A 140,096-nucleotide genomic window follows, 5' to 3' on the forward strand; every position below is an offset into this window, starting at 1 on the left:
AAGAATACAATCCCATTTACAATTGCAACAAAAAGAATAAAATACCTAGGAATAAACTTAACCAAAGAGGTGAAAGATCTGTACACTGAAAACTATAAAACATTGCTGAAAGAAATTGAAGAGTACACAAAGAAATGGAAAGATATTCCATGCTCTTGGATTGGAAGAATTAACATAATTAAGATGTCCATACTTCCTAAAGCAATCTATAGATTCAGTGCAATCCCTATCAAAGTTCCAACAACATTTTTCATGGAAAAGAACAAAGAATCCTAAAATTTGTATGGAACAACAAAAGACCCCGAATAGCTGAAGGAATCCTGAGAAAAAAGAACAAAGCTGGAGGTATCACACTCCCTGATTTCAAAATGTACTACAAAGCTATAATAACCAAAACAGCATGGTACTGGCACAAAAACAGACACACATATCAATGAAATAGAATTGAAAGCCCAGAAATAAACCCACACATCTATGGACAGCTAATCTTCAACAAAGGAGCCAAGAGCATACACTGGAGAAAGGAAAGTCTCTTCAACAAATGGTGTTGGGGAAACTGGACAGCCACGTGCAAAAAAATGAAAATAGACCATTACCTTACACCGTACACAAAAATTAACTCAAAATGGGGGCTGGCCCGGTGGCACAAGCAGTTAAGTATGCGCGCTCCGCTGCGGCGGCCCGGGGTTTGCTGGTTCAGATCCCGGGCATGCACTGATGCACTGCTTGGCAAGCCATTGTGTGGCAGCATCCCATATAAAGTGGAGGAAGATGGGCATGGATGTTAGCCCAGGGCCAGTCTTCCTCAGCAAAAAAAAAAGAGGAGGATTGGTAGATGTTAGCACAGGGCTGATCTCCTCACAAAAAAAAAAAATTAACTCAAAATGGATTAAAGACTTGAATGTAAGAACTGAAACCATGAAATTTCTAGAAGAAAACATAGGCAGTACGCTCTTCGACATCAGTCTTAGCAACATATTTTCAAGCACCATGTCTGACCGGGCAAGAGAAACAATAGAAAAAATAAACAAATGGGACTACATCAAACTAAAAAGCTTCTGCACAGCAAAGGAAACCATCAACAAAACGAAAAGACAACCTAACAATTTGGAGAAGATATTTTTAAACCATACATCTGATAAGGGGTTAATCTCCAAAATATATAAAGAACTCATGCATCTCAACAACAAAAAACTAACAACCCAATTAAAAAATGGGCAAAAGACCTGAACAGACATTTTTCCAAAGAAGATACACACATGGCTAACAGGCAAATGAAAAGATGTTCAGCATCATTAATTATTAGGGAAATGCAAATCAAAACTACAATGAGATATCACCTCACGCCCGTCAGAGTGGCTATAATTAACAAGACAGGAAACAACAAGTGTTGGAGAGGATATGGAGAGAAAGGAACTCTCATACACTGCTGGTGGGAGTGAAAACTGGTGCAGCCGCTATGGAAAACAGTATGGAGATTCCTCAAAAAATTAAGCATAGAACTACCATACGATCCAGCTATTCCACCGCTGGGTATTTATCCAAAGAACGTGAAAACACCAATGGGTACAGACACATGCACCCCTCTGTTCATTGCAGGGTTATTCACAATAGCCAAGACGTGGAAGCAACCTAAGTGCCCATCAAGGGACGAATGGATAAAGAAGATGTGGTATATATACACAATGGAATACTACTCAGCCATAAGAAACGATGAAATCCAGCCATTTGTGACAACATGGATGGACACTGAGGGTATTATGCAAAGTGAAATAAGTCAGAGGGAGAAGGTCAAATACTGTATGATCTCGTTCATTATGTAGTAGATAATAACAACAAACACATAGAGACAGAGATTGGATTGGTGGTTACCAGAGGTGAAGGGGGGAGGGAGGAGGGTGAAAGGGATAAGTAGGCACATGTGTGTGGTGATAGATTGTAATTAGTATTTAGATGGTGAACGTGAGAAAATGATGTAATCCATGCAGAGATAGAAGTATAATGATGTACATCTGAAATTTATACAATGTTGTAAACCAATGTTACAGCAATAAACAAAAAAAGATCAAATTTGGCTTTGCAGTTTTTTAGTTTACTAATTCCTGATTATATCTTTATTATGTCTGCCTTTCTACTTTTTGTAGGTTCATTTTGCTATTATTTTTCTAACTTCTTGCATCGGTAGATATCTAGCTCAATTTTCAGTCTTCTTTTCTAATAAGTACTTAAGCTTAAGTATTTATTTCTAAGTGATATTTTTGTTATCATTTTGTTCTTCTCCTAACCTGATGTTTTAAATATATATATATTATATTTTTTATATAATATATTAAAATATATATTTGTCTTTTTTTTTCTCTTGTGGTCAATAAGAAAAAGAGATGATTATTGGTTTTCGGAACATGACTTCATAACAGAGCTCAGCCCCAAAGTTACAAATCAGACTTGGAAAACAGATGGAATTTTCAAGTTGAGTGCTCCCATAAATGCAAAATACCTGAGGGGCAAGAGATTGACTCTGTAGGGGAGCAGAATTCACTACCCCAAAATGTGTCTCTTTGGCCTGATTATTTTTATTTATTTATTTATTTTGGTGAGGAAGATTGGCCCTGAGCTAACATCTGTGCCAATCTGTCTCTATTTTGTATGTGGACTCTGCCACAACATGGCTTGATGAGCAGTGTGTAGGTCCTCGCCCAAGATCCAAACCTGCGAACCCTGGGCCACCAAAGTGGAGCACGTGACCTTATCCACTATACCACTGGGCTGGCCCCTGGCCTGATTATTTTTAAGAAAAAAGACTCAGGAAGAAATTTTGAGCTTCCCTCTAACTGCCTAAAAGAATTTGAGAAGGCCTGTTCCAGGAAGGTGCTATCACCATAGATAACTATAGTATAATATGAAGTAGGTGTGGTAGACAGGGAGGAACCTAGCAAGGCCCATTTGATCAAAGTCCTCTCTACCATTGTCTCTGCAAGGTGTGATAAACATTTGTTTACCAAACATTTGCTTTTCCATCACCATGTGAATTGCCTTGCTCCCCTTTGAAGTCCCAAACCACTACCCCCAACATCTTCTTTTGTCTTTAGCTGAAGAAAGTATTTAAGGTGGTGGCTTTGACCATTTTGGCGAGTTACTCAGTTTTCCTGGGTTTCTCCCATGTACACACATTATTAAACTTGTTTTATTTTCTCCTGTTATTCTACCTCAGGTCAATTTAATTCTTAGACCAGCCAGAAGAATCTAGAAGGTACAGAAAAATTTCTTCCACCTCTATAACTCCTAACAATGATATACTTACTCCTAAAATGTTCTTATCTTCAGTTTCAAGATTTGTAAAAAGGAACAATGAATAACATATCAGATTGAGCCAAGGTAGGACTTATAGCTGAGAGTAATTATACTTATAGCTGAAGAAGATAGAGATAGAGATGTTTAGACTGAAAAATAGAATAAATCCCAAGTGGACAAATGTATACATTCCAAGCCTTTAGTAATATTTCACCAGAAATATTTAAGTAGGGCAAAAATGTAATGAGGTAGAAAATTTTAATCACCATGGTATCATTTTTTTGGAAAGAACTTCAAAATCCAGTCTGATGCTCAGATTTGCAGGCACATGAATTACCTTTACTGGAACTCAGCAAGATGTTTAGACTTGCACTAACAAAATTCACAAGAGATTTCTTCATAGCAGCTATTAGCCAGTGTAATATACAACATCCCAGCAGATCTTAATAGTTATTAATAAAATATTAAGAAGTTTATTTATCCTCATACTTTATTGTAAGCACAACCAGCATTCACATTATCAGGACAGCATTATTGCAGGAGTCAGTGTTGTGAGAGAGCAATATTTAGTAGTCCATGGCTAAACATACAGATACCACAATTCTAAAACAGAATACAGATTCTGTCTAAAATTCATTCCTGTGTCCAACTAATAAGAAGCACATACAATTTTTAAACACTTTAGACACTTATGCAACTGTAAGTACAAAAGGGTGTAATTTTAAACATCACTTGCAAAAATTCTAAAATTAATGTCAAACGGATTTAATAAGAAAACTCAGATGCACAAATTCTCAGCAACAGTCACCACTTACTTGTCAGCTGTCAATATCAGCACTTATAATTAAGAAGTATGGTTTTCATGTCATCCAAGGACGTTTGAAGAGTGATCATGAGATAACCACACCCACTTGAACTCCAAAGGAAACACTCGTCAATATTTTACATAAATAGAAGAATGCTTGCTAGGGGCTCTGGTTCTAACATTTCCCATTCCCATCCTTTGCAAATGGGCAGCGTGAGTGAAGAGCTCCTAGGGTCCTGGAGGTAGGGCAAGTCTTTCTATCCCAAGATGGTTAGTTGGGGACGTTCATTGTTTGGGATGATTGAAGTATTCAAATTGGTCAGTGTGTCCAGTGATAATATGTCCAGAGTTGTCAGCTTCTAGGTGATTAGTGAGTCTGAGCTGGTTGTGTGTCAAGCTGGTTCATATGGTTCATTTATTGAGTCCAATCAAGTTTTTCAGCTGTTCCTCTGAATTTCTCCTGTATTTGGATAAAAATCTGCTCTTTGGATTGGGAGTGTGTCCAAGGCCAGCCCTCGCTGAGATAGGTGTGAAGATTTCCGCCATCTTCTGCTACGACCTAGATTCCCATTACCCCAGCAATGTCTCTACCCCAGGAAGGTGGAGAGTTGAAGGCTGTCTTTTCCTTTCCTTCTGGCCTCTGGAGGCCTTTGCTGAGTTAGGACTGATAGGAAGCAGCTACACCTGTCACAAATCCCTTCTATAAATATCCTGGATTAGAGTCTTCTCTGTGGCAATTGCTAGCTGCAATTAACCTCTTTGAGCTTTACTTTTCTTCATCTGTAAAACAATAGTAGTACTTAATCATAGCTTTAGTGAGGGTTAAATAAGCTCATGCATATAAAGTGCTGCAAAAAGTAAATACCCAAAAATGGTAGCTAGTACCTTATATAACATATACATACATATATTTTTAATACATAGTTATGTTTCCCAAGGTTCAGCTGGGCTTAGTTTTCATGGGAAAACTGGATGCTTATGAGTTTATTGCATGTGAAATTATTGAGCTCCACATCAGATTGAATCTTAAGGAATCATAGCTAAATTGTATTCAGCTGAACCTTGGGGAAACATACTTGTGGAAAGGTGTTCATTTATTTACAATGCATGTCTGCTACCCAAGGACTCCTTCCATTTTGTCAGAGTACTAGGGAAGTTGAATTAGCGAGCAGCAGATTAGATTGCTTGATACACATCATCTATATAGTATTCTTATTTTAAAAAATGTTTAACCTGGGGCTGGCCCGGTGCCGTAGTGGTTAAGTTCAGCATGCTCCACTTCAGCCACCCAGGGTTCGCGGGTTCGGATCCTGGGCGCGGATCTACACCACTCATCAAGCCATACTGTGGCAGTGACCCACATACAAAATAGAGGAAGATTGGCACAGATGTTAGCTCAGGGCCACTCTTCCTCAAGCAAAAAGAGGAGGATTGGCAACAGGTGTTAGCTCAAGGCCACTCTTCCTCAACAACAACAACAAAAAGTTTAACCTGAATCTAATCATGAGGAAGTAAGTAACCAAATCCAGACTGTGGGACATTCTCTAGACAACTGGCTTGGACTCTTCAAAAATGTCAACGTCATGAAATCAAAACAAAACAAAAAGGCAGGGGAACTCTCCTAGATGAGAGGAGACTAAAGAGACTTAAAAGGCAATGCTTGATCCTTGATTGAATCCTGTATTGAAAAACAAAACCTATAAAGGACATTTTGGGGACACTTGGAAATTTGAATACAAACTATATACTAGATAATATTCTTGTATCAATGTTAAATTTCTTGGGTGTGATAACTGTATTATGGTCATATAAGAGAATGTCTTTATTAGGAAATACATGTCTGCAACTTAGTTTCAAATGGCTTTTTCAAAGTATATATGTGTGTTGGGCAGGCCTCGTGGCTTAGCAGTTAAGTGTGCGTGCTCCACTACATCTCCTTCTCTGACTCTGACATTCTGCCTCCCTCTTATAAGGACCTAAGGGAGGCAGAATGTCAGAGTCAGAGAAGGAGATGTGATGATGGAAGCAGAGGTCAGAGTGATTGTTGGCTTTGAAGATGGAACCAAAGGATGCAGATGCCTCTATTTTTATTTTTTGCTGAGGAAGATTCGCCCTGAGCTAACATCCGTTGCCAATCTTCCTCTTTTTTTTTTTCCTTGAGGAAGATCAGCCCTGAGCTAACATCTGTGCCCATCTTCCCCCACTTTGTATGTGGGATGCTTCCACAGCATGGCTGATGAGTGGAGTAGGTCCGTGCCCAGGATCTGAACATGTGAACCCAGGCCACCGAAGCAGAGCATGCAGAACTTGAACTACTCAGCCATGGGGCCAGCCCCTGCAGATGTCTCGAGAAACTGGAAAAGGCAAGGAAACAGATTCTCTCCTAGGACCTCTAGAGGGAACATAATTCTGCCAACACCTTGATTTTAGGCCAGTGAAACCCATTTTGGAATTCTGACATCCAGAACTGTAAGATACTACATTTTTGTTGCTTTAAGCCACTAAATTTGTGGTAATTTGTTACAGTAGCAATAGGAAACTTAGACAGTGGGATAACTATTCTGTTCCATTGACCCATCATTTTTGTACAAGTACTTTTTAATTATTGTAGTTTTATAATATGTTTTAATATTTGGCTGGTTCAGGCTCTATTATATCAGGATTTACCTGGCTCTTCTTGCTTTTTATTTTACCATATAAAGGTGAGAACTAGTTTGTTCAATTCCAAAAAAAAATCTTGTTGACATTTTACTGAGATCATGTTATATTAAATTTAAAGATAACTAACGGAGAACTGATATGTTTAAGATGCTGACTCTTCCAAAACAAGTAGATAGGATGCTTTTCTGTTTTGTTTCCTTCTTTTCTTTATTTATTTGGTGAGGAAGATTAGCCCTGAGCTAAAATCTGTTGCCAATCCTCCTCTTTTTGCTGAGGAAGATTGGCCCTGGGCTAACATCCGTGGCCATCTTCCTCTACTTTATATGTGAGAGGCCTGCCACAGCATGGCTTGGTAAGTGCTGCATAGGTCAGCACCTGGGATCCAAACCAGCGAACCCGAGGTCATCGAAGCGGAGTGCGCCAACTTAACCACTACACCACCAGGCCAGCCCCTTGTGTCCTTCTTTAATATCTCAAAGTTTCCTTCTCACAGGATGTGCACTTTCCTTGTAAGTTTATTCCAAGGCATTTAATATTTTTGTTACCATTTTAAATTATCATCATAAAGTCAAAACAAATTCATACCAAAAATTCAAACAATACATAAAGAATATAGATGAGGTGCTGGCCCGGTGGCCAAGTGGTTAAGTTCACGTGTTCTGCTTCGGTGGCCCAGGGTTTGCCAGTTCGGATCCTGGGCGAGGAACTACTCACCACTCATCAAACCATGCTGAGGCGGCACCCCACATAGAAGAGCTACAACTGTACAACTATGATACACAACTACATACTGGGGCTTTGGGGAGAAAAAAGGAAAAAAGAGGAAGATTGGCAACAGATGTTAGCACAGGGCCAATCTTCCTCAAAAAAATTAAATTAAAAAAAACTGATACAGATAAAGGCAAAGTCATCCAAAATCTTACTAGTGAGCATCCTTCCACAAACTAGGTTCTCTTAGGCATAAAGAAGGGCAACGACTGTTGGGTAGGCAACCAACAGTGATTGCCACAAAGCCCATTGAGATTTCTATTGGGAATTCTCTGATTTTGGAGAATTTTCAACTTTATAATGTTGAGCCTCCTCTGGGAACACAGTTTCAGAGATTTCTCCATATAGGTCCTGAACATTTCTTTCTTTTTTTTTTTTTTGTGAGGAAGATCAGCCCTGAGCTAACATCCATGCCAATCTTCCTCTTTTTGCTGAGGAAGACCGGCTCTGAGCTAACATCTATTGCCCATCCTCCTCATTTTTTTCCCCTTTTTCTCCCCAAAGCCCTAGTAGATAGTTGTATGTCATGGTTGCACATCATTCTAGTTGCTGTATGTGGGACGCTGCCTCAGCATGGCCGGACAAGTGGCACACTGGTGCGCGCCCAGGATCCGAACCCGGGCCGCCAGTAGCGGAGCGTGTGCACTTAACCACTAAGCCATGGGGCCAGCCCCTGAACATTTCCAAAAGTTTATTCGTAGAAATGGTTTTTGTTGCTACTGTGAATGGGATCTTTTTTTCCCTACATTGTCTAATTAGTTATTGTCAGCAGTTAATAAAGCTCTGATCTTTTTGTATTTTGTAATTAGTTACACTAATGTATTCTCTTATTGTCCTTTAAACTATCCAGGTATATAATCATATCTGTAAATTTTTTCCAACATTTACATCTTTTATTATTTTTTATTACTTCATTCTCTTATTATTATACTTAGTGGCACTTCCTGAAAAATAGTAAATAACAGAGGCAATAGACAATTTTGTTCTTGATTTTTTTTTTTTTTTTTTGGTGAGGAGATCAGCCCTGAGCTAACATCTGCCAATCCTCCTCTTTTTTTTTTTTTTTTGCTGAGGAAGACGGCCCTGGGCTAACATCTGTGCCTATCTTCCTCCACTTTATATGGGACGCCGCCACAGCATGGCTTACCAAGCAGTGCATCGGTGCGCGCCTGGGATCCGAACCAGCGAACCCCAGGCCGCCACAGCGGAGCACGCGCACTTAACCGCTTGCGCCACCGGGCCGGCCCTGCTCTTGATTTTAATGAAAATGTTTCTAACATGTCACGGTAAGCAGATGACAGCAGCTTGTTTGGGACATCTATTTTTTTCTTGATCCTGTTAGGGAAACATCTAATTCCTTTTTAACTTTTTTGCCCTCATCAGGAATTTATGTTGAATTTTATTGAATGCATTTTCAATATGATGAAATTAACCACACGGTTTTTCTTCTTGACCTATTAATATGGTCAATTATAATAACAGACTTCCTAATATTTTTTTTTTAAGATTTTTATTTATTTATTTTTTCCCTCCAAAGCCCCAGTAGATAGTTGCATGTCATAGTTGCACATTCTTCTAGTTGCTGTATGTGCTGCACTCGGCCTCGGCACGGCCAGAGAAGCGGTGCCTTGGTGCGCGCCCGGGATCCCAACCCCGGCGGCCAGCAGCGGAGCACGCGCACTTAACCGCTACGCCACGGGGCCGGCCCCAGACTTCCTAATACTGAATCATCCTTGCACTACTCAAATGGATCACTTGGATGTGACACTGGCTTTCCCTTTCTATGCTCCAGGCTGACTATGCCAATGAGATTATATATATATATACATATATATATACATATTTTTTTTTTTTGAGGAATATTGGCCCTGAGCTAACATCTGTTGCCAATCTTCCTCTTTTTCTTTTTTCTCTCCAAAGCCCCAGTACCTAGTTGTATATCCTAGTTGTAGGTCCTTCTAGTTCTGTGTGGGACACTGCCTCGGCATGGCTTGATGAGCGGTGAGTAGGTCCGTGCCCAGGATCGGAACTGGTGAATCCCGGGCTGCTGAGGCAGAACACACAAACTTAACCACTAGGGCCCAGAGATTATTATTTTTCTTGAGACAAAAGATTAGGTTTCTGCTGATTAAGTTTTGATCTTATTAGAGGTTGTCTCCTTGAGATTTCAGATAGATCACTTAGATTATAATTTAGGATATATCCAAAACTTATCAATTACACATTTATCAACATTCTCATGGATTGCTAATTTAACTGTCAGCAAAAAATCTAGTTTGTCTTATTTTCAGTTCTTAGCGGGTTATTGGAGGAAAGGAACAGAAAACTACTCAAATTGGTTTAAGTAGAAAAAAATGGAAGGGAGATTTATTGGAATGTAGAGGTATCTCACAGACTTCAAGAGCAGTAAGTGCTGCCAGGCCTCTGAGAAACTGGAAAGGAGATCTGGAAAGCAGTCAGAATTTAAAACTGTTTCTCTCTGTCTCAGACTCTCTCCCAATTTTTCAGTCTCTCAATTTCTTAATCTTTCTGCAGATGGGACTTCTCTGGTTTGACATCTACACAGACACATAAATTTCATTAAAAGGAAAGGTCAAAGTCATACGACATCACTCAGCCAAGAGGAGCTGTGGGTTTGCAGATGCTCTCAGGAGGAGGGTGTGTGAAGAACGGGACGTAAATGTGGGTATATTTGGTATGGAAAGCAATTCACTATTATCCCCAGGTACTATCTGTAATGACTAAGTTAGGGTGATTCTACCTCCAGAATGCTTTTTGAACTTGTTCTTTCTGGCATTGCTCTAATTCAAGCCTTCATCTCTTGCCTGAAATATTGCCAAGAGCTTCCTGACAGTTTTTGCTGTCTTGACTCTCACTCTCCCGAAATCTATCCTTCATTGCCACGTGATAATGGTGTGAGGATTAAATAAAAACTTTATGAACTTTGAAGTATATAAAGTATTTCTCCACAAATATAAAGTATTGGTGGAGAAAAAAGTAGATCTAACCACATGACTCGTCTGCTTAAAATTTTTCAATGATTTCCCCATTACCTAAATAAAGACAAAGCTCCATACTCGGTCTTAAGCCTCTTCATAGCCTGAACTAAACGTAACTTTCCAGTCTCAGCACCTCTTACGACACTTTTCCTCCCTCATCAGACAATACTATTCCTTGACCATGTCGTTAATGTCCATGCCCACACTGCTCTGTTTATGTCTGCTCTCTCTTCCTCGCCTGGGAAACCCTATTGACTCTTTAAAATCGGAATCACAGGTCAAACTTTCTAGTAAACCATAAGGTTTACCCTCTCACAATCAATGCCTCTTTCCTCTGGAGTCCTGCAAATCTTCAGTAATGTACCACAGCTTGACTAATACTTCAGCCATTTCTTTCTTCCCTCCACTAGCTCTATTTCCCAGTTTAATCCATCTGCTCGAGTGTCCTCAGCTCCACCGCCTGCAGGGGCCTGGAAAGCGCCCGGCTCTGGCAATTTGACTGAACCGGAGGCTCACAGCTATCTGAAGTGCCAAAAGCTCACGTTTAGAAACTTCAGAAGCAAATCAAGAACAGCTCTCCAGAGCCACGCTATTTCCCAGGAGGGCTAAGGAGCTACAGTCGCGGCGTCCGCCGGCGGTGCATACTGGGAGATGTAATCTCGGGCCAACCCCACTACCTCTTGGGAGTTGTAGTCCTCGATCTGGTAAGGAGAAGAAAGCTGCAACTCCCAAATTTTGAATTAGCCCTTAGGAGGAAAAGGAAGAGGGCAATCCATAATACCATGCAAGGTCAAGTTCCGTTGACCCATCTCTTAAGCTCGCGAGCAGTGGCTGAAGGGGCTAGAAGGCGGATCCGAGAAGGGCGGGGAGACGTTACGTTGACGCGGGCGTGACCCTGCCAGAGGTTTGGCGGGTTTTCCGAAAGCCGCCGGACAGCGCGCGCGCTGAGGCCTGAGGAGAGGTGAGACGGGCTCCGGGGCGCGTAGTCGGGAGCTGAAGCTCACCTGGGTTGTGTGCAGGGGCCAGAGCAAGGGAGTAGAGAAGTGAGGCGCAAGCGAGGGGGTCTGGAGTCCGTCCGGGGTCGAGCGCGCCCGAGCCAGCGGAGGGAAGTCGGAGCGCGCAGCCCGCCCGGGAGAGTAGCGAGCGCCGCAAGCCGAGGTGAGTGTGTAAGGCGCAGACCGGGCCCCTTTCCACCGCCGGGCTCGTCCCTGCGTTAGCCGGACCGGGCCCCGGGCCCTTGCTCCCCCGGCCGGCTTATGGGGCCCCTCTGCGCCGAGAAGCTCCAAGATGGCGGGGCGGAGCTGGGGCGTGCCCGGGCACATCGACCTTCGGACCTCGTTGTGGGAAAACAGCAGCGGACCCTAGTCTTTAGAGCTGGGAGCAACCTTAGACGGCTTCCTTTCCCACCCCTGCTTTATGGGCGTCGGCGAGGAAGCCAAGATCCGGGGAGGTGTGGTGACTTAAAGTCACAGCTGTTTCATGTCGGGGCCAGGGTTTCCGGATTTCTGGTCAGTCTTCTTTCCATTACACCGTGTTTTGCTTACAAAGTACCAAACTCCAATTGCCAAAGGGAAATTTTCGTTATCTAATGCGGAAGACCTTTTAGTGATGCCTAAGGAACGATCTGTAGTGAGGTTTGTTTTTTTTTAAACTTCTAAAGTGAAGTGTAATATGTATGTGGAAAAGTGCACAAATCAAAAGTGTACACAGCTCCATGAATTATTAACAAAATGAATATACCTGTGTAATCACCACTCAGGTAAAGAAGTAGAACGCTGTCAGCCCTGCAGAAGCCCCGCTTGTGCCCCCTTGTCTAATACTCTCCCCGCTTCTCCCCAAAGGTAACCACTATATTGACTTCTAACACCCTTGACTGATTTTGCCTGTTTTTGAATTTTGTATAAGTAATACTGTATATTTATATTTTTGTGTCTGGCTTTGCTCAACATTCTGTCTGTAGATTCATACGTCTTTGCATATAGCAGTAATTCTTTTTCGTTGTTATATTGTATTCCTTATTCATTCTACCCATGGTAGACATTTGGGTTGTTTTTAGTTTTTGGCTTTTATGAGAAAGGCTGCTGAGAACATTTCTGTATACATTTTGGTGCACATGTGTGTGCTTTTCAGTGGGTTAATAATACAGAGTAGTGAAATTCTTGGGTCATAGCATTTGTCTATCTTCAGCTTTCACATTGAATACTACTTTTCCAAAGGTGTACCAGTTTACACTCAAACCAGCAGTGTTTGAGTGTTTAGTTGTTCCACATGATTGCTAACACTTGATATAGTCAATCTTTTTAATTTTAGCTATTCTGGTAGGTATATAGTTATATCTTGTGGTTTTAATATTTAATTTCCCTGATTCTTTTTTTTTTTTTTTAAAGATTTTATTTATTTATTTTTCCCCCAAAGCCCCAGTACATAGTTGTCTGTCATAGCTGCACATCCTTCCAGTTGCTGTATGTGGGACGCGGCCTCAGCATGGCCGGAGGAGTGGTGCCTCGGTGCGCACCCGGGATCCGAACCCAGGCCGCCGGCAGCGGAGAGCACGCACTCAACTGCTAAGCCACGGGGCCGGCCCATAATTTCCCTGATTCTTAATGAGGTTAAACATTTGTTCATATGTTTGTTGGGCCATTTGACTGTCTTCTGTTGTGAAGGCCGTGTTCACATCCATTGCCTGTTTTTCTCTTGGGTTGCCTGTCTTGCTGATTTGAAGGAATTCTTTATATATTCTGGTTATCAGCCCCTGGTGTATATATGTGGTAAATATTTTCTCCGCTCACTATAGTTTGACTTCATTCTCTTCATGGTGTCTTTTAATGGATAGAAGTTCTAAATAAAAGTATAGTCTAGTTTTTCAGTCTTTTCGTTTTTGGTTATTGCTTTACGTATCTAGTTTAAGAAGTCTTTCTCTGTCCCAAAGTTGTGAAGATATTTGTCTATATTCTAAAAGCTTTGTTTTTCCCATTACACTTAGATCTATAATCTACATTGGAAATTGATTATTTTTCTGTGGTATGAGATAGAGATCAAGTTTATTTTATTCTATAAGGCTATCCAATCAATCCAGTACTATTAATTGAAAAGACCATCCTTTCCCCATTACTCTGCAGTGCCATCTTTTCCGTAAATTATGAAGGGAGACATTTAAATTTAAATTATGTTCAGCTGATTCGATATTTGGACTTATAGACTCACATTATGCTAAATCTGCCATCTACGAGATCTGTATCTGTACCAATCAAGAACAAATGGTCATAAGTCTCTAAGAATGGAGATTTCATACCTGTTATCTTTTTTTTTTTTTTTTGTGAGGAAGATCAGCCCTGAGCTAACATCCATGCTAATCCTCCTCTTTTTGCTGAGGAAGACCGGCTCTGAGCTAACATCTATTGCCAATCCTCCTCCTTTTTTTTTCCCCCAAAGCCCCAGTAGATAGTTGTATGTCATAGTTGCACATCCTTCTAGTTGCTGTATGTGGGACGCGGCCTCAGCATGGCCAGAGAAGCAGTGCGTCGGTGCGCGCCCGGGATCCGAACCCGGGCTGCCAGTAGCGGAGCGCGCACTTAACCGCTAAGCCACGGGCCCGGCCCAATATCTGTTATCTTTTGAGTTAAATTTATCCTGATTGTTAAATTGTCCAGGTTGTTTTGGTGTGATTTAAGTCCATTTATTCTGTGGACATCAAGGCTTGTTCGCTTTTACTAATACCTCCTGAAAATAATTAAAAAATTTTTTTGTTCTCAGTTCTTCTTTTCAACCTGAGCAATCTTAACTCTATCATAACAACCTGACTTGAGCTTTGGGCCAATCTGGAAGCTCATCTGGAAGATTTCAGACTGAGCAGGGTACTTGCATGTTATTTATTCATTTGTGCATTCATTGAGGTCTGTAATTGATTAATATGGTGATCTTTAAATTTCATACACTCCTATCAGAAGCAAAATGTGTGACTACAAGCTATGATTCTTGCCTAAGATGAGAAGTGCCTTTCTCATCCCAGTCCATTGTTTCTGTCAGGAATGGAGGCTTATGGGCAGTCATTATGTACCTTCATTTCACTCCTGTCCCACCACCCCCAAACCCCGCTTGCTGGAAGGGAACAATGGAACTGAAGCAGTTTAATCTTTCATCATTTTTTTTTTTTTTTAATTTTAAGTAGAGTCTCAGAAAGTCTGCATTCATTTACCAAATATTTACCAAACACTTAACAGTTATGATGTATTATAGGGTGTATACAGATAAATAAGATTTGGCCCCTACCCTCCAGGAATATGAAGCAGGGGACCAGGTGAACATAGTTGATCTAGTTAAGCTGTGCATCTTTAAGAAGCAAAATAATCCTGACTCTTCTTAGTCTTTCTGTTAGGACTAGCTAAGTGGAAGGGAAAGCTGATGAGAGATTTGTTCTTTTTCCTGCCGTGGGTAGGTCAGTGATGAGACCAAAAGCCTAGCAAGTAATTCTTCAGAGATTTCTTGTAAAACTAAGTTTGCAGCTCTGTACTTTCTTTAGTGTTCTTCCTGATGGCCATCTGTATTTTTCAGTATTGAACACTGAGTAATGGCTATGCAGATGCAGCTTGAAGCAAATGCAGATACTTCTGTGGAAGAAGAGAGCTTTGGCCCACAACCTATTTCACGGTTAGAGGTATGTGCTTAGTTGCTAATTTTGGAATTACAATGCTGAACTAGATTATTCTACCTGTTGGGAGAAATCACAACTTTTACATATACTATTGGTGTGCTACCTAAGGTCAAGACCCAAATTAGAGTTTTCAGGAGGGTTGTCAAGGATCCTGTGGGGAAAGGCTTAAGATAGTTGCTAAACATGTCTGGCCAGATCACTTCTTTTGTCGAGAATTCTCCTACTTTATCATTTTTCTTTCTCAGAGCTGGATTGTCAGAAACTAAGAGACCCTAGGATCCCATGGTGGAGTCTCTGTTTGTACTATGTATGAAATTACTGTTCCGGGAACTATAGTGGCTTGGGCCAGCTATGTGGGAAGGAGAGAAGAGCAACATCTCTCCATTGACCCAGTCCTGTGCTGAAGTTACTAGGAAGACAGGTATCATAGACAGGGAGAAGGGCTTGAGGTGTTAAAGAATAAGAGCCAAACTCCAATTTAGGACTCTGCACAACAAGAGCTGGGGCCTTGGACTATTTCTGCCTGCTGTACAGAGGCCCCAGTGTGACGGCAGCTGACTTGGGCTGAAAGAAGTAGGAGTGAAAGCAGAGAAAGCCTTCATTCTTCTGTTTCTTTATACATATTCCTCCCATCCCCAGCTGAGCTTCAAGACTCCAGAAGTTACTTAAATGGGTTTGTGATAAACATTAGAGAGTTCAGAGTCATAACTTTTGGTATCGTGAGCATCCTTATACACACATATGTATTGCTTATCACTTAAATATTAATAGCAGACGTGGTTTCTGTGGGCAGATACTATTCTCTCCCCTCCCAAATCTTCCCTGACCCCCAAATACGTATACATCCCCCCACTAACTCGTGCTCTCCCAGAAGTCATGGTTTTGATGACTAGTAAAACTAAAGCTGACTTTGTATATAAGGAGAAAGAGGTGCCTTTGGGTGATTTGTTTTGAGAAGTATGGTATATAAGTCCCTGACCAAAAGTAGTTTTCCCCATTCTTAACTCAGTTGTTAGAGCAGAGCTTTCCAGTCCATGTGCTACAAAGAGGATATCGGTATGCTAAGATACTGCTCTTAGCTCTAGGGCAACCTGATCTGTTTACCCTAGCTTAGAGTAAATGATAACATTTTTTATGTGTGCTTGATATGGAAAACACTGGTTTAAAGTGGCCCTTTAGGGTCTAGGGTCTCAAAGTTCATTTAGAGTCCCAGTCATAAAGGGTTGAGAGTTACAGGTTTATTCCCAGTGCTTAGGAACTACTGATTTAATCTTAATTCATGATAAGTGTGCATGATAAGAGTTTTAATATACATGGCATAGGGCCCGTGGCTTAGTGGTTAAGTGCGCGAGCTCTACTACTGGTAGCCCAGGTTCGGATCCTGGGCGTGCACCGACACACCGCTTGTCCATGCTGAGGTGGCGTCCCACATACAGCAACTAGAAGGATGTGCAACTATGACATACAACTATCTACTGGGGCTTGGGGGAGAAAAAGGGAAAATAATAATAATAATAATAATAATAATATACATGGCATAGTGCTAGTTTACAACTGCTGGTTTTGATAATAAAAAGGTTGATAATTTGTTTAAATACCTCATATGTAAGGCACACTTTTCTTTCTTTTTTATTTATTTATTTATTTTTTTAAATTTTATTTATTTATTTTTTCCCCCAAAGCCCCAGCAGATAGTTGTACATCATAGTTGCACATCCTTCTAGTTGCTGTATGTGGGACACGGCCTCAGCATGGCCGGGGAAACGGTGCGTCGGTGCGTGCGCGGGATCCAAACCCGGGCTGCCAGCAGCGGAGTGCGCGCACTTAACCGCTAAGCCATGGGGCCGGTCCATGGGCACACTTTTCAAAGCTTTTGCATATAATATCACAGTTCTCAAAAAGAGCTCTGTGAAGTAGGTAGGGCAAATACCTGCACTGGACAGATGAGAGAACTGAAGCTTAAATTTATCCCTGGTTTTCTTCACTTGTAGCAATGTGGCATAAATGCCAATGATGTGAAGAAATTGGAAGAAGCTGGATTCCATACTGTGGAGGCTGTTGCCTATGCACCAAAGAAGGAGCTAATAAATATTAAGGGGATTAGCGAAGCCAAAGCTGATAAAATTCTGGTAAGTACTGCTTATGTGACCTAGGGAGGCATTAGTGGGAATAGTACAAAAGGTATACAGTGAAAGGTGGTGGTCTTCCTCCTTCCATCCCTCATTGTGTCATCCTGTCCCCCTTTCCAGAAGTGACTGCATTACCAGTTAATTATCTTTGTATGTGCCTCCTTGCATAAATTGAGATTTTCTCTAGGGAATTGCAGTATCATGGGATATGACATAAATACTGCCAAATTGACTACCCCTGTGCACTCCCACCAGCAGTGAGTGGTATGTACCTTCTCTTTCTAGGTATTGTGATCTCATGCCTTAGAAATATATTCATTAGTATGCAGCCACTAAAAACAGTTTCAAAGAATATTCATTGACATAGGAAAATGTTCCTGATATAAGAAAGCAGGTTAACAAAAGATGTGTGTGTGTGTGTGTATGTATGTATATATGTGTATGTATATATGTGCTTGATTTTTGTTTTTAAAATGTGTGTATTTGGGCTGGCCCCGTGGCTTAGCGGTTAAGTGCGCGTGCTCCGATCCCGGGTTCGGATCCCGGGCGCGCCCGACGTGCAGCTTCTCCGGCCGTGCTGAGGCCGCGTCCCACATACAGCAGGTGGAAGGCTGTGCAACTGTGACATACAACTATCTACTGGGGCTTTGGGGGGGGGATAAATAAATAATTTAAAAAAAATGTGTGTGTATTTATGTATAGCACATACACTGGGGATAAATACACTAAAATATTAATTTATTTCTTGATAGTAAGAATGTAAGAAATTTTTATTTTGCCTCAATTTTCTGGTTTCTACATTTTCTATAATAAACATGTATTACTTTTAAATAAAAAAGCTGTTTTTATTGCTTGAATATTAAAGTCATATTAATTATTATTAATCATAATGTTTTGTATTACTATTAATAATAATATTGATATATTATTACTGTTGATATATATTAATTAGGCTCTTAGTGTATATAATCTGTTAGTCAACTAATCACAGGCAAGATTCTTTAATAATGACGAGAATATGATTTCAAATCATGAGCTTGCTTTTTTTTTTTTTTTTTTACGTTAAAATGACATAAAAATGATTTTACTGGCTTAACAAAAGTGAGGTAGTAACTTAATAATCCCTTATACTGTATAGCACTTTATCTTTGAAATCCCATCTTTTTCATATATATTGTCATTTGGCCTTCATAACAACACTGAGAAAGATAGGTAGGGCCAGTATTATCTGTTTTACAGATGAGGAAGCTTAGGCACAGTGGTTCATTTATTTATCCAAGGTCATACAGATGATGGCAGAACTAAGACTAGAACCCAGTTACTTTCACCCTGTTATACTATGATCCTGTCTCATCTCCTGCCAACGTCTTACAGCTACTCTTTATTTTTCTTGCTTTGTATATCTTTAGCACTCATGATTCCCCATGATTACATTTTATTTTATGCACTTATCCTTTGGTATTCATCTAGTTATACAGTTTGATTAGCTTTACCCTTGAAGTTTTATATAGTGTAAAGCAAATATTTATATATAAAATTATATTTTCATATTTTCTATTGATTCCTATTATAGTTTCACAGAAATTTTCTCTGAAAAAGAATCTTCAAAAGCCAAAGAATCTTCAAAAAGATTGCATTTGTTGTTATCGGGTAGCTTCAGTGCATGAAGTTCTGCCATGTAACTTAGTCAAATGGACAATATCTGAGATTTGTTTGTATTTATTTAATATCTCATACATTAATATATGCACAACCCAGTAAATTCTGTTTTATTGGGTATTATACTAAGAGCTGTGAATTTTAAGCACTGGCAGTGCTGTTATTCCATTTATTTAGTACCATTCTATAATAGTAAGTCAGTCAGGGCTCAAAAATTGTAAGTAGTTCTTAATTTAAGTCCTTAGAGTAAAGATGTTGCCATCCATGGAAGTATGAAATCGTCATTTATTGGATTACTCAAATAAATAAATGTTTGTTGACTTAATTGGAAATAAGAGTTCTGAGTCCGTAATACCTAATTGAAAGATTGTGCTATTGACTAAGCCAGTAGGTGGCCCTAAAGTCTATTGTTTCTTTCTGGGCATCAGTTTTTGTGTCTGAACAAATCCTGACAGGGTCTTTACTTATGCCTTGTGAGATCTTAGTTTTAAAAATCAAATCTAATGTTCTGCTTCTGTGAAAACATAAATACAAACTTGTAATAAGTGAAACGAGATGTGCAAAGTGATACAGAAATGTCTTTTTATTTTTCTGTCCTTTAATTTTATATTATGAGTTTCTGGTGGGTAAACATTGTGTTATTTGCTTTTAAAGGTTAAAGAAGATTTGGTCAGTCACAGTGGCTATTCCATCCCATTCCCCCAGAGTCTTTGGAACTGAGACTTTCAGCAAGACTATCCTTGTCACAGTGGAGAAAGGAAACTAAAGGAAAGAAAAATCTGTTTTCAGAATATAAATCAAAGTGGCTAAGAGAGAAAGATATTGGGAATGAAACAATTCATTGAGAAGCTGCCAGATTCTTCTGTGGTCTTTTTCACATTTTCAAAGTTTAATGGGGCTTTTGTTGAGCTCTGCTCTCTTGGTGCACTATGATAGCACTGACAGATTCAGCATGGATATTTTTTGTAATATTTTCCTTTTACTTGCCATTCTATGTAGTGTCCAAGGGTTTGGTAGTTCTTGGGTATTGAAAACTCCAACAGATTTAAGACTTCTGCCTAGCACAGATGAAAGCAGGCTTATTATGTAAGTGTAAGAATACTAAAGTTCTGCCAAATTGCAGTTGCACAGTTTTACTTCAAATTTCACTTTGGTTATAATATTCTGTTTTTTTAAGAGCTCATAGACTAGAAAATGTAGAGGTTAAAATGACTAGAAGGGAAAGCATCTCCTATGAGTATTTTTTCTTCAACATTTTGTTATTAAAATTTTTGAACTTACTTCAGAACTGAATTTTACAGTGAACACTTAGATACCCACCACCTAGACTCTACCATTAACATTTTAATATATATTAAATTTATATTTATATCACCTATCTATTTATCTTTGCTTTATCACCTATCTATTTATCTCTTTATCCAACCATCAGTCTGTCTTGGATTTTGTTATGCTTTTCAAAAAAAGTTGCAGATGTCAATACAATTCCCCCTAAATATTTTAGCATATATTAGCTAGAGTTCAATATTGGTTGATAGTTTCTTCCCTCCTCTCTTTGGTATTTTTATTTTCTAATTTTCATGAATCTTCATGAATTTCATTCATCCTGAAGATAAATAGAAGTTATGGGAAGAGACATCACAGAAAAAAGAAGGGAAGAAATTCTCAAAGAAAGAATACAAGAAAATTTCCCAGAGCTAAAGGAAGCAGAAGTCTTACATAGTGAGACACACAACTAGACACATCATTGTGAAATTTTAGTATACCAGTCATAAACAGGAGATTCAAAAGGTTTCAGAGAGAAAAAACTAAGTGACCTAAAAAAACAAAAATCAGAAAGACAGGACGTTTCTCATCAGAAATATGGATGGTAGAAGGTAGTAGAGCAATGCCTGCAAAGATCTGAGAGAAAATAATTTTTTTTATTGATGTCTTAATAGTTTATAACATTGTGAAGTTTTAGTTGTACATTATTATTTGTCCGTCACCATATAAATGCCTCCCTTCACCCCTTGTGCCCCTCCCTCAACGCCCTTGCCCCAGGTAACCACCAAACAGTTCCTGAGAGAAAATAATTTTGAACCTAGCCAATTCTATTGTAACAATATTATTAATCAAGTATTAGGGCAGAATAAAACATTTTCAGAAATATAGGAATTCTGAACATTTTTCTCTCATCCACTCTTTCTTAGGAAGTTACCTGAGAATATACTTTACCAAAATGAGGGTGGAAAACAGGATCTAGGTTAGAGTGGCTCCAACTTAAGTACTCAGTGAAGGAAGGCTCAGGACAATAGCTAGCCTGGAGAGCAGACAGCCCAGTTTGGAGAAGGAAAGGACATCTTCAGGGGGAAAGAAGGAGTCAATAGAATACATAGTAAGATTGAGAGGCTGGAAAATTTGAGAAATGATAAAGTCAGAATAGTAGAGAAAGACATGGCTCAGATAAAAAAGCAAGGTAAAATGGAGCATGATTTTAAAACTGGTGGTGTATAAAAAAATTTATTTGAGTTTGAAAGTAGAAACCTTTGAGAGACATAGAGTTGTTGACATTGGAACCTTAGTGAAAGAATTGTATTTCTAGCACACCATTTGGTTCTGCAGTGAATTATATTTACAAAGCTATAATATAAACATGGTAATGAATTTTCAAGAGAAGTATTAAGTAGACAAGTTTAGAAAATAATGCAAACCCACTAATCAGCTGTTCACTGATTTTTTTTCTTTTCTTTGTAGAAAATCTTGAATTACAAGTGTAATCTCTTTACTTGCTGTAGATTTATTCAGTTTTTCTTTCTGTTTTTTTTTTGGTAGTCAAACTCAGATAATTTATTTTACTGAATTTAGATTCAAATTCAACTAATCATTCAGTGCTTTGGCTTGGATTCCTTTTCTACTTGAGTGAGTTTTGATAGTTTGTGTCTTTCTGGGAATTTGCCTATTTCATCTAAGTTATCTGATTTGTTGGCATAGAGCTTTATTTTTGTAAGGTTAGTAGTAATGTCCCCTCTTTCATTCCTGATTTTAGTTATTTGAGTCTTCTTTTTTTCTTGGTCTAGCTAAAGGTTTATCAATTTTGTTGATCTTTTCAAAGAACCTACTTCTGGTTTCATTGATTTTCTCTATTATATTTCCATTCTCTTATTTCATCAGTTTCTGCTCTAATCTTATTTCCTTCCTTCTTGCTTTATGTTTAGTTTGCTCTTCTGTTTCCAGTATCTTAAGGTGGGAGCTTAGATTATTGATTTAAGATCTTTCTAATATAAGCATTTACAGCTATAAATTCCCCTTTAAGCACTGCTTTTGCCACATCCCATAAGTTTTGGTATGTTGTGTCTTTCATTTTCATTCATCTCGAAGTATTTTCTAATATCCCTTGTGATTTCTTCTTTGACTCATTGGCTATTTAGGAGTGTAATGTTTAATTTCCACATATTCGTGAATGCATTTATTTTTAAATTTTGGAATGAACCTACAGACTGATCATTGAAGACTTATCAATGACTACAAAATAGGATATAAATGTTCTCAACCTTGACAGTGTAAAAAAAAAAAAGTACAGCTGACAGATGGGGAAGTAGACATGGAGATAGAAGAGATCAAAGGAAAAATGTCCTCATTTAACGGTGGTTGAAAGTTAAGATACAGTCTGTGGTTGATGGAACAGGAAACCAAGCTTTAAATGTGTTGTTAGACTCTGTACTATATTGTTACATTTGTCATAAATTGGGTGAAGTACACATGTGGGTCTCTAATTTTGTTTTTACTACATGAATGTGTTACTTGAATTGGCAATTAAAAAATTAATCTTTGTGGAGTCTCTAAATTAGTTTATCCTTTAGTTTCCAGAGAGATAAAATAATACTAGAACTAGAACTACTGGTATTTTGATGACTTTTTACAGAGACATCATTCTGGAAATTTTGTTAGATGTTGTCTCTTCCCACTGTATGCCTGGTTCTTGTTTTACTAAGCATATTTTGTTGATTTGACATTTCTTATTTTCCCCAGACTGAGGCAGCTAAATTAGTTCCAATGGGTTTCACCACTGCGACTGAGTTCCACCAAAGGCGATCAGAGATCATACAGATTACTACTGGCTCCAAAGAGCTTGACAAACTACTTCAAGGTGTAGTAATCCCTTACCCTATGTTGTGAACTGCAGTTAGCAAAGCATCCAGGTCATAGAACAAAACTAAAGTATTTGGGTAGAATTTATGTGTTAGATATGATTAAGAGATAAGAGAAGTATCCACACTGAAGAAGTAAGACTGCGGCAGGGTGGAACCTGACTTATAAAATACTAAAATTATCTTCCAGTTAAATAATTTAATCTCCATTTAATATTGTATCCAGAGAGTAAGCTCCCTTTGCCTAAAGAAATAATTATAATTATAACCTACTCTACCACAAGGTTGAAAATCTGATGACTGGTTAAAACACTCCATGTTTGAATACTACATTATAGTATCAATACATTGTAGTACACGCTAATCTTCAGGACTTTATAGAAAGCTGTAAAGTTTTTGAACTTTTGGAAACATTGCTGTCCTAAATTATTGCAAAATTAGATTTGGTTCTTGTTGCTTCCCCAAATATTTAATCATTTAAGTTTTCTGTCTTTTAGGGTGCAAAATAGCATGAGTTCAGGAATCACACTCAAACTTGAGTGTTAGCTCTCCCTCTTGTTCCCATTCCCAGCATTTGCTGGCTGTATTACTTGGTGCAAATTACTTAATATCTCTACGCCTCAGTTTTCTTATCTTCATAATGAAGATAAAAAGACTTCCTACCTTATAGGTTATTGGAATTAGATGAAATGATACATATAAATACGTAGCACAGTGCCAGGTACACAAGAAACATTTAGTAAGTATTAGATGATATTATTATTTATAATTTTTTTTAAATGACTGCTTATTGACTTGTGATAGTATAGTTCTGTGTCTTGATTGTGGTAGTAGTTACATGAAGCTACAGATGTGATAAAATTGCATAGAAGACACAAATGAGTGCATGTATAACTGGAAAAATCTGAATAAGCTCTGTGGATTGTATCAATGTCACTTCTGATATTGATACTATACTATTGTTATGTAAAATGTTAATATTGGGGGAGGCTGGGTGAAGAATTCATGGGACCTCCCTGTACATGTCTTTGCAGTTTTCTACAAATCTAGAATTATTTCAAAATAGAAAGTATTTTAAAAATTACTGCTTGTTGAAAATTAGATTTCCAAATTATGTAAACATCTTTCTGATGAGCTCCAAGGACATTTCTTTGATTCTTGTTTCTAAACACTGTATTATGCTAAGAGGTGTTTCTTATTGCTCTTTTAGGAGGAATTGAGACAGGATCCATTACAGAGATGTTTGGAGAATTCCGAACTGGGAAGACCCAGATCTGTCATACATTGGCTGTAACATGCCAGGTGAGCTATTGGGGCTCTCACTAATCAAATCAGCAAGAATGAGTTGATTCCGGCTATTTGCAAGCATCTTTTGGGCTGGACATAAAAGGCACTTTCTCTGTTCTCAAGAATCCTGTAGACTCCTACTGCAAAATTCTTCCACATTGTAAGAAACTTCCAGATCATTGATTTCAAATACTTTTGTACCATCTGCTAGGCCTCCCCTGGCTTTCACCTGTCCTCTTCACTAGTCTAGATTTTATGATTCATCATTAAAGTTATTCCTTTACAAATACCCTCAGATTTACATCCCCCACCTGAAGAGATGCCAATCTTAGATGAATCCTATCTGTCTTCTCAGTGCCTATTCCCAGATAGTCAATCATACTGGAGAAAAATCATAACATAAAGCTGATTGGCTTCACTTAAATTCAAGGTGACAAACTAGGTTAACATTCAGTCAATAATGTTTGGCAGATCTACTGAATTTCTCCATTTAGGCATACTTTTTCCCACTTAGTAAGACAACTATCTCATACTTTCTCCTTTCTCCTCAAACCTTCTTGCTTCTCTTCAACCCTCACTCTCAGCCAATGACCTAACTTGCTCTTCACTTCAAATTTATAAATCCACCTACATTTATACCCATCTTTTCTTATCTTAGATTACAATGGAGAAAGTGTCTCTTTTCCTCTCAGAGGCCCATCCTACCAGTGTGATCTGGTTATCATCTCCTGCCACCTTCTCAAGGACTCTACCCCTATTTTCTCAAGGACTCTACTCCTGTTTTCTGCTCTGCCTCTCTATTAGATTGTCCTCATCGGTATACAAACATGCCTATTTCCTCCTTTAGGAGAAAACCTTTCCCGGACTCCTTCAGTTTCTTCTTCCTTTACTTATGCTCCCATTCATGGGTGGATTTGGAAACCGACACAGTGAGTTAAATGATGGCCCTTAGGCCATCATCGCATTTAAGTAGTAGATACAAGAGTCAAACCAGACTTCAGAGCCCATGCTCTTAAAACCTTTGTAAGATTAGAACCTGCAATTGGCTTGTTCTCTGCTACGTTGCTAGTCAGTGCTCGGCACTCAGTAAATACTTGTATGGATGGAGATGATAAAATAGATGTCCTAAGGCATACCTGATATATTATAAATGGTATAGAGGAAGTAGCATAACTATTTAAGGAAGAGAGAGGGATTACTTCACCCTAGAGTAATCATAGAATACTTTATGGAGAAAAAAGATTGGACCAGACTCCTCAAGAATGCTAAATTTGAGCAGGTAAAGAAATTAAAAATCATTTAACTGCAGGGAATGGTATGAACAGAAGTACAGGGTACAGGGAGGCATAATGTATTGAGGAGAAGACAATAAACCATTTACTTAGCTCAGAAGTTTTATTTGGAAGAGTTGTAGAAGATAAACCTTAAAAGGATACATTAAGACCATATTTTAGAAGGTCTTGACCGCAGTATAAGAAGTTTAGATTTGATTCTGTAAAGAGTGGGGATCATTCAATGTTTTTCTTTTTTTCTTGCTGAGGAACATTATATCTGAGCTAATATCTGTTGCCAATCTTCCTTGTTTTTTGCTTGAGGAAGATTAGCCCTGAGCTAACATCTCTGCCAGTCTTCCTCTACTTTACATGTGGGTTGCCACCACAGCATGGCTGACGAGTGGTATAGGTCTGCCCCGGGCGTCTGAACTCGTGAACCTAGGCCGCCCAAGGGGAACGTGCCAAACTTAACCACTACGCCATGGAGCCGGCCCCCATTCAATGTTTTTCAACTGGAGAGTAACATAAGCAAAATTTTCAAAAATATTCTGGTAGCAACCTGTTGAATGTATTGAAAGGAGAGGCGAGAGCTGAGGATATTTGATGTATGATTATTACAAGCTTCGCTGATCAGGACTAAACTAAAATAGTCAGACTAAAGGGATATAGGCAGAAGATGTACAGTCCTACATCGCTTAAAAATGGGGATATGTTCTAAGAAATGCATCATTAGGTGATTTTGTTGGTGTGTGAACATCATAGAGTGTACTTACACAAACCTAGATGGTATAGGCTACTACACACCTAGGCTATATGATACTAATCTTACGGGGCCACTATCCTATATGCAGTTCCTCATTGACTGAAGCATTGTTATGTGGTGCATGGCTGTAAAGGGCAGCACTTAATGATTGACAATAAAAAATACCCCTCAGCCCAACGGTGTATCAATTTGATAAACTCTAAAAACGATTTAGGAGAGAGAGACAGTTTTTATGGAAAGATGAGTTCAAGTTTAGAGATGGTGAGTTTGAGATGATGAGACAACCAAGTGAAAATTTCTAGCAGTATTTAGAGATGTGCAACTAAGTCTTACATAGAGAAGTAACATTGGAATCTCTGAAAAATGAAAGATCAATGAAAGAAAGAAGGCTATAGAAGAGAAAGTAACCCAACTTTTCACTATTTTGCAACTTCAAGCAATGTTGTGAGGAATCCTTTTTCCTCTTTGAGTGGGATCCTAGCATGCCCTGGCTTTAAGGGTATGCTGCTGTGAGTGGCTGGCCCACAAAGTACCCTGGAACCTGACTCATTCCCATGGGCCAACTCTTAAAATGTTTTGAGGCTTTATTACAGTTTTAGGTATTTTGAAGAAAACGGCATTATTTTAATTTAGATAGATTATACTCACTTCTCCTACGGACACAACTTATTGATGGAGTTCTAGAACAACTGAAATGAAATCTGCCTTGTTATATCATTATGATAGAGGAGGCTTCCCAGTATCTTTCCAGTCTAGTATGAGTTTTTATCCTCTCAATAAAGTAACAGTAGTTCTTGGACCTCATTTATGAATTTAGATATCAAATATAAATTGTTCTCTTTTGTGTTTTTTCCCTTATAAAACAAGTTATCAACTATCCTTCATAATTTATTCTGTGTCTAAATAGCACTTTATCAAAAAATATTTGTTACATCAATGTAATACTGTGCTATAGGTAAAGATGGTATGTGCCATAAAAAAATAGGAATTTTGGGGGCTGGCCCGGTGGCATAGTGGTTAAGTTCACGTGCTCCACTTCAGCAGCCCAGGGTTTGCAGGTTCAAATCCCGGGTGCGGACCTACGCACTGCTTATCAAGCCATGCTGTGGCAAGCATCCCACATAAAATAGAGGAAGATGGGCACAGATGTTAGCCCAGAGCCAATCTTCCTCAGCAAAAAGAGGAGGATCGGCAACAGATGTTAGCTCAGGGCTGATCTTCATGAAAAAAAAGTGGGGGGGGGATTTTGTTAGTACCCTGTATCTTGCATAGGGTTCACATTTAGTAAAACACGTATCTGTAGAGACTAATGTAATGAGACTGATTTTCTCAAGTCACCCAAGAAAATCTGTCTCATTTTTTTCGTGTTATGATATGTCCTTCATCAGTCACCACTTCTGCTTGAAGCAGTGAATGCCATTTCTTGAAATAGGAAAATATTCTGGTTCTTTATGAATACAAGTTTATCTCACAGCAAGAGATAGTCTCCTGTTTTTCTCATCATTTTCCCTTCTCTCTTGTCATTTTAATTGTATTTCTTGCCTCTATTGCTCTACTGATCTTTTCATTGCAGACCAAAATGTCACCATATGTCTTATGAGACAGCCAAGTTAGGATTCCACGTAGACCTAAGCCATTGTTGGCTTTCCTCAAATAATTCTGAGGAGGAGAGAGCTGGGGGGACAGGAGAACTTTTAGGATAATAAGGGAGGACGCATTGAGAAGAAGAAGAGTGGTAGTAAGCCATGGGAGCTATAGCTTATTGCCTGAGCACCATTAGAAAATTGTTAGCTAAAGGGAAATAGGACTGTTTAAAATATCACCCTGACATGGGTCATTTGACATGGTGTGTGACATTTTTAAATAGAAATGTTTTCCCCCATGTTTTGACAGGAATTCATGTGAAATAAATATTTAGAGAACAGTACACAATATCTATAGTTGCCAGGGTAAATCAGCATATCACGCTGATGTTCTTCAGTTGTATAAACAGACTCCTATCCTGGGAATGTTTATTAAGTTGTCAGATAATGCCTGTCAACAATAAACTGAAGCAAAATTCTCAAACATGTTCTCTCTATAAAAATAACTGAACATTCACAGGTGGCCAAACAACTATAGATCTTTGTTGTTTTTGTTTGTTTTTTTCAGAGAAGAAATACTAATTCATTAATAATAAAAAGGATTACATTTCACCAGCCTAAGAGCTGGAGCCAGAGGTATAGAGAGGACGTTAGATTACTACTTAAATGTAAACATTGTCTGCTCTCATTTGTTCAGATTTTTTCAACTTAATGAAGTGAAACCCCATTATGTGTTAGATCTTTGTCTACCAGTTAAGTTATGTAAAGTTGAGAGCCATAGTTAGGTTACAAAAATGAACAGCCCATGCTTGTTCAAAGTACTAGAGTCATTTTAAAATTCTGAGAAGACAATTTAACTTAAGTACTGATTTTAAATGCACATGCCCTTTGACAGCAAATGCGTCTTACAAAACTTCTCACATATGGTCAAGGATAAATGTACAAAGAATTTACAATAGCGTTATAAAATGGTGAAAGTTCAAAACAACCTGCATCACTATAAAATAGGAAGAAGAGTTAAATTATGGTACTAAGCAGTTATTAAAAATAGCTAACTTGGTGGTATCCCAGCCCAGTAACACAAGATGGCTGTGATGGCACTGGGAGGGCAAGGTGGAGGAGACAGAATGGGTTGGAGTGCAGAGTATATAGTCCATCCACTTGAGACTAGCCCAGCAATACACTGGGACCTTGTCCACTCCTCTGCTAACAGTCTGCCTACCTGTGCCCAGCCACCTTATGGCCTCTTTTCTGCCCAAGGAGGTCTACCAAGCTGGAAAAGAATCCCCTCTCATGCTAGCACTAAAGATATCAGAAACTGAGAGAAGGGGAGAACCTCATTCATCGTAATTCCTGGGGACTTAGCCCTCTAAGTTTCAAGATTTTCTCCTCCCCAAAAAACTTAAGGCAGCTTCTGCTTTCTGTCCTCTTGGCCAGTAGTTCCAAACCTTTCCTCTATCAAGACTCTCTTTTGTGTATGTATTCCTTGCTCCTTCTGTGGATTCCTATGGTTTGAAAGATTTTATCTGCCAACCTGCCAAATGATAACGTAATCATTTTTTCCTTTCCAAGTTAATAAAGGCTTTGTAACTGAGTATATGCTAAAATCAGTGCCCTAGAGATGGAGGATCTCATAAGTCTTCAGAGTGCTGTCTGTATGCCAGGCACTGCGCTAAAATAAACACTTTACATGAATTATTTAATCTTCAAAATAATCCCATAAGATGGATTTTATCTACATTTTACAGAAAAGGAAACTGAGAATTAATATTTTCAGGGTCACATAGTAAGTGGCAGAACCACATAGTATATAAAAAGTATTTGTATGAAAATGATCTGGGAGATGGGAGTGATGAAGAAGAGCTTTCAATTTTGACTTGACTTACTCCATATTGTTTGAATTTTTAATACAAGCATATAGTACTTTTGTAATTTTGAAGAAAAAGATTTCTCAGAGATAGGAAAAGAAAGAAAATTTGGTGCTCCAGGCCCTTAATATAAAATGTCCTAAAGGATTTTCTTCAGAATTTAAACATGAATTGTGGCTTCAAACTAGATTTCTAGGGTAGAAACTACCTTTAGCATCATTCTTTTAAAATTTGTAGAACTCAAAGATATCTAGCATGGGATGGGGAGCCGAAAGCAGAAATTCCCTTGAGTAGCTCATGAGACAGTTTTCATGGCATTCCTCCCTTTCTTTCTTTTTTTTCAACTCTTTCTATTATTATTTTTTTCTTTTTTCTTCTCTTGTTCATTTTTAACATCTGTGTGTACTGTTGGAGCAAACACCTTTTTTCTTCTTTTTTGCTGATACTGTAAACTTCTAGGATGCCCCTGGGGCACTGCCAGTATCCTTTAGTAACCCACAGGAATGAACTGTGCTCAATAAAGTGAGGTAAAAGTGTGGTCTGGATATGCTAAAATTAATTGAGTATCACATGAGAATCTAAATAATCTTCCAAATGTTTCTACTCTTGAGAGAATTGATCAGTCTTGTGTTGGTATACAGTCATAGAATTTTATCACCTACTTTGAACTATATTTCCAAGCAGTCCAACTCTGGCAAGACTCTGGCCTCACATACCAGGGAACACAATGAGCTTCATATCCACTGCTAGGTTTATTTCTGTCAGAAGGGAATGCCTCCTCTCTACCTCTGATTGTCACTTTAAAATGTTTTTTCTGTTTGCCTTATTGAGAGTGGGGGAATTACAGGCCCATCATGGGGAGTTTGATCAGTTATATCAGAAGTACAGTGTTCATTTCCACTGTTCTTTTTGTTCTCTCTAGCTTCCCATTGATCGAGGTGGAGGTGAAGGAAAGGCCATGTACATTGACACTGAAGGTACCTTTAGGCCAGAACGGCTGCTAGCAGTGGCTGAGAGGTAGGTTACTGGATTAGATGAGAGAAATATGGCTGCACCTGTCACTGTAGTGATTGCCAGGGTTAGTTGGGCTGATGAATGTCTTTTCTCTTACTGCTCCATATCCCGATGTTGTATGTGTGGTTCAAAAGAATGACCTTCCTTAGTAGAGAAGAGCATTCTTCGTTAGTCAAAAATCTATGAATTGCCATCAGACTGGATAAGAAACAAGATCTAACTATATGCTGTCTTCCAGAGAAACACTTTAGATTCAAAGACACAAGTAGGTTGGAAGTAAAAGGATGGGATGGAAGAAGATATTGCATGCAAACAGTAACCACAAAAAAGCTGGAGTGACTATACTAATATAGACTTTAAGACAAAAAAAATTACTAGAGACAGAGGAACATTTTATAATTAAAAGGTTAGTTCATCGGGAAGTTATAACAATTATAAACATATACACACCTAATAACAGAGCCCCAAAATATGTGAAACAAAAACTGACTTAATTGAAAGGTGAAATAGCCAATTCAACCATAATAATTGGGGACCAACATCTTACTTTCAATAACAGAACATTTATCAGATGCCCTGATAAAGGGCATTTATGAAAAACCTACAGCTAGCATCATACTTAATGGTGAAAGTCTGAATTACTTTCTCCTTAAGATTGGAAACAAGGCAAGGATGTCCATTCTCATTACTTACATTCCACATTGGACTGAAGGTCTTAGCCAGTGCAGTCAAGCAAGAAAATGAAATAAAAGGCATCCAGATTGGGGTGGAAGAAGTAAAACTACCTATTCACTGATGACATGATCCTGTATGTAGAAAATCTTAAGGAATCTACACAAAGAAAAAACTACTAGAACTAAATTAATTCAGCAAGTTTGCAGGAAACAATGTCAATATTAAAAAATCCATTGTATTTCTATATACTAGCAATGAACAAATCAAAAATTAAGAAGACTCAGCAACAAAAAGAATAAAATACTTAGTAATAAATGTAACAGAAGTGCAAGACTTGTACACTGAAAACTACAAAACATTGCTGAGAGAAACTGAAGATCTACATAAATAGAGAAACGTTCTACATTTATAGATAGGAAGACACAATCTTAAAATGGTAGTTCTCTCTCAAATTGATCTATAGACTCAACACAATCCCTATTGAAATTCTAGCAAGTTTTTTGTAGAAACTGACAACCTGATTATAAAATTTGTATGGAAATATCAAGGACCCAGAATAGCCAAAACATTCTTGAAAAAAATAATTGGAGGTCTTAGTCTTCCTGATTTTATATATATATATTTTAAAGATTTTATTTATTTATTTTTTCCCCCCAAAGCCCCAGTAGATAGTTGTATGTCATAGCTGCACATCCTTCCAGTTGCTGCATGTGGGACTTGGCCCCAGGATGGACGGAGAAGTGGTGCCTCGGTGCGCGCCCGGGATCCGAACCCGGGCCACTAGCATCGGAGCGCGCGCACCTAACCACCAAGCCACAGGGCCGGCCCTTAGTCTTCCTGATTTTAAAACTTACTATAAAGTAACAGTAATCAAGACAGGTTGGTGTTGGCATAAGAGATAGGCATAAATCAACGGAACAGAACTGAGAGTTCAGAAATAAATTCTAGCATTTATAGTCATTTGATTTTTGACAAAGGTACCAAGGCAATTTAGTGGGGGAAATAATAGTGAAATAATAGTCTTTTCAATAAATGGTGCTAATGTAGTTGGATATCCACATGCAAAAAGATAAATTTTAGGCCTTACTTATACCATACATAAAAATTAACTAAAAATGGATAATAGTCTGGTGATTCCTCAAAAAAATTAAACATAGAATTGTAAAATGATCCAGCAAATCCACTTCTGGGTATAGACTCAAAAGAATTGAAAGCAGGGACTCAAACAGATACTTAATATACTAGTGTTCCTAGCAGCACTAACATAATAGCTAAAAGGTAGAAGCAACCCAGTATCCATCAGCAGATGAACGGATAAACAAAATGTTGTATATACATACAATGTAATATTATTCAGTCTTAAAAAGGAAGGAAATTCTCACACATGCTATAGCATGGATGAACCTGAAAGTATTATGCTAAGTGAAATAAGCCAGTTGCAAAAGGCCAAATATTGAAGGTCCTCAGAGTAGTCAAATTCATAAAGACAGAAAGTAGAATGAGGGTTGCCGGGGACTGGGGGTGAGGAGAATGGGAGTTACTGTTTAATGGGTACAGAGTTGCAGTTTGAGATGATGAAAAAGTTCTGGAGATTTGATGGTGGTGATGGTTGCACAACAATGGGAATGTATTTATTGCCACTGAACTGTACACTTTGTTTATTTTTTAAAAACTTTCCAGTGCTCTTTTATTTATTTATTTATTTATTTTTATTTCTTTTGTAAGGAACATTAGCCCTGAGCCAACATCTGATGCCAATCCTCCTCTTTTTGCTGAGGAAGATTGGCCCTGGGCTAACATCTGTGCCCATCTTCCTCTACTTTATATGGGACGCCGCCACAGCATGGCCTGATAAGCGGTGTGTCACCGCGTGCCCGGGATCCGGGCCTGCGAACCCCGGGCCACCGAAGCAGAGCGCACACGCTTAACCACTAGCCACCAGGCCGGCCCTGGACTGTACACTTTAAAAAGGTTAAAATGAGGGGCCAGCCCGGTGGCGCAAGTGGTTGAGTGCACATGCTCCACTTGGGCGGTCTGGGTTTCACAGGTTCAGATCCTGGGTGCGCACTGATGCACTGATTGTTAAGCCATGCTGTGGCGGCGTCCCATATAACATGGAGGAAGATGGGCACAGATGTTAGCTCAGGGCCAATCATCCTCAGCAAAAAAAAAAAAAAGAGAGGAGGATTGGCATCAGATGTTAGCTCAGGGCTGCTCTTCCTCACCCCCCCCCCAAAAAAAAAAGGTTAAAATGAACATTCTTTTGTTTTTCTATTCTTTTTGGGAGGAAAAATGAGAAAAAAACTGTTTACTAAAGCTAAGTCTCAGAAAAATAGGTTTGACACCCTGAATGCTTTTGTAATGATCAGAGTCTCCACATAGAATAGACTGCTTTAAAAGATTGATAGAATTGTAAACATGAGAAACTTTTGGTTTTCAAAGAATTACAGCACTTTGATTTTGTTTAAACAGATTCTCTTTTGAACTATTACATAAGGGAGTCAGTATTATACTTTTGGAATATAATGATTTTAGGTGGCATTAATATGAAAATATTATTTGGGTTAAAGTGATGATATATGGTTCTCTTTTTGTTTGGGTTGTGGATAAAAGGTTTTTATTCAGCAACATTTATTCAGAATTTACTAGGTATTAAGAAAATGTGTTAGGTAGACAGGCCTAGTCTTTTCCCTCAAGAAATTTATAGTCTAGTAAAATGGCAGAGTAGCTCCTCACAAGTGCCATAAACATGCCTAAATCAAGTTTTCCAGAAGTGCAGAAGAGGGAGAATCACATCTATTTGAGAGGTGCAAGGAAGCTTTTATGAAAGTGCAGGCATTTAGTTGAGTCTTGATAGATGGATAAATCAAACTACCTTTGAAGCAATGGGGCCGGCCCCATTGCAGCACATTTAATGAATGAAAATTGTCTTACTCAAACCACCTTGAACGTTCATTCCTTAGGTAGCAGTTACAAAGGTGAGAAAATATAGATTACTCTAAGAAAATAGGAGATAACTGTATTTGCCTTTTTTAAATGCAAAGGAAAAAGAATCATTATGAAGTATATAAGGTGAATTAAGGTATCACTTATTTAACCATACTAGATACATGTCACATATTCTACCTCAACTGTAACTAGTTACTAGCAAGAAAAAAGAGGAGACTAGAAGAAATGAAATAGACTTCTCTTGAACTTCTTACAGTTTTGAGTCCTTGCTTAGGTTTTATTCATATATAACAACAGTTTATATGAATTTGTTTAATTGATCTTTGAGTGATTATTTTTGTTTCAGTCCCAATTCTGTCATGTTGCCCTTGGTTTTTCCAGGAGAACATTGTTTCCTTATATTTGGAAATTTCTTATTCTAGTTCAGGAGTCCTCAAAGAATAGATTTGATTTACCCTGGAGTCCTGCTAGGTAGATCTACTCTAAAGCAGTTGCTGTGTCGTCTCTTTCTGTAGTTTGCCGGGACTTCCTAATAGAGAGGGAATTATATTCTTTAGCCCCAACACCACTGCTTACCTACCATCCAGGTAATTTCGTTGTTAGAGATGAATTTCTCATCTACCTGAGTTCTCTTTGTAGCCTGAAAATGTTCTCTCCTCTCTTCTAGATATGGCCTCTCTGGCAGTGATGTCCTGGATAATGTAGCCTATGCTCGAGGGTTCAACACAGACCACCAGACCCAGCTTCTTTATCAAGCATCAGCCATGATGGTAGAGTCCAGGTATGTGCTCAGTAGAAGACACTGAATATGCTCCCCGAGACCTTACCCTGAATCTTGTAGAGGCAGTTTGGCCAAATTGACAGTAGCTTGAATTAGAAATGGGGAGTTTAAGTTTTAGTTTTGACACTCTTGCTTTGTGGTTTAGTTCAAGTCACTGTTAAAATATGAAACCATAATCACCTGGACTTGTTGGAAATTTTACCTTGTTATATGGTGCCTCAGATATGAATGCTGTACAAATATTTTAATAGAACATCTATATATACAACTGTAACTATGAATATGAAATTTTAGGGTAGTGAAGAAGGGAGCAGCATCTGACATAGGCTACAGAGAACCCTTGCTCCCTGTAGGTATGCACTGCTAATTGTAGACAGTGCCACCGCCCTCTACAGAACAGATTATTCGGGTCGAGGTGAGCTTTCAGCCAGGCAGATGCACTTGGCCAGGTTTCTGCGGATGCTACTGCGACTTGCTGATGAGGTAAGTTGTGGGGTGGGGACAGAGAAGGCCTACTTTCAGGGGCCATGAATTCCAGGATCCTTGCTGGGAGGCCAGGACATCAGGGCCTGGTATCATCAAGATATCAGTTAGATATGAAGACAGACATTAGTCATTCATTGCTTTGTGGGGGATAAGGGTGGCAGCAGTAAGGTCCTTAGAATGTCTGTGGCCACAAAAAATGACATTTATCCTTTCCCCATCAGTTTGGTGTAGCAGTGGTAATCACCAACCAGGTGGTAGCCCAAGTGGATGGAGCAGCCATGTTTGCTGCAGATCCTAAAAAGCCTATTGGAGGAAATATCATTGCTCATGCCTCAACAACCAGGTAAAGTGATGGGATAGATGACTTCATCTTGGAATGTCATATTAACTGTGAAGTAGACATGAAGGTGTAACATTTCCTTTAAAACCCTATTAAAGTTACTGTTGTGTAATTAGACACAGGAGCCCTTGCTAAATCTAATTGTCATGCTCTGGTTAGTACAGGTGTTGGCTTTTAGTTCATAAAGGAATTAAAAGCCTGAAATGTGGAAGAATGAATATGAAGAATTGATATGCCTCTCCATTATTTAAAAAAAAAAAAATTATTTCAATATGGAAAATCTACTAAGGTGGGTACAAGGCAGAAATGGATTTCTCCAGGTTGGAAGTGCCCTAAAGAAGAGCTCCAAAGTCCTTCTAGGAAGTATATATGTCTAAAAAAATTTTAAGTCTACCATAAATAGTCAGGAATAAAATTTTTTAATTATAGTAACTTTAGTGCTTTGGTTCGTGTCTTTGGGCCAGACTGTACCTGAGGAAAGGAAGAGGGGAAACGAGAATCTGCAAAATCTACGACTCTCCCTGTCTTCCTGAAGCTGAAGCTATGTTTGCCATCAATGCGGATGGAGTGGGAGATGCCAAAGACTGAATCAGGTTTTTTCCTGTGATAAACCTTAAGTGCTGCAGCCTAATGGAGAATACTGCTCCCTGGGGTTCTGCACAGGCCTCTTCCTGTTGTGACTGCCAGAAAAAGGCTTCCGGGAAAACATCTATTGTATCAGCTTTTCTGCTGGTGTAAACAGGAGGCAGGTCAGTAGTCACAAACTGATCTGAAATGTTTATTCCTTCTAGAGTATATTAATCTCTATGTGAATTCTTTGGATTTTGGAGGGGAGGTATGGAATACCTTTGACATAGTCCCTTGGGGTTGACTCAGGACTAACAGCTGTCTACTGCACAATTTTATGCTTCCAAGAAAACTAAAGCTGGGGAGACCTGACTCTTCTCTCACTGTCTGAATAATGTTGAAAAAAAATGCCTGAGCTATGCAGCAAAGGGAATGGGTCTCCTCAAGGTTCTTTTTCTGTCAGTAAAACTCGGTCAATCAGAAGGAGGTTTTTAAGTTTGTATGCCTGAATTATCTTATGTAAGAATTTATTTTTAGTTAAGGGGTGCTGAGCAGGCCTACTGGGCCGCCAGCTCTTCACCATCTACTTGCTTGGTTTTTTTTTTACTGCTAAGAGCAACTCAAGATAGTTCTGGAATCTTAAGCATTTCAGAGGCTCTTTAATTAAGTAGATTCAGTGTGGGGCTGCTAATAAAGTAATTGGTAATGAATGTGCTGTTTATAGGAGTTATTCTGGTATAAGCTGAATATTTCAAGATAGGGCCTTCATAATATCTTTTGGTGATGGGTAGAGGTGATCAGTTTCTGTTGCTTTAAAATTGAAAACTTAAAAAGGAAGTCCTACATTCAGATGATTGAGCTTGTCCTTCAACCTAATAGAGAATATTACAAGATGGATATACCATGGCTTTCCTATGGCCTTTGTTTTTATTCTGTAAGTCTCATGTTGTAGAGGTCTGGTACTTGCCTGGATTATTCTACTTCAGGAGTCTGAGATACTCCTCTTCTTCCCCTTCAGACTTCTACTCAGGGTGGGATTTAACCAGCTCTTGCAGTTTGAAAGGGCCTCTCAGCTACTACTGGGAGGAGAGGTGGTAAAAATCTCTGCTATTGTCTGTGTTGATCCTACTGTATGTAGGGAGATAACAAGACACAGTCAATTCAAGACAGCTGTGTTTCAAAAGCAGTTCCATTCCCTGACTTTAAAGAATGGAGTACCTTTCAGGTCTTCTGTTTCTACACTGCAAAACAAACCTGGGATGGTATAATAAAGCCACAGTGACAGATTCCGGAATGGAAGTTTGGTTCTTGTATAAAAGCATCTCAAACCTAGAAAGTTGTCTCAATTTTTCTTGTAGATGGGATTAGGCTTTGTGCTGTTGGTCCTAAGAGTGAACATGACAGGGTCAAGGAACACCTGCTTAGTTGGAATAGGCCTTATTAGGCTAAAAGTGAGTTCTGAGCCTCTGTTTTACATGTAACTAAAATTTTCACTGGAAATAGCATTAACCAAAGAGCTTATTCTAAACTATTGGGTGCTGTTTTTCTACTTGTTTGCAATAGCCTCTGTAGTAAGAAACAATTATGGAAGTGTCAAGCAAGAATAAGGAACTGATAACAAATAAACATAAGGGAATTCAATCATTTCTAGTCAAATTTGGTTTATTTCAAGTTTGTATCAAAATATATTCTAGGTAACTCCTCAGATCATTGTTTCAGTCTCATAAGTCTTTATGCACTGCTGTCATTCCAAAAGCTGCCAGGACTCTGGAAGTTAAGTGGCCCAGCCCCTTGGCCCAGGAATACAGTTAGAATCCACATGATAGGTGAGAAGAGGGCAATATCAATGGACTGCCCTGGCCCTTCCTTTTACTGGTAGGTAGAGTGTGATCATAAGACTATATACTTAGGTGTGGAAAATTAATCAGTGAAAAAGATTAGAGATTACAAGTTCTGTGTTTTGTTCCTATAGCTCTTAAGTTCATCCGCCTCACTGGCAGTTGCAAGGCAGGCTTCAGTGCTCTTACCCACACTCAACTGTAGGGCGAGTGCTATACTAGTCTTGATTTTTCAAGAATTCACCTAAGGGAGAGAACAAGAGAAACCCAGGCCTCAAGTACTTCCCCAATTTCAGATTAGGTAAGGGATTAGAATAAATTAATCAATCAGTGGACAATAGACAAGAAATTGGGGAACGATAGGTACCAGTCAGACTCAGGAGTCAGGACACTCCCTTAACCAATCTTGCTCTGTTTCCTGATCTAAGCATGGTCTAAGGGAAAAAAGAATTGATTTTTTTTCCCCCTTAAGTAGTGGTATCCCTCAAGTCATGGAGGCCATTGAAATGTGATTATTCTCCTAAAATTACTTCCAATTCTTCTAGGTCCTTCTGGAAAGCTGAATCCTAGGGAGACAAGAGAATAAGACTAGGACTCAAAATCTAAGCGAACATTTCCCAAACCACTAGGACCCAAGAAGGGCCCTTTGCTTCCTACTTCCCCAGAACAGCCTGGAGCCTATGAAATCTGTCTCCTCGCCTAGGTGAGATGTAGACGAAAGAACCTACATGTAAAAGTGTAGACTCGCTCTTCTATGGAAATAAGACCTCAAGGGAAGATATTCTTTCCTGAAAACTCAATGATGGAACCCAGTGTTAGAAAAGCTCTTAAAGTATTACCTCATTAGTGACATCTGGCAGCTCCAGGGCCAGCTTCATCCACTGTCTAGCTTCAGAGTTCTTTCCTAGTTCTCTGTAGCACTGAGAAGAGACAATAGTGAAAACCTGGGAGAAATACCACCAGGAGACTAGAAGGGGATGAGATGAGTATAGTATACTTTCAGAAGTTCCCAGAAATATCATCAACATATTTTCATCTACGTTGGAATATGCAGGTGAGTTTACCTTGGAAATATATACCCTTCCTGCTTTGGAAAATCCTGGCTGTAGTTCTTCAGCCTAGAGAAGGGAGGAAGGCATTTCAGTAAGGAGTTCCCAAATTCAAGTTAGGCTGAAGTTTATTTTAAAGATTTTATTTATTTTATTTTTTCCCCCCAAAGCCCCAGTGGATAGTTGTATGTCGTAGCTGCACATCCTTCTAGTTGCTGTATGTGGGACTCGGCCTCAGGATGAACGGAGAAGTGGTGCCTCGATGCGCACCCGGGATCTGAACCCGGGCCACCAGCATCGCAGCGCGCGCACTTAACCACCAAGCCACAGGGCCGGCCCTGAAGTTTATTTTAAATAGAGATTTCTAGTCCCCAGCCTGGAGATGGATTCAGTGGGTCTGAGAAGCCATATTTTTTATAAACTCTCCAGGTGGTTCAGATTTTCCCAGAGAATAGGCAAACATAAAATTGCCCCCTAAGATTTTTGGCTGCTGTCTACCCTTCCCTCCTTTCCCTGATACCTTTAGGAAGCTCTGAAGGGCATCCTGCACAGTGGCACTGAGAGGGCTTTCAAACAAGGCTGTAGCAGTTTTTTTTTCTAGCCAGCCCAGGTGAGAGACCTGCCACCAAAAGATCAAGGTGTGAATAAAACGTTTTAAGAAGTATCTTTAGGAACACTGAATATTCTGTACTGAAACAGAGTCAAATAGGGCTGGATCCAATCACCAGTAACACAACTGTTCAGAGGAAATGGCATTTGAGACAGACCAGGGTGAGGACCCTGTTCTTCCTGGCAAGGAGATCAGTGTCACAGGACACTTAGGGCCCTTACGTCAAGCCCTGGGATTTAGCTCACCTGGTAGCACCACCTGCCAAGGAGAAAGTGAGCCATGGGGTTTTCTGGCTGGAGAGCAATGGCTTTGTCCACATGCTCCTGAGGGGAAAATGTAAATATAAACTAACACCAGACATCAGAGTTGCAAAGGGAAGAAGGGCAAGTCTTAGAGGCTGTAGGAACACCCTTCACAAGGATCTAGGATGGAGCAGGGAATCTGGACTAGACCAGCACAAGGGAAAGAGAAGCCTTTCCTCACCTTGAAGCTAAAGCCACTCTGGATGCGCCTCTGGATGCCCTCATGCTCAGCCAGCTGACCACAAAGCACCGCATACCTACGGGGGAAAGCAGCAGCAAGCTCAGGGACACGGACTGGGTACCATCACTGCAAGGAATGCACCTATGGCCTAACTGCACTGCCCCTTCAACTAGAGCTGAAAATATCATTTCCATCTGTATTTAATTCCTCTTTTCACAGATCTGTGGTCCCAATTCATATTCTTTAGCAAACACAGTGGTAGGTTCACAATTCCCCAAAGTATACTGGTACAAAAAAGCTGGGTCCTCTACAGTAAATCTCTCTTAATATTTAGGCAAGGACTCAGTCCAGATCTCCAAATTTCACCTCATAATGAATACAGTCATGGGTATCATAAAAACTTAAAAAGCAGATCTCTAATAATCAGCATCAGACCCTGAGTACATTGCTTTTTGTCTCCTGAGGAGACACTGAAAGAAAGTTTCCTTAGCGTTGGAAATATACATCAGTGGGAAGCCATATTCCAGGAGAGTCAGATTAAGATGGAATACTCCAGGAATTTCTAATGCTAACTTGGGAACCAACAGAAGCAGAGGAAGAAAGGCCTCCAATTTCAGCCCTCTCCTTCACATCCTCTCTCCCAGGGGAACAAAGCCAGCCAGCTTCCCATCTTCTGTCTTCACAAACAAAGGTCTCATACCCTATCTCCCCAGCATTGTTTCTAGAAGCACAGTTGACATTAAATGAGTGTCTAAAGGCCCAATTTCCTTTTCTAGTATTCACTAAATATCTGGGGGTATTTGTATCAGATACTTCATTTCCATGTTTAGTCCAAACAGCTGTTTCCCAAGAATAGCTAAGAAAGCGAGGCCAGGTTCCATCCTTGGGAGCCCTGGAGCCCCAAGGAAGCCCACAGCAAAGCAGCACCTGTAACACCCAAGAAACAGTGACCTGGCCTCTAAGAAGAGCCCTTGCAGAGGCAAAGTTTCAGCAACAGATGGAGAAATAACCACTCCCAGTGGCTGAGGGCAGAGATATGGAAAGCAAGGGAGGGAGGTGGGAAAGGAACATTTTCACTAAAATTCTGAGGTGCTTCAACCAGGCCCCAGGATATAAGTTGGCATTGACCCATGCAAGTTGCCAGAACTTTACCTCATGTGAGACCACAAACAGGGCTGATTTTTTTAAGCTAATAAATTGACTACTGAATTTCCTAAGGGTGAGCTCACATTCACTTTTCCTCATGCAAGCCAAGCAAAGAAGCCCAAGTCCACCACCAGCCAGGGATCACAGTTAGGGGAAAGGAGAGCTTGTGCAGGAGAGGGGAGCTGCAAATTGTCCCAGCCTCCCTGAGGAGCCAAGAACCCACAACTTTTATAGCTGGGAGAACTCTTACAAAGATATTCCTTTTTCCAAGCCCCAACAGAAAAAACTTTGCCTCATCCCCAGGCACTTCCCAAAGAAAACTTCTCTGGGTCCCTGGCTAGGGGTAGGGTGGGGCATATGGAAATAAAGGCCAGAGCTCCCTCTCCTGGTTCCTCTGGCAAATGCCTTTGTGGCCAGGACAGAGAAAAGAAAGGCTCTCCTCCACTCTAACCCATGCTGGCTCTTCCCGGGACCCTGCAGGGTGTTATTACCACAGGTGACAGTCAGCATTCTCATCTCCCTTCTCCAGAGCGGCCTCCGCTTCTTCTTTTCCTATAGGACAAAGGTGATCTGGAGTTGACAAGGGCTCCCGTGCACACTTCCACAGGAGGGGCTGCGGGAAGAATGACTGCTCCAGCTCTCGCCAACCCCTACCCAGCCTGTTTGGAAAGAGTTGTGAACTTGAGCAGAATGAAAAGCTGCAAATAGTTTCTCAGGGATGACTTCTGCTTCACCTTGCTCTCCCTGTCTCTGTCAGCTGCCCCAGCTACCCTGTTTTTACAACACCCACCCACCTGATGTGCTTGAAGCATTTCAAATATGAAAGGACCCAATGGCAATCAGAAACTGTCCCCAACAGACCTTACCCTGGAGGGTTTTTGATTTGGGGTCTGGACAGGCTTCAGGGTGTCCGTGAATGCCTCTGAAGTTGTATAAAATTTTAGGTACATGTGCATTTTATTAATGAGAAGGTCCATAGCTTTGATCAAATTCTCAAAAGGATCCATGATCCAAGAACATTAGTCACAGCTCTAGGCCACAACTCCTCACCAGAGCCAAATGGACTGAGGTCTGACCAGATATGACTTTCACCTAGTCTTACCCAAGTTTTCTAGGCACCAAGACTAACAAAGAAATGAAGGCTGAGGCCGGCCCGTGGTGTAGCGGTTAAGTGTGCGCGCTCCACTGCTGGTGGCCCAGGTTCAGATCCCGGGCGCGCACCTACGCACCGCTTGTCAGGCCATGCTGTGGTGGCGTCCCACATAAAGTGGAGGAAGATGGGCACGGATGTTAGCTCAGGGGCAGTCTTCCTCAGGAAAAAGAGAAGGATTGGCATGGATGTTAGCTCAGGGCTGATTTTCCTCACAAAAAAAAAAAAAGAAATGAAGGCCAAAACACATGAAAGCTCTTGACAAGGGTCCCTTAGAGTGGTCAAGGAGCCTGGAGCCCTCCAGATGAGGACCATCATGCCTACACACTGGAGAAAAGAGCACACTGCAAAATGGAACTTTTCCTTTGATTAAAATGGAGAGGGCTTAGAAGGGAACATGGAGAAAATGGAACAAAAGTAAAGTGTTGAGGTGGCAGCCTGGCTAATCTGAAATGTTCCCTCATGCTTAAGTGATACTGATTATGTTATAATGTGTATGCAACAAATATATTTTTAAAACAGCAGATGAGAACCCGACATCCCCCTTTCCAAACTAAAGGACCATATGGCCCCACTAAAGAGGGACATTGTCTCTTAGGGGACTTCTCTCTGCCCCCCTTCAAAGCACTATCACTGGGAAAATAATAGTGAAGAATGAGACAACTAGTTCCTGCCAAGCCAAACAGAGGGGTGAACAGATATTGGCTGAGATCCCACAGAATGGCTGCCTCCTGGTGGTCCAGCTTCTAGAGATAGAACAAAATGAAAAACTTTAGACCCAACAAGGATGGTCCTAAAAAGCTAGAATCCCAGAGCAGCGCCTTCACAGATGCTCCATAGTCATCTGACCTCCAAAGGAACAGACTTGTCCAAGGATGTTAAGCTGGGGAGGCCAGACAAGACCAGTACTGGCTGTGGCCACTCTAACCACCAGCCCACTTCCACCTTTGGGGTTCATGCTGGGTACTAATACTAATAAGAGATGATCAATGACCAAAGGAAAGAAAAGGTTCTTGTTGATACTAAGAGTCCAAAACAGCCCAAAAGCTGATCAGAATCCTCATCTGAAATTTAGGAGGGAAAAGAAACTGTTTTGAAAAGAAACAAACAGTAATTAAGCGAGCACCTTTTGTTAAAACTTCCAGAGATTTTTCTGAAAATCTGTAGCAAACATAAAACTCAATCGGCCTATTCCTTCTATATCAACAGAATTCTACAAACGTTTAGAAGAATGACCTTGATTCAATAATGTTTGCAAGGCTGTACTTACAAAAGTGGGAAAGCAGACGAATCTAATTTAGATAGTTCAGTTAACTTTGGATAACTAACTGACCCACACGGCCTGGAAGCCCATTGATGGTGCCTGACCCAGAGGGTATGTGGCCAGGCAGGACACATTATCTTCCCCATGAAACCAGTCTCTTTTTTACAGAAGTCCTAGGATTCTCAGTGACCTCATGACAGACAGGAATGAGCCCTGAGCCTGGCACCAGTCAGATGCACCCTGCCCACCAGGCAACCCACTTTGGCAACAGAGTTGCTAAATAGATCCCAGGGACTACTAAATTAGCAGTATTCTCCCAAACTGCTCCTTACAGGCACTCACCAAACATACTCCACTCATTCTATTCTTAGAACACCTGCCCCACAGGCTCTATAACGGAAACAGATTCCTTAGCAGCAGCAGCAAAAAAAAAACCTTCAGATCAAGAAAGCAGGCTTTGGGCCGGCCGGGTTAAGTGCACGTGCTCCGCTTCGGTGGCCTGGGGTTCACAGGTTCGGATCTTGGTTGCACACCGACGCACCGCTTGTCAAGCCATGCTGTGGCAGCGTCCCATATAAAGTAGAGGAAGATGGGCACAGGTGTTAGCCCAGGGCCAATCCTCCTCAGCAAAAATAAAAACAAAAACAAAAAGGAGGATTGGCATCAGATGTTAGCTCAGGGCTGATCTTCCTCACACACACACACAAAAAAGGAAGCAGTCTTTGCCCTCTTTGTGGTTGGAGAGTGAGAACAAAGAATTATGCTAACATGATAAAAAAGAAAGCAGGCTTTGCCCTCTTTGTGCTCTTTGTGGTTGGGGGGGGTGAGAACAAAGAATTATGCTAATACGATACAACTAGTAAAAACGTGTGCACTTGTGTTACTCAGTCATCATGATGTGCAGAGACTGTGCTCTGTCTTGAGGAGGAAGCAGGGCTCCCTGGAAGCCAGAGTTTGTCCCTAGTAACTGAGCCACAACTGCCCTGAGCCTGCATCTTGGTGGTTCCGCTGGGCCCCAAGCAGGTGAGCCAGCTCCACCCGCAGAGTCAGTCACCTTCCCACCAGGAACCTGTCAGCACTTACCATTTAGGGCATATGACTTCCTCTCGCTCACCTCCTCAGTGAGCTCACACATGTCACTGTAGGCCCGGGCCAGGCGCCAGAGAAAGTCCTGCCGGCTTCCATACTGCCAACCAAACAGAGAAGGATGAGGTCCCTCTTCCCTCCGCCACAGAGAATTGGAGCTGTGGCCTTCACCCTCCATCTACCTTTGAGTTTCCAAGCTAGTGTGTTATATAAACACTGACTGACACTGGGCCACCCCCACACAACCTACCACCTGCAGTTAACTGATGACACTATCTCTAGCCAAGATTCCAGAGTGAGGGCAATCTGGCCTAATACCGTAAGGAGGAAAGGTCAACTCCAAGATGTAATGAGGCACAGCAAAAGAGAAGTCTTTTTCATCATGTCACAATGAAAAAAATGAGAAAATGCCCAAGAAAAGGGCAAATTCTAACTTTGGGGGCATTTATACGTGAGTGAGCATAAATTCTGGCAGTGAACATGAGGAGAAGGGAATTGCAGATTAGTGACCTACACACTTGTCACTTGTGATGGAAACTTCAACTGGGGTAGGCAGCCTGGGCTCTGCCTCAAGGGAAATAAAAGAGAAAAAAACATTCCAGTTCTTTCCACATGTTCCCCTAAGGTGAGAGGTGGAGCTCTTCTGCAGTAGCTCTACGGGAGGCAGAGGACTGCCCTGGGGAGTTAGGGGGAAGAAAGCTCTAGGGCAGGCAGTACACCAGCCCTCACGCCCCTAGGGGGATGCTTGGCCTCCATGGACTAGGATGTGCAACCCTGGGGGACAGATGCAGAACTAGCCATCTCTCTCTCATTTCCCTCCCCATGTCACCTCACAGGGTCAGAAACCACAGTGGCCTGCCTTCATTCACTGGGGGTCAGCAGGGTGGGGAAGGGGGAGGGGAGCCTCACCGCCAGCTTGTTGTTGAGCAGCAGCTGGAAGCCCTCCCGCCTTCCCTGCTCACCGCCCTGGTGCAGCTCATCCGCCTGCTGCAGGACGGGCAGAACATCCTCCAGGCCAGGGGAGCCTCCAGCCTCCAGGGCTCCCGTGTCTGGACCCAAAGCCACCTCCAGGTCCAGAGAATCCTTTCTTCCCATCTTCACGGTCTCACAGCTTACTTCATCTTCCCCGTCATCACTGTCCCTGTCAGAGTCCCGCTCGTAGTCAGACTCAGCGTTGGCTGTTGTGTAACTGTGGCAGAGAAATGTAAGTGACAGGGTGAAGCGAGGGGATTATTCAGCCGCAGAGCCCCTAGGGTCTATCCTCAACCCCCAAAGAGGGACTCTCCATGGCAATGTTGTCCAGAGCACTAAGTAAGAACCATTCCCACCATTTAGGGGCAGAAATTAGTCCTCAAAGCTTCCTCTGGGAACTATGGACTGGGAAAAAGATCCAGGAGGGGAAGAGTAAGCAACTGGGGGCCCTGTGACGGAGGTTAATATGAGAACCCCCTGCTTAGTTACCACCAAGTCTGCCAAAAAATAGAGAAAAAGAGAAAGCCTAGAAAGGTATGTACCAAAATGTTGCCAGTAGATCTTTCAGGGTAGAGGAATTAAAGGACATTTTCTCCATCTTTTAATATGTGATTGCTTTAATAAGCATATATTCTTCTTATAAAAAAGAAAAAATGTTTAAGATAAAAACCTTAAGATATAGGTGGAGCTGATCTCCTGAGTTACATGGCTCACCAGGCTAAGGGTTTATCAATCATTTTTGCTTTATCAGCCAAAGGCACCTACCAGAACCAACAGGAGTGGGTGCCAGCCTCTGAGGCCACGGGCAGCCATAAATATTCACATTGTCTTTCTCAATTCAACATGTACCTCGGTCCCAAGTCAGCAACCAAACCTAAACCACAGAAGGAGTAGCCCTTGGAAACCTGAGGAACTTGCTGGGGGTGGGGAGGGGCCACTTTGCAGCTGGAAGCAGGAGAGGAGGAGGGTACCCTTGGGAGGGTATCTGTGGGGCTGCCATAAGCCAGGATCTCCTAGGGAGCCCCAAACCTGATACACCCATTGAAGAGGAAGCCAAGTTTCTCTCAGATTTTGGCCTCCACCAGCAGCTGATTGGGGGAGAAGGTAAGACTTCCAGAGGCCACAACCAGACATCAGAGAGCCCTCCAGACTGAAGGAAAAGCCGGCTCTGTCAGAGCCAGAAGGTTCTGAAGCACAGGGAAGATCTTAGGGATAAGCCTTCCTCCATCCTGGAATGAAAGAGGTAGGATTCCTGTGGCTGGAGCAAAACAGAACTGAAGGAGAGATGAGGGAGACACTACGAACACAGGCAATACAAGACAGCCTCAAGTCAGAGGCTGAGTGTTGTAGGCCGAAGTGCTGTCGTCCTCATCCAGAAAGGCAGAGACAACAAGGAGGCAGGCTCCAGAAGGTAGGAAGCGAGCAGCCAGACCTGGTGCCCAATCCATGCTGACTGCTTCTGTATAGAGGAGCTTCCAGACTCATCTAACAGATGGGCCCCAGGAGCATTTACTATAGGAACTTGTAAGGTATTTATAACCTTCCTAACCTTACCTTGCTTTTTAAGAGGTTATCCAAGTATCTTTCCTCTCTAACAATTTGCAGTAAAAACTTGAGAAATTAAAGGGACAAAGAAAAGTGGCATCAGATTTCACAACCAACCTCGATGGTGATGAGCAAGACCACATGGGGGCAGCCTGGAGAAACTCCCAACCAATTCCTAAGACTTAGTCAATAACCTCTAAATGAGAAAGGCAAATCCGAGTCTACCAGTGCCCCTGCTCAGCCCAGCCAGGCCCAAAGGCAAAATGGGTAAATGGGTTATCTGGGCAGGAGAGCTTGAGTCTCATCACCTCCTGTTGCTAGAAAGAAGAGGAGACCCACTCCCTGCTTGGCTAAAGGCTGCCTTGGTCAATCAGGAGTTTAGATCAGGAGTCTCTGAGGGAGGGACCCCTGCTCTTCTCCCTGCTAGAGCACAGCTAAAGCACAGGCATCAGCACAGTCTCTCCACGGAGCTGAGCCAGGAGGCAAGTCCTGCACTGCTATGATCCCTCTGGGGCCTAAAGGCCAAGGAGCTGACATGGACAAGGGAAAGGAGGGTCAGGAGAGGTCACACTGCCACCAAGAGTGAAAGCTGGTCGAGCCTGTGAGGTAGGGAGGCTCCAGTGAGGCCGGCACTGTGAGGAGGCCTTTTACTGCACCTCAGCCCCACTTGAAGGTGCCGTGCTTCTAACCTGCAGCCCTGTTGCCTGGCATGCAGTGGGCAGGCAAACGCTTGTTGAGTGAGCACCAACATCAGCCGCAGGGACTTCCAGGGCTTCAGAAGAGATTTATCACGTGCCAGAGGATGTGGGATGCTGTCTCTACATTCACAACATTCTTCTGCATTGCTTGGACCACCAACCCAGTCCTTGGAGAAATCCACCAGAGACAGAAGGGTGGCCCTTTTGTTTAACATGCCCTGCAGCTTTTGAGATCAGCCAGGGACTGGCAGGGACCTCTGAAAAGGCCCTTTGGATCTGTGCACTCAGGCAGAACACACTGTTCCCACAAAGGGTCGAGGACCCAAGGCTCCCTCAGAGCAAGGCGGCCAGAGCTGCCCTACTCTGCTCCTTGAGGAGAGCCCATAAGTCCGTGATCAAGGACTCAGTTACACACATACCCCCACCTTCTGGCAATTAAGTTTCTTTCAGCTCCTAAGCCCCACTACAGGGGCTGAGCTGAAGCATTCAGAGACAACCAGGCATGGGCCCTGACCCTGAGAAGACTCTCAGTGGTGGAGAAGACCAACCTAAATGAGGGGATAAATGCCCCAGAAGGAGTGGCAATGAGGTTGCAGGCAATCTCTCTCTGCTGGGATGCCTGGGAAGGCTAGTAGGAGGAGCTGGTGTTTTAGGGCAAGCTGGGTTTTGACAGGGAGGAAATTAAAGCTGTGTTTGGTACAATGCCTAGAACAAGCTCATGGATCCACACAGTGATTCTGCCTCTGCCACATTCAGTCAATCCCCTGGGAGCTCAAAGTTGCTATTTTATTTTATTTGGAAGAAAGAGGGAGTGTGGCTTTCAGTGGAATAGAGTACCCCATCAAATCTTATGCTTTCATCTCTCAAAGCAGCGCTCCTTCCCCAGGCCCACATGTTCAAAGCCATTCCAGAGTTTGTGGTCTCCTCCCAGAATTCTTCTTTGACCTATATGGCACTGACCATGGGAAAAAGAATTATTCACCATGGCCAGTGCCCCAGATAGCAGCCAGCTAAACCAGAGTCTTGCACCACATACCACCTTTGGCTTCCACATGCCACAGGATCCGTCATGGGGCTGGGCCTGCTGGAGCTATAATTAAGAAAGCCACCATCCTCTCACCCCTTTACAGGTGGCTGGCAGCCCTTTATGGTCTTGGGAGCCCCAGTGAACCCCAAAAGCAGTGAAGCACCCATAGCTTCCCTGGTTAACTGCTCTGGCTCTCACTGCCCCCAGAAGTTTGTACACTTTTTTGTGTGTGTGAGAGGAAGATTAGCCCTGAGCTAACATCTGTTGCCAATCTTCTTTTTTTTTGCTGAGGAAGGTTGGCCCTGGGCTAACATTTGTGGCCATCTTCTTCTCCTTTATATGTGGGACGCCTGCCACAGCATGGCTTGATGAGCAGTGCGTAGGTCCGCACCCAGGATCTGAACCTGCAAACCCCAGGCTGCCAAGGTGGAGTGTGCAAACTTAACCACTACACCACTGGGCTGGCCCCTGTACACTTCTTAACATCATCAAGGGCCTTCAGTTCTACATCCTGATCTTGGGCAGAGCTGTGACCTCTCCTTCTGTCCTACCCTCTTACAATGTTTAAGTGTCAATTCCCCACCCAAGTGACCTGCTTCCTTGGGTTGCATAGAGACGCTCCTTAAGTCTCAGTGCCTACTATCAACTACTGTCCTTGCTTTTCAATCCAGATGTGTCAAATATTAATTTCATTTTTGTCCATCCTAACACAGCCCTCTGGAAGCATCTCTCATCCCAGAGGTATTAGGTAAATTGAATAGAAAAGGGCCACTTCTGCTAGCCCTTGAGAATACAGATAATAGGGATCAGAAAACCCAGGGAACAGTAGTCACAAATGGAGGACTACAGCTCTTTACCTAGACTTCACTTGTTCAAGAGGCACCTGCGTAATAATCGAATCCAGCACAGATGCCCAATGGCAGTGACACGGAAAAAGAGAGTAATACTATTCTTAATTTTCTTAGAAAACCAATTGAGGAGAGGCAGGAGGGTATAAAGGCCAAACCAAGAAAACAAGGCTGAAATTCCTTGAGTGAGATATATTGGACAAACCGTACTGCTATGGGCAGGTCTTCCCCGGGCAGGGAGCTGTGGCAGCTCTTAGTCAATGGAAAGAACTCCCAAGGGCTACATGCGACACGTCTTCCTGTGACAGCTCTTCTATGCCCTGACAACCAAGCCATGCCTCAGATCGCAGACCCTCACACCCCTGCAGATGAGCCCAGCTGTTGGGAGAATGGGACTCGGAGTCAGATGGGCTCAGCCTGCACTTCTCATTCTACAGCCCTGGGCGGGGCCTCAAACCGTGAGAAGCTCAAGGCTCCATCTGAGCAACAGGGAGAACACCACCTACGTCACAGGATCCTTGTGAGGATTAAGTGAGGAAATACCTCTCAAATGCTTAGCACAGAGTCTGTCGCAGAGACAGAATAAACGGTAGTTAAGATTATAAGGTGTTTCAGCTAAAGAGGGACAATGCTGCAAAGATCATCCTGAATGGCCGGTTTTAACCTCTAGTTTCCATGTGCATGTTTATAGTCAAATCAGGCATCCTGACCTGACAGAAGGCTTGGCTGTTCTCTGCAAGTCTCTTCCTTGAGGAGGAGGAAAGGTCAGTAGACACCAAGGAGGGATCAGCCTCTAGACCTCACGCAGGCCAGCTGGATGACTGACCTAGCAGCAGACAAGGGCAGATGCTGCCACTGACAGCATCAGGCACCATGACAAAGATGTTCATTCAGACTCCAGCCTTGGGACCAAAGTTTCAAAATGGTGCTAGTGGTTTAAAATGGAAAAGCCCTTAACCTAACCAAGTTTGGAGGCTGTCCACCAGACTCCTGCCTGCTGCCCTGTCTCACAGTAAGGCTTATAGTCAGACCTGCTGGGCCACCAATTACTCGGGACAATCATCCCCCCCCCTTGTAAAGATGGCAAGGGAGCATGAGCAAGCCTGCCTCACCCTCGCCATGGGAAGGGAGCTTCCAGGGGGAGGGGAGCATAGTTAGTGCTTGGAAAGCTCTATAAACCGGGCTCAGCCACATCCTGAAGGAGATAAAGTCATACAACAAGGCTTACAAAGTCCTTGTGATAACACAGGAAAATGCCCAACGGATGCTACAGGAAAACAAAAATAAAAAATATAACAACTATATAAAAACAAACCTACTCGGGCCGGCCCGGTGGCGCAAGCGGTTAAGTGCGCACGCTCCGCTGCAGCGGCCTGGGGTTCACCGGTTCGGATCCCGGGCGTGCACCGACGCACCGCTTGTTAAGCTATGCTGTGGCGGCGTCCCATATAAAAAGTAGAGGAAGATGGGCACGGATGTTAGCCCAGGGCCAGTCTTCCTCAGCAAAAAGAGGAGGGTTGGCATCAGATGTTAGCTCAAGGCTGGTCTTCCTCACAAAAAAAAAAAAACCTACTCAGGAAAACAAAAGATGTGAACAATAACCACTGTTAACATTTCCATTTGTCTGGATGACATAGGTGGATGGTTTTTCTCATTTCAACCACGTTGTATTTTATTTATTTATACCCTTACCTTGTTCCAAAAATTATTTTTGGCAGCTTGGTATGAATTTTCCATTGATAAACATTACTTTTACAAAACGTAACCAGGCTGAAGCCACAGCCGCTTCCAGGAGAGACAACTCACCCCCCTTCACTCTCAGCATCTGTGAACGTGGCTCCCGAGGTGGCCGTGAAGTAGACGGAACTGGAGCCAGTAGAGTCACTCCTCTCCCGGGCAAATGGGAACCTTCGCCGCCGAGCCACTCTCTGGGTCTCTTCCATGTGAGATCTGAAAAGCAGGCCCCTTTCTAAAGGGTGCCATTAGGCCCCATCTAGCCTGTCTTTCCCCTCACCATGAGGGAGCCTTTTACTACTGCTCCTCATTAAAGGGCCAAGAGCAGAGAAAATCCTGGGTCTCTACCCTCAGGGGAGCGAGAAGGGCAGCTCCCTGGACTCAGCCTGCATGGACAGGCCAGGTTAGTCTGAACAAAGCCTTTCAGCTGCTACACCAGACCCAAAAGCCACAAGGAACTTGTGCAAGGTAAGGTACCAAGTGTACGGCTTCCCTGCCAATTAGGTGAGAAGCTGTAAAATTGGCTTCTTCCTTAGAAACAGACAGCAAAGGCCACAACACACATCAGCTGAAAAAGCTGTAGAGGCAGGGAAAAGTTGAGGGGCAGGGGACACAGCAGGAGACAGGCTGTGTTACTCACCGGACCTCCCCAACAATCTGCCCAGCAAGCCCCTGCAGGCTGCTCCTCAGCTCCTCCACTTCCCGCCGCAGCGCCACCAGACTGGTCAGCACAAAGTCCAGGCGATCCAGCACCTCCTCCTGCCCTTCTCGTGGAAGGCTGGGCAGCACCGCAGCATCTCCAGCCTCACCTGGGACTGCCCGCAGCAGCCTCACTGAAGGAAGGACAGGAGACAGTGATGCCCATGGGATATAGCAAGGAAAAGATCTCACTATAGAATTCAAGAACACTTGCTTCTCATTGGAGTTTAACTTACAAAGACCCTTGAGGCTCAGATAGCATATGTTCACAGCTAAGTCCTGATAACAAGTCTCAAGTAACTATCCAGAAAAAAAATCAGGGTCCTAATCTCTCAATAAGAGCCCTCTGTTCCGAAAACCTTCCACGCCAGGGCCTTCAGCAGTACTGCACACCACGGCAGATAGTGTAAAATGCTTGCAAGAGTACGGTATCTAGAAGGCAGGACAGCTTCCCCGCTAGAGTAAAAGGAACACCTTTACCTGACTATGTAGTGCCCAAGTACCAGGCAGTCAATACCAACCACAGAGCAAAACTAAAACTGACCCCTCTCACATTCTGATCATTCGCTTCACAAAGAATAGCACAGAAAACTCTGCACTCCTCTCAAAAACTCCACTGGGTATCATCAAAGGGGCAAAAAGAAAAGGTACACTGGAAAAAGCCCATCCAAACCTCATCAGATAAACACCATTACCAAGCCCTGAATGGAGCTCTAGGTAAATTCCAACAGTAAATGCTGGTGAACTCAGGCAACTGGACTGGAAAATGTAAAAACAAGACAGAAACCAGGAAGGCAGGACCCACAGTCCAGGCAAGCATAAATCAGTTAAAGGAGATCTAGTGACAATCTGAGCCAGATTACAGTACACACCCAACAATGTTCCAAGAATGCAGAGCAAGAAAGATCCTTGGGAATGTGGCCACTTTCTCCCCATCTCAGCAGAAGAAAGACAACTGCTAAGAAATTACAAACAAACAAAACACAAGGAAAAGACAGACAAGCACACTTACAATCCAAGGTTACCACCAGGTTATAAAATGCTGACAGCAGTTGGCACTTGAAGGTGATAACTCTTTGAAGACTTTTTTAACTTTTCCAAACGATCTGGCATTTGGTAATCAGAGAAAACACTTATTCCCAATTAACATGGGGTGAGATGATCAGAATGCGCCTCCATTACACAAACATGAGGGGAGTGCTTTGAACCAGCCCTAGATGCTTTGCTCAAATGAGTTATTAACATGGAAGTTTTGCAAAACTGAAAGCACTACCCATCTCAGCTGTGGCTGACTTCCAGCCCTTTCAGTGTCAACTGCAGTAGGGGCACGCCCAGCCCCATGCTGTGGAAAGTCCACAGGACCAGGTGACCAGGCCCAATCCTGCCACTTACTTGCTCGGTGACAACCTCGGGCAAGTTACACAATCTTTTTGAATCTGGATTTCTTCATTAGAAGGATAAAAACACCTTGGATTAGATAGTCTCTAAGGCCCTTTCAAATTCTAATAGTACATAATGTGATACATAAACCTCAAGACTTTTAATGCCTGTAAAATTAGTTTTTCCTTTTGCCTTCTTTTGGTCCCTTGGTCTACTTATTAAACACCTCATCCAACACTAAGTGCCTTTAATAACATACATATGATTAGTGTGGCCAGAACTAAAAGTGAAAGCTGAACAGGCTTTCAGAATATATTTTCCTGAGATTATAGGGGAAAGAGTACAGAAGAGGAAGACTGCTTTCCTTTTCAATAAGCTTTCCAAAAAGGTGAAACTCTCAGGCACCCCCATTCCTCTGTTGTCCTGTCCCACAGGCTCTGCTAAAGGCAGCCCGGACCCCAGGCCCATCAGTCAGCCGTGACTGCGGCCTCAGGGGACCGTCTCCTACCCTGGCGTCCGGGTTCAGAAGTCTGCGTGTGGTCCAGGGAGTTGGGCAGGCTCTGGGTCTGAGTCTGGGTCTGGCCATGGCGCTGGTTCCGTTTCCACCCCCGGCTGTAAAGGGCACAGAGGAATCCAAGGCCCGCGGCGGTGCCCAGCAACAGTCCCAGCCCGGCGCGGGCGCCGCCCAAGGCCCCCAGACTAGACATGCTGCACCTGCAGCCCGCGTGAGCCACCGGGAGCAGGCGGACGGGGGTGGGGGCAGGGGGAGAGAGATTCGTGAGTGTGGTACCCCCATCCCCAAGGCCGACCCCCGGGACATATCTCCTTGCCCAGACCCTGAGCTCCCAACTACCCGCACCCCAATCCGGACCCTAAGGTTTCCGCCAGCCCCCCGGGCCTGACTACAGCGCCTCTCACCCAGCCTCCCCTCCAACACGCCCCCTAAGCCTGATTCCCTCCGACCCCCTCCCCCCAGCCACAAGACACCGCAGACAAACCCGCCGCCCTGGCTGCAAAGTCCTGGCCTCCCTCCCGCCCTTTGAGGGCGCCCTGGCCTGGCAGCAGATCAACTCGGACCCTTACCCGACTGCTCACCACCCAGGCAGCGGCCGCCGTCTCACGCTGTCAATGACAGCGACGTCATTAGGCAGCGACGTCATTAGGCGGCGCCATCAACGCGGCGCGCCGTTAGGAAGGCGTGGTGAGATGACCACACGAGGCTCCGCCTCCGGCCATGTGTTTTCCAGGGGCGGAGCCAGCAGAGAGCGGGAAAGGGGCACAGAGAAGAGGGGAGAAGGGAGGAGACAAGGAGGAAAGCTGGGAGACTTCTAGGGCCGGATGCTCCAGCAGTAACCCCCAGGGTCTGAGCCAGCTGAGGTCTCGTTTCCCCTCCAATCACACCAATTGATTACCTGGTGTTTCCGGAATATGCTCAACAAATTCACGCCTTCTACTTTCACGTCTACTGTCGCTTCTGCCTAGAATGACCCATTCTCTACGTGGAAAATACCACCCCCTCCCTACCTTTCCATAGCACTCTGCCATAACTCAGACTTTATTTGATTTGGGCTTTATTAGTTTATGCATTTCTACTCAAACCCTTTACTAAGCATTAGACAATAGCACCTTTGGCAGTTCAAATTAGAACAGATAAATTGTTGGTTATCCACAGGAGGTCCCTGAGTTCCCAGGGCCAGCTTCTGCCAGCTGACACTTAAAAACTCATAGATGCATACCCCAGCACTAAAAAAAAATCTTAAACCTTACATTGTCATTATTACATTAACCAGGGATACGATTATAAACTATTTTTCCATTTCCAGAATGTAAATGAAATTCATTCCTCTACTGATAACATTTTCTAACATTTGAGTGAGGCTGAAATTTAAGTTGACCTCTGATTGCTTAAATTGGTTCAGCTACCACTTGCTCTTTTTTTTTTTTAATCTGTGTGCATCAGTTTTTCTGTGCCCACCAGTGGCCCACAGATTCTTTTATAATTCCATTTTATTCTTATGATCTTACACAACTTGTAATTTTTTTTTTTGCAAGGAAAGATTTACCCTGAGCTAACATCTGTTGCCAATCTTCCTCTTTTTCTTTTCCCTTCCCAAAGCCCCAGTGCATGGTTGTAATCCTAGCTGTACGTCCTTCTAGCTCTTATATGTGAGCCACTGCCACAGCATGGCAACTGACAGACAGGTGGTTCTGATACCAGCTCAAGACAAGGTTGACATGAGGGAAGCCATTGCAGAAAAGAAAAACTCTATTGTAACTTTGAATGACCTCTGACAAACTAACCCAGCTGGATATGCACCCTCCAGGAGGTCTAACTGCTCTGTAGATTTTATGACCCCTGTTTGTGTATGTACCTCCCAGCTGTGACAAGATGAAAACTTCGTTTTCTTGAGTTCCTTAGGAATGTGATGACCCCCGAACAGAGAATCTACTCTGATAGCCATCATCAGCGAAGACTGAAATATCTGGTGTGGCACTCCTGTCTGTAAGACCAGAAGGTCAACATTCCTAACCCCCTCCCCAATAACCCAATGGCCTATATAACTGCTGTAAGATTTTGCGCCCCCTTAAAATGGTTCTTTTGGACATGAGTTGGCCATCTTCCCTCTTGCTAGCAAGCTGTAATAAAAAAGTCCTTTTTCTCCTACTACTTTGCCTCTTGACTATTGGCATGTCTTGTGGCGAGCAGAAGGCCCCACGTGGGCCAGTAATAGTTCCACCACCGAGAAACAAACCCAGGCCACCCAAAGCAGTGAGAGCACCGAACGTTAACCACTAGGCCATCAGGGCTGGCTCAACTTCTTGTAATTTTAGAAACTAAAAATACAGGATTTTATGGACTATGATTCCAATTTTATCATCAACATTTCTGAAGAGTTAAAATTTAGTTTATTTTAGTGACAGCCGAAGTATCTAGACCAGTCCTCCCAAAGTCCTTGACTAGATATTATATATATATATATTTTTATTTATTTTTTCCCCCAAAGCCCCAGTAGATAGTTGTATGTCATAGCTGCACATCCTTCTAGTTGCTGCATGTGGGACGCAGCCTCAGCATGGCCAGCAAAGCAGTGCGTGGGTGCGCGCCCGGGATGCGAACCTGGGCCGCCAGCAGCGGAGCGCGCGCACTTAACCACTAAGCCACGGGGCCGGCCCTAGATATTATATTTATTTACCTTTTAATTGTGAGATATTTTACACACAAAAGAGTACATTTAATTTATATGTACATTGTAAAGAATAATTTAAAAGCAATGAGGGGGGCCAGCCCAGTGGCATAGTGGTTGGGTTCACGGGCTCCACTTCAGCAGCCTGAGGTTCACAGGTTCGGATCCTGGGCACGGACATATGCACCATTCATCAAGCCATGCTGTGGCAGCATCCCAGATGTAGAGGAAGATGGGCACGGATGTTAGCCCAGGGCCAATCTTCCTCAGCAAAAAGAGGAGGATTGGCAATGGATGTTAGCTCAGGGCTAATCTTCTTCACCAAAAAAAAAAAAAAAAGCAGTGAGGTACCCACCCCATAGCTTAAGGAATAGAACTTCACCAATACCTTCTATTCATTTTTTTTTAATTTTATTTATTTATTTATTTTTTCCCCCAAAGCCCCAGTAGATAGTTGTATGTCATAGCTGCACATCCTTGTAGTTGCTGCATGTGGGACGCGGCCACACCATGGCCGGAGAAGCGGTGCATGGGTGCACGCCTGGGATCCGACCCCGGGCCGCCAGCAGCGGAGCGCGCGCACTTAACTGCTAAGCCACGGGGCCAGCCCCCTTCTACTCATTTTTAAGGATTCAGTTCAATTAGTATCTCTTGAGATACACTAAGGGATTAACTACGATTGTGTTGATGGTGAGAAAAGAGTGTTTTTAATACCCTTTTTCCATTTTTTTCTCATTTTTCTGAAATAAGCATGTGTTTCTTTTGTAATAAGAAAAAATATTAACTTTATTTTAGAATAAAAATTCACTTCCTCTGGGAAACCTTCCCACACCACCACCTTGGTAGAATCAATCTTTTTATCTTTCTTTGCTCCTCATGCTCAGTTACCTCCATGACACTTGGTGCCATGATTATTTGCTATCTGTCTACGCCACTGGACTGCTCACTCTTCCAGGATGGGGTTCATGCCTGATTCATCTCCTCATCCCCTGTACCTAGAACAGCTCCAACGCAGAAGCCATCCATAAAAGCTGAATAGAGGAAGGAGGAAAGAAGGAATGACCAATATCCAGGCTCTGCCACTTTGACGATGCTTTCAGGACGAAAAGCTGAGTTGTGAAAGAACAATTTCTCCTCCTTTTTCAGGGGAGGAAGATCTGCCAGATAAACTGATTGTGGCATGAGGCAAGGCCAGACGGGCAGACCAAGGGGGAATTCATTTCTCCCTGGATATTAAAGATGTTATCTGGCGAGCGTGCGGCTGCCAGGGCAGTCAGCAGCGGGGTGAGTGAATCTGGATGGAGCTCTCTATCTTACGCTGCATCTGCAGACCAGTTTTGCAAATGTAATAAAGCTCTAGCAGCCTGAGATATGCACTCCTTCCCATCCCTCCATAGCCCAGCCTTAGAGAGGAGAGCAGAGCAGACCCCAGATTCCTGTTCTGCTCTCTGCCCAGAACATGAGAGCCTTATCTACCTGGCTCTGCCCAGAGAGGTGACATAGTCAAATGCCTTGGAATAATGGCCTTACCCATTATGTCTAACCTCTAAGGTACTTGACACTTTAAAAAATCATTCTTATTGTTTTAATTGTTCTTAGAAAATGTTTAATGGCTACAAAAGAGTATTTATAATACATGTATAAAGATTGAGGACATTTATAACCCTTTGCACCCACGTCCTAGTGGAAGAAAGAGAACATCAGTTTTGCCTTTTAAGACTCCTGCATGTCTGTCCCCATCCTGTCCCTTTCCCTTTTCTCAGGGGTAACCACTACCCTGAATATTACATTTATCATTCCTTTACTTTTCTTTATAATTTGGCCACATGTTTTTATCCCCAAACAATTTATTGCTTAGTTTTGCAACTTTGTGAGCTTTATGTAAATATAATTATTCCATATTTTTCCAAGATTTGCTTTTTCACTCAGCACTTTCATTGCTATACAGTTTCCACTGTATGAATCTAAAAATTTACTCCACTTTCGATGGACATAAGGACTGTTTCCAGTTTCTTCCTCACTACAAACAGTGCTGTTAGGAATATTCTTGCACATGGATCAGGATTCGTGTCAGTGAGTTTTCCTGAGGTTTATCTGGGAGAGGTTTGGCTGGGTCATAGGGAGGCATCTAGCTTTACTAGATGATGCCAAATTGATTTCCAAGGTGATTGTAGCAATCATAACAATTTGCAATCCCAACAGTAGTGTTCCAGTTGTTAGACATCTTCACCAATACTTGATGTTTACAGATTTTTGTGTGTGTGCAAATCATTAAGGCAATATCTCATTGTGGTTTAAAATGTAGTTTAATTTGCATTTCTGGGATTTCCAATGATATTGAACATCATGTTATATGTTTATTGGCCAGTTCCATTCCCTCTTTTGAAAAGTGCCTATTTGAGTCATTTGCCCATGTTTCTTCTACTGATTTATCTTTTTCTCATTGATTTGTAGGAGTTCTTTGTATGTGCTGGACATTAATCCTTTGTCAGTTTAACAAATCTTTTGTTAAGCACGTATATGTCTTATCTCTCTAGCTAAATTGTTAGTCCTGGAGGTAGAGAAGAGGGGTAGAGACTACAGAATAATAAATTAGACCAGTAAGGATCCTTTAGGATTACAACTTCCCACTTCCCTTAGAGCACTCTCCACATCCGTCCACGTGCTGGAGGCACAGGGCACGCTCTGTAAGTACCCTTCAGTGAAGTGAAGATTTGTCAAAGGCAGGGAGGGAAGGTTACAGGCTGTTGTTTTGCTTTGTTTTTTAGAGAACCAATCACCAACAAGGCAGGTCAGGAATGTTGAGGTGTCAGATTTTGATACAGCCAGAAGAGGGCGTGCACATGTCGAGGTGAACTCGATGCCCTCTCATTGGAGGCTGGGGCGGGGGGAGTAGTTTCTGTTGCCCGGAGTTGCCCCGTGTTCTCCTGCGCGTGAGCCACGTTTCTCCAGCTTCGCGAGAAGCTCTCGGAACTAAGGACCCAGATCGGTTGGGTTAAGTCCTTCCAGGCCTGGCACCCGGCCAAGCGCTCAGTTCCTTTGCAGATTTACCTACAGGGCCACAGAAATGCGAGGCCCCGCTGCTGTACTGGGAATTACCGTCGGGGAGGCGGGAATGAGCAGTGCACCCGAGTTGGCATTTCAGCTGTAGCCCCAAGCCTCCTTCTCCTGTCTCCCGCGCGCTGACATCGTCTCTGGAGACCGTGTCTTGGGGACGGGAAGTGGGGATCCGCTAAAAGCTTTAGAGGCGTCCCTGAGGTCGGCTCCCTCCTCTGCTTCACAGGGACGAGGGCGGGGACCAGCAGGACTTTGGAACCTGTTACTGGAGGTGTTGCAGTAAGAGGGCGCAAAGACAACACGCGCGCCTGGCGCCACGGCCCGCTGCAGCCGGCCGAGCCTGGCGGGCCACCCACCTCCAGCCCGCGGGTAAGGGAGCGGCCCCCCTAACACGCACCCCTCCTCGCGGCGGGACCGCCGCGGAAGCCACGGTCGCACCCCGCGTCCCAGGGCGATGCCTGGAGGGCAGGGGGCGGGCCCCAAGTCGCCGAGGGCCGGGGCGCGTCACGGGCGCCCGCTCCTGATTGGCCGGCCGCGGCGGTCACGGGCCGGGCGCACCGGGACTGGAGCCAACGAGGCCGGAGCGGGAGTAACGGGACTCGCGGCGGCGGGTCGCGGTCCCGGAGCCCGAGGAGCTGGCGTCGACGCCGGCCTGAAGCCGAGGGTGGGAGCCCGGCCGGGACGCGCGCACCATGCCCTACCTGCTCATCAGCACCCAGATCCGCATGGTGAGTACCCGGCGCCCGGCCAGTTGGAGTTGGGGCCGGGCCCGGGCCGAGGGGGCTGCGACCGCCCGTGGCGCCTCATTCCTGGGCAGCGCCCGCGGTGCCTGGACCCGGAAGCCGCCCGGGACACGCCCCCTCGGGCCGTCGGGAGGGAGGCTGCGGATCGGACTCAGCCCGGGTTCTGGCACTCAGGGAGCTCTGGCCGGCCCGCCGCCTCCAGGGCCGCGAAGGCGGCCAGGTGCGTAGGTCCCGGCGGCTCCTGTCCTACCTGTCCGCGGGAGGGGCCCCGGAAGCCCTCGCCTCACCTGTGCAGCACGCACCGCCCCACACAGAGCCGCTCCGCGGGGGGGAAAAGTGGAATAACCTGAGGGAAAGAGGTTTGGAAAAGAAAAGGACGTGCTAAGACACTAAAACACCTATGCCAAGCGCCTGGCCTATCCAGAGCCACTAGCTGCAGCCATAGGCACTTCCAGGAAGAGCGATCCCGAGGCCCTAGGAAGGGAAGAGAAGAAAGAACTTCGTGCTCGTGAAGAAGGAAAGGGGAAACAGGCCTTAGCGTGAGAGGTGGGGAGAACACCAGCCAGGAGTCAGAAGTCACGCCCCTTTCTCTGGCCGCAATATTCTGGTCCAAGACGGTGCTGGTCGCCCCAGGAGTTCCCTTTCAGCTTCAGAATGATATGACTGGGTCCCCCAGCTGGGCAGCAGGATGCTCCTCTGTCCCTTCCCACTCCCCAGTGCTTGGGTGATCCATCCGAGGGTACACAGCTTCCTTGGGATGAAGGAAAGGGCTAACCACATGACAGGAGGGGTCTTGGCAGTGCCCTAGGGCAAGAGTTTGAGAACAAGTCATCTGTGCAGGTGTTAAAATGCTGACTCCTGGGCCCCTCGCCAGACCTCCTGAAACATTGTAAGCCTGGGGCTTGGGAATTTAGTGCTCCTCAGGTGATTCTTTATATTTTTTTAATATTGCAGCTTTATTGATATATTATACATACTAACCATAGAATTCACCAAAGTGTGCAATTCAGTGGGGTTGTTTGCTTTTTTTTAAAGCATATTTAGAGTTGTGCAACCATCAGCATAATCAATTTTGGAACATTTCCATCACCTTAAAAAGAAACCCTGTTCCCATACCCTGGATCTTACCCGTCACTCCTCATTTCCCCTGAGCCCCCCAGCCTTAGGTAACCATTAATCTACTTGCTGTCATGATACTTGGTCTTTTTGTGTCTGGCTTCTTTCACGTACGTAATGTTTTCAGGGTTCATCCGTATTGTAGCGTGTGTCAGTACTCATTCCTTTTTATTGCCAAATAGGATTCCATTGTATGGGTATACCACGTTTTATCTATCCATTCATCAGCTGACAAACATTTAGGTTGTTCCTACTTTTTGGCTATTATGAAAATGCTATGAACATTGGTGTACAAGTTTTTGTGTGGAGGTATGTTTTCATTTCTCTGTTCTCCAGATGATTCTGATACACACACACGGGCGGTGGTGCCTGGCATGCAGATGCCAACAATCAGGCAATGCCCAGCTCAGCCTGGAGGGGCTAGAGAGGCCCCACACTGCTCAGCCTGATCACTGACAGGCCCCACCGCTTCCCAGCTTGTGCTCAGCCCCCAAGGTTCCTCATACCCGCTCTAGCCTTTAACTGAAGCTGGCTCAGGGCCAGCAGGCAGGGGAAGAAGGAGACATGAGACCTTCCACCTCTACCTGGCAGCCCGCCGAGCAGCCGCTGTGACTTACCTTGCAGGAGGTGGGCCCCACCATGGTGGGCGATGAGCACTCAGATCCAGAGCTAATGCAGCATCTGGGGGCCTCAAAAAGAAGCGTCCTAGGAAACAACTTGTAAGTAGTGGCATTCCTAAGTATCTTCTCCCTGACAGCCCCTAGGCCTGTCCCTGTTCCCTTTACACAACCATCAAGCCCAGGGACAGTACTACTGGCCAGCCTCAGAGCCCCTTGGCCTGCATTCTGGGGCTCTGACCTCTGCAGGGTGGGTCCGTCTGCAGCCTCATCACAGACCCCTGAGTCTTGCTCTGAAAGCTTTCCCACTGGCCCTCTCTTCACAAGAGAACCCCAGGACAGAGCCCCATTCCCTGGGTATACGACTCTGTAAGTGGACTGTTCCTTGCCCTGCCCTCTCATCTCCAAGCTGGATCCCATCAAGGCAAAGACAGGCACAGAGAGAAATGTTTCTGTCTTGAAGAGCCAGCTGAGTAACAAAGCGAAGCTCTAGAAACAGGGAGAAGGCAGCCTGTGTCCTACTTTCGGCTCAGCTGCTGCCTAGGGACTCAGCCACTTGATGCCCAGTTTGGGGCTTGAGCCCTTTACCCACTTGACGGCCCTTCAGAATCAACCCTGAAAGAAGAGAAACCAAGCATTTTCTATGCTGGGAAGCGGCACCCAGAGCCAGGAGCTATTATTAGGGGCCAACCTGTTGCTCCAGGACTGCAGAACAGCCAGGGCAGCAAGAGGGGGCAGAGGCCTGGGGGAGGACCCGGGGAGAGCAGGCCACTCCTCTGGAATAGTGCAGTGGCCCAGGGCACGTGGGGCTGTCATCAGACTAACACGGGTTTTGCTATCTGTACGACACGGGGAAAGTGGTAACTTCTTAGGTTGTTAGGAGGAACGATGAGATCAGGCAAGCAAAGTGCTGAGCAGGGGAGGGGGCAGGGAGTGTGCACTTAGTCTGGCACCCGGAAGGCACCCAGCAAATGTTGGTCACTGCTGTGAGTATTCCTGGCCAGACCCCGTCCTCAGCAGATACCAGCTTTGTATTTGTATGCGGAGCTTGCCCTGTGTCCCCCCTCACACTGCCCCCTCTTCTCTTTGCAGTTGGGAGTACTACGTCAATGACCCCCCTCGCATAGTCCTGGACAAGCTGGAACGCAGGGGCTTCCGTGTGCTGAGCATGACGGGGGTGGGCCAGACGCTGGTGTGGTGCCTGCACAAGGAGTGACCCCCTCACATGAGTAGTAGACGGGGCACCCCTTTGGAGGGGTTGCCATGGGCCCCAACCTCCCCCCTCCCCCCACCCCCCGACCCAGCCTCACTCACTGCCCTGCCCTTCTCTTCCCAAATCATCACTCTCCTTGGCCCAGAACACTGGGCAGTGAAGGGCCTTCCCTGAAACCTGCCTCAGCAGGAGGGAGGGCAGGGCCCCTTACCCTGGTGCTCCCTGCTGCCCTTCTGGCTTCAGGCCTGGCCGAGGGCCCTGGAAGGGGCCATGTTTTGTGGGCAGGCCTAGGGGCCAGCAAAAGCCAGGCTACCCCTGGCCAGGAGCTGGGCAGACCATGGCCCCAGGACTGGGCAGGAGGGTCTTGCATAGCTAGGCCAAGCCAATAAAGCGCTGTGATGAGTGGTTGGTCCTCTGCTGGGCACTGCCTCTCACCACGCCGAGCGCCTCTCGGGGAGGTCTGCCTGCTCCCGGGGAGGGAGAGCCAGGCCTGGGTGGAGCCCTTTGAGGCAGAGCCCAGAAACAAGGGCCACGCTCAGGCAGGCCAGCACCTCACACCTATGTATGCAATAGAAGTAGACTCTTTAAAAAAAAAAAAAAGTTTATTGGTGATATGTAAGAAACGGGCTGTGGGGGGCAGGGCTGGAGGCTACGTGGGCTGTGCCGTCTTGTCCTCCTGCTGCATCTGGGCGATCAGCTGTTGCCGCTCAGCTGCCTGGCGCATGCGCATCATGACGAGGCTCTCGTAGTCCCTCTCGGACAGCACTGAGCCCTGGAGGACAAGGGGTAAGGGGGGGGGCAGGGAGGGGTTAAGAGCAGCAGAGCACAGCTCCACAGTCTCTAGACCTGGAGGTCGGGGCCCAGGCAGAGCTGCAGTCAAGAGTCAACGAGGGAGGATGCCAGGAGGGGAAGGCCCCTGGAATAGCTTGCAATCCCAACTTCCCCATATCCCTTCAGAGCAAGCAGGCCTTTCGCTGCCAGGCCCGCAGCTGGCTCCCCTTCCGCCCATCTCAACCAGCTGTCACTGCCAACTCCCCTTTCCCAGGCCCTTCACAGCTACAGTCAGCTCTGCTTCATCTTTCCCAGGTGAATCACTTCCTCATGCCCTAGCCAGGCCCTCATCTCCCTTCATTTCCTCTCAGCCCTTTATCTGACACTCATTTCCTCCACCCTGTGGTTTCTGCTGCTCAGTTTCCCAGTGAAGGCAGGTTGTCAGAGGTACAGGAATCCACTCCGCTCTGCCAGGCAGAGGCGAGAGCGCTGCCCCCTCCCAGCTGCCCCCGATCCCTGTAGTCGGGCTCCTGCCGAGGACACAGGGGCAGGGAGCCCCACCCTAGGAGGAGAGAGAAACAAGCATGGGGCCGGCTCGCCTCCTAAAAATACACACCAGGGCTCGCTCCTGCAGGGCAGGGCTCGTGGCTTTTTCTTTTATGATCTTGCCAGCACAGTCCAAGGGATTAAATGGTGCTATATTTTAATAATCAAAAGAATAATAAACAATCACCTCATTGGGCCAGGCTGTGGGGTGGAGAGGCTGCTCTACAGTGGAGCCCTGAACCACCAACGCCACACCCTGATAAGGTCTGCAGTGGGAATTAAATCACTTCCTCCCTCAGTGCAGCTGAAGCTGTGTGAAGTGTGAATCCCACCTGGCTTGGCACAGAAGAGAGCCAGGCCAGGGGGGCTGCACAGAAGAGAACACTGCTGAACCCTGTTCTCTGGTACCCCGAGCTGGTGCACTGTCATGGAATAAGCCCGGGAGGAAGCCTGGTGGTCAGTGACCCGGGGAATAAGAAGGGAGTGGCTGGGGTTAAGATGCCAGGCCCTGGCCAACTGGTTTGGAGTTAAGGGGTGTACAGAACCAGAAAGCGATATTCAGCTCAGATGCCCCTGCTCCTCCTCTCTCCTGGGCTGCAGCAGAAGCTCCGACAAGAGTTGCCCTCCCAGCCCGACCCACCTATCTAAGCTTGGCCCAGAGCACTAGCTGACAATTCAGGGTAGCCCCATGTGGCCCAGCCCCCTCCACAGAGGACAGACCCCAAATGAGGCCCAGGCGGCCGGAGGCGAAGGAGTGGAGCACAGGGGGGTAGGAGGCAGCAGGACTCAGGCCCTCAACTGCTCTTTCCTGCTGAGGCCATCTGGGTCAATCGAGGAGGGATGAGGAAACAGAACAGCTAGACTGGGTGTCAGGCCAAGGGGAGGACAAATCTCTCCTCCCCAAGGTAATGCTGCTGTGCCAAGAAAACTTGGAGTCACCCTGGCATGCCCCAAGCCCAGCCCTGGCAGGAGCCAGCCCTTTACAGGCATGGGGCTGCTCGCTGCTAACACACCCTCTGCCTCCTTCCCCCCATACCTGCAGGTTCTGCTAATGAGGGCCTGTCACCAGGCCCCAGAGCTGAGTCACCCACACCAGGGACAGGTCTCTCTTCCTTCCCCAACAATTGTTCCACATGCCTGCCTTTCAATTAACTCCCACCCTCCCTGGGCTCCTCCCTCCCAGACACACTGGGGGCTGGGGAGCCGGGCCTGCCTCCTAGGGCCCAGGGTGGTGGGGCTATGAGGGAAAAGGAGGCAGCGTGGTGACACATAAAGGAAGGCTGCCCCCAGACGATTCCCCAGAGTAATCTTAAGCTCCCCAGTGCCCTCGGGTGTTGGCCACGGCTGCCCAATCCCTGCCTGCGGATGCTGCAATTACCTCAGAGTATGAAACCCGGCTTCCCACCTGACTGAGTCAGCTGCAAACAACAACACATCTCCACCGCCACACACCGGCACAAACAGCCACGCCACTCATCAGAGTCCAGGAGCTGCCGGCAGAGAGGCACAGCCCTGCACTGCTCTGGAGATGGGTGCAGGGGCCAGGGAGAGAAGGTGAGCTGGGCCCATGGGAAGCCCAGCTCTGGGGAAGGGGCACAGGCTGCTCTTGCCTGGAGAGATCCACTGCTGACTCCACGGGAGCTGCCCTCACTCCGGCTCCAGTAAGTGCCGCTGCTTCCTCTTAGGGTTTTTTCCACTGCTCTATCAAGTCACCAGGCCACTCCTGTCCCTCTGGGAAACTCTCAGCTCTCTGCTCTCCTGGACAAAAGCACCCTCTTTCTGGGACCGCATCTCACCACCCAAGATGCTGGCCAGAGGCCTCCGCTCCTAGCCCACTAGGGCTGTCTCCCTGACTCCTGACATTCACTGCTCCAGCAGAGAACCAGATGGTCCCCAGCTGCTCTTGAACCAGGCTTCGGAGGTAGCAGGCTTGTCTGCTGGCTCCCCTGGGTCCCATGGAGACCTGGCGGAAAGGCTCCTTCCGCAACGCCTCCTTCTTCAAGCGGCTGAGCCTGGGGCGGCCGCGGCGACTCCGGCGACAGGGCAGCGTGCTTAGCCAGGCCAGCACAGCTGGCGGGGACCATGAGGAGTACAGCAACCGAGAGGTCATCCGGGAGCTGCAAGGAAGGCCAGATGGCCGGCGCCTGCCGCTGTGGGGGGATGAGCAGCCCCGGGCCACCCTGCTGGCCCCCCCGAAGCCCCCGCGCCTCTATCGAGAGAGCTCCAGCTGCCCCAACATCCTGGAGCCCCCACCTGCCTACACGGCTGCGTACTCGGCAACCCTGCCCTCGGCGCTCTCCCTGGCGGGCGCCCTCCACCAGTGCTCCAAGGAGGACCTTTTGGACACTCCTCCCTTCCAGAGGACACCTGCTCCGGACCTCAATGATGCCTTCTTCTCCTTCAAAGTGGACCTGGGGATTTCACTTCTTGAAGAAGTTCTACAGATGCTGAGGGAGCAATTTCCCAATGAGCCCAGCTTCTGAATGGGGTGAGGGTGGGCAGAGGTGGGGTGACTGGAAGAGCCAGAGCCTGGGGACCCAGGGAAGGAGGGTACAGTTGTGGATCAAGAAGAAGGTGGGGATAGGAATCCAGGGTCCTGCCTGCCCTCTGGGTCCCGAACAGTCCTCCAAGTCACCCCAGAGTGCAGGACAGAGGCGCAGAGGCAAGCTGGAAATGTTGTGAGGGGGGCACTTGCTGGCAGGAGCCCTGAAGGCAGCTGGCTGGGAAAGGGAGGCCACACCTACAACCACAGGGACCAGGCAGAGGCCAGCAGAGGGGGAGGGCGGCGCAAGGGGCAAGTCAGGAGGTGGAGGACACACAGACCGGGCAGATCAGACCGGTGCCCTGAGCCAGCCCCCTCTGAAGCCACTGTCAACAGAGAGAGGTTACAGGACAGGTCTAGGCAAAAGTGTTCCAACTCAGGCCGCAGAGGAAAGTGGGGAGATGAGGGGAAAGGGATGACAGGCTTGACCTTGTCCAATATGGTAGCCACTAGCTACATGTAGCTGTTCAAGTTGGAATTAATTTAAATTAAGTAAAATTAAAAATTTAGCTCCTCAGTTGCACTAGCCGCATTTCAAATGCTCAGCAGCCACACATGACTAACGGCTACCACACTGGACAGTGCAGTGGGAATAATAACATCACTGGAGAAGGTTCTATTGGACAGCACTGGCCTAGACCATGGCCTAGAGCTCCCAGTGGTGTGGTGGGAAAGTGGGAAGCATATGGGCCTGCAAGGGAAGGGAGGGGCTGGTAGAGTAGGAAGAGCAAGGCACATACAGATAAAGAGCATAACTCAGGAGAAAGGCCAAACAAATCTTAGCAGAAAAGGGGGCGTGAGAGACTCAAGCTGCCAACACAGCTGCCCAGAGCACTCCCTAGTGCCCGAGGAAGGTGGCTCTAGGTAATGCCAGCCAAAGGCACAGACACAGCTTGTAAAGGGATGCTTTGGGGAATTCCCAGATTATTAGTGATGGGAGCCCTCAGGAAATGCACCAAAAACAGTGGTGGATTTCCCTCCTTCCCGCTCCCATGAGAACACAGGAGGACTGGATCAGGGGATGGACCCAAACTCATGGCTGTTACCATGAAGAGGCACAGCTGGTGTCCAGAATCCTTCACCAGGACTGCAGAGCTCTGCCTTGCCGGAACCCTCTGACAATGGGGGCCTGCCACCCAGGGCCAAGCCCAGTGGGTCAAGGCCACAGGCTGCACCACCGCCCCACTCTGTGACCTGGCCAGAAGACTTGAAACCAGAGCCCAAGTCGGCTGGGCCATGTGGTTCTGACACACCAGGCCTTTCCAAGCAGGGCAGGGGGGAGAGGGAAGCTTCAACGCACACTGCTTCCACACTCCAAACTTTGTGACCTCCCCCTCCCTCCTCCTGTGTGGAGGTGCCGAGCTGAAAGACTCCCCTCTGGATGCAGGAGATGATGAATAAAGTTCGTTCTAACACAGTTCTGGGGCTGGGAAACGCTGGGACTTAACAGTGCGGGGGGCCGGCCTCGTGGCTTAGTGGTTGGGTGCGCACGCTCTGCTGCTGGCGGCCCGGGTTCGGATCCCGGGCGCACACCGATGCACCGCTTCTCCGGCCATGCTGAGGCCGCGTCCCACATACAGCAACTAGAAGGATGTGCAGCTATGACATGCAACTATCTACTGGGGCTTTGGGAGAAAAAATAAAATTATAAAAATAAAAAAAAATTGTTTTAAAAAAAAAACAAAAAAACAGTGGGGGAATGAAGTCTCTAAAGAAGGGTCTTGAGTCGGGTTCAGACCAGTTCATTTTCCTGCTCTGTCTAGCGTCTGGGACACACTCCCAGGAAGCTTCCCGTCCTCATGGCCAGGTGAGGGGCATGTAGGGGAGCAGGGGCGGCATGAGTCAGGCAGTGAGAGCAAAGCCCTTGCGACGCACCGAGGGGCGTTCTCCCTACAGAGGGGACTGTGAACACATCAGCCTGAGGCTCCCACACAGCCCCCCAGGCCACTTCAGAGAAGGGAGAGTTCTTGGCCTGAAAGCTCTCTGTCCCACCAAAGTGGGGGCAAGTGTGACCAGGGCCCTATGTGTGTATGTGTGGGGAGTGCTGAGCGAAAGCCTTCATGGAGCTGGGAGGACTAAGAGCTAGTGTTGGGCACGTGTCAGCTAAAGTCTGCTTCACCACGAGTCGGGCACCCAGGCAGCACCCCAGGGTCAGCAGGTAGCCGGTGTTATTTCTAAAGAGGAGATATTGCCTCTTGACAGTAGGTCCCTGGCTGGGACAGACACATCTGGAAAACGAGTTGGGGAAGGAAGCAGCTGCCCGTGTCACCTGCCCCTTCCCCACAGCACTGGGTCATCTAAGCACCAAATGCTTCACACCACAACCAAGCAACCCACAGGCCAGGAAAACCCCTTTGGGTGATGCTGAGAGCTCCAACAAAAGACTGGGACGGGAGGGAAAGTGAGGTCTAAGAATTCTGTGTGGAGTGGGGCCCCCTGGCCCTCAGAGACAAAGAGGGGTCAGTATGGAATTGCAGTCCTGCTCGGGTGGGCGGACCTGCCAATCTCACTCTACTCCCTGTGACCTGGATTTGCAAGGAAAGGGCTCTAGAAGAGCCCAAACAGGAAAAGGGCCCCCAAACCCTGAGCAGGCCCAGTTTGGTGAGGCCTGGCTCCTTACCTGTGACAGTCCTGGGTGGCCGGGGCCCACTGCGCCCTGGGGCCGTCCCTCCAACCAGGAAATCTTCAGAGGGTTATTGACCAGGCCCACTTCATTCTGGACAGCCAGCTCCTGCCAAACACAGCATCCAGTCCTGGTCCCATCACTGCCATCAGCTGTACAGTGGCTCTCTCTACCCCCACAGAAAGAGCCAGAGACAGCACTCACGTCCTCCAAGAGAGCCAAGCAACATCAGCAACCTTCCTATGATGCTGTGCTGAAGCTCTGACCCTCCTCGTGGGCGAGTGGGGCGTATGAGCCTTCTGACTGAGGAGTGGGAGAAGGGGAGAAGGCAGTGCGGTGCCCCAAACTGGAGGTATGCCGGCTTCCACAGGAGGGTGGGGGAGGGTGTGGAGCCAGGCAGCAGAACACGAAGTTGGTCTGGAGCACTCTCCCATCCATGCCTTTGCTCATGTCTCACTACTCCCGGGAGCTGGGGGGCTTCTAGGGAACCCTGGCTCTGAGCTGAACCAGAGACCCCTGGGAGTGTGGATACCGAAGATCAGAGGGCCCACAGAATTGGGTCCCTGCCCTGAACTGGCAGGGCACGGGCAGACCCCCGAAAGCCTCCCGTGGCACTCACCGCAGCCTTGACGGTCGCAAACTCCACCACAGCAGTGCCTGCCTTCTTACTGGAAAGCACCAGGTTGAGCACCTCTCCATACTGTAGGGACAAGGGGGCCCTGATGAGCATGGCTCAGCCTTCAGGATGCCCAGTTCATGCCAGAGACAACCCGGGCTGCCCTGAGGCCCGCCGGGGCCTTTTCAGCTGGGGGATAACTTTTTGTTGCTAGGTTCCCAGAGAGGGGAGATCAGAGATGGGAAAGAAAGGACTTTTTCCAGGCATGCAGAAAGACAGCAAAGGAGAGCTGGGCAAAGGACAGGGGACTTAGAACGGCAGAGCTGCACAGCTGCCTCAGCAATTGAGGGTGGTGAAGAGAATGGGGCTTTCATGCCAGATGCCCACCTCCTCTCTCCCCACACTCAGCCAAGCCCTCTGCTTCTAAGGAGGGCAAGGGCTAGACCTGGGCAGAGAGGGCCAGACCAGGCTGGAGGGGACACACGGCAACACAAGTGACTGGACGGCCGTGGCCTGGGGAGAAGTCTCTAGGCTGTCCTGTGGTCTATGAGACAGAAAACCAGAAGGCAGGTAGAGACGGCAAGGGAAGTTCAGGCACGGAGCTCCTGGGGTTTGGGCTGAGATGCAGCCTGAGATGATAGGACAGAGGGAAGTCAGCAGGGCAGACCTTCTGAAAAAGCCGCAGGAGGACGTCTCTGGAGTAGCCGCCTTCTGACTTGGCCTCCTTCTTGCACCTCCATTTCAGCTGAGAAGACAGCAGTGGGCGTCACCATTAACCACTAACCTTCGCCTGAACGGTACAGACCCTGCACCTGAGCTTTAGTCTGCACACACACCCTGCCAGTCTTCAAGGCACCTGTAATCTAGGGAGCACCCCCCAAAAATGTGTTCCCCTTGAAAATGACAGGCAGGCGGCCTGCTCACCCACAGCCATGCTTCCAGCCCTGTAAGATACGCTCCTTCGAGAGCTTCTGGAGAGTGCTGCCCTGCAAGCGTCAGTGCTAAGAGCAGCCTTTCACGGCAAGCTCTGAGAGGCCATCCTGATCCCCAGGCAGCAGAATGGGAGGATGTGGGTAGTGGTGCTGGCTCCCAGAGATCCAGCATCCCTGCCAGAACCCCTGAGCCACCGGAAGTATCTGTTTTTGCTGACAAAAGGTAGTGTGACGCCGCCCATGGATCCCCCAGAGCTCACCTTTAGCTTGGGGGTCACTCTGCCTTCAGGATTTTCTGCCTTTCCTAGAAAATTGGGGGAAATTAGCAAGGTAGAATATGAGGAAGCCAGAGGTTCTCCCAAAGGAGACACAGCCCAGGGCCATAAGGACCTAGAAAAAGTCACTCCTGACCAAGGGCAGCATCTGCCCTGCCCTGCTGAGGAGCCTGGTGGGCAAGATAGAGGCAATCCCACCGCCATTCCGAGGAGCTGCCACCCCAGGGCTGGTCTGCCCAGCTGCCTGCTGAGGGCCACAGTTAGCACTTTGTCAACGAAGGGCTGTGAATACCTTCTGGGGGCAAGAGGTGGAGGTACAGACCACACAGTTCTACTGAAACAAAGTGTCCCAGAGCCTTTGCCCCTGATGATCTGCTTCAAAATAGAGCCAGCTCTGCTTGGGGCTGAGACAAGAGAGGCCAGGAGATTGCAGGCAGAGTGAAAAGCAAATAGGCCCCAGAAAACTGGTAGGAAGAAGGGACAGGTGGCATGTGTCCCAGTGGGGTGTCCCTGGGGTTCCAGCAGGTGGAAGCCTCCATAGCGACTCCACCAAGCAGCCAGTGTGGCCACTCTGGGCATCTGGAGCTGCCTCGGAGGCGAGGGCGGGTGGGGGTGATGGACTCTCACCTCTCAACCTCTGTTCCCGTTCCTGCCGTATCTGCTCCTGGATCAGCCTCTGCTGTTCCTCCAGCTGCCGGGAACCCTCTTCTCGCAGGCGTTCTATCTGCAGAGCGGGGGTTGGGGGGTTGACAATTCTGTGCAGATCCAGTTCCAGGTTGGCTCACCTTGTAAAGGTCCCTGGGAGGTTCCACCTGCAGGCTAGGGCTCAGCAACCTGCGGGTGGGACAGATTACCCAGATCCCAAAGAAAAAGGTGGAAAGCACATGCCCTCCCCACCCACAACCGCCACCTAGGTCCACCCTCCTCCTCCTGCAGATGGCCTCAGGCCAGTGTGCCTGGACACTCACCTCTTGCTCTAGCGTCCTGGTGCTCCGGCTCTCCTCCTCCTCCTCACTGCCATGGGCCTGGGCCTGCTGTTCCCGGGCCTCCAGGTCTAGGCACAAAGGTTTAATGACCCAATGTCTGGTCTAAGCAGTTTCTACATGGCCTCAGCCCGCCCAGCTCGTGCTGCTTCCCCAAGGTCTCACACAGGATGAAACCATACAGTAACTCTGACCCCTCCCTCCATGCCCATGTGCTCCCAAGTTAATTTCTATTGAGAAAAGTCATCGCACAGAAGAATTATAGGCTCCAGCTGAGAGGCTGGGGTCTGGAAGAGTTAAATCAGCTCACGGTGACCAAGCTGGTTCTCGATCAGTGAACAGGGCATGGGTGGGTGCTTATGTCGGCGGCCCAGGGCCACGCCAGGGATGCCAGTGGGTGGAGCTGCTGGCCTCTGTTCCTGTGGTTTGGCACCACAGCCTGACCTGCGACCTTGCTTTGGCTTTGATGCTTTTCCCACCAGTGAGCTTGAGTTCCCATTGTCTCCTTTATCCTCCCAACTCATACCCACCGAGCCTCACTGTGGACTGGCTACAGCAGCACGAGCTGGCCGACTCTGTGAAGACACCACCCCAGGTCCCGGAGCCCTGCCCGCCTTCCAAGAGAAATGTGCTTGTGGCCCTATGCCAGGCCAGCTGCCGTGACAAAGCCTTCTCTCAGGCCTGAGACTCACTGCTTTCTTTTCTGTGCACTTTACTTACCTAGAACCTCCAGGTTTATTTGTTTGTTTTGGATAGAGAGATGGGTGTATTGGGACGGTATATGTACATATTAAATATACGGACATCAAATAGGCAAGAAGGGGAGAAAAATCGAGTAAAGAATGCCTGGAGCAATCTTACTGGGGTGATGGACATGTTCTAACATTGAATTAGTCACAGTTGCACCATTCGGTAAATTTACTGAAAATCATTGAATGGTACACTTGAAATGGGTGCATATTATGATATACAAAATATACCTCAATAAAGCTGTTTAAAAAAAAAAAGAATCAGGGTCTTTGGCCCTCTTTGGATCTTTCTGAGGGGACTTCTAGGAGTGAAAGCTCTGTGCAGAAACAAGGCTGGGATGAGTAAAGATCCGGGACGGTGCAGTGACTGAGAACACTGCGTGGGCTTAAATCCCAGCTCCAGCAAGTTCTCATCCCTTCGGTGCCTTCACTTCTTTGTCTATAAAAAATGGGTGTAGTAATACCTACCTCCTTGGATAGTTGTGATAATTAAAGAGACAGTAAAACATTTTTCACAGTGCTTAGCTAATGGTAAATCTAGTCATTGTTATTATTTCTGAGTGTCCTTCAGGATCCGCCCCTAAGAACAGGGTTCTGCCCAGAGCCAGGAGAAAAAGCTGAGTTGTTGGAACTGAAGCTCCGAGAAGAAAGGTGAGGGAGCTGCGTGAAAATGGCCCTGGGAAACTGCAGGCCACCCAGCAGCACGATGTCACCTACCAAGTTTCACTTTCTTCCTTCTCTCATCAAGTTTCTGGGTCCTCTCTGCTGCCTGCTTCTTGGCTTTCCTGACCTTGTCATATGCAGCCTGGCAGGAGAAAGGAACACCAAGGAGTAGTCAGCCAGAGATGAAGCACAGAGCCCAGCCCCACCTGGCCCCACCACCAGGCCCCAGAGCCTTTGGGAAGCAGCCTGGTGACCGGGTCTCCAGGCTGGGACAGCAAGGTCTGTGCCACATGGCAGAGTATAGAAGATGGAGGGTGAGGTGCCACGGTGGTCTCTATCCATGGGGGACAATTCAGATAGAGGAGGATGTGCTCACCCTGGCTGCAGCATCGGTCAGTACCTCCAAGGCCTGAGAAAGCTGGTGGAAGAGTTCAGCTAAACATAAGGAGCAAAAAAGAGAGAAGAGAAAAACAGTTAGACTTGATGATGGTGTGCTCCCTCAAAAACGCCCCTCAAAGAAGCCATAGGCTGGCAGAAAAGCTGACGTCGGCAGATGATGGACCAGCAAAGAAGGGCGTGCGAATCAGCAACTGACCAGATGCCCCTAACATGCAAAGTGCAGCCTTGGGGCCCAGCACCCAAAGCCAGGCTGTGTGCAGCAGCACCCCACAGCACTCACATGGGAGCGGAGACAGGGAAACACCATACCCAGGTGAGCAGGTCTCCCTCTTCCCGTGCCTAAGAGTCTCACCTGCCCTGGGATTATCCGGATTTTTGTCTGGGTGGCAGGAGAGGGCCTTCTGCCTATATGCCTTCTTCACCTGGAAAGAGTCAGAAGATGTGGTTATTCACTCTCTAACCCCGGGACAGACAGGAAAACCTTGCTAAAGCAGTAACGGAAATCGAGGGAGTGTTCCCCACCGCTAAAAGACAGGCTGCCAGCTCCCACACTGACACAGTCACCTCACAACCACCAAGGAGATTTGCAGTTGAGAAGGCAGAGGCCATGGAGCCAGCTGGCTGCTGCCCCGCAGCAGAGGGGCGGTGCCTACTTCCTGCCGAGCAACCAATCTCACCAGTGTGGATGTCAAAGGGCTCCTGGCAGGGGCAGGTTTCTCTACGGCCACCTGGAAACTGGCACTCTCATACACTCTCGTCAGGCATGTAAAGTGGGGCAACCTTTCTAGAGGAAAATTTAGCCATCAAATTTTAAAATGTACTTTCCCTCTGACTTACTCCTAAGAGTTTGGACTTTTAGAAGTATGCCAAAATAAATATACAAGGATGTCCACTGTAATACTGTTTATATCAGCCCCCAACTGGAACCACCCAAAATCTCCATCAACAGGGAGACCCATTAAAAAAATTATGACAGAAGTCTATATGTGCTGACTAGAAAGATCTTCAACTCGTCATCAAAAGAAAAAAATAAAATTTTGTAACTATGTATGGTGATGGATGTTAACGAAACTTACTGTGGTGATCATTTCACAATATATACAAATATGGAATCATTACGTTGTATACCTGAAACCAATATAATGTTATATGTCAATTATATCTCAATTTAAAAAAAAAGAAAGATCTTCAAGGTACAGTGTGTAAAAAAAACAAGGCTTAGAACAGTATATACAATATGATCACTTCAGGGTTTAAAATAAACAAATAAAAGAAATATAAATAGTTACAGATACTCAGCCGTGTGCAAGACCTTTGTTTTCTTTTTTTCTTGAAGCAATCATAAGAAACTCAACGGTGGTTTCCTTTGGAGAGAGGCTAAGGTGGAGGGGAGGGAAACACTTCTCATTTTATACCTCTCTGTAGTTCAAATTTTCAAACTTCAAAAAAGTCTTATTTTATTATCATTTTTATTGTCAATAGGGGTTATCTTGGTGAGGAAGTTATTGTCCATTTTTAGTTTTTATCTTTGCATCTCTCTAAACTAAAAAGAAATAAATTATTATTTCTTACATTAGTAAAAATAAACAAACATAGCTACCAAGATTCTCTTTCATATATTACCACTCAGCTGTTCTAAGGGAAGGCAGAGCACAAAATCCCAGAATCTGCCCTCTGCTTCCTGAGGCCTTGCCCTCATTTCCACCTGCACATCTTACCTGCTGCTCAAACCTCCTGGGAGGAGGAGCCTCTGGACCCAGAACTTCCACCAGCAGCTAAACAGACTGGCTTTCCGGGCTTCTCAGAAGAAACCAATAAATACGTCTATCCAAAGCGTGCAAAATAAGGACCTGCAGAGGCAAGCAGCCAGTGCCCCCAGGGGAGGGCCGGTGGGCAGATGCCTGACTCCACTACCACCTCCACAGCTAAGGAGGGCCGGCAGCTGCCTAGCCCAGGACCTCTGGGGTGTGCTGCCACCTGCTGGGCCACAGCCAGCACCACACCTCCACTAGCCAGGGCAACCAAGCTCACCAGCTCAAGAGCGGGAGGAAGCAGGAACCACTCCCAGGACAGGCCTTGAGGAGCGAGGATGCAGAACTGCCTCTCACCTTCCCAATTGCCTACCTATGCTCACCTGGGCCACCTGCTGGCCTCCCCACTCCAACCTAGCTTTCACCATTAAAAAATTACAACAACAAAATCGAGCTGTTTTCACTATTAAAAAAATATAAGGGAAGGGAAAGTCATACTTTTATAAAGTCTTACATTTGAAACATCATCTTTACTCTTTAGGCCCCTTATCATTCGCCTTTTCTCCCTTTCTCTTCCTTTTGCCTCCTCGATTGTGTCCCCGGCCTCATTTCTTTTCTTTTTCTTTTTTTTTTTTTTTTTTGTGAGGAAGATCAGCCCTGAGCTAACATCCATGCTAATCCTCCTCTTTTTTTTTTTATATAAATTTTTTGTTTATTGCAGTAACATTGGTTTATAACATTGTAAAAATTTCAGGTGTACATCATTGTACTTCAATTTCTGCATGGACTACATCATGTTCACCACCAAAATACCAATTACAACCCATCACCACACATGTACTGAATTATCCCTTTCACCCTCCTCCCTCCCCACTTCCCCTCTGGTAACCACCAATCCAATCTCTGTCCCTATGTGTTTCTTTATTGTTGTTATTATCTACTACTTAATGAAGGAAATCATACGGTATTTGACCTTCTCCCTCTGACTTATTTCACTTTGCATTATACCCTCAATGTCCATCCATGTTGTCACAAATGCCTGGATTTCATCGTTTCTTATGGCTGAGTAGTATTCCATTGTGTATATATACCACAGCTTCCTTATCCATTTGTCCCTTGATGGGCACTTAGGTTGCTTCCAAGTCTTGGCTATTGTGAATAACGCTGCAATGAACACAGGGGTGCATGTACCTTTGCAAATTGGTGTTTTCAAGTTCTTTGGATAAATACCCAACAGTGGAATAGCTGGATCATATGGTAGTTCTATCCTTGATTTTTTGAGGAATCTCCATACTGTTTTCCATAGTGGCTGGACCAGTTTGCACTCCCACCAGCAGTGTATGAGAGTTCCCTTCTCTCCACATCCTCTCCAACACATGTTGTTTCCTGTCTTGTTAATTATAGCCATTCTGACGGGCGTGAGGTGATATCTCATTGTAGTTTTGATTTGCATTTCCCTGATAGTTAGTGATTTTGAACATCTTTTTCATGTGTCTGTTGGCCATCTGTATATCTTCTTTGGAGAAATGTCTGTTCAGGTCTTTTGCCCATTTTTAATTGGGTTGGTAGTTTTTGTTGTTGAGATGCATGAGTTCTTTATATATTTTGGAGATTAAGCCCTTATCAGATGTATGGTTTGCAAATATCTTCTCCCAATTGTTAGGTTGTCTTTTCGTTTTGTTGATGGTTTCCTTTGCTGTGCAGAAGCTTTTTAGTTTGATGTAGTCCCATTTGTTTATTTTTTCTATTGTTTCTCTTGCCCGGTCAGACGTGGTGTTTGAAAAGATGTTGCTAAGACCGATGTCGAAGAGCGTACTGCCTATGTTTTCTTCTAGAAGTTTCATAGTTTCAGGTCTTACATTCAAGTCTTTAATCCATTTGGAGTTAATTTTTGTGCATGGTGTAAGGTAAGGGTCTACTTTCATTTTTTTGCATGTGGCTGTCCAGTTTTCCCAACACCATTTGTTGAAGAGACTTTCTTTTCCCCATTGTATGTTCTTGGCTCCTTTGTCAAAGTTAATCCTCCTCTTTTTGCTGAGGAAGACCAGCTCTGAGCTAACATCTATTGCCAATCCTCCTCCTTTTTTTCTCCCCAAAGCCCCAGTAGATAGCTGTATGTCATAGTTGCACATCCTTCTAGTTGCTGTATGTGGGACGCAGCCTCAGCATGGCCAGACAAGCAGTGTGTCGGTGCGCACCCGGGATCCGAACCCGGGCTGCCAGTAGCGGAGCGCGCACACTTAACCGCTAAGCCACGGGGCAGCCCCTCATTTTTTTATTTGAAGCCAAGCCTCTATTATATATTCTTTATATTTTAGGGTCTTTTGTTTTTTCAGTAAGTAAAACAATACAAAAATATATAACAGAAAGCTCAAAAGCTAATGTTCTTTCTCCATTTCCCCCGCCCTCTTGTCTAGATTCCAATGTTGACTGCATGGTGGGCCTCCTTCTAAACCTTCCCCCTTGATCATTCCAACACACAGGAGTCTTTTGGGGTTTGTTTCCGCCTCTCTACCCCCACTTCTCTCTCTGGTCCCAGGTCTGCCCTCTCTGCGATGGGTGACAGGAAAAGGCAGGGAGAAGGGGGTGTCTATCTCCTCACCCTTGACACCTCCCTCAGGATGAACTTCCTCAGAACCAGGATTAGCAGGCATGCCCTACTGATGTTAGGGGATTCTGTGGAAGATGGTTTCTTTTGTATCGCGGGGCTCTTTAAAAGTGTTATATGTTCTTTTTTGTAAATCTAAGAGGGACAGTAAAAGGGAGAGAGGGGGCAAGAAGGACCAGAAAGAAAGCAAGATGAAAGGAACATTGGGTCACCTGGGTGGTAGTACATTCTTTGTTTTTTTTTTTTTTTTTTTGAGAGAATGCTTTTGGGATTTCATTCTAAAGGAATGACATTAAATACTGTTTTGTGTTGTTGTTGTTGTTGTTGTTTTTGTGAGGAAGATCAGCCCTGAGCTAACATCCGTGCTAATCCTACTCTTTTTGCTGAGGAAGACCGGCTCTGAGCTAACATCCATGCCAATCCTCCTCCTTTTTTTTCCCCCAAAGCCCCAGTACATAGTTGTATGTCATAGTTGTACATCCTTCTAGTTGCTGTATGTGGGATGCAGCCTGAGCATGGCCGGAGAAGCGGTGCGTCGGTGCGCGCCTGGGATCCAAACCCAGGCCGCCAGTAGCGGAGCATGCGCACTTAACTGCTAAGCCACGGGGCCGGCCCTGTTTTGTGTTTTGTAATTCATTTTGGATGTTCTATATCAGAAAACTGGTTTTTTACTTAAATGAGGAAACAAAATTGTTCAAACTGAAAGAAATTAATTATGTAATAATGGGAAATTAATCTACATATATTAATTTGCTTCCTTATCAATTCTCTTTCCAGACTGTGTTCCTTTGACAAATGTCTATAACAGTCTCAGCAGATTTTATTTGAAGCAACAGTACAACTAGACCTAGGTCTAGTTGTCTAGGTTACCTCACTCCCCGTCTGGGTGGACCCCCATCTTACCCCAACTCCTCCAGCCTCCCATACTCCCAACATCTACAACCAAACACAACTGCCCCAATCAACTTGATGAATCCCAGACCCCCATTACCTCAAGGCCTGGTATTTCCAAATCACCCTTTAAAGGTATAAGGGGCTGAACATTCTGTGTTTCAGGATCTAAAGGAAAAAATGACCAGTTTCATGCACTGGCTGGATACTAGTAGGGAGACAGGTGAGGCAAGAAAGTCAAGGTCAGGCTGCTATTCATTCCTAGGGAGGCACGTCTAAGGGTAGAGGGAGAGCTCTCTGAGCGCCCTTCAGTACAGCCTTGAATCTACCCCACCTCCTGGACCCACTGATGGAGCATCTAGGATATGCAGGGGCTGAGCTGGAGCTGGGGATACAGAGAAAAAGGCATTTCCCAGACACTAAAGAGGGAGGACACTGCTTAGCAAGGAAGATGGCCATGAAAACAATGAATTACGTTATGGTTACAGTGTGAGATGCCACAAAAGTGGTCCATAAGAATGAAAACACAGAGAAGATAGTCACTAATTTTAGCCCTGAAGGCTTCCCAGAGGAGGCAATACCTGAGCTGGGTCTGAAAGGTGAGTAGCAGTTCTCCCAGCAGAGAGCTGGAAAGAATATTCCAGATAGGGTGTAAAAGAGCCCACTTCTCTTCAAGCCCCAGACCAGCTTAAAGGAGAAATATAAGAGTTTTGGTTTAATGGGGAAAAGGTACTGAGAAAAGAAAAGGACGTAAAAAAAGAGAGACATGGTTGCAATAAAACATTGAAATAATGTTTTTGTTAAAGGATATTCTGGTTAATTAAAAAACTTCAACCCAAGAAAAGTAATGGAAGAAAACTAGAAAAAGAACAAATTCATACAAACAGGTTTTAATGCACAGACTCCGGATGAAGAAATGCTTCACAGGAAGCATTGGGGTGAAGAGCAAATGAGAGCAGACATACAGGCAAAGAAATGCTAACCTGGCAGAGAAGAGGAGAAAACAAAGATTAAAGAATGATGACGTTAACTCAGGTATAGTACTGAAAATATAAGAAAGTTAACGTGATTCGTAAGGAATGTGTGATTCATAAAACAGAGGGTAGAACAATTAGAAAGGAAAGCCCCCTGGTGCGTATGAGCAGGGCCAGATGTGGATCGCCTTCTGAGTTCAGAAGATGAGGCTTTTGGGGTCCCCAAGGCCAAAGAACTTGAACCTCGATATTCTCTGTCAGCTGAGAAAGTGTATCGTAAAACAGAAAGGCAAGATTAATGGGACATATAAGCCTGGCTTATACAGTAGGAAATGTAAAAATTCAATGTATGGTAAAAAGTATTATTAAAAAGTATTACACTGGGGCCAGCCCGGTGGCATAGTGGTTAAGTTCACAGGCTCCGCTTCGGCGGCCCGGGGTTTGCAGGTTCAGATCCTGGACATGGACCTACACATCCCTCGTCAAGCCATGCTGTGGCAGGTGTCCCACGTGTAAAGTAGAGGAAGATGGAAACAGATGTTAGCCCAGGGCCAATCTTCCTCACAAAAAAAAAAGTATTACACTGAGTGGAAAAAAAGTTAGATGTTCACCTCAAACCATATACCAAAATAATTCCAGATAGATCAAAAACTAAATACAAAAAACAAAATTAAAAGAACCTAAAAGAAAGAAAATAATGGGACTATTAATCTGCCTTTAGGATGGGGAAGAAATTCCTAAGCATTAAAGCAAGAGAAGAAATCACACACACATGTGCACATGTGCAGGCACACATACACAAAATGAACAGATTTACGAGGAAAATTTTTAAATTTCTTTAAGTCAAAAATCATAGACAAAATAAAAGACAGGGGAAATGAAAACTGAGGGAGATAACGCCATGAAATATGACCAACAACACAATCCTTACTATATAAAGAACTCAATACAGAAAAAAAACTACAAGGAAATACAGAAAGAACACGGAGACAATTCATAGAATATAAATGGTTAATAACATGAAAAATGTTCAGCCTCACACACAAAAATTAAGTCCTTTTTCACCTGTCAATTGACAACGAGGAAAAAAAAAAGGATGGTATTTATTAATATTGGTGGCTTTGTGGTGAATATGTAAATTGATAACAATGATTCTAGAAAGCAATCTGGCAGTACATATCAGGAGGTTTTGAAAAGTTCAGACACTTTGATCCAGCAAGGCCTCTTCTAAGAGTCTGATCTAAAGAAATATTTAAAAATTCACACAATATTTATAAATACTGCTGTTCATTTATAGCATTATTTATAATAGAGAAAGTCAGAAATCATTTACATTCCAAAAAATAGTAGCTAGCACTTACATAATGCTTAGTGTGTGGCAAGCTGTTTGAAGTGCCCTATATATAATAACAGCTAACATCATACTCAATAGTAAAGAGCTGAAAACTTTTCCTCTAAGATCAGGAATAAGACAAGGATTTATTTATGGAATAAAACAAGGATTTATTTATTGAAGATTTATTTATTTATACTCTCATCATTTTTATTCAACATAGTACTGGAAGTCCAGCCAGAGCAATTAGGCAAGAAAAATAAACAGAAGACATCCAAATTGAAAAGAAAGAGGTAAAACTGTCACTATTTGCAGATGACATGATTTTTTTTGTGTGTGTGTGAGGAAGATCAGCCCTGAGCTAACATCCATGCCAATCCTCCTCTTTTTGCTGAGGAAGACTGGCCCTGAGCTAACATCCGGGCTGATCTTCCTCTACTTTATGTGAGACGCTGCCACAGCATGGCCTGACAAGCAACGTATCGGGGCACGCCCGGCCGCCAGCAGTGGAGCGCATGCACTTAACTGCTACGCCATGGGGCGGCCCCTGACATGATATTATACATAGAAAACCCTAAAGACTCCACCAAAAACTGTTAAAACTAATAAATAAATTCAGTAAAGTTGCATTTTTACACACTAATAACAAACTATCCGAAAGAGAAATTAAGAAAACAATCCCATTTATCATTGCATCAAAAAGAATAAAATACCTAAGAATAAATTTAACCAAGGAGGTGAAAGACCTGTACACTGAAAACTATAAGACACTAATGAAAGAAACTGAAGACACAAATAAATGGAAAGATATTCCATGCCCATGGATTGGAAGAATTAATATTGTTAAAATGTCCTTACTACCCAAAGCAATATACAGATTTAATGCCATCTCTATCAAAATTCCAAAGGCATTTTTCACAGAAATAGAAAAAACAATGCTAAAATTTGCATGGAACCACAAAAGACTGAATAGTTAAAGCAATCCCGAGAAAGAAGAACAAAGCTAGAGGCATCACACGTCCTGATTTCAAACTACATTACAAAGCTATAGTAATCAAAACAGTATGGTATTAGCATCAAACAGACACACAGATCAATGGAACAGAACAGAGAGGCAAGGAATAAACCCACACATACATGGTCAGTTAATTTACAACAAAGGAGCCAAGAATATATAATGGGGAAAGGACAGTCTCTTCAATAAACGGTGTTGGGGAAATTGGATGGCACCATGCAAAAGAATGAAACTGGACCGCTATCTTACACCATACACAAAAATTAATGCAAAATGGGTTAAAGATTTGAACTTAAGACTTGAAACCATAAAACTCCTAGAAGGAAATACAGGCAGTAAGCTCCTTGACATCAGTCTTGGCGATGATTTTGTAGATTTGACACCAAAAGCAAAAATAAGCAAGTGGGACTATATCAAACTAAAAAGCTTCCGCACAGCAAAGAAAACCATCAAGAAGATGAAAAGGCAACCTACCAAATAGGAGAAAATATTTGCAAATCATCTATCTGATAAAGGGTTAATATCCAAAATGCATAAAGAACTCATACCACTCAACAGTAAAAAAAACAAACAATCTGATTAAAAAATTGGCAGAGGATCTGAATAGATATTTTTCCAAAGAAGACATACAGATGGCCAACAGGTACACGAAAAGATGTTCAACATCAGTAAGCATCAGGGAAATGCCAATCAAAACCACAATGAGATATCACCTCACACTTGTTAGAACGGCTATTATCAAAAAGACAAGAAATAACAAGTGTTGGCCAGGATGGGGAGAAAAGGGAACAACCCGGTTCGTTGTTGGTGGGAATGTAAACTGGTGCAGCCACTATGGAAAACAGTATGGAGGTTGCTCAAAAAATTAAAAATAGAATTACCATATGATCCAGCAATTCCACTTTTTGGTATTTATCCAAAGGAAATGAAAACACTAACTCAAAAAGATACATGCAGGGGCTGGCCCAGTGGCGTAGTGGTTGGGTTTGCGTGCTCTGCTTCGGCGGCCTGGGGTTCGAGGGTTCAGATCCCGGGTGTGGACCTGTGCACCGCTTATCCAGCCATGCTGTGGCAGGCGTCCCACATATAAAGTAGAGGAAGATAGGCACGGATGTTAGCTAAGGGCCAATCCTCCTCAGCAAAAAGAGGAAGATTGGCAACAGATGTTAGCTCAGGGCTAAATCTTCCTCATCAAAAACAAACAAAAAAAGGTATATGCACCCCCACGTTCACTGCAGCATTATTTACAATAGCCAAAACATGGAAGCAACCTAAGTGTCCATCAATGGATGAATGGATAAAGAATGGTATATATATACAATGGAATATTATCCAGCCATAAAAAAGAAGGAAATCTTGCCATTTGTGACAACATGGATGACCTTGAGGGCATTATGCTGAGTGAAATGAGTCAGAGAAAAACAAATACTGCATGATCTCACTTACATGTGGAATCTAAAAAAAACAACAACAAAAACTGAACTCATAAATACAGAGAACAGACTGGTGATTGCCAGGAGTGGGGGTGGGGGGTGGATGAAATAGGTGAAGGAGGTCAAAATGTACAAAATTTCAGTTATAAAATAAGTCATGGGGATGTAATGTATAGCAAGATGACTAAAGTTAATAATAAGTATTGTATATTTGAAAGTTGCTAAGACAGTAGATCTTAAAAGTTCTTATCACAAGAAAAAAAAATTTGTACTGTGTGGTGATGGATTTTAACTAGACTTATTGCAGTGATCATTTCACTATACACATATATCAAATCATTATGTTGTATAGCTGAAACTAATATAATGTTATATGTCAATTATATCTCAATAAAAAAACAGGGATGTTTAGCTTCTTTCTACTATTCTAAGCTAGGAGGCAGCATGGTTCACTGAAAGAAGGTTCTAGAGTCTAAGAGATGTGTTTTCAAATTTTGAATTTCCTCATACTACTAGCATGACCTCAGGCAAATTACCGAATTGCCCTCAATCACAAAGTGAAGGAAGTAACCCCTACACAGAGGGCTGTCGTGAGGATTAAAGAAAATAACCCATGTGAAGTACCTGACAAAAACTAGCACTCAACATAAGTTCCAAACCTCTCGCTTAGCCACTCCTGGGAGGGAGGTAAACTGTGACACTAGCCCAGTATACCAACTTGACAGGAACTCCAGGGACTGATGTGGGTCCACAGGGGGCCCAGGTCAGCCCAATTGGAATTCTTGAGGTGGACAGGGCTGGTTTCAAGTCTGCTGGGGGGCAATTCTAAAATTCTACCCTTGGTTAGCCCCAGGGGCTCTGAAATACTCTCATTCAAAGTGTGGAGGGCACAGGTAGGTAGCCTGAGATCTTCCAGGGCAGCTGTGAACCAAAACCCAGCTGGTCTAAGAACGCTGGTCAAGTGTGTCTGTCCTGATTAACTAGTTATCACTATCTTTAGCTGCTAAACCTGCCCTGGGCAGGGCCCATTCCTGGGTTTTAGCCTGGAAGGTCAGTTTTGACTTTAAACCAGTTGGCCTGAAGTTTGGTGTTTTGTGTTACAAACTGGATTCCCAGCTTTGCCCAGCCCTCCTGGAATGACTGCTGCCTGAAGAATTTCTCACCATGTAAACACAGCAGGCCACTGAAAAGCTTCCAGTGTCAATATTGTTTATTATGAAATAATTCTACCTTATTAGCAGCTCAAGAGGCTGGGTTCAGGGCAAAAAGATGCAACAGTATTTTTCTTAACTATGATCAAGTTGGGAAGGAAGAGGAACTTTCAGAACAAAGAAATTGAGAGGCACCATGTATAATGACATGGGATAAAGACAGGACTGTCTAATCCCAGGCATCAGGGTTGGCAGCTCCTCCAAGAAACTGAGTCTGCAGGGGCTGGGACCACTGAGGCAGGGTTGAAGCAGCCACAGGAAGTTGCCAAAGGCTCTTGGGTTGTCTTAACACTTGTAGCTTTCCTTCTTGACCTATAGGTTTCCCCTAACCGCCCTGGTCTCCTTAGCACTTGGAAACATTCATTTGCATCTCCTGAGACTTCACAGAGAGGAGCTAGGTGACAGTTGAGGGGCTTCCCACCCAATGCCCCCAGCCCAGACCATGGTTTCTCAGAAGACCAGGCTGTCTCCAAGGCCCAGCCCCACAACGACAAAGATCTCAGATCAACATACAACCCACGAGGACTTGAAACTCCCGTTTGCAGAAGTGTGGTCTTTCTCCTGACATCTTTCTAAAATGTTACTGCCTACCCTCTCCCCTTCTCCATCCTAGGACACTACTTGAGTTTAGTCTGTCTTCCAGGTCTCAAGATCATCATCCAGAACATAAACTACTGAACAGTACAACACATACAAGTGATACTGAGGGCTAAGAGTCAGGCTTTTCCTATGCTTCCTTAGGTGGCGATGATCTTAAATTCTACTTTTTATAGGTTTTTTATCTCTTCCCTAGTCAGCCCTTACTAGACTGTACCAGATTCCAGCATTTCCCTAGAAGTGCTTTCTAACCTGCTGTTTCTTTTCTGGTATGGCCTGGAAAAACAAACAAACTGCTTATAATGACACCTTAAATGAGAGCATACAGGTATTATGGGGGTTCCCCTTACAAATAAAGGGAACGTGCTTCAGGGGGCAAGGAGTTTTGCTTATCCCGAGGGCCCAGAACAGCACCAGTGCACAGCACCTGGCTCTTAGTAGGCACACAATAAAAACCTATTGAATGAAAGGGGCAAGCATTCATTTGTTCGAAACCTAAACATAGTAAGAAAGCCTCAACTATGTCAATTACTTCAGGTGCTCTGAGGAGTAGGAGGAAGTGGTGCTGTCTGGACGCTAGGAGACCTCACCACTATTTCACAATTTCCCCTTCTACCTGCTAACACCTCCTCTTGAGAAACCAAGTCTGGAGAAGGGAAGAAATCACTACCGCAGACCGCCAAGAAAACCACAGTGGGAACGATATGTTATTCCCCCAGAGCCCACATCACAGAGGGGAAGAATGAGTCATGAATTAGCAGCCACCCAGCCCGTCCCGGAGCCTCCATAACTGGTTCTGCCACTTGCAGCAACCTGAGCCCAGAGCAGGGAAGGGGGCTGGAAGCTGGGTCCCCACCATCTCCACTGGGTTTGGCACCAGGCACAGCAGGGCCTCTGACAATCCATCTGTCTCCAGTTTCACCTCTTGAGGGGAATGAACTCCTGAGTCACCCAAAAAAGCAAGGTGTTAAAGGGTCCAATAAATATAAAATAGCCATCATTAACTTAAAAGAAAGGTGCCCTACAAAGAAGACATCATTATTTTTTTTAAAAGGCTGCTGTCCTTTCTTTTTTTTTTTTTTTTAAAGATTTTATTTATTTTATTTTTCCCCCCAAAGCCCCAGTGGATAGTTGTATGTCGTAGCTGCACATCCTTCTAGTTGCTGTATGCGGGACTCGGCCTCAGGATGAACGGAGAAGTGGTGCCTCGATGCGCACCCGGGATCCGAACCCGGGCCACCAGCATCGCAGTGCGCGCACTTAACCACCAAGCCACAGGGCCGGCCCTGTCCTTTCTTATAATAAAACTTGGAGCCAGGTAAGTAAGTGGTACAAGTAATTAGGCCCAGTTCTCAAAAGCTAGACTCATAGGTCGGACTCGGTTACAGATGACACACAGGGAGGCCGCTCTATGTTACAAGAAGTACTGAATGCACAAACCATCCCAGTCAATCGGCTAGAAAGCCATTACCAGGCCCAGTTCCAGGAATGGAAACAGTCAGTAACCTCAGTGCAGGCAGTAATTTCTCCCCAAGCCTGAGGGAGGCAGACATCTCCCCATCCCCGCACTAGCCGAAACACCAGAGGTTATGTGACTGTCTGATGGTACAGGCAGGAAGTAGACCACAGAGCTCTGGGTACCTATCCAGAAGTCCCTCTGCTTGAAAGATTGGTCACTCTCCCTCCTTACAGCCTGTGGCCCACACTGCAAGAGCACTACAGAAAAATCCCCAAATACCTGGTGACTACAGAAACCATGGACTGCTCCTAAGGCTCAGAGCAACCAGGGCGCCCGCTGGTGGTACCGAGATGATTCTGGGAGAACTCGGGCCTCACACCAACATCTCCCTTAGTCTGCTAACCATGCCCATGGTCCAGACTCAGGACAGTGACCTGTGCAGCCTGGACCAACTGGGACCGTGCACAGGGCCTGGCCTGCTTCTCCCCAAACGTTGCCACTATGCGCCCTTTGGAATCTGGATACTCAGCCCACCCCTGAGGTCACTCGTCAGCTCCTCCCATCCCTTGGGCTCTCACCTCTGGGTCCCCCCACCTTTAGCTGACCTAATACTCACTCCTGGGCCTCAACCTCTGCTCTGCCCTCCTTCTTAGCCCACTTCCCCAAACCAGCTGCCCACCTGGAGCCCAGTCCACGGTCCTCCTCCTCCTCAGAGACCCCCTTCTCTCAGGCCCTGTCTCCTCCCTCCCACCCTGACCCTAAGCACCCCTATATCAGGCTCAGACTCCAAAATCTGTGCCCGCCTTCTTGTCTCAGGTTGGAGATGCTCACCCCTCAGATGTGTCAGATACCCTGGGTCTGGCCGCCCCTCACCTCTCCCCACTGCCTGCTGTTGCCATCAGCCCCTGGAGACCTGGGTTCCCAGCCCCAGAGCCACTCTCTCTGCCCAGTCTCTGCCGTCTCCCAAGGTGGAGAACTCCTTCTCTCTGGGCCCTGCTACTTCCTACATGTCATTCATTTCTTTTTTTCCCTTAATGCACTGATTTCCTTTATAAACAAATTTATATTAGTAAAAAGAAGTGAACTGATTTAAAGAAAAATAATAACAAATAAATAATAGTACTCAAGAACAGCAACAATAGAGAAAGCAGTTATGCAAACAGGGAATATTTTGAGTGCTGCCTCACTGCAATGGAAACTGCACTTCGGTAGTTTGAACGCAAATTTTAACGCACTTCCTCAAGCTGTCCAGATCAGCTTCATACCTGTCGGGTTTACCCGGGTCAGGCAGCTTTACTCACCGAGTCAAATCTCTATCTGTGTCACAGATGGAGCTGCGAGGCTCTCTGGGGCCTACAGACCTGTCTCTTGTCCTAATTCTCCTAAAGGATGGGTCATGGAAAAAATCTCTGAAAGAGGAATAGAAAATTCGGGTTCACACAGGCACTCTGCATTTTCCAGCCACCTTATGCTGGGCAAGTCAAGTAAACTCTTTCAGCCTTAGTTTTCTTATCTATAAATTGGAGCTAATAGTCCTTGCTTACCTCACAGGCTTGTTTTAAAGATCACATCAAATGAGGTAATTTATGTGAAAGCACTTTGGTGTCACATAAATGTGAGGTATGATTTTGAATGTTAATGAATAGCTTACGGCTTACAAACACAAATGAATCATTCCCTTTGACTTAACAGGCAGCCAAGGAACTTCAAAAATCCAGAGCTTCAGCCAGAAACCCAAACCCAGGAGTGAGTTAACCATCAGAGAGATACTTTTCTTTGGTGAGGAAGATCAGCCCTGAGCTAACCTCAGTTGCCAATCCTCTTCTTTTTCCTGAGGAAGATCTTCCTCACCAAAGATCAGAGGACTTTGAGGCCTGGCTCCAACCCAGCGCTGGTCAGGCCCTTGGTGAATGAACAACTGTTGACAAGTGAAACCAGGCTGAGTGCCCAACCTCGAGGCCTCAGCACCTGGTCTGGAGGTAAGAGGCTTTGGGAAAGGTTCCTGTTGGAGACAGTGGACTGAATCCACAGAATCAGGTCCAACCACTTGAGGGCCTAGAGGCCTAAAGACACCACATTTTTCAGATTCACTCCAGCCATATCCTCAACAAGCCCGAGGCAATGCCCCATTCCTTGTCATGCCAGGCACTTTTACTTCTACACCTTCATGCTCATGCCTTTCCTTCAAGCCCTTCTCTGTCCTCTGTCCTCAAAAACCTACTCTTCTTAAATCTCTAAGAAACAATGTTGGTACATCACCTTCTAGAGTATAACAGAAATATGTAGTTTAAATAAAGATAATAGCTAGCATAAAGGCAAAATAGCCTTTTCCTTAAAGCAATAAAAAAATATAACCTCCCTCCCTGAAAATGTCAATATTAAGTTTCCACGGTAGCTTTTCTGGTAAACAGACTTAAAATTTGAGTCTTGAAAGAGTTTATCAAAATGTACTTTCAAGCACCTGCCTTCACCAAGCGATACCTGCTAAGGTACAGCAAGTTATACCCTTCAAAAGGCTGCAAATGTGGAGCCGGCCGGTGGCGTAGTGGTTAAGTTCGCACGCTCTGCTTCGGTGGCCCAGAGTTTGCAGGTTCAGATCCCGGGTGCGGATCTGTGCACCGCTTATCAAGCCATACTGTGGCAGGTGTCCCACATAGAAAATAGAGGAAGATGAGCACGGATGTTAGCTCAGGGCCAATCTTCCTCAGGAAAAAGAAGAGGATTGGCAACTGAGGTTAGCTCAGGGCTGATCTTCCTCACCAAAGAAAAAAAAAAAAAGGCTGCAAATGAAAGGGGAAGCTGCGGAGAGAAAGACACGTGTTGGCTGCACAGGAGTGGAAAGAATATTAAACTGGGGCTCCAGTCTGGCCCAACCCTCACTCACTGAGTGATCTTGGGCAAGTTCCATAACCTCTCCGGACCTCCATCCTCCTGTCTATAAAATGAAGAAAGTAAATGACCACAAAGATCCCTTCTAACCCTGCTGCAATATATTCTTTTCTCCCCTCAAGGATTTGCACAAAAATACCTCCTCAGGGAAGTCTTCCCTGATCCTGCCAATCATATGAATCATGTCTTCCTCTTTATCCCTACAGCATTTTCCTCATATACTTTTTTTTTTTTAAAGATTTTTATTTATTTATTTTTTTCCCCCAAAGCCCCAGTAGATAGTTGTATGTCATAGTTGCACATCCTTCTAGTTGCTGTATGTGGGACACAGCCTCAGCATGGCCGGAGCCACTAAGCCACGGGGCCGGCCCTCCTCATATACTTTTATTGAGTCTTTTTCACTGTACCTCAGAATTCATTGTTCACTATACTGTGTGAGCTGCCAGAAAGCAGAAGTGATGTCTTAGCTCTAAAGTCCCATCACTCCCACCCAGTACCTTGTCTATGGTGATGAATTCCGTTCATTTGTAGGTTTGAACTAAACAGTGAAATCTGGTGATGCTCAGTTGTGTTCTACCTGATTCCCCACCTCCATTCTACCCTGACCACTGCCTCAGTCGAGAATTACCAGTGTCGTGTTAGGTAAATCAGCACGGGTCTGTCAGGACTGGAATGAGAGAGAAGGGGTCGGGGTGGAGAGAACCTCAGATGTGAGCTGTGGAGACCTGTATTTGACTTCAGCGCTCACATGTAAGGATGGTAGAGCGACAACGGTAACAGCAAGAGCTAACTGGTAGCGCGCACTCAATCTGTGCCAGGCGCCGTGCTAAGGGCTTTATATGGATCGAGCCCACAACAATGCCAACAAGGGGGGACTGCCAGCACTCCCATTTTGCAGACGGGGAAGCCAAGGCACACAGAGATTAAATATCTGCTCAAAGGTCACAAACTAGGTAAGTCATGGAGCCAGTCAGTATCCAGGGAGTCTGACTCCAAAGTCCACTTTCTTAACTATCACTGGGGACAAGCACAAAGGTGATTATAAAGGCGCATTTACAACATTGCTCAATGCTCTCTATTATGATTTCCATCCATTCTGAACACACAGTAGATGCGACAAGCAAGAATTCCTGGCCTTACTTGTTAAGATCAGTTATAAAAACCGTTATTTTCTGTACCACATTACACTCTCTAGGAAATCATCATCTGATTAGAAAGCATCAGCTTCTAGAATTATCAGCTTTAACGTCTGTATTTCAAAATGATGCGCCACAGGAGCAAGAGACAGAGAAGCTGGAAACAGAAAAACAGGGCGACCTCACAGAGACTGCTCTCTTCACTTCTGTATCTCTAGCACCAGGCTCTGAGGCTGGCACACGGCAGGCACTTAATAAAAGTTTGTAGAATCAAATGTTGTTTGTAGGAAATGTTTCTACCCTCCTCTAAACCACACATGGAGAAAGGGAAAGGGAACGAAAATTTGAATTTGTAGAACACTGTAAAGTTTGACTGAATAAAGATCCAGCATGTGCCTGCTCTGGGCAGGGCCCTGGGCACTGCGCACACAGCATGCTGCCTTAGAAAGCCAGGACGGGGGCTGCGCAGAGAGATAGGTGATCTCCTACCTAGCCGATGGGAGTATGAGTCGGTACCACCTTTCTGAAAGACAATTTTGAAAAAGCTTTTAAATATATTTACTTTTGGTCTAGTAATTTCGCTTTATCACAAAGTTTTCCTGCCTAAGAAAATAATAATGCATATTCATGCAATCATTCAACAAGGATTTATTGAGCACCTGTCAAGGGCTAGGCATTGTTCTAGGTGCTAGAGATAGCAGTGAAAAAACAGAGGAAGTCCCTTCCTTCCTGGATTTGTTACATTCTACTGGAGGAGACCAATGATAGGCAAATGGGTATGTAATAAAATGTGCAGTAGTGAGATGTACCACTTGGAAATATATAGCAGAGTAAGGGTGTGGGGGAAGCTAGTTTAAATAGGTGGTCAGGGAGAGCCTCGCTGAGGCGGTGATATCTGAATGGAAATCTGAATAAGGTATGGGAGTGCGATACACAACTGCCTGGAGAAAGATGGTCTAAGCAGAAGCATCAGCAAGTGGAAAAGCCCTGATGCAGGAATGTGTTGGGTCTGAAAAAATATCACTGGAGGTCCATTTCACACCCATGAGGATGGTTATTATCCAAAACACAGACAATGACAAGTGTTGGAGAGGATGCAGAGAAACTGGAACTCTTGTGCTGGTGGGAATGTGCAACGGTGCAGCTGCTGCGGAAGGCAGTATGGCAGTTCCTTAAAACATTAAACATAGAGTTACCATAGGATCCAGCAATTTCACTTCTGGTTATATACCCAAAAGAAGTGAAAGTAGGACTCAGATATTTGAATACTCGTGTTCACCGAGGCATTATTCACAATAGCCAAAAGGTGGGAAGAACCCAAATGTCCACAGACAGATGAACGGATAAACAAAATGTGGTATATATACATACAATGGAATATTATTCAGCCTTAAAAAGGAAGGAAATTCTCATATATGCTATAACATGGATAAACCTTGAAAACATTAAGTGAAATAAGCCAGACACAAAAGGACAAATATTTATGATATTTGTATGTTCACTTCTATGAGGTACATAGAATAGTCAATTTCATAGGGAAAAAAGTAGAATAGCAATTACCAGAGGCTGAGGGGAGAAGGGAATGGGGAGTTAATGTTTAATGGTATGGAATTTCAGTTTGGGATGATGAAAAAGTTCTGGAGATGGATAGTGGTGATGGTGGCACAACAATGTGAATGTACTTAATGACACTGAATTGTACACTCAAAAAGGGTTAAGACGGTAAATTTTATGTTGTGTATGTTTCACCACAATTAAAAAAAAATCCCAGGAGGACTGATGTGGCCGGAGCACACCGAGCACAGGGAGAACGGCAGGGAATGTGCAGGAGGGGCAACGAGGGCCCCATGGGCCAGGAAAGGGCTTGGGGTTTCATTCTAAGACTGATGAGAAGCCACTGGAGAGGTGGGAGCAGAAGTGAAACAATCTGATTTACAATCTAAAGGCTCACTCTGGCTGCTGCATGAAGAGGCTCAAGGGAGCAAGAACCGAACCAGGAAAAGGGTTAGAAGAGCACTGCAGTCACCCAGGTATTTCCTGAGGTTACCTCATAATCTCTTGAGGATTTGCAAATGGCATTAATCCACGACTTACTCTTCACCCTGGCAGGCCCTGGGGCCCTGCCCCGTCCCATGAATGTATGTGTGTGCATGCGTGCACAAGCATGTGCACATGAGCACGTAAGAATCTGGGGCTCACTGCTTCAGCTTCTAGCAGGAGACTGGATTCCCCGGAGCATGATACTCTCCCCAGGAGCACTTCCATACCAAATCCAGGTCCTCAACTCAAGGCTTTTACAAGCAAATGACACCTTCGCCTACCTATCTCCTCTAGGGCTGGAAGGGGAAGAAAAATGTCATCTTTGGGAATTGCTGACTCCCTAAATTTCCATGAATGGTGGTGTTTAGCCCAGTTCTGGGCCTCTGAGGTTTGTTGTGAGAGGAAAGCATTTGCAGAAGTGCTAGCTCCACGTACAGAAACGTGAAGTTGGACTTGTCCCTAATTCTAGCAGGCGTGGGCAAACTTTTTCCATAAAGGGCCAGACAGCAAAAATTTTAGGGGGCCACATACGGTCTTGGTCACACATTCTTCTTTGTTTTGGTTTGGTTGTTCGTTTGTTTTTATTGTAAAATATATTTAACATAAAAGAGATATAAAATTTACCATTTTAACTATTTTTGTGTGTGTGTGTGTGAGGAAGATCAGCCCTGAGCTAACATCCATGCTAATCCTCCTCTTTTCTGCTAAGACCGACTCTGAGCTAACATCTATTGCCAATCCTCCTCCTTTTTTTCCCCCAAAGCACCAGTAGATAGTTGTATGTCATAGTTGCACATACATCTAGTTGCTGTATGTGGGACGCCGCCTCAGCATGGCTGGACAAGCGGTGCATCGGTGTACACCCGGGATCCGAACCCGGGCCGCCAGCAGCGGAGCACTCGCACTTAACCACTAAGCTATGGGGCTGGCCCTCCAGAACTCTTTATCTTGTAAAACTGAAACTCTGTACCAATTAAACAACTCCTCATTCCACTCCCACTCTCCAGCCCCTGCCAACCACCATTCTGCTTTCTGTCTCTATGAATCTGACTACTTTAGGAACCTCATATAAGAGGAATCATACAATATTTGTCCTTTTGTGACTAGCTTATTTCACTTACCATATGTCTTCAAGTTTCATCCATGTTGTAACAGCATCAGAATCTCCTTCCTCTTTAAGGCTGAATAATATTCCATTGCATGTATATATCACATTTTCCTTATCCATTCATCTGTCGACGGTCACCTGAGTTGCTCCCACCTTTTGGCTATTGTGAATAATGCTACTATGAACAAAGATGTACAAATATCTGTTTGAGTCCCTGCTTTCACTTCTTTGGGGTATATACCCAGAAGTAAAATTGCTGAATCAGATGGTAATTCTATGTTTAATTTTTTGAGGAATCACCATACTGTTTTCCACAGTAGCTGCAGCACTAGTAATGCATAAGGGTTCCAATTTCTCCACATCCTCGCTAACACTTGCTACTTTCTGGGGTTTTCTTTTAATAGCCATCCTAGTGGGTGTGAAGTGGTATCTCACTATGGTTTTGATTTGCATTTCCCTAATGACTAGCGGTATTGAGCATCTTTTCATGTACTTATTGGCCATTTATATATCTTCTTTGGAGAAATGTCTGTTCAAGTCCTTTGCCCATTTTTAAATCAGGTTGTTTTTTTTGTTGTTGAGTGGTGGTTGTTTTTTTACAATCCTTGAAACATGTAATAACCATTCTTAGCTCCTGGGCCGTTAAAAAAACAGATATGAGCCATTTGACTCCTGAAGCCATAGTTTGCCCAACTTCCTCATTTTACCTTTGAGGAAAATCAGGCCCTGAGTGGGGCAGTGCCCCAGGTCTCCTGATTCTTAAGTCAAGTTGTCCCAGTGGTCTCTGTAGCCGCTACTTGATTCATTCAGCAGATATTTATGAGAGCCTACTCTGTGCCAGTCACCAAGGAGGGGGCTGCTACAGAAGTGAACGGACCAGATCTGCTCTTCAGGGCTCCCAGGTCTACTTCCCTTACAGAGGGGAGTAAGGCATGAGGCAAATAATCACACAAATGAATACATAACTGCAAACCAAAATAAGTGCTGGAAAGGAGAACTGGCTGCCATGAAATAGAATAATAGGCAAGACCTTTCTGAGGAAGTGCCATTTAAGCTAAGTTCTGAAGGAAAAGTAAAAGTAATCCAGATTAATGGAAGGGGAAGAAGAGCATTCTTGGCTGAGGAAAAAGCATGTATGAACGGGTAGGAAACTAGAGGAAACTCTACTGAGTATTTTATTAAAAGTGCAATAGAATTTTTTTTTTTTTGGTGAGGAAGATCAGCCCTGAGCTAACATCCATGCCAATCCTCCTCTTTTTTTGCTGAGGAAGACTGGCCCTGGGCTAACAGCCGTGCCCATCTTCCTCCACTTTTATACGGGACACCGCCACAGCATGGCCTGACAAGTGGTCGGTGCACGCCCGGGATCTGAACCCGGGCCGCCAGCAGCAGAGTGCAAGCACTTAACCGCTACACCACGGGGCCGGCATCGGCAATAGAATTTTAAGAGAGTACCAAGATCATTCCATTTTCTGTGAGAAGAGATTGGAGGAGCACAACAGATCAAAATAGAATAGATTGGAAGCAGGGAGACAAGCTGGCAGACTACTCTAACTGTTCAGATGGAAGTTGATGGGGGCTTGGGCTGGAGTGGTGGTGGTGGAGATGGAGATAAGTGAACAGGTTTGAAAATTATTAGGGAGGTTGACTCATTAGGACCTAGTGATGGACTAGAGGGCAGGAGTGAGGGGATAGGGAGGTGTCAGGAATGACTCCAGGTTCCTAGCTCAAGTGGATGGACACTGGTGCTGTTTACTGAGATGGAGAAGTCCAAGGAAGGAGGAGGTCTGGAGAGAGAATTTCCAGTTCAATTCTGGATATCGTAAGATTTAGACTCCTGTGAAGCATCTAAACAGAGACATCAAATAGGTAGATGGTTATACAGATTTGGGATTCAGAGAAGTGGTCTGAACGATGTTGGTGCTCATCACTACCACCGAGCTGTATGGTGCTGGACAGGGCCAGAGTGACACAGTGCGAGGAGCACTGACCTGGGCTGGGCATCAGGGGGTCTGAGTTCTAGTCCCAATTCTATCACTAACCACCCTCTCTGAGCTTCAGTTTTACCATCAGTAACACAGGAGGTTGGCCTAGAGCAGAGTTTCTTTAACTTTTTTTGGATAAGAATTACCTCCTCTCCTCAAAAATGAATACACAAAAAATGTATATATAAATATATATATATATATACGATTTCAGGGGTTTATTCAATTCTTGGCACCTTTCTTTGGACCCCAAATTAAGAACTCCTAGACTACATGATCAGACAACCAAAGTTTAGGAGGCTTTCCTTGTATATGCTTTAAATATCTGTTGGTCCTCCAGGTGGCCCTACAGAATATGACAAGGCCCCAACCTACTTTTCAAGGTTTATCTTCTTTTACTCTTTCTTTTTGGCCTATGCTCCACACAACCTGGACTGTACCCACTCTCCCCTTTCTCAGAATACACTTCCTCCATCTCCACACATCCAAACTCTGCCTATTCTTCAAGGCTTCAAATGCCTTCTCTATCTCCCCCACCCCTTCTCCCAAACTAGAAGCTACCTCAGCCTACTCTGAACATCCACAGCACTCTGTCTGTATTCCTCTTAAGGAACTGACCACACTCTCCCTAGTATTACAAAGTTGTGCTTCCCCTACTAAATGGAGCAGCACCTGTTACTCTTTGTAAAGAGCTTTCTCACATATCCCTCATCTCATCTGAGTGAAAACTGGATCCCAACCACACTGCCCTGCTTAGACCTTGGTCTCTTGCCTAGATAACAGTCCCACCTGATTCACTAGTGGTAGCTCCTCTATCCATCCTCCACTCGTATCCATTCTGCATACTGATGCTGAATATTTTCTCTAAAATCTCATTGTGTCACTTCTCTGATTAATATATACATCAAGGGCTCACAATTGCCTTTCTCAAGAGTTCTCACTTTCAGAGTTCCAACATACTTCACAATTACAACACATGTCCAAAGTAATTTCTCCTATTAATAAAGTACTAATTAAACAATTTACAAATGTAGAGCACTTAGAATAGTGCCCAGCACAGAGTAAGCATTATATAGGTGTTAGGCATTACTAATACTGAAATTTTAAGACTTCTAAGACAGGTGTAGCAGATGCTTTTGGTGCTCTGTACACATGCCCAGGGCCCACTTCTGATTGCAGCTGCAGCTGCAGCTGCAGACGACAGTTCTGAGCAGGCTGCCAGCACCCTCCTCAAGGGCCCTATGGGTCTCCCTGAGCTGCTGCTTCTCACAAGCTCACTCAACCCATGAACAGAGCAGCCTGGAAGTACAGGGGCATTCGTAGGCATGCATTTTAATCTGATGAATTATCTGCCTTCCCTTCCTACATCACTACAACTACCACTGTGATCCAGGAGAAGATAGAAATCTTAATTACAGCTTGATCAGTGTCCCACTCCCTGGCACATTTATCAACACCTTCCTGTGGAACTCCAAGTCATCTGCCTTACCCTTCTGATCCTCCTGCTTTTGGCCCACTAGCACATGTTGAGAAGGCAACACTTGAGCATCTGCTACTCGAAAAGAGTCAATGGGCTGGGGTGGATAAAACACAGAGACGGCAGAGTCATAGGTAACAATGCCAAGAAGGAGATGAAAAGGGAGTGGAGGACCCCTGAGACCTGGCCTTTCTTCTGCCCTAGGCTCTCAGCGGAGTTAAATCAGCCTGCAGGAGAGACGAATCAAGCACCCTGCAGCCACAGTCAAGACAGAAACGAAACAAGAGTCTGCCAGTGCGCAGGCGCAAGGAGGAGGCTAGCGTTCCTTCCCAGGCTCACCCCGCGGCCTCTCCTAGACAAGAGCCACAGGGACACCGCGGTACCTCAGCCAAGGAGCCTCCCTCCTGTGAGGCCCTCAGACCATCCAGAAAAGTTCTGCGGGCCCGCCTTCTGAGGCCCTCGGCCCACCCCTCGCTCCCCGCCTAGGGCCCGGCCGAACCTGGAAGGCGGGTGCCAGCCGCGGGCCAGGCGCCTAGACAGGAAGGGCCGCCAGGCCGCCGCTCGGAACCGGCCCTCCTCGCCAACCGTTCTCACCTCTTTGTCCGCCGCCTTCTCCTCAATACCTAGCAGCGCGTACAGGTCCATCTGTAACAGCTCCTTGGCCACCGCCATGGCTCCAACCCTGACTGAATTCGTACTACAACTCCCAAGAGTCTAAGCGTGCGTGGGGATTCCCGGGGACCGTCGGCCCCGTGCCGGCTAAATGACGCTTAGCCCCCTGGGAAATGTCGTGTTCTGGGTCAGGCTTGACTGCGTCTGAGGGAAGCGGGTAGTCATGAATGAACTACGACTCCCAGCAGCCCCCACGCCGCGTTGCCGCTCTCCAGCTGGGGTGGCGGGTCGCCATTCCCCTGCCAGAGGCCGTAGCTGGCGCGCGCGAGTGGGTGTGAGGGGCAGGGGCGGGGCTCGGCGAAGGTCCAAGGGGCTCTGGACCCGGTGAGTGCGATCTCAATACTGCCGATCCTGCCGCGCCGCGCCAGGAACCAGGATGGAGAGTAGGTGCTATGGCTGCGCTGTCAAGTTCACCCTCTTCAAGAAGGAGGCGAGTCTTCTCTCCTCGGGGGCTAGAGGGCTAGGGAGGAGCGGAGTGAAGGGAAAAGCATAGGACTTGCATTCTGTAGACTTGGTTTTACGCCCCTTTCCAGCTGTGTGGTTTTGATGAAGTCACTGAGCCTCTGTTTCCATTTCTGTAAAATGGTGCTAACACTCTCTCGCTTTAGGAGTTGGTGTGAGGGTCCAGTGAGGTGCTGGAGGTAAAAGTTCCCTATAAATTGTAAAGTGTGCTCCTGTCGTTTTTGGAAAGCTAGGCTTTTCTATCTGCGAAGTGGAGGATCCGGCTGTTTCTTTACTTCCACCCTGCTCCTCCGCAGCCCTATCTTAGTTCATACCCTGTGACCACTCTCCATCATGCCATGCCTGTACTCTGCTCTGAAACCTTCACCATCATGCAGCCTGCCCTTACCAGGTTTCTTGAGTTAGGTTACCAACTGCCTTCCTCCTGCCCTCAGGGCACCATGGCAAAGTCTCTTTTGTCCTCAGCATAGACCCCCCCAAGTCCCCGTGGTAAACTGCAGGCTTTCTCTGCCTCAGTTGTGACCAAGAGATAGGCACCAAATAGAATGAATGAATAGCAGGTTGGGAGGCAGATCCGTGTGGCATTTAGAAACCTGAGTTTTGGAGTCAAGGTGGTCAGGGTTCAAATTTGAGCTCTGCTGTCTTATTCACCAAATGACCTTGGTTTGGGCAAGTCATATAACCTCTTTTTAGACTCCATCTAAAATAGGAATAATAATGGTGGTCATCAGGATTAAGTAAAATAGCGTGTGTAAATTGTGAGGATTAAGTCAGATGATGAATGTTAAGTACTGAGCTTAGTGCCTGGCACACAGTAAGTGCTTAATAAATGGAGGCTATTGTTACCATCTCATCCTGAGCCAAGCCTTCCTCCATCTCTGCTAGAGCAGAGAAGGCGTGGGCTCTGCACTCTATGATTCTCCTGTGTTGAAGAGTCAGTGACCCGAAGCATGGGGCTTTGCCTGTTTTTTTTCTACACCCCAGTGTCAGGAAATTGAAGACAGGGTAAAAAGCATGGGAATGAAGCTTTACTTGATTTGAATCAAGTAAAGACTGGAGATAGAGGAATCACTTTACCCTCCACCTCTGTCTCTCCCTAGGCCTTAGGGGCCCCTTCTCATCCTCTTCCCAGCACCTGGTCACAACTGCAGTGTCTTCTCTCTGTGTGTGCTTGGAGAGTCCCAGGGAGGAGCCTGTAGGGGTGGGTGAGAGGTAGATTCCCCTGCTTCGTGTTTCTTGTAGTATGGCTGTAAGAACTGTGGCCGGGCCTTCTGTTCTGGCTGCCTTAGCTTCAGTGCAGTGGTGCCTCGGGCTGGAAACACCCAACAGAAAGTCTGCAAGCAGTGCCACGAAGTCCTGACCAGGTGAGAAGCCAACATGGGCACAGACTCAGCCAAGCATGGCAGTGGGCTGCTGGCCAGCCTTTACAGCCTTGTGCTCTGTGGCTAGAGGTCAGCCCAGGAAGTGTTTGGGGTGGGGGACACTGGCTGGTGGATGGCAGGACTTCTGACACCAGACTTCTTCTCTATAGAGGATCTTCTCCTGGCAGTGCCTCCAAGTGGTCACCACCTCAGAACTATAAGAAGTAAGTGCTGAGGGGACAGAGACAAATGGGGATGGGGAAAGGACAAGGGAGCCATACGGTAGGACTCTCTTCCCAGCCTCTAGATCAAATGGGCACAGAGTCAGGAGAATTTCTGCCTCTCAGGCTCCTGAATGCCCCCTTGGACTCAGAAAGCAGCTCATCAGCCCTCTCCTCAGAAAAGGTTCTTTTTTTTTTTAATAATTTTATTTATTTATTTTTTTTTAATTTTTTCCCCCAAAGCCCCAGCAGATATTTGTATGTCATAGCTGCACATCCTTCTAGTTGCTGTATGTGGGACACGGCCTCAGCATGGCCAGAGAAGCGGTGCGTCAGTGCACGCCCGGGATCTGAACCGGGGCCGCCAGCAGCGGAGCGCACGCACTTAACCGCTAAGCCACAGGGCCGGCCTGGCAGAAAAGGTTCTTAGTAGACCTTGCCCTGTCAGCTGGACCCTCCAGCTGGTCAGCTGGGTTGGGCTGCAGGGCGACATGAGTGAAGACTAGAGAACATTGTCCATTGGAGGCTTCCCTAGATGCCTAGAAATGATTTGAGTGGGAAAGAGTGAGTGGGTGCCTTCACCCCTCCCTTCTGCCTTCTTCAAGAGCCTCTATCTCATCCTGCCAGGCGTGTGGCAGCCTTGGAAGCCAAGCAGAAGCCCAGCACTCCACGGAGCCGGGGATTGACCCAACAAGATGAAGTCATTGCTGAGCGCCTAGCACGGCTCCGCCAGGAGAACAAGCCCAGTGAGTGGTGGTAGGCAGGGTGGCCTAAAGGACACCATCCAGGGCTCCAGGGACTGGGATTTCTCTGGATCTTACAAGGTTCCCCCATGCCAATTGCAGAGTCAGTGCCCTCACTGGCAGAGATAGAAGCCAGGCTAGCCGCGCTGAGGGATGAACCCCGGGGTCCCATACCTTCCACCCAGGAAATGGAGGCACGGCTTGCTGCGTTGCAGGGCAGAGTTCCACCTTCTCAGACACCCCAGCTGGTGAGTGCTATGGCTTGGGAGGGAAGGGGGTCCTAGGACCCAGAAGAAGCCCAGATCCATGTATGCTTATGTACTTTGCAGGAGTTGGCAAAGCCTCCCACCCACGTGCCCCTCTCCTGATCCTCAGGCCTCCTGCCAGGCCAGAGAACGAGGAGCAAGCAGCAGGATTGGGTGGGGCAGGAAAGAGTGGCCCCTCGGTGCTGTTGGAGACTGCCAGACCTACTCAATCATGTGGGCCCTGGATTAGTCCACTTTCTCTGAGCTTTGAGATCTCCTCAACATCCACCCCTGACCTAGACTGCTCTGGGGCTTACAGTGTGGCTTCCCCCTACCCCACTCCCGACTGAGATTCCCTCTTCTGAACAGGCACATCAGCCACCAGACACCAGGACCCAGGACCAGCAGGCACAGGATCTGCTGACACAGCTGGCAGCTGAAGTGGCTATTGATAAGAGCTCGGAACAAGGAGGCCCAGGTAACCCCTCCACCTGGCTCGCCCAGGGACCTGCCCCACCTCTTTCCCCAGGTGGGAGAGGCTCTGCTGCCCACCCTCTGGGAGGTGCATATAAATCAGAGAACAATAAACATTATAAGAGCTACCATTTATTGAGTCTTTACTCTAACGGGAGCCAGTGTAAGCCTAGTGGATAAGTGTAGGCTCCAGAATCAGACAGTGATTCCCAGTTCCACCACTTATTAGCTGTGTGACCCTGGGCAAGTTACTTGACCTATCTAAGTCTCACTTTCCTCATCTGTAAAATGGAGATGTGTGTGGTAACACCCACCTCCTGGGGAAGTCCTGAGGAGTAAATGAGATAATTTAATAAGTGCTTAGGACCCTGCCTGGCTCACAGGACGTGCTCAGTGAATGTTCTCTGCATTGATGATGATGATAAGGAGGAGGAGACTATTTAAAATTAATTAAAATTAAATAAAATTTAAAAATCAGCTCCTCAGTGCTCAAGTGCTCAGTAGCCACATGTGGCTCATGGCTACCATCTCGGACAGCACAGATACAGACCACGATATGGAACGTTTCCATCATCATAAAAATTCTATCAGACAGTGCTGTTCAAAGGCTTCAGAGCAGTGGTTCTCAGCCAGGGATGATTTTCCCTCCAGGGCCCATTTGGCAATATCTGGAGACTTTGGTTGTCACAACTCAGATGGTACCGTTGGCATCTAGTGAGCAGAAGCCAGGGATGCTGCTAAACAATGCACAAGACAGGGCCAGCCCCGTGGCTTAGCGGTTAAGTGCTCACGCTCCGATGCTGGCGGCCCGGGTTCGGATCCCGGGTGCCCACCGACGCACCGCTTCTCTGGCCATGCTGAGGCCGCGTCCCACATACAGCAACTAGAAGGATGTGCAACTATGACATACAACTATCTACTGGGGCTTTGGGGGAAAAATAAATAAATAAATAAAATTAACAATGCACAAGACAGCCCCCCCGACAAAGAATTATCCTGTCCAAAATGTCAATAGAACCGAGATTGAGAAACCCTGCTTTAGAGACACAATCTCATTGAATATCCTCAGTAATCCAATGAGGTACCTACTATTATTATCCATATTTAATAAAATGATGAAACTGAGGCTTGGTGAGCTTAAGGAACTTAACCAAGGTCACACAGCTATTAAGCGCAGATCTGGGACTTAAAGCCAAAGCTATCTGATTTCAAATCTCTTGCTCTGAAACTCTGAGCTAAAGGGGACCATGTCAGAGCCACATCCACTCTGGTAAAATTCTTTCCGCCTAGTTGACATACAAGACCTCAGTTTCCCTCCTGTCTTCTCTCTGCTGCTCCCTGAAGATGCCTCCAACCTGTAAGGCAGAGAGACTGGCTGAACCTTGGCTTCCCCATATCCTGATCCTTTCAGGCAGTGATTCTCATACCATGGATGCCCACCCTAAGGGCAGCATGTTACAATATCAAGTGGGTGGAGATGGATGTGGTTGAAAAAAACATGTCTAAGATTACTAGATTTTTACATTCGGAAAAATGGAGGAAATGCTCATTTTCCTTATAATATAAACCACAGGAGCTAGTGCTGAACAAAAAGCTGATAATCTATGTTTTTTTAAAAAAGTTGAGAAATGGGCTCAGTGGTTTCTGATGAGTGGCTGGAATGTCTCTGCTTCCCTGACTGCATTGCTTCTTCCAGCTGCCTTGATCCAGAACGACCTCAACCAGGGTGGCCCAGGGGACCAGAGCACTAATTCTAAGAGGCAGACCACCTGGTCCTTGGAGGAGGAGAAGAGCAGGCTGCTGGCTGAGGCAGCAGTCGAGCTGCGCCAGGAAAACACGAGGCAGGAGCGAATACTGGCCCTTGCCAAGCGCCTGGCCGTGCTGCAGGGACAGGACCCTGATAAAGGTAGAGGCTGGGGAGCAGCCCCCCACTACCATTCCCACTCCCAGGCCAAGCTCTGCAAAATGGCTGCACTCCCTGCTAGGCTGAGTCAGGTGCCTAGGTCGCTGTGCCCAGGGGTCCATCGAGCTCTGCCCAGAGTCACTAGGAAGGTACTCGGGCAAAGCAATGGATGAAGAATAAGTGGCAGCCATCAGGAGACAGGGGACCCTCAGTCCCTTCAGGTGCAGGGCCTTCTGTTCCTGCCCCCCAGCCCTGCAGAGTGGGACACAGAGGGGCAGGGTCTGATCAGAGTGGCTGCAGAGCTGCTCAGCTCTGGAAAAAGTGCCACTGGAAACCCATCCAGTTCTGGGGGCAAGAGTACAGCTGCTCAGGTGAACTCTCTCAGCCTCACTCCTCCCCTGCTCCCATCTCTCCCTCTCCAAGTGACCCTTCAGGACTACCGCCTCCCAGACAGTGATGACGACGAGGATGAGGAGACAGCCATCCAGAGAGTCCTGCAGCAGGTGGGGCCTACCTCACCCACCAACTACCCCTGGTCCTGTCTGCCTCACTGCCCCACCACCCACCTGGCCCCGTTCATCTTGCCTCTGCTCTGAGGCCAGATGGCCGGTCACTGTGTAGCTCCTGTTCTAGCTGGGCCCTACCGTCCCTGTGACCCAGACCTGCCCCTTGGCCCATTGAGATCAGGTATCAGCACTCACAGGCAACAGATAAAGGAAGATGGGTTGAGAAGCTAAGGCCACAGAGCAAATAAATACGGGAGATGGCGCTGGGCCTGGGCCTGGAGCAGGGAGCTGTACCTCTTCGCCCTCTCCACAGCTCACTGAAGAAGCTGCCCTGGATGAGGCAAGTGGCTTTAACATTCCTGCGGAGCCAACTCTTCGACCCCGGGCCCCATCCCACAGGGCAGAGCCTGAGGTGAGAAAAGCCCCAGACACAGACCCCCAGGCCGCCACCACAGCCTGCCTGGCCGGCTCTTCCTGCAGCAGCCCTCCCCTACCCCATTGGGTACCTTACTCTCCCCATGCCTTTCTGGTCCCTGAAGGCCCAGGCCATGGCCCCCAGGCCTGAAGCTGAGGAAGAGGAGCTCCCCTGGTGCTGCATCTGCAATGAGGACGCCACCCTGCGCTGTGCTGGCTGCAACGGAGACCTCTACTGTGCCCGCTGCTTCCGGTAGGTGCAGGTAGAATGTTCTGTGAGACTGAGAGGGTTCCAGGGCTGCCTGTGATTCCTGACCTGTATCTGTGCTCCACAGGGAAGGCCATGACGCCTTTGAACTTAAAGAGCACCAGACATCTGCCTACCGCCCCCTGCATGCAGACCCAGAGCACTGAGGAAACCCTAGTCGTCGTGGGAAGGCAATCCTACAGGCATTTGCACAGGCTGGGGTGCCCACTCTGGGCCCAGCTTCAGGGCATCTGATGGGAGAGCATGTCAGGCTAGACTGCTCATGGATGCCTCCTTTCCTGAGTCGTGGTGTCCCTGGAAGGAGGAAAGATTCTCCATTCGAGATGATGACTGGAGGAGCCAGAGGGAAGGCAGAAGTCGGGAGCCCTCCAGCAGTGAAACCTGGACTGGGAGGGAGAGGCAGGATGGAGAAAGACCAGACTGAATCTAAGTATGAGCCTTGAAACCTGCTCAAGGGCCCAGGGCCCTCCCCTGACACTTAGTGGATCTAATAAAGTGTGTTGATTCCTTGGACCCAGCATCTCTTATCTCTAAAATCCTGTGGGCCCTTGAGAGGTGGCAAGAGCAGAGTAGGCCAGTCTTGGCGAGGAAAAACCAAGTGGGGTGAGGAAAAACGTTGAGCCATCCTGAGAGCTTCTCCAAGCAGGAACAGTCCCACCCATCCTGGTGGCCTCATATGCAGTAGGCATGAGTATTCATTAAACTGAACTGGACTGTGCTTCCTGCTCTGGGCAGCCCAGCTTAGCGCCCAGGCCCCACCATCTTGGATTTCTCAGCCTCTCTAATAATCAAACACTGCATGCACAAACAATGAATGCATACCCTGCTTTGAGCCTTACTCCCAAAGGATGCCGCCTGCCAGGGCCCCTGTCCCAACCTGCCTGCCATTCAGACCCAGTGTCTGTTTCCAGCAACTCCTCCTGACCCCTCAGCCTGTACCCTTGACACCCCTCTGCTTAGCCCCTGCTTATTCTCTTCCTGCCTCTGGCTGGAGCCAGCTCAAGAAGGAGTCTTCAGCTTCAGGCCTCCTGCATCATTTAGGGAGGAAGGAGGGTTTAGCTTTCCCTGATGCCCCCAGACCCAGCTAGGTTCTTCCTGTTACCTCTTTTCTGGGATTCAGAACTAGTCTTTGCCACTTGGGCTCCTATTGTTGGTGATGCCAGGATGCTGTGTCTTAGCCAAGTGCCTGCTGCTTGGTCTCTGGGCCTTGGTAGATTATGATCTCGCTGAAGCAGAACTGTGACCTTCATCTTTGAATTCTCAAGGTCTTTTTGGTTGGATGGATGGATGGATGGATGGATGGATGGATGAGGTGTACGGATAGAGCCTAGTGACTCAGGGTGCTTGCCTTCTGCTATATCACTTCACCCTCTCCCTCCCCATCCCTCAGCACAGATATGCTCCACACTCCATTCAGCTGGAGCTTCTAAAGGTTTTATCCACTTGGCTGCCAAGGAAAGCACTGGGCAACAGCCATGACTGGTTCCCAGAAAGCCCAGCTGACAGGAACTAACTGTGACTGCACAAACACCAGCGGTGTCCAAATGTCCCTCCTCATCCTCCACATTCCTTGTCTGTGTCCCAAGGAGCCATTTCCCTTGCAGCCTGGAATCCAGAGGTTCAGAGCAGGCCTGGCAGTGCTGAGGCTGCTGAAAGTAGTCTCACAAGGCTTATTTCTGAGGCCGACTGAGTCTCTGGAGTTTCTTGAGTTCACCAAGTAGCTCAGAGATAAAAGGCTGAGAGAGAAACAGGGATGAGATCAAGACATGGAGTCATACTCACCCACCACGCTGCCCTCCCTAATCTCCCCCAACCCCATTCCCCCAGAGCCAGGGAAGGGGAGAAGGACCCAGGTCCACACTTTCCTTTCATTAGCCACCTCCCCACTGGGCCTCCTCTTACCCCTAGACTGGCAGAGCATCCTTACCTCTGTGGGGCGGGGGCAGTTTTGGAGAATAGCCTGGGTAGAAGAGAGCAGAGAAATGGGTCCCTGAGCCACAGCACTTTCCCACAAACCCCACTCAGTCTCCCAGGAACTCTCTCCTCTGAATTGGTTCTCCCCACTCCACTCAAACAGGCAGAGCCTGGGTTCCTGGTTTCCCCTTAGTCCAACCCCAGCTTCCATCCCCCAACCCCTGGGGCTGGGATCCAGCCCCCCATTCTACCTCCAACTGAGTCTTCTGCTCCTCTGTGGATAGTTCCATGAGAGCCTCCAGGTCAATCTCAGGCTCAGAAGGACTTGGTTGATCCTGTTTGGGAATCACATGGGGCTCAGAGGGGCCTGGCCAGCTGGAGCTGTAGTGAAGGTTACCGTCAAGGGCTCACCCATCTCCCACCCTATTTCCTATATTCTGTCCTTCTCCTCTCCTGACTCAAACCACCCACTCATTCTTCCATTCAACAGTTACCGAAGACCTACTATATTCTACCTGAAACTGTGCTAGGGTTCTTCAAAAAGAGCATCTGTTTAACTTCAAAAGTTATATACATTGTTGGTAGGGATGTAAAATGGTACAGCTGCTTTGGAAAACAGTTTGGCAGTTCCTTAAAATGTTAAATATAGAGTTATCATGTGACCCAGCAATTCTACTCCTAGGTCTATTCCCAAGAGAAATGAAAACATATGTCCACACAAAAATTTGCGTGCGAATGTCCATAGCAGCATTCTTCATGATAGCCAAAAAGTGAAAACAACCCAAATGTTAATCAACTGATGGATAAATAAAATATGATGTAGCCATACAACATTATTCAGCAATAAAAAGGAAGAAAGCACTGATTCATGCTATAACATTGATGAACCTTGAAAACACTAGGTCAGTGAAAGAAACCAGTTATAAAACGGCACACAGTATATGATTTAATTTGTATGAAATGTCCAGAATAGGTAAGTCTATAGAGACACAAAGTAGATTAGTGGTTTCCTAGGGCTGGGGGTAGTGGTGGTAGGGAATGAGGTGTGATTGCTAATGGGCACATGGTTTCTTTTGTGGGTGATGAAATATTCTAAAATTAGATTGTGGTTATGGTTTTACAATTCTGTGAAGATACTTAAAACCACTGGATTGTACACTTTTAAGTGGGTGAATTGTATGGTATGTGAATCATATCTCAATAAAACTGTCTTTAAAGTTATTATGGTCATTGAAAAAATTTAAACAACACAGAGTTTATAAAATTAAAAATGAAAGATGCACAAGAGAATGAGAAGACAAGCCACAGACTGGGAGAAAATATTTGCACAAGACATATCTGATAAAGGACTGTTATCCGTAATATACAAAAAACTCTTGAAACTCAACAACGAGAAGCAAACAACTCAATTAAAAAATGGGCAAAAGATCTAAACAGCTGCCTCACCAAAGAAGATGTGCAGATAGCAAATAGCATAAGACAAGATGCTCAACATCATGTGTCATTAGAAAATTGCAAATTAAAACAACAATGAGATACCACCACACACTTATTAAAATGGCAAAAAATCCAAAATGCTGAAAAATCAAATGTTAATGAGGACGTGGAGCAACAGGAACTCTCATTTATTGCTGGTGGGAATGCAAAATGGTACAGTCGCTTTGGAAGACAGTTTAGCGGTTTCTTACAAAAGGAAACATACTCTTACCGTATGATCCAGCAATCACACTTCTTGGCATTTACCCAAGTGAGCTGAAAACATGTCCACGCAAAAACATGCACATGGATATTTATAGCAGCTTTATTCATATTGCCAAAACTTGGACACAACGAAGATGTCCTTCCATAGGTGAATGGATAAATAGACTATGGTACATTCAGACAATGGAATATTATTCAGTGCTGAAAAGAAATGAGCTATCAAGTCGGGAAAACACGTGGAGAAACCTTAAATGTATATCACTAAGTGAAAGAAGCCAATCTGAAAAGTCTACATACTGTCTAATTCCAACTATATGACGTTCTGGAAAGGGCAAAGCTATGGAGTCAGTAAAAAAGCTCAGTGGTTGCCAGGGGTTGGGGGGAGGGCAGGATGAATAGGTGATGCACAGAGGATTTTAGAGCAGTGAAACTACTCCGTATGATACTAATGGTGGATACATATCATTATACATTTGTCAAAATCCATAGAATGTGTAACACTAAGAGTGAATCCTGGGGCCAGCCCGGTGGCTTAGCGGTTAAGTGTGCGCGCTCCACTACTGGCGGCCCAAGTACGGATCCTGGGCGCGCACCGACCCACTGCTTGTTGGGCCATGCTGAGGCAGCGTCCCCCTTACAGCAACTAGAAGGATGTGCAGCTATAACATACAACTATCTACTGGGGCTTTGTGGAATAGAGGAGGAGGATTGGCAATAGATGTTAGCTCAGAGCCGGTCTTCCTCAGCAAAAAGAGGAGGATTAGCATGGATGTTAGCTCAGGGCTGATCTTCTTCACAAAAAAAAAAAAAAAAGAGTGAATCCTAATATAAACCATGGACTTTGGGTGATTATGATGTGTCGATACAAGTTCATCAAGTGTAACAAATGTACTGCTCTAGTGGGGGATGTTGATGGTGGAAGAGACAGTGCATGTGTGGGGACAGGGGAATATGAGAACTCTGTACTTTTTGCTCAATTTTACTGTGAACCTACAACTGCTCCAAAAAATAAACTCTATTAAAAAAAGATGTGAACTCAAGGGCCGAGATTTAATAAACTTAATAACTTTTTACTGCTTGACTAAGAACACTATTACTAGTACAGGTTGGTGCCACTTTCTTTTTTCTTTTTTTTTGTGAGGAAGATCAGCCCTGAGCTAACATCCACGCTAATCCTCCTCTTTTTGCTGAGGAAGACCGGCTCTGAGCTAACATCTATTGCCAACCCTCCTCTTTTTTTTTCCCCAAAGACCCAGTAGATAGTTGTATGTCATAGTTGCACATTCTTCTAGTTGCTGTATGTGGGACGCGGCCTCAGCATGGCCAGAGAAGCGGTGCGTTGGTGCGCGCCCGGGATCCGAACCCGGGCCGCCAGTAGCGGAGCGCGCGCACTTAACCGCTAAGCCACGGGCCGACCCTGGTGCCACTTCCTTGATTCATGCTAAGGGCCACCATTGCTTTTGCATCATCGGTGCAAATGTCAACATAGTGAAAAAGGCAAACAACATCTTAGTATTATTATGAAAATAATCATGGCCCTCCTGAAAGGGTCTTGGGAACCCTGGAGTCACCAGAACATAAGAACTGCTTCCTGAGCCGGCCCCATGGCTCAGCAGTTAAGTGCGCGCGCTCCGCTGCTGGCGGCCCGGGTTCGGATCCCGGGCGCGCACCGACGCACCGCTTCTCCGGCCATACTGAGGCCGTGTCCCACATACAGCAACTAGAAGGCTGTGCAACTATGACATACAACTATCTACTGGGGCTTTGGGGGGGGGGAAAAAAAAAGAACTGCTTCCTTATCCATTCTTCTATTGGTTTGTTCTTTTTTTCTTACTGACTTAAGAGTTGTCTTTTTTTTTTAATTCAGATTAGCCTAGCATTCCATATGTGATGGAAATATTGTCTATGTTTGGAGGAGGGGCTGGAGAAATAGGTGTTCGTGTTTATACAGTTGAATCGAATGGTCTTTTCCATTCCAGTTTGGGTTTTGCTTCATCTTCTCTTTTTTGATGCTTAGCAAGTTCTTCCCATACTGACTTGGGTAAATATTTGATATTCACCTTTATATTTTTCTAGAGGTTTGATGATTTCACCTTTTCCATTTGATTATTTAATCCTTTGGAATCTATTTATTCAACAACTATGTGTTACTACTATTATTCCAGCACTGTGAACTTGGGAACTTCAGTGAACAAAACAAAGATCCTGCCCTCAAAGAGCCTACATGTTAGGGACAGTTGAGGAGACATAATAAAAACAGATGTACTAAGTAATTAAGTTGTATAATTTGTCTAAAGGTAGGTACTATTTGGGGAACTTTTTCAATGATGGAAATGTTCCACATCTTGATTGGGGTAGTGGTTACATATGGCGAAGAATATCCAAATGTATGCCTCAAACGGGAAGATCTTATTCTCCCAATTATACTTCAGTAAAGTTGATTTTTAAAAAAAGAAAGAAAAAGAAACCTCACCTACCCTCTCACTCCTCCCACTGCCAACAGGCAGCCACCGTTAACCGTTTTGGTCCTTCCATACCTTTTTAAAAATAAATAGTGTTAGAGTTCTAAGTTGGCTTTTTCACCCTAAACTCTAGACTCTCCCTTTGCTTCCTTGGTTTCTAGCTCATCTGATTCAGCATTGATTCATTTAATGCATATTTATCGAGTGCGTGCTATGTACCAAGCATTGTGATGAGACCTGGGGCCGTAACAGCAAGACAGAGATGATCCTGCCCTTGAAAAGCTTACAGTCTCCTGAGGGATACAGACAAGTGAGAAGAAGTAACAATACAGGGTAATAAGCACTCTGATGAGATCCTATGGGAGCACCTGGAAGGGGAAGCTAACCAAGCCTGGGGTTTAGGAAGGCTTCCTGGAGGAAGTGACCTCTAACCTGAGACCTGAAGGCTGAGTAACAGTTAACCAGATATTTATGCTTCTGGTCATGATGGAGGAATGGGACCGGACTTATTCTCCCCACACAAGTAACTAGAAAACTAGATAAAAATATATGAACAATGTCTTCAGACATTGGACAACAGGTAGCTCAGGACTACCTGAGAAAGAAGGGAAACAAAAGAGGTAAACTCTATAATTGCCTTGTATTTCTTCCTGGAGGCAATTTCCAGACCTCAGAGCAGAGAGGAAGATCCCAAGCAGAGCACTGTGGTCTTGCTAAATTGATGTGACAGAGATTGGAGTTCAAGGTTGAGGTGGCTAGAAGTTGTTAGACAAAGTTGTGGATAGGGAGGAGTTATGAAGAAAGAGACCTCCAGAAGTCTGCATAAGGTTTCTCTTGAGTCTTTGCTAAACACAAGATGCACATTCATAGGGTAAAACTTCACAAAGCCTGGTGCTATGAGGCACTGAGGGCACAGAGATGAACAGTTCCCAGACCTCACATGAGACTGGGGACAAATCAAGTTCCACCCAGGGGGAGTGGACAGTCGTTGCTGATCACGCAGGAATTCAGCAGAGACCTCAGAAGGGCCATGCTTTACAGGGGGGTCAATTATTCCTTAGATTAAAGGCTACTCTAGACTCACCCTAACAGAGCTTAAAAGCAAGCCTCAGGAGGATCACACTGAACCACAAGTAACTAAACCACCTACTAGAACAAAGCCCAACACTCTTAAAAAGAAGGAAAAAAATTCAGTTACCCAACAACATGAAACTCACAATATCTAGTATCCAATAAAAAAGTCACTAGTTGTGCCAAGACCTGGGAAGTGTGACCTATAACAAGGAGAAAAATCAGTTAACAGAAGCAGACCCAGAAATGACAGATGATGGACTTAGCAGATGAGGAAAACATAAATATAGTAATTACAGAAATGGGAGATATGAGTAAGAACCAAATGGAGCATCTAGAGATGAAAAATACAATATTTTAAATGAAAAATTTACTGGATAGAATTAACAGCATATTTGACACTGCAGGAAAAAAGATCAGTTGAACTTGAAGATACAGCAAAGAAACTAGAAAAAATGAAGCACAGAGAGGAAAAAACCTGGAGGAAAAAAAAGAAGAGAACAGAACAGAGCTGTGGTGACCTGTGGGACCATATCAAGTGGTCTAATATATCAGTAATGGGAGTCCCAGAAGGTGGAGAGTGTGGTCAAAAAATAAAGATACAATCTAACGATCAGAACTTCACCTCTAAAAATGTATCAGTCCTGCCCCCAAAATTATTTCTATATCTCTTATGACATTAACTATACATATATTGAATATAAGGTATGTATATTACTGTTAGGCATTTTGCCACTGCAGTCTGGAGTTGAGAATATGGGCTCATATCATAATCCAAATATTCTTTCCCTCAAGTATTTTTTGAATTCTCAGAAAATAAGCAGAGATATCAAACAACTCCCACTGAGATGAACAAGTGTGGTAAACTTGTGACTCTGTATCTACATGTGGTAGTTTCCTGCCAGGTGTTGCCCGATGTTACCCCCTTTCTCACCTCCACTCCATACTCAGGTCCCTCTGCCATGGGGACCAGCAATGGAGGAAGGCTCAGAGATGAGCTAACAGACTTTTGTTTCACATATTCATTGACAATACTTTTGTAAAGTTGGAAGTTTAATAGATTGTTTCTTACAATGTCACCACATCAAAAGTGCTGCATCAACATGCCAGCTGCCACCAGAAGATAGTGTCATGGAAGCTATAGGAAAGGAACATTTCATTACTCCAGGGTGGTCAACAGTGTCCCCTGCTGATGTGTACATTAGATTAAGCCCCAAGGCAGTGACCTTGGCAAGAGCTCTCAATAGAGTGGTGGGAACAGAAGGCAGATTTCAGTGGTGTGAATGTGATAGGAAGGGAGATGGTAAGTAAAGGCTGTGAGTGTGGACAAATCCTCCAAGGAGTCTTGTAAAGGAGACACGAAATAGGGGATGGTAGCCAGAGGGCAGCAGGTTGTTGAGCAAGAGTCTCCTTAAAATAGGAGAAACTCATGAGTGTTGAAGTCCCTGCTTAGAAGCCAAATCCACACTCTACCTCTGGACAGCGGGAGCTATAGGGCCCCAGGTCTGTTTGTTGTGTTGAACCCAAACTTGGTTCCTCTGAAGACCCCAAAGCAGGCTGCACGCCCTGTGAGAAGAGGTGGGGCTCTCCAACAAAGGAAAGATAGATCCCGTTAAACTAAATTAAACAAGTGGTGACTGACGCATGCCTGGAACCATTCCTAGTGTGCTATCCAAGTGTGCTATCCTAGTGTGAGCCAACTGTGTTGCCTCAATCTCTGCCCAAAATGACCAGCCACCTGGGGCTTCCCCAGCCACTTGGCTGCTTCCTGCTGAAAAGAACAGGGATTGGGAGAGGAACTGCCACCTGGCACCTTTGGACAATTGCCATGGCCACTGCAGGCCAGGTATTTGATTTTGGCCATTGCCTGGGAGCAGTCCTCCCACACGTCCTGTTTTCCAGGGTTATAAGCTCATTATTGTACAGCTTTCCTCCCTGCCTTGCTCTTGCAAAACAAGGTTCTTTGGCTAGTGTGTTTCCCCTCTGCCTGGAAGGATTTTCCCTGAGGTGTCTGAAATATGAAACTTGTCATGCAAGTGTACAACAGTCTAAAATTGAAACTGAATCAGAAAGAGAGGGTGCTGGCAGTCAGTGAAGGGCAGCAGAGGTGCCTTGCAAGATCAGGGCAGACACAGGCCAACAAAGTTTGCCTCTCCTGCTCCCAGCTCCAGGCCATCTCCCCACCTTCCACGAGCAGGCCCAGGATGCTACACGGGAGATGGACCAAACTGACACATGACCCAGTGAGCTTCACAAGACAGCCCGGGCCACACGCATCACTCTTCCCCACCCCAACAACAGGGCGGCTGACACAGCCCTTACCTGGAAGAATCTCAGGCCCTCACTGCCCCAGAAAGAAAAGATAGGATCTGAGTCAAGAAAGAGGAGAAACAAGGACCATGGAATGTGGACAAGGAGGACTCCCAGTCTCTGGCTTGGTGCAATGGTTCTCAGCTGGTCACATGCTAGAATCAGCTCTGGAGCTTATAAAAAAGGCCTGGGCCCCATTCTAGTAGATTTAAAGTCAGTTGAGGTGCAGTTAGGGCACTGGGTTTTTTCTGAAGTACTTCAGGTGTGAAGAACCACCAGCTCCTCCAATAAGTGCTCAGGCTCTGAGAGCAGAGCCCCAGCTGTAGCTCCTGGTCCCACCGCTTCCTAGTTGTGTGACCTTGGGCTAGTTCCTCCACATCTCTAAGGCTCCATTTCCTCCACGGTAAAGCAGCACCTACCTAATGGAGTTGTGGGGCGGGCTGAATGAAATAATGCATGTTGAGTGCTGGGCACTGAGCCTAGCGCAGAGTTAAGTGCTCAAAATATAATTCTTGTTGAAGCGGCAGTTGTCACTATCTAGGATCCTGATGGAGGAATCTAAGCAAGAAAATTCCGCTTCTCGTAACAAGGGGCCAAGACCTGTCCTTTTCCCCTGGAGGGGTTGAGGGGGGTCAGTCAGAGCCGGGGCCAAGGCTGGGTCACGTGCTGGTGTTAGCCTCACTGTTGGTTACTCTGAAATTCTAGTCCAGCACTGTCCATTCTGAGATGATGGAAATGTTCTATATCTGTGCTGACAATATGGTGGCTGCTAGCCACATGGGGCCGTGGGACACTTGAAATGTGGCTATTGTGACCAAGGAATTGGACTTTTAATTTTGTTTAATTTCTATTAATTTAAATAGCTAAACATGGCTGATAGCTACAGTAGTGGACAGTGTAGCTCTAGACTGAATGTGTGTTGAGGATGAGAGTAAATAAACACATAAAATGAAGAAAAATAGCCCTTCTACTATCTCATTTGAGTGTCAAAAAGTCCTATGAAGGAGATATGACAGGCATTGATGGCCCCATTTTATCAATTAGGAAACTAAGTCTCAGGGATATTAAAAGACTTGCCCCAGATTATGATGAGAGTTAGAGGTAGAGCCCAGACCAGAAGGAGGCAGATTTCTGGGCTGCAAACCCACGCCTCACCTGATGGGAAAAGCTTTTTCTCCATGGGAACCTCCCACATCAGCCCTCCAGCTCCCCCTGAGGTCTCCAGGCAGGCTCTGCCCCAGCCCCCGGGCCAGGCCCCAGGCCCCAGGTCCTCCCACCCTCCCCCATGCTACCCACCTGGAAGAGTTTCTGAACCTGTGCATCCACCCACTGCTCCATGTCCAGCCAGCGCTGGAGCTGCTCCCGGTCGTACTTCACCGTCAGCCGGCTGGGTCTCCGGGACCTGGGCAGTTTGGAGGGGTCTGGATGGGACTTTGACTCTGAGTCTGTGGATGACGTCCTCCTCCTCCCAGAAGCCCACTGGACCTTCTTGCTGGAGTTCTCCCGGTCAGAGTTGGGAGATGTGCAGGAAGGAGGGCTTGAAGACAGCATGGAAGGATTGGCCTGGGCAAGGAGCTGGGGAAAACTGCCGGTCAGAGCAAGGGTGCCAGGAAAATGAGGAGACAGAGAACAGAGGGAGAGGCCAGCAGAGAAGAAAGGAAGGCGGGCAGGCGCGAGGGAGGCCCAAGGCTCCGGGAAGGGTGGGGGTCAAAGATCAACAGGCCTTTATCTGGTGCTGGGAATGCCAGTCTCCTGGCTCCTTGCTGCCAGTTAGTGGCACTCCGGAGCAGTGCGCCAGCCTCCCTCCCGCAGCTGCTGGGGCCCAGAGTGATATAAACTGCAGTCGAGCAAAGGTCAAGTGGGTGCCGTGCCTCAGGAGGAAGAAAGGGCCCTTGTATCCCGAGGGGTGTGGGGCCCTCATTGGAGCTCTATGGCCAGCTCTGGAGCAGGACCTAAGTCACACTCATCTGAGAGCCCTCGGCATCCCACCTTCCTGGGACTAGATCCACCTGCGCTTTAAGAAGCAGCGGTATCCTGCTGGAGCAGGGTCCCTGGCTGGCAGGGTCTCCTGTTCAGAGTGTGGCACAGCTGGGGGCAAAGTCTTGCTGGGGATGGTTAGAGCGGGGGTCATCTCTGGCTCTCATGGGGTCTGTATCCTCTTGTAGCTGGGTGTGTCTGAACATGAGCTGCCTTTGGGAATATGTGAGGGAAGAGGCGCTCCTCTGTCAGCCTAGCCCTGTGTGCTTGCAAAGGCAAATTGATCAAGCTTGTCTCCCATGCCCGGTTCCCAGAAGCAACTGCTTAGGAAGCCATGTTTATCATCACATGATCCTCCTCTGCCTCACGTCCTTCCTGATGAAAAGGAAACCTGCAGACCTAACTTACACCCAGGTATCAGGACTAATACTTTTAGACATACTCGCATTCTAAAAGAAGGGTATTTTTGTTTATTTAGTCCCTTGTAACAAAAATTTCTAAACTTTTTAAAAAAGTTACAGGAGAACACTATAATTTTTTTAAAAAAATGAACAGCTCAGAAGGACAAATGAAAAATGAAAGTTTCTCTCCTCTCCCCAGCTCCCCACCAACAGCTTCTATTTTTAATTCTCCTCTGATCACCATTATCCCTTCATGTAATATCATAAATGTGTCCATTTTAGACAGTATCTCTTTTTTTGTGTGTGTGAGGAAGATCAGCCCTGAGCTAATGTCCAATGCTAATCCTCCTCTTTTTTTTTTTTTCTTTTGCTGAGGAAGATTGGACCTGGGCTAACATCTGTTAGACAGTATCTCGTTCCCTCAATATGAAGGATGAGGAATTAACTCCCTCGCACTAACTCCCTCATGTCCTTTATTTTCCATGTTGCAATTTTTGTTTATATATTTCTTTTCAGGTCTTGTAGTGGTTGCCTTTATGATGTTGAGTTTCTGTTTCCAGTGTATCGACTTCAACCATCATACACTGTTTCCTAAAAGAGAGCTTTAGACAAAGGCCAATAGATGACTCTTTTTTTTTTTTTTAAATCTACCTGCTCATTTTTTTTTTTTTTGTGAGGAGGACTAGCCCTGAGCTAACATCCAATGCCAATCCTCCCCTTTTTCTTGAGGAAGATTGGCCCTGGGCTAACATCCGTGCCCATATTCCTCTGCCTTATATGGGACGCCGCCACAGCATGGTCTAACAAGCAGTGCGTCAGTGCACGCCCTGGATCGGAACCTGTGAACACCAGGCCGCCGCAGCAGAGTGCGCGCGCTTAACCGCTGCGCCACCGGGCTGGTCCCCAGATGAGTCTTTAATGATGAAACTTTGGGCCCTCCATTAACAGTGTGGGGGAGGTGTTTGAGGCTGGAGGCCAGGATTGTAGGCTGGAAAAGCCCAGGCTCTGGAGGAAAGCTGACAGATCTGAGTTCACACTTAGCTTTTCTCTGCATTGGTTTTATAACCTTCAAGTTTCACAACCTCTTTGAGTCTGTTTTCTCATCTGCAAAATGGGATTTGGGGAGGATTAAATGAGATGATGTATGTAAACATTTAGCATGGTGTCCAAGATACAGTAGACATCTATTCCCTTCCTTTCTTCGCCTTCCCATTCTCCCTGCCTTCCTGTTGAGGCTCTGTCCACCAAATGCCGGCCCTGGGATTTCTCTGCAGTGGCTTCCTTCCAGGCCCTCTTTGGAAGAGGGTGGAGGTGAGCAGGGTAGGAAGGCCTCTAAAACGCAGCCTGTAGACTCAGCTCTTACTTCGACACTCTGTGATGGGCAGGCATTATTATGATAGTTTCCTGCCTCTTCTGTTTTCCTGTCTTCAGAAGGGTTTGGGAGCCCTTTCAGGAAAAGGAACCAGATCAGAAGAATCGTTGGGTTGTGTTCATTCATTAATCATTCATTTAACAAGGATTTTATGAGCTCCTCTAGTAGGCCAAGAATTATGCCCAATACTAGGGATTGGTGATCCAAAAGAGATATAGTCCCTGTCTTGGTGGAACTTACAGTCTATTGTGAAAATAAATATTAATCAACTAATCAAATAAATATAAAATTACAAATGTATTTAGTGATCTGAAGAAAAGGTAAGAGGTGCTGTAAGAATGTCTAGTGAGGGTGTGACCTAGCAAATGGTAACATCTAAATTGAGTTCTGAAGGATGAGTAGGAGTTAACTAGGCACAGGGGCTAGCAGGAGTGGATCTGGAAAAAGACAGAGTATTTGCAAAGGCCCTTGGCAGGAGGGAGATGGTGAGTACAAGGGACTAGGAGAAGGTCAATGGCGCTGGAACAGAGAGGAGGGAGGGAAAAGTGAGCCATGAGGCAGAAGGGATGGAGGTATCCCCACAAGGCCCTGTGAACCATGTTGAGGAGTTTTGTCTCCATCCTAAGAGCATTGGGAATCACTGAAAAGTCTTAAGCAATGGTGGTTGGGCAGGCTGACATGTTCAGATTTAAATTTCCAAAGACGCCCCTAGCTATTGAATAGAGAGAGGATCAGAGGGTGCAGAAGGCCTGGAGGAGACGAGTTAGGAGGCCGCTGCCATAGGGCTTGACTGGGGAGGTAGTGCTGTTAATAGTGCAAAGTGGACAGAGTGGAGAGCTATTTAGGGGGTAATATTTAACAGAACTTGGTGATGGATTAGGGACACATAAATATGCAAACTTCATGGATGCCTACACAGGGACACAGACAGGTTCATGCATGGAGCCTTTCTGAGCCTGCTTCCTTATCTGTAAACTAGGGGTTGGTGAGGTGCTGCACGAGCACACAGCATGGCCCCAGTGAAGCTCGATGGCACACAACTGAGTTATGTCCGTTATTTATAGCGTGAGGCTCCTTATTTACATTCTTCCACCTCAGCGTTGACACACATCCCACTGGCCTATGCGTCACCATTCCTCGATAAGTTTGCCCAAGACAAGGGAACTCAAGACCTGAGATAAGATAAGAAGAGAAAACCACCAGGACCACAAGGCCACATTAGGGCACGGAAAGAAAGAGGATGTGGGCCTGGGCAGAGGCAAGGGTGTCTGCCCTGCTTTCCTGGCCCGCTTTCCTGGCCCGGGTCCAGTAGTGGGATAAAATGGACAGCAGGCACACCCCATCAAAACTAGGCTGTTCTTAATGCCTCTTTTTTTCTTTCTCTTATTAAAAATTCTTATTATAGGGGCCGGCCCGGTGGTGTAGGGTTAAGTTCATGCACTCCGCTTCAACGGCCCGGGGTTCGCAGGTTCAGATCCCGGGCGCTTGATCCTTATCAAGCCATGCTGAGGTGGCATCCCACATACAAAGTAGAGGAGGATGGGCACGGATGTTAGCCCAGGGCCAATTTTCCTCAGCAAAAAGAAGAGGATTGACAACAGATGTTAGCTAAGGGCTAATCTTCCTCACGAAAAAAAAAATTATTATAAAAGAAAAACATGTTCATTTTAGAAACATTTCTAAATTTTCTAAAATATTCAAAATTCCCCATAATCCCACCACACAAAAACATTGTGGCAAGTTTCTTTCTAGCCTTTTTTCTTTTTTTTTGCTGAGGAAGATTCCCTCTGAGCTAACATCTGTGCCAATCTTCCTCTATTCTGTATGTGGGTCGCTGCCACAGCATGGCTGCCAACGTGTGGTGTAGGTCCGCAATAATATATATACATATAGGGGCCGGCCTAGTGGCACAAGCGGTTAAGTGCACGTGCTCTGCTGCTGCGGCCCGGGGTTCGCCAGTTCGAATCCCGGGCATGCACTGACGCATCGCTTGGCAAGCCATGCTGTGGTGGCGTCCCATATAAAGTGGAGGAAGATGGGCATGGATGTTAGCCCAGGGCCAGTCTTCCTCAGCAAAAAAAAAAAAAAAAAAGAGGAAGATTGGCAGATGTTAGCACAGGGCTGATCTTCCTCACACACACAAAAATATATATATATGTGTGTGTGTATATATATATATACACACACACATATATAAGAGAATGCTATATATAATATATTATTTGGAAAACTGTAAAAACTATTATTATTCAAGAAATAAGTTTAAAAAAGACATTTTCGTTGTAGAAAATTCTAAAATATAGATAGAAGAAGAAAAGAATAAATGATTTTTTTGATGTATTTATGTTCCATTTTTCATATAGATTTACTTGTTTTGGATTTTCATGAAATTAGATCATTTTGTAGCAGATGCATGCTATTTTGTAACTTCATATATTTTGAATGCTTTTTGTGTCATTAAATAGTTTTGTACATATCTTTTTTTAACACTGAAGAGTTTTTCAAAATTTGGGCCATGACTTAGAGTAAGGAATTCATTTAACGTAACAACATATACATATAAAAATATGAAACAAAAATTTCTTATGAAGCAAAACTTACCCTTACTCTGATATTTTCAACTCTATTCTATTCTATTTTATTTTATTTTTCAAATGCTGATGGCAAGTCACTTTGTTTTCAAGACTCATTAATAGATTCCAACCTGTTCTATTAGAGGCAATTCCATGATCTAGTTACTCAACCCCCTGTTATTAGATATATGGATTGCTACCAACTTTTTGCCATTATAAATAGTGCTGCTCTGAACATCCTTATAACTATTCCTTTGTTAGCATTCCATGATTTTTCTTCCCTTAAGAGAAGTTTCTAGAGGAGAAACTACAAGGACAAAAGACGTGTAAAGTTGTAGGAAAGTTGGATATTTATGGCCATATTAGCTCCCTGAAAGGCTGTACCACATAAACTGTCTATACTTTGATATCCTAATTTTTTCAGTTAATGAATATGTTAGTTACATATTGCTGCATAACAAATTATCCCAAAATTTAACAGCTTACAACAATAAGCATTTGTTATATCATTGTTCCAGTAGGTGGCTTAGGTGGCTCTCCTCCTCTGGCTCAGGGACTCCCAGAAGGCTGCAGGCCAGGTGCTCGTCAGGGCTGTTGGTGAGAGACATTAGTTCCTTGCCATGTGGACCTCTCTAGAAGGCTACTCACCACATGGCAGCTGGCTTCCACTAAGCCAGGGCACTGGAGGGAGCGAGGGGAGGAGGCAAGATGGAAGTCACAGTCTTTTTGTAACCTAATCTAGGAAGTGACATACCATGACTCTTGCTATGTTCTACTCATCAGAAGCCAGTCACTAGGTCCAGCCACACTCCAGGGGAGGAGGTTACCCAAGGGCATGAATACCAGCAGGTGTGGATCACTAGTGGTCATTTAGAAGCTACCTACCACACTGGAATATTGTGAGTATTTTTGACGTTAGTAGAATTCTTCAAAAATGCCCCTTTGAGAACCAGCCCTGAAGGCCTAGTGGTTACAGTTTGGCGATTTCACCACTTCAGCGGCCTGGGTTTGGTTCCCGGTTGTGGAACCACACCACTTGTCTGTCAGTTGCCATGCTGTGGCAGTGGCTCACATAGAAGAACTAGAAGGACTTACAACTAGAATATACAATATGCACTGGAGCTTTGGGGAGGAAAAAAAAAAGAGGAAGGTTGGCAACAGATGTTAGCTCAGGGCGAATCTTCCCAGCAGGAAAAAAAAAAATGTCCTTTTGAGGGCTGCAGCAGTATCTGAGAGGACCTGTCTCCTTTAAATAAAGATTGAACCAATGACAGCAGCCTCACCTTGAAAAATATTGCATTACTTTCCCCCAAATTTGTTATAAAAAAATCCTCAGTTCTGCATTATCAATGGAATCAGTGGGCTTTTACTTAGATCATTAAAACCAAAATTTATTCTGTAAATATATTATCCTTCTGTTTCAGTTATTATTGCCACATAACAAGCCACCCCACAATTTAAAGGCTTAAAACAAACACAGCCATTTTTTATTTGCTCACGATTCTGCAACTTGGGCAGAGTTGGCAGTGCAGCTAGTCTTTGCTGAGGCGACTCGACGGGGCCAAGGATGCAAGATGGCTTCATGCAGCGCCTCAGCTATGGTGGTTGGGAGATAGGTGGACTCCTTTCTCTCCCTTCATAGTCTCTTATCCTCCAGGGTCTTGCTCTCTGCAAGTAACCTCTCTCTCCTGCAGGGCAGTCAAACTTCTTTACATCACAACTGGTTCTAAGAGGGAAAATAGAAGCCACAAGGCTGAGATCTGGAAGTCACCCAGCACCACTTCTGCTATGGCCTATTGGTTAAAGCAAGTTACAGATTCAAAGGGAAGGGAAGGAAAGACACCACCTCTTGATGGGAGGAGCAGCATGCACATACAGGAAGGTGAGGTTCAGTCCACTATCTTTGCTGGCCATCTTTGTAGACAACTCACCACACCTACCTATAGAAACCACCACACCACTATCTGAGACAAGGCACTCAGTGTTCCTTTTCTAGTAGTGGGGTTAAGGACTGAATATTCTCACCAAACCACCCACTTCTCAGAGCAATTGTGGGTACTGGTGATATGGCAAATGGGAATGAAGGCTTTAGTGTAAACCCAGGCCTTCTCTTCCCCAAATTCACAGAGGGAGGGTGAGCCACAGGGTCTAACAAAAGAGTGAACTCATCCAGACAGCTCCCGTTGGGCCTGAGAGATAGAATTAGAAAACAATATCATCTGGAAATGCTTTGCAGAAAGGCAGGTCAGAATCATAAAAAAGGGCCCGAGAACGGCAGTCAAGAGACCTGAGGGCCGGCGCCATGGCTTAGGGGTTAAGTGCGCACGCTCCACTGCTGGCAGCCCCAGTTCGGATCCCGGGCGCACACCGATGCACCGCTTCTCCGGCCATGCTGAGGCCGCGTCCCACATACAGCAACTAGAAGGATGTGCAGCTATGACGTACAACTATCTACTGGGGCTTTGGGGGAAAAATAAATAAATAAATAAAATTATAAAATAAAAAAAAAAGAGACCTGAAATCTGGGCTGGCCTCTGCCACATACTAGCTCTGTGTCTCTGAACAAATCAAGGACAAATCTCAGCCTCACTAAAAAGGGCTTTAAGTAAGGCCCCCAACAGCTCTGACACTCTCTGCCTCCCCACGAACTGAACTTTATGAATCCATCCAGGGAAGAGCTGGCTCTACACACACTGCCAGAGAGGCTCTTGGGGGTCACTAGGGTCTGAACAGATGAAGGGCAGATGAAGGCAGGACTGGAGGAGGGAACCTCATGCCTTGCAACAAGGGGCTGGGAGTCTATCCAGAAGCTGGCACAGAGCCCCGAACAAGGGCAGCAGTGGCAATAGACAAGAAGGGATGGATGTGAGTGATTATGAAGGAAGATCATCAGGACCCAGGGACTCTGGATGGTTGCAGAGAAAGCCCATGGAAAGGCAGGAGGCACGGGTAACTCCAAAGTGTCTGGGATGATGAGACCGGGAGAGAATGTAGAGAGAGGAGTGATTTGGGGCTAAACATAATGAATGTGAAGGTTGTCATGATGTATTTCTCTCTTTATTATGCAAGCATTCCATGCTCACTAAAGGGAACTTGGAAAATAATTTAAAAACAAGAAAGAAGAAAATGTTACCCCATATTCCCACCATTCAAATGCCATCACTTTCACCATTTTGTTGGACTTAGTCTTTTTTCTCCTCATGTGTAGTTTTTCTTTTTAGTATGTAAGAAGCAGCATAAGCTAGCGGGAAAAGTGTAGTTTGTTTGTTCCATTCTATTTTCCTTTTAAAAAAATTTTTTTATTGGTGTCATAATAGTTTATAACACTGTGAAATTTTATTTGTACATTATTGCTTGTGAGTCACTGTATAAATGCATCCCTTGCCCCCTTAAGCCCACCCCCAGCCCCTTGTCCCTAGTAACCACCAAACAGTTCTCTTTGTCTGTGTGTTAGTTTATCTTCCATTTATGAGTGAAATCATGAGGTGTTTGTCTTTCTCTCTCTGGCTTATTTCGCTTAACATAATACCCTCTAGGTCCATCCATGTTGTTGCAAATGGGAGAATTTTGTCTTTTTTAATGGGTGAGTAGTATTCTATTGTATATCTATACCACATCTTTATCCAATCATCAGTCGAGGGACACTTGGGTTACTTCCACTTCTTGGCTATAGTGAATAATGCTGCAATGAACATAGCGGGGCATAAGCCTCTTTGGATTGTTGATTTCAGGTTCATTGGATAGATTCCCAGAAGTGGGATAGCTGGATCATAAGGTATTTCTATTTTTAATTTTTTGAGGAATCTCCATACTGTTTTCCACAGAGGCTGCACTAGTTTGCATTCCCACCAGCAGTGAATTAGGGTTCCTGTTCTTGGCAACCTCTCCAACATTCGTTGTTTTTTGTCTTGGTGATTATAGTCATTCTAACGGGTGTAAGGTGATATCTTAGTGTAGTTTTGATTTGCATTTCCCTGATGATTAGTGATGTTGAACATCTGGAAAAGTGTAGCTTTTTTTTTCTTGTGAAATTTTTGTTGTACATTATTGTTTATCAGTCACCATATAAGTGACACCCTCCACCCCTTCTGCCCACCCCCCACCCCCCTAGCCCCTGGTAACCACCAAACAGTTCTATCTGTCCGTGTGTTGGTTTATCTTCCACATATGAGTGAAATCATGCACTGTTTGTCTTTCTCTTTCTGGCTTATTTCACTTAACATAATACCCTCCAGGTCCAGCCATGTTGTTGCAAATGGGACGATTTTGTCTTTTTTTATGGCTGAGTAGTATTCCTTGGTATATATATACCACATCTTCTTTATCTGATCATCAGTCGAGGGACACTTGGGTTGCTTCCATGTCTTGGCTGTAGTGAGTAATGCTGCGATGAACATAGAGGGGCATAAGCCTCTTTGGATTGTTGATTTCTGGTTCGTTGGGTAGATACCCAGTAGTGGGATAGCTGGATCATAAGGTATTTCTATTTTTAATTTTTTGAGGAATCTCCATACTATTTTCCATAGAGGCTGCACCAGTTTGCATTCCCACCAGCAGTGGATTAGGGTTCCCATTTCTCCACAGCCTCTCCAGCATTTGTTGCTTTTTGTCTTGGTGATTATAGCCATTCTAACAGGTGTAAGATGATATCTTAGTGTGGTTTTGATTTGCATTCCCTGATGATTAGTGATGTTGAGCATCTTTTCATGTGCCTATTGGCCGTCTGTATATCTTCTTTGGAGAAGTGTCTGTTCATTTCCTCTGCCCATTTTTTGATTGGGTTGTTTGTTTTTTTGTTATTCAGTTGTGTGAGTTCTTTATATATTATGGAGATTAATCCCTTGTCAGATATATGGTTTGCAAATATTTTTTCCCAGATGGTGGGTTCCCTATTCATTTTGATCCTGGTTTCATTTGCCTTTAGAAGCTCTTTAATCTGATGAAGTCCCCCTTGTTTATTCTTTCTTTTGTTTCCCTTGTCTGAGTAGACATGGAATTCAAAAAGATCCCTTTATGGCTGATGACGAGTAGTGTACTACCTATATTTTCCTCCAGGAGTTTTATAGTTTCAGGTCTCACCTTCAGGTCTTTGATCCATTTTGAGTTAATTTTTGTGTATGGCGAAAGAAGGTGGTCTACCTTCATTCTTTTGCAAGTGGCTGTCCAGTTTTCCCAGCACCATTTATTGAAGAGACTTTCCTCTCTCCACTGTATGTCCTTAGCTCTTTTGTCAAGGATTAGCTGCCCATAGATATGAGATTTTATTTCGGGACTTTCAATTCTGTTTCATCGATCTGTGTGTCTGTTTTTGTACCAGTACCATGCTGTTTTCATTACTATCGCTTTGTAGTACTTTTTTTTTTTTTTTAATTTTGGTGTATTTTTTTCTTTCTTTTTTTTTTTTTTTAATTTTATTTATTTGTTTTTTCCCCCAAAGCCCCAGTAGATAGTTGTATGTCATAGCTGCACATCCTTCTAGTTGCTGTATGTGGGACACGGCCTCAGCATGGCCGGAGCAGCGGTGCGTCGGTGCACGCCCGGGATCCGAACCCGGGCCACCAGCAGCAGAGCACACACACTTAACCGCTAAGCCACGGGGCCGGCCCTGTAGTACGTTTTGAAGTCAGGGATTGTGATGTCTTCAGCCTTGTTCTTCTTTTTCAGGATTGCTTTAGCTATAGGGGTCTTTTGTTGCCCCGTATGAATGCTAGTATTCTTTGTTCTATTTCTGTGCAGAATGTCCTTGGGATTCTGAGTGGGATTGCATTGAATCTGTAGATTGCTTTAGGTAGTATGGACATTTTAACAATGTTTATTCTTCCAATCCAAGTGCATGGAATATTTTTCTATTTCTTTATGTCATCATTGATTTCATTCCACAATGTCTTATAGTTTTCATTGTATAGGTCTCTCACTTCCTTGGTTAAATTTACTCCTAGATATTTTATTCTTTTTGTTGCAATTGTAAATGGGATTGTCTTCTTGAGTTCTCTTTCTATTAGTTCATTGTTGATACATAGAAATGCAACTGATTTCTCTAAGTTGATTTTGTACCCTGCCACTTGGCTGTAGTTGTTGATTATTTCTAATAGTTTTCCAATGGATTCTTTAGGGTTTTCTATATATAAGATCATGTCATTTGCAAACAGCAAGAGTTTCACTTCTTCGTTGCCTATTTGGATTCCTTCTATTCCTTTTTTTTTGCCTAATTGCTCTGGCCAGAACCTCCAGTACTGTGTTGAATAAGAGTGGTGAGAGTGGGCACCCTTGTCTTGTCCCTGTTTTTAGAGGGATGGCTTTCAGTTTTTCCCCATTGAGTATGATGTTGGCTGTGGGTTTGTCATATATGGCCTTTATTATGTTAAGGTACTTTCCTTCTATACCCATTTTCTTGAGAGTTTTTATTATAAATGGATGTTGGATCTTGTCAAAAGCCTTCTCTGCATCTATTGAGATGATCATATGGTTTTTATTCCTTGTTTTGTTAATGTGGTGTATCACATTGATTGATTTGTGGATGTTGAACCATCCCTGTGTCCCTGGTATAAATCCCACTTGATCGTGGTGTATGATCCTTTTAATGTATTGCTGTATTCGGTTTGCCAATATTTTCTTGAGGATTTTTGCATCTATGTTCATCAGGGATATTCATCTGTAGTTTTTCTTCTTAGTATTATCTTTGTCTGGCTTTGGTATCAGGGTGATGTTGGCCTCGTAGAACATGTTGGGAAGTGTTCCATCTTCCTCTATTTTTTGGAATAGTTTGAGAAGGATAGGTATTAAGTCTTCTTTGAATGTTTGGTAAAATTCTACAGAGAAGCCATCTGGTCCTGGACTTGTATTTTTTGGGAGGTTTTTGATTACTGTTTCAATCTCTTTACTTGTGATTGGTCTATTCAGGTTCTCTATTTCTTCTTGATTCAGTTTTGGGAAGTTATATGAGTCTAGGAATTTATCCATTTCTTCTAGATTGTCCAACTTGTTGGCATATAGTTTTTCATAGTATTCTCTTATAATCTTTTGTATTTCTACGGTATCTGTTGTAATTTCTCCTTTTTCATTTCTAATTTTATTTATTTGAGCCTTCTCTCTTTTTTTCTTGGTGAGTCTGGCTAAGGGTTTGTCAATTTTGTTTATCTTCTCAAAGAACCAGCTCTTTGTTTCATTGATCCTTTCTACTGTTTTTTTAATTTCAATTTCATTTATTTCTGCTCTGATTTTTATTATTTCCCTCCTTCTGCTGACTTTAGGCTTTGTTTGTTCTTCTTTTTCTAATTCTGTTAGGCGTAGTTTGAGGTTGCTTATTTGGGCTTTTTCTTGTTTGTTAAGGTGGGCCTGTATTGCTATGAGTTTCCCTCTCAGGACTGCTTTTGCTTCATCCCATATGAGTTGGTACGGTGTATTTTCATTTTCATTTGTCTCCCGATACGCTTTAATTTCTCCTTCATCTCATCAATGATCCATTGGTTGTTTAGTAGCATGTTGTTGAGTCTCCACAGCTTTGTCACTTTCCTGGTTTTTTCCTTGTAGTTGATTTCTAACTTCATGGCATTATGGTCTGAAAAGATGCTTGTTATGATTTCAATCTTCTTAAATTTATATAAGCATGCCTTGTTTCCCAACAGATGGTCTATTCTTGAGAATGTTCCATGCACACTTGAGAAGAATGTGTAATCTGCTGTGTTTGGATGGAGTGCTCCGTATATGTCTATTAAGTCCATCTCATCTAGTTTTTCGTTTAGGTCCATTATTTTCTTATTTATTTTCTGTATGGATGATCTGTCCATTGATGAGAGTGGGGTGTTAAGATCCCCTACTACTATTGTGTTGTTGTTAATATCTCCTTTTAGGTTTGTTAATAGTTGCTTTACGTACCTTGGTGCTCCTGTATTGGGTGCATATATATTTAAAAGTGATATGTCTTCTTGGTAGAGTGTCCCTTTTATCATTATATATTGCCCCTCTTTGTCTCTCATTACCAGTTTTATCTTGAAGTCAACTTTGTCTGATATATGTATGGCAATACCTGCTTTCTTTTGTTTGCCATTAGCTTGGAGAATTGTCTTCCATCTTTTCACTCTGAGCCTGTGTTTGACTTTAGAGCTGAGATGTGTTTCCTGGAGGCAGCATATTGTTGGGTCTTGTTTTTAATCCATCCCACCACTCTGTGTCTTTTGATTGAAGAGTTCAGTCCATTTACATTTAGGGTAATTATTGATATATGGGGGCTTGTTGTTGTTATTTTATCGCTCTTTTTATGGTTCTTTTGCATTTCTTTTGTTTCTCATCTCAGGTGTTTTGGACTACCAATTTAGTTTGGTAGTTCTGTATGGGGTTCTCTTAGTTTTCACTTCCTTTATCGTGTGTGATTCTTTTCTGATTATTTGGTTAGTGGTTACCATGACGTTTGTATAAAAAAATCTCAGGGATATGATAGTCCATTTTTTGATGGCCTCTTATTCCCTTAGACTAAGTCGATTCGATCCCTTTCCTCTTCCCCTTCTAAGTTATTGTTGTCACATCTTATTCCTTTTTGTGTTGTGAGTTTGTGTTTAACATGATGAGGTTATATTTATGCTTGGTGCTTACCTTCCCTTGATCTTTGGTTTTATATTTAAGTGTTTGCTAATCTATTTTGATAGAGGACTGCAATTTTTCTGGTTTTGTTGACCTATTTTCCTCCTTGTTCAAAACTTTGAATCCCCTTTCTCTTTTTTTCCTTGGGGATGAGGGCCTTCTTGAGCACTTCTTGTAGTGGAGGTCTTGTGGCAATGAACTCCCTTAGCTTTTATTTTTCTGGGATAGTTATTATCTCTCCATCATATCTGAAGGGATATTTTTCCTGGATAGAGTATTCTTGGCTGAAAGTTTTTGTCCTTCAGAATTTTGAATATATCATTCCACTCTCTCCTAGCCTGTAAAGTTTCTGTCGAGAAATTGGCTGAGAGCCTGATAGGAAATCCTTTGTATGTTATTTTTTTTTTTATCTAGCTGCCCTTAATATTTTTTCTTTGTCGTTGACTTTTGCCAGCTTTACTACTATATGCCTTGGAGAGGGTCTTTTCGTGTTGATATATTTAGGAGATCTATTTCTTTTTTTAAAGATTTTATTTATTTATTTTTCCCCCCAAAGCCCCAGTAGACAGTTGTATGCCATAGGTGCACATCCTTCTAGTTGCTGTATGTGGGACTCTGCCTCAGGATGGACAGAGAAGTGGTGCCTCAGTGCGCGCCCGGGATCCGAACCCAGGCCACCAGCATCGGAGCTCGCTCACTTAACCACCAAGCCACGGGGCCGGCCAGGAGATCTATTTATTTCATTCACTGGTACTTCCAGCTCCTTCCCCAGGTTTGGGAAGTTCTCAGATATTATTTATTTGAACAAGTTCTCTGCTCCTTTTTCCCTCTCTTCTCCCTCTGGAATACCTATAATTCTTATGATGGATTTCCTAATTGAGTCAGATATTTCTCGGAGAGTCTCTTCATTTCTTTTTAGTCTTAGTTCTCTTTCCTCCTCCATCTGGAGCATTTCTGCATTGCTGTCCTCAATATTTCTAATTCTTTCCTCCATATTGTCAGCTCTGATGCTTAAGGCTTCCAGATTTGTCTTTATCTCCTCTATTGTGTTTTTCATCTCTAAGATTTCTGATTGGTTTTTTTTTACAGTTTCAATCTCTTTTGTGAAGAAACTCCTGATTTCATTGAATTGTCTGTCTTGTGTTTTCTTGTATGTCATTAAGGTTTTTTATGATGGCTATTTTGAATTCTCTGTCGTTAAGGTTATACATCTCTGAGCTTTCCAAGTTGACTTCTGGGTGCTTGTCATTTTCCTTTTGGTCTGGAGATTTAATATTTTGCATGATGCCTGTCGCTCTTGGCTTACTTTTCCTCATAGTGAAAATATATGGTCACAGTTTCTTTTTCCTGCTGCTGGGTGGGGGTCAAGGGCTGTGTATTCTGGCCTGCCTCAATCCATGGGCCCTCTCGTCAGTCTCTGGCTGATCTGAGGCGTGGCTGAGTGGATGCTGCTGGGGGGAAGCATGGGAACAGCTGGAGCTGGAGTGTGGAAACAGCTGAGACTGGAGCGCAGCTAGGCCAAAGCAGCTGAGGCTCAGGTGCAGGTGGGTTGAAGCAGCTGCATCTGATGTGCCACTGGGCCAAAGAATCAGGGGCTGGAGCGCCGCTGGGCCAAAGAAGCTGGAACTGGAGTGCACTGGGCCAAAGATGCTAGAACTGGAGTGTGCTAAGCCACAGAAAGAAGAGCTGGAGCACCACTGGGCCAAAGAAGCTGGAATTGGAGTGTGCTGGGTCGAAGAAGGAGGAGCTGGGGCACCACTGGGCCAAAGGAGCTGGAACTGGAGTGCGGTGGGCTGAAGTTGCTGGCACCAAGTCAGCTGGAGCCTGAGCACAGGCCAAGCTAACACCGCTGGAGCCAGGGCTGGGGGGGGAGCAGTCAAGCCAAAGGAGCTGGGGGCGGGGCACGGTCCAGCAGAAGGAGCCGGCTGTGGAATGTGGAAGCCAGGGAAGCTGGGGCCGTGGCTTGGTCCAGCCAGAGCAGCTGGGGCTGTGGTGTGGTGGGGCCTGAGCTGCTGCTGCCTCTGGTGTGGGGCGCAGGCTCGCCTCGCTGCTGGTCGGGCCTGGGCACCTGGGAGCTGCTGCCTGTGGGGGTGGGGTGGTCACGCTGCCCCTGCTGGTGGGGCCCGGGTGCCTGGGAGCCAATGCCTCTGGGGACCGGGCTGAGCTGAAGTGCCGCTGTGCTGAAGCACCAGTCAGGAGGGCTGGATGGGGGAGGGGCACTTACTTTCGCCTCCCCCATCTCAGAGGTTTCTTGCCTGGCTGTCACTCTCTGCTCTCCTGAGGGGCTAGCTTGTTGAAACCACCCTCGCAATAGTTCCACTCCCTCCATAGAGGGATCCCCTGGGGCTGTGAGGGGTCTTGGAGAGCGCTGGTTTTCACTCAGCAAGCCACCCCTCCCCTTCCTCTGAGAGCTGCATGGTCTCAGTCTCTGGGTCGCAGTCCTTGGGGAAGGAAAGGAGCTCCTCTTACCTCCTTCCACTTCCTTTGGGGATTCCAGCACCTCCGTCCTCGGGTGTACGGCTGCCTGGGTGCTTCAGACATCCCCTGTGTTGTGTGAATAGCTTCTGTTGGAATATGAATGTCCTTTTTGTTGTGTCTTAAAGGGGGAGAGTTCAACAGGGGAAGCTCACTCCACCAGGATGCTGATGTCACTCCCCTGGAAAAGTGTAATTTTTGATGTCAGAGAGACTTGGGATAAAATTCTGGCTCTGTCACTTTTTTCAGGTAAAATTTACTGAGCACTCACGGTGTCAAATGTTTTATCTGTCTTAACTCATTTATTCCTCATAATAACCCTATGGAGTCCTACTTTGTATACAAGGAGACTAAATAACTTGCCGAAGGCCACACCAATAGTAAGTGGCAGATGAGAGAGTTGAACCCAGTAGCCTGAGTCAGAAGCCCATAAGCTCAAGCCCTATACAGCCTCGTCTCCCATTCTTCACTGTGTGACCTTGATGGAGTTAGTAAACTTCTCTGCAAAATGGAAACTGTTCTCAGAGTTGTCGTGGGCATTAGCAATTATATATGTGAAATGCCTGGCACACAGCAAGCATCTCAACTAATGGCGGCTGCTCACCACTTGAAAATGAATTTTTGTTTCAGGCGAGTCGAATCTGAGGTGAGGGTGGAACTTCTAGCAGAAGTCAGACTTGCAAGTGTGGTAAAGCCTGGTGTTTAGGTAATGGAATTGGCCTGCCTGGACTCCAATCCCTGCTCTGCCGCCTAACTGCCACATGACCTAACAGGTAAGTTCATCTGTCAAAGCCTGTTTGTTCATCTGTAAAATGGGGATAAAAGTAGTACCTACTTTCTTGGTTTGTTTTGAGTATACGAGGCAATGTATGTGAAGTGCTTAGGAACAGTTTGGGCATTGTCAGTGCTTGATAAATGTAGGTTTTTGTAATAGTGTGTATGATGGATGTAATGATAAATCTGTGGTAATGTAAAATTACCAGAAGGTAAGAGTCTCCTGTGTTAGGATTCTTGTGTGCATAAAGTCTTAGGGGAGGCAGGAATCGTATCAAAACAAAACCCTTTCTTTCCAGTAGCTGCATGATCATTTGCTTCATTCCCAGCATCCATCCTTGCCCTATGTCCACCACTGTGCCAGGGGCTGTGGAAAGATCCAGAAAATCTAGAGAACGGGAGACAGACCCCAGATTCCCACTCTTAACACCCATAGTGTAGGCAGCTGGGGGATGTTGCAGTTCAGCCAGGAAAATGATCAAAGGTTTGGCTATAGGACCTCATAGGTAAAGCTGCTCAAAATGAGAAATTAGGAAGAACGTTCCCATTGGGCGGGGGTTTGTTAAGGCATCAAGAAAAGGCGTGGAATCTCTTTTTTTGGGACGGCATTAATAGGACCAATCTTGCTCTGCAAGGAATGGTCTTTAAGAGGAGTTCTTCACTCAGGAGAAGCAGTGAGAGTGGCTTCAAGGAGTCCACGGTTCTGTGAAGGTCGTTAACTCAGCTACTTTGGTGAGCTGGAACCTCTAGCTTCCAAGGCTGGCATTTGACTGGAAGAGAGTGGCCAGCTCTTGACCAGGAGCACCTTGGCGAGAGAGGAGAGGGAACCTGTGTTCCAAGGGAGGGAGCAGCAGCTAACAGGGCTCGAAGGATGCTAATGAGCGCTAACAGAGACTCAGCTCCAGCGCAGACGGGAATGTAAACGTTAGTACAAGATGAGGGAAGGCCTCAAACAAAAGGGAAGCACTGCGAATCAAGCTGGGAAATGGCCTCAGTTTCTCACTCCGGCAGAAAGGAGGGCTTCCCGGCGCTGGCAAGGGCGGGGACGCCGGAGCAGGCATCCCGGATTGTGGTTATCAAAGGTTCAGCCACGCAGCTTCTGGGATCTCTTCCCGCCACGAGATGGAAATGTTTCCCGAAGGCTGACGACGACGACGAGATCACGTGCATCGGGCTTTCCCCCACGTCTCCTCTCCCAGCCCCTTCACCAGCGCCTCGGGCCAGGGGCTGGGAACGCGGGCCGGACCGGAAAGGGAGGCCGCCTGGAGGCAGCCGCCCAGACCGCGCGACCCTCGCGTGCCCGACTTCGCTGAGGCGTCCCCGCCGTGTCTGGGCCTCCGGGGTCGTGTTGCACTTCTGGAGCGCGGGGACCCCCGAGAGGCTGGACTCGGTGGAGCCAGCGCACAGCAGGCTGGAGAGGCGCGGCCCAGGGCAGGGCTTCCCTCCCCCCCACCGCCTCCGAGCCCCCCGCGGGGGGGGGTGGATCGCGCGGCTGGGGGTCCGGAAGCTCGTCTGGGAGGGGCGGCCGCGGCGCCGCGGGCGTGGGCGGGGCCGGCGGCGCTGGGGTTAATGTCCGCCACGCCCCGACCGCGCTGACTCAGTTTCACCAGAAACTTGGGGGAGGAGGCGGCCGATCCCTAGTGCACCTGGCACCGGGGCGGAAGCGGCGGCCCGAGCTGCGCAGGAAGCCGGGACCGGAACCTCTGCAGGCCCGGCCCCACCCCACTCACCTGCGCAGGTAAGCGGGCGCCGGCGCGCGAGGCGGAGGCGGAGCGGGCTCGGAGCATGTTTGGCCCTTTGTTCTGCGCCTATGCGTGTGTCCCGGTACGCGAGCTCCTTAGCTGTTCATCTGGCGGTCTGTCGGGCGGCCGGCTCTCCCGAGTGTGCGTGGGAGGGCCGGGCCCCCGTGCTCCTCTCGCTCTCGGGGTGCTCCCCAGCCCTCCCCTTCACTTCCTCCTGGCCGGCCCGCCTCCCTTGAAGTCTCCCCAGCTGATCCGGGGTGTCTCCTCCTCCGTCCCCTCCCCTCTTGCAGATCGCAAACACCCTTGGAGCCCAGAGGCCTGCACTGTGAAGGTGACCCCCGTGGGGAGGAGGGTGACGGCCCTGGGAGGACGATGGCCGGCGCCCGCCTCTCCCAGGCCCGCATCCTAGCGGTCGCGGTTTGGCTCCTGTGCGCGCTCGTCGTCCGGGGCACCGAGGCCGGGCCGCCGCCCGCGCCCCCCGAGCTGCCCACGGGAGCCGCCTGCCTGGACCGCTTTACCGCCGGGGTGCCTGACTTCGTGCTCGACACCGAGGCCTCGGTCAGCAACGGAGCCACCTTCCTGGGCTCCCCCACCGTCCGCCGCGGCTGGGACTGCGTGCGCGCCTGCTGCATCACCCAGAACTGCAACCTGGCTCTGGTGGAGCTGCACCCCGACGGCGGGGAGGACGCCATCGCCACCTGCTTCCTCATGGACTGCCTCTATGAGCAGAACTTCGTGTGCAAGTTCGCGCCCAGGGGGGGCTTCATCAACTACCTCACGCGGGAGGTTTACCGCTCCTACCGCGAGCTGCGGACCCAGGGCTTTGGAGGTAAGGAGGAGGGTGCCGGGATGGGTTTGGAGAGACTCGGAAAAGGCGCTGGTGATGGAGTCGTGGGGGAGGCGAGCGTAAGGAAGGAGTTAAGGAGAGTCCATTCTACCCCAACTCCTCCTTAGAAGTAGGCAGTATAAACAGTAAACAGGGGCCGGCTCCGTGGCTTAGCGGTTAAGTGCGCGCGCTCTGATGCTGGCGGCCCGGGTTCGGATCCCGGGCGCGCCCTGAGGCACCACTTCTCCGTCCAACGTGAGGCCGAGTCCCACATACAGCAACTAGAAGGATGTGAACCTATGACATACAACTATCTACTGGGGCTTTGGGGGGAAAAACTGAATAAATAAAATCTTTAAAAAAAAAAAAAAAAAAACAGTAAACAAAGAACGAGTGGGGAGGGGCGACGTCTGAGACCCCCGACTCTGGCTCCTGAATTCAGGTTGTTGAGGGGGCTGGTCCTCTGGGATGTGTGTATGGAAGAGCGGAGGCAGCACCTTGGGATTTCCGACTTCTGGCCCTGCTATGCTGAGTCAGGGAGTGAGCTGTCTGGAGGCTGCCTGGTGACCAGATAGGCACTCTGGCCAAGCACTGTCCTAGGCGCCTTGAGGCCCTGTCAAGTGAGCCTGGTGAAGGATAGTCTCCTCCTCCGCTGTTGGGTTTGGGATTGGTTAGCATCTCTCTGCACCCCTCCCCCCACATATTGCCCTTTTTGTGGTCTGGGGAAAACTGCCAGACCCCAGAGACTAAAAAACAAACCCAGAATGGGGGTGACCCAAAAGGGGAGGGGGCATTGTTGTGGGCACAGTAGCCTAGAGGCTCTGGGGGGGTGCGGTGAGGAGGGTTGCTGGGTGAGTCAGCCCGCTGGTATGTATACCTGGTGGGGGAGGGATGTCAGCTGTCCAGGCAGGTGCATGTGTGCTCTGCCTGCTTAGGATCTGGTAGCCAAGCTGTCTGCTCACCTTGTTTACTTCCTGGGATGAGGGCAAAGTGGGGGCCAGGGCTCCTTCTCCTTCCTCCTGGGACTGAGCAGTTATCTGGCTCAGGGTCCCTCCAGAGACCTTCGTTCCCCATTCTCTCCACCAGCTGTTCTGGCCAGGTGGGGCTCCAGGGCAGGGATGGGTCATGCCTGATAACCTCTGTTAGCACTTTACAGTTTACTGATTGCTGTGCCACTCAGCCTCTCACTTAGGCCTCATGACACCCACCTCTGAAAAGGGTGCTATTAGTAGTCATCCTACTTTTTAGATTAGGAAACTGACTCCCATGTTAAATAATTTTGCTCAGGATAACACTACCCATAAATGGGAGGCCCAAGACTCAACCCCAGGAGGGACTTCCAAAAGTCTTCTGCTGTTTTTCACACAAGACCACCTTTCTGGAAGAAACCTGTCTCTGACCCAAGACAGCCCAGCAGATAACAGAACCAGAGACTGGGGAAGCCAGGGGCCAGGACTGGGCTGGGGCTGAGTATGGGGCTGGTCTCAATTCTGGAAAGTAGAGAAGGAACTTTCCCCTTCAGCCTTTTCCTGGGCCATTCTCTCTCCCAAGTGAAGGCCTGCCCCTCTCCCTCTCTTTCCAGTAGCTCTCCTGGGTCCTTGAGGTGAGGTGGGATGTGGATTCCAGGAGGGGGGCACCATCTCGGGGCAGGCTGGGCCACCGAGTCCCACTGAGCCAGAGCCTGAGCCTGTTCCACAAGGAAGTAGCAGAGAGTGTAGGTGGTGATGACTCTGATTGACCTGAGATCCCTTCCTGCTCTGACAGAGTCCCATGGGAGCCCCACTCCGGGGCTGGCGCTGGAAACTCTGGGGTCTGGTCAGGGAGCTGGGCTGGATGGGGCTACATGGTCTTGGGAACAGCCTTTCTCATTTGGAAACCCTACCCACTCCTAGATTAGCCTGTTTGGCACAAGACAGGGTGGAATGGGGATTTTCTGGGGAATGGGGATTACCTGGGAGCTAGGTAGGGCTTGGACTGAGTGTGAGCTCCAGACCATTTTCAAGGCGCTGCAGTGCTTTGAGGAGTAGGGTAAGCTGTGTGTGTCAGGGAGTCCATTATCAGCTGAGAGGTTGGAGGTGGATAAGACCAGGATAAAACTATTAGAGAATCCTGGAGGCTAGGCTAGGTGGAGCAGGCAAGATGGGTGGGTGCTCAGGACTTCTAAATCTTTGGTTCTTGTATTGGGTAGAGAAATCCTCCCCAGGGTGGGTTGGTTTGTTTCCCTTTTCCTGCCTGTGGCCAGTCCAGTCCAGATTCCTGCCGCCTCCTGAGCACCCTGCTCCTTCCTCGGGTCCCCCTCCCTGACCCTCCCCCTCTTGCCGTTGGAGGAGTGGCTTGGAAGGTGGAGTCTGTGTTCCCTGGAGATGTCCTGAGGCCTGGCAGCTGGGGGAGGGGCTGGATTTATTGCCACTCTGGCCCTTTGCTCTCTTAGGGGTGGGAAGAAGGGAGTGGTAGGGTGGGGCATGTGCCCCTTGCTCCTGAGGACTGGGGCTTGGAGGGGATGGGACGTTGCTGATTTGGCCCAAGGTCTGACACGTCGCTCTGCCACTTCCACCCTGGGGGCTGCCTGGCTTGGAGGTAGACTGCCAAGGAGTCTGTCTTCTTTATCATTTCAGACAGCTGATTACTTTCTGAAAAATGCAGGGAGGGAGGAACGGGCCACTCCCAGCTCACTGCCCCCTGTGCTTCGTCACAGAGGTCTCCTCAGGGCTGACCCTGTTGGGCCCTCTCCTGATGGCCAGCCAAGCCACTGGACTGAGGGATGGTACCAGACAGGGACTTTTGCTTCCTGCTCTCCCAGTCGTATTTCCCCTTAACCCCTGGAACCCAAGTCCTTTTTCTCATTCTCATAGGCCTCTGCACCATCTGACATGTTTCTCTGTGGAAGCTCTTTCCTCCCATCCTTTTGCTGTCACCATGCGTCCTGGTCTTCTCACCCCTGGGACCACCCTCTGTGAGTCCCACATTGGCTCTGCCTTCTCTGCCTCACCAAAGGGGAATCCCTATGACTCAGCCTCCTATGAGCTGTTCTTACCTTTTACCTTCTCTTGTCCCTTTGAACTCACTCTTACACTTGACATAAGCCTTGGTAAAGCCTCTCTGGAGGGCAGTTTGGTGACATCCATCAAAACTGTAAATGCTGGGCCAGCCCTGGTGGCCTAGTGGTTAAATTTGGCATGCTCCACTTTACGGCGGCCCAGGTTCGGTTCCCAGGCTAAGACCTACACCACTCATCTGTCACTGACCATGCTGTGGCAGCGGCTCACATACAAAAAGTGGAAGATTGGCAGTGGATGTTAGCTCAGGGTGAATCTTCCTGAGCAAAACAAAAAAACAAGAACAAACTGTAAATGCACAACCTTCATTGCAATTTCACTTGTAGGAATTCGTCTTGTGGCTATACTTATACATGTGTAAAGCAACTTACCAGCCAGTTATTCACTGTCCCATTGTTTATAATAGCAAAGGATTGGAAACAATCTCAATGTCTGTCAACATCCTAGAGT

The 140,096-nt window shown here is 45.7% G+C and overlaps 8 protein-coding genes across 17 annotated transcripts in view; 5 read left to right on the plus strand and 3 right to left on the minus strand.

The window, feature by feature from the left end:
• Positions 1 to 11,337: 11,337 nt before the first annotated feature.
• Positions 11,338 to 38,321, plus strand: RAD51 (RAD51 recombinase). 4 transcript variants are annotated; one of them, XM_087425252.1, is made up of 11 exons: positions 11,467 to 11,485; positions 12,284 to 12,365; positions 15,076 to 15,178; positions 17,167 to 17,304; positions 22,975 to 23,092; positions 24,304 to 24,395; positions 30,791 to 30,885; positions 35,174 to 35,287; positions 35,641 to 35,770; positions 35,995 to 36,116; positions 36,578 to 38,321. In XM_087425252.1, the coding sequence occupies exons 3-11, from the start codon at positions 15,092 to 15,094 to the stop codon at positions 36,699 to 36,701; spliced, it is 1,020 nt and encodes a 339-aa protein (XP_087281378.1). In that variant the 5' UTR covers positions 11,467 to 11,485; positions 12,284 to 12,365; positions 15,076 to 15,091; the 3' UTR covers positions 36,702 to 38,321. The 4 variants fall into 4 exon arrangements, with proteins under 4 accessions (XP_087281380.1, XP_087281378.1, XP_087281377.1 ...); XM_087425251.1 differs by lacking the exon at positions 11,467 to 11,485 and adding an exon at positions 11,492 to 11,682; XM_087425254.1 differs by lacking the exon at positions 12,284 to 12,365 and having other exon boundaries at positions 11,338 to 11,485.
• RMDN3 (regulator of microtubule dynamics 3) lies at positions 38,317 to 55,346 on the minus strand. Of its 3 annotated transcripts, none has more exons than XM_087425247.1 (13): positions 55,293 to 55,346; positions 54,718 to 54,923; positions 52,771 to 52,963; positions 52,203 to 52,346; positions 46,216 to 46,495; positions 45,304 to 45,406; positions 42,298 to 42,358; positions 40,661 to 40,736; positions 40,423 to 40,500; positions 40,088 to 40,186; positions 39,583 to 39,636; positions 39,358 to 39,438; positions 38,317 to 39,084 (listed from the first exon to the last, which is right to left on the minus strand). In XM_087425247.1, exons 2-13 carry the CDS (start codon positions 54,914 to 54,916, stop codon positions 39,031 to 39,033), a joined length of 1,422 nt encoding a protein of 473 aa, XP_087281373.1. In that variant the 5' UTR covers positions 54,917 to 54,923; positions 55,293 to 55,346; the 3' UTR covers positions 38,317 to 39,030. The 3 variants fall into 3 exon arrangements, with proteins under 3 accessions (XP_087281373.1, XP_087281375.1, XP_014636060.1); XM_087425249.1 differs by lacking the exon at positions 55,293 to 55,346 and adding an exon at positions 55,208 to 55,224; XM_014780574.2 differs by lacking the exon at positions 55,293 to 55,346 and having other exon boundaries at positions 54,718 to 55,022.
• Positions 55,347 to 60,978: 5,632 nt separating this feature from the next.
• Positions 60,979 to 64,742, plus strand: GCHFR (GTP cyclohydrolase I feedback regulator). The gene is made up of 3 exons (XM_004421423.3): positions 60,979 to 61,179; positions 62,935 to 63,029; positions 64,020 to 64,742. The coding sequence occupies exons 1-3, from the start codon at positions 61,144 to 61,146 to the stop codon at positions 64,141 to 64,143; spliced, it is 255 nt and encodes an 84-aa protein (XP_004421480.1). The 5' UTR covers positions 60,979 to 61,143; the 3' UTR covers positions 64,144 to 64,742.
• Positions 64,724 to 99,855, minus strand: DNAJC17 (DnaJ heat shock protein family (Hsp40) member C17). Of its 2 annotated transcripts, XM_087425280.1 has the most exons (12): positions 99,741 to 99,855; positions 75,592 to 75,661; positions 75,217 to 75,275; positions 74,895 to 74,982; positions 73,414 to 73,499; positions 73,073 to 73,169; positions 72,431 to 72,474; positions 71,906 to 71,983; positions 71,242 to 71,322; positions 70,620 to 70,730; positions 65,528 to 65,607; positions 64,724 to 64,912 (listed from the first exon to the last, which is right to left on the minus strand). In XM_087425280.1, the coding sequence occupies exons 1-11, from the start codon at positions 99,816 to 99,818 to the stop codon at positions 65,569 to 65,571; spliced, it is 831 nt and encodes a 276-aa protein (XP_087281406.1). In that variant the 5' UTR covers positions 99,819 to 99,855; the 3' UTR covers positions 64,724 to 64,912; positions 65,528 to 65,568. The 2 variants fall into 2 exon arrangements, with proteins under 2 accessions (XP_087281406.1, XP_004421481.1); XM_004421424.3 differs by lacking the exon at positions 65,528 to 65,607.
• Positions 64,912 to 69,653, plus strand: C3H15orf62 (chromosome 3 C15orf62 homolog). Its single transcript, XM_087425285.1, has 2 exons — positions 64,912 to 67,011; positions 67,143 to 69,653. Exon 2 carries the CDS (start codon positions 67,413 to 67,415, stop codon positions 67,938 to 67,940), a length of 528 nt encoding a protein of 175 aa, XP_087281411.1. The 5' UTR covers positions 64,912 to 67,011; positions 67,143 to 67,412; the 3' UTR covers positions 67,941 to 69,653.
• A 44-nt stretch (positions 99,856 to 99,899) lies between the features above and the next one.
• ZFYVE19 (zinc finger FYVE-type containing 19) lies at positions 99,900 to 106,928 on the plus strand. Its single transcript, XM_004421426.3, has 11 exons — positions 99,900 to 100,248; positions 101,523 to 101,644; positions 101,812 to 101,865; positions 102,490 to 102,608; positions 102,708 to 102,853; positions 103,220 to 103,328; positions 105,021 to 105,230; positions 105,651 to 105,730; positions 106,047 to 106,145; positions 106,273 to 106,400; positions 106,483 to 106,928. Exons 1-11 carry the CDS (start codon positions 100,195 to 100,197, stop codon positions 106,559 to 106,561), a joined length of 1,200 nt encoding a protein of 399 aa, XP_004421483.1. The 5' UTR covers positions 99,900 to 100,194; the 3' UTR covers positions 106,562 to 106,928.
• Positions 106,929 to 108,024: 1,096 nt separating this feature from the next.
• PPP1R14D (protein phosphatase 1 regulatory inhibitor subunit 14D) lies at positions 108,025 to 117,436 on the minus strand. Its single transcript, XM_004421427.2, has 4 exons — positions 117,170 to 117,436; positions 108,581 to 108,664; positions 108,343 to 108,375; positions 108,025 to 108,151 (listed from the first exon to the last, which is right to left on the minus strand). Exons 1-4 carry the CDS (start codon positions 117,422 to 117,424, stop codon positions 108,086 to 108,088), a joined length of 438 nt encoding a protein of 145 aa, XP_004421484.1. The 5' UTR covers positions 117,425 to 117,436; the 3' UTR covers positions 108,025 to 108,085.
• An 18,155-nt stretch (positions 117,437 to 135,591) lies between these two features.
• SPINT1 (serine peptidase inhibitor, Kunitz type 1) overlaps positions 135,592 to 140,096 on the plus strand; it is a 12,524-nt gene continuing 8,019 nt past the window's right edge. For 3 of the 4 annotated variants that reach the window (XM_087425261.1, XM_087425265.1, XM_087425267.1), the window contains exons 1-2: positions 135,767 to 135,846; positions 136,055 to 136,593. In XM_087425261.1, coding sequence (XP_087281387.1) covers positions 135,833 to 135,846; positions 136,055 to 136,593 — 553 coding nt within the window. In that variant the 5' untranslated portion in view covers positions 135,767 to 135,832. The other variant, XM_087425269.1, reaches the window with a different exon arrangement.

The sequence above is a fragment of the Ceratotherium simum genome, chromosome 3 (assembly GCF_057802395.1).
Source record: "Ceratotherium simum simum isolate JZ-2026a chromosome 3, ASM5780239v1, whole genome shotgun sequence".
NCBI classification, from domain to species: Eukaryota; Metazoa; Chordata; class Mammalia; order Perissodactyla; family Rhinocerotidae; genus Ceratotherium; species Ceratotherium simum.

What these genes read in the sequence shown, in the direction of transcription:
- C3H15orf62 (XM_087425285.1), top strand. Translation starts at nt 67,413, where the DNA reads ATGGAGACCTGGCGGAAAGGCTCCTTCCGCAACGCCTCCTTCTTCAAG.
- GCHFR (XM_004421423.3), top strand. Translation starts at nt 61,144, where the DNA reads ATGCCCTACCTGCTCATCAGCACCCAGATCCGCATG. An exon ending in TCAGCACCCAGATCCGCATG is followed by an intron (nt 61,180 to 62,934) that starts GTGAGTACCCGG and finishes CTTACCTTGCAG; the next exon opens with GAGGTGGGCCCCACCATGGT. An exon ending in AGCGTCCTAGGAAACAACTT is followed by an intron (nt 63,030 to 64,019) that starts GTAAGTAGTGGC and finishes TTCTCTTTGCAG; the next exon opens with TTGGGAGTACTACGTCAATG.
- RMDN3 (XM_087425247.1), bottom strand. Translation starts at nt 54,916, where the DNA reads ATGTCTAGTCTGGGGGCCTTGGGCGGCGCCCGCGCCGGGCTGGGACTG. An exon ending in GAAGTCATATGCCCTAAATG is followed by an intron (nt 42,359 to 45,303) that starts GTAAGTGCTGAC and finishes TTTGTCCTATAG; the next exon opens with GAAAAGAAGAAGCGGAGGCC. An exon ending in GAAGGGTATATATTTCCAAG is followed by an intron (nt 39,439 to 39,582) that starts GTAAACTCACCT and finishes GTCTCTTCTCAG; the next exon opens with TGCTACAGAGAACTAGGAAA.
- PPP1R14D (XM_004421427.2), bottom strand. Translation starts at nt 117,424, where the DNA reads ATGCTGTCTTCAAGCCCTCCTTCCTGCACATCTCCCAACTCTGACCGG. An exon ending in AGGTTCAGAAACTCTTCCAG is followed by an intron (nt 108,665 to 117,169) that starts GTGGGTAGCATG and finishes ATTCCCAAACAG; the next exon opens with GATCAACCAAGTCCTTCTGA. An exon ending in ACTGCCCCCGCCCCACAGAG is followed by an intron (nt 108,152 to 108,342) that starts GTAAGGATGCTC and finishes TTTCTCTCTCAG; the next exon opens with CCTTTTATCTCTGAGCTACT.
- RAD51 (XM_087425254.1), top strand. Translation starts at nt 15,092, where the DNA reads ATGGCTATGCAGATGCAGCTTGAAGCAAATGCAGATACTTCTGTGGAA. An exon ending in GCTTGACAAACTACTTCAAG is followed by an intron (nt 23,093 to 24,303) that starts GTGTAGTAATCC and finishes TTGCTCTTTTAG; the next exon opens with GAGGAATTGAGACAGGATCC. An exon ending in TACTGCGACTTGCTGATGAG is followed by an intron (nt 35,771 to 35,994) that starts GTAAGTTGTGGG and finishes TTTCCCCATCAG; the next exon opens with TTTGGTGTAGCAGTGGTAAT.
- DNAJC17 (XM_004421424.3), bottom strand. Translation starts at nt 99,818, where the DNA reads ATGGCGGTGGCCAAGGAGCTGTTACAGATGGACCTGTACGCGCTGCTA. An exon ending in CCAGGACGCTAGAGCAAGAG is followed by an intron (nt 73,170 to 73,413) that starts GTGAGTGTCCAG and finishes CCCGCTCTGCAG; the next exon opens with ATAGAACGCCTGCGAGAAGA. An exon ending in ACGGGAACAGAGGTTGAGAG is followed by an intron (nt 72,475 to 73,072) that starts GTGAGAGTCCAT and finishes CCAATTTTCTAG; the next exon opens with GAAAGGCAGAAAATCCTGAA.
- ZFYVE19 (XM_004421426.3), top strand. Translation starts at nt 100,195, where the DNA reads ATGGAGAGTAGGTGCTATGGCTGCGCTGTCAAGTTCACCCTCTTCAAG. An exon ending in CTCGGAACAAGGAGGCCCAG is followed by an intron (nt 103,329 to 105,020) that starts GTAACCCCTCCA and finishes TGCTTCTTCCAG; the next exon opens with CTGCCTTGATCCAGAACGAC. An exon ending in GGGACAGGACCCTGATAAAG is followed by an intron (nt 105,231 to 105,650) that starts GTAGAGGCTGGG and finishes TCCCTCTCCAAG; the next exon opens with TGACCCTTCAGGACTACCGC.